The following is a 144,179-nucleotide window of genomic DNA, read 5'->3' on the forward strand; positions in this document are numbered from 1 at the left end:
GATAAGGTGTTTCTTTTTTCAAAAAGACTGATTTCTTGATGCAATTTAAGCACTCAATTTTTTTGGCGAAAATGAGATTTTGATATCAAAATTTTATGAAACATGAGCACTTAATTTCCAATAAGTATAAACTTCATTTTACCCCATTGAAATCAATGGCCAGTGAAACAGATTTCACAATGTAATCAGCTTAGCATAATCAATATAAACCTGAAATTGCCTATTCAACAATAATTGGTCATAACCAACGTAGTACAAAAGAGGCTTGGCTGGATCATTCTCCATTTATTTATATACCTCCATGATTCAACCATTGCACTACCCAATGTGTAAGTAGAATTGAATGTAGTTGCAAAAGCTTTTCTTAACATACCACAAACTAGAAGTATTTGAACACATCCTTCATGTTAAAACAATGGATATTTATGTTACTTCAATGGTTCATAAAATATATCATGCTACATGCTAGTATACTCATACAGCAGCCTTGAGAATACATATCCTCATGTCTCAGTCACACACGGCTGATTTTATCCAACTCTCAAATATTTTTTGTTTAATAAGTAATTTAGTTAACCACACTGTGTATAAAATATGTCCCAGCCGAATTATCCAATCAGAAAATGCAAGCTTGCAAAGAATTAACATATTTATAAAATGACCTACAATGACCCCTAAATGATTTATGACCTCACATCTGTTGACATCACACATGTGGAAAAATCATCAAAAGAAGCCCAGAGTTAACATTTTTACATACACAGACAAGGACAGACAGCCACACAGGCAATAGAAGTCATTTTATTCGGCAGGGACATATTTATATTAAAATTAATTAAATGAACCAGTTTGCTCTTAATGTTTGTCTTTAAAATATCAACACTTATCTGTACATTTTGTTCTCTATAAGGATGACCCCTTAATAAAATTGTAATTTAAAACATCATGATGTTAAAAATTATAAAATATTTAACATTAAGGCCTTTGTTTGAACTGCTACACAAATTATGGTAAAACCATCCATTTAAAAATATAGTGAACAAGACTTATGTAAAAATGTAATTACTGTCTGATCATTTAACACCAAGGCACATTTTTTTACTTCCCTCTTCAATTTTTTTCAAAAGGAAGAAATTTGTAAAAAGGAATACTGCACATATATACACCCTTTCATTAGGACAAAATGGAAGAACATTAAACATTTGGATAACTATAATACAGGGATATATTTACAATTATATATTGTATAATTATTATATCACTACAAAAGTGCAGACATGTGCAATGTGCTACCTTTGTTATCTTTTTTGAAGATATAAAATAGATTTGAAGACTAGTCATTACAGTTAAAATGCCAAAATGTTTTGCAGAAAACTTATTCCAGAAAGGTACTCATTAAAAATGACAATACAGGAATATATCTTTCCAATTAATATAAAAATATTGTGTGCAATAATTGAGCTTCACTACCAGTGCACTACTGTTATCTCTTTGACTTCTTTATAAATTTGATTAAATTTGATTGTAAAAAATGCCTAAATTTTGCCACTAAACATTTTGGAATTTTTGGCAACTTGCATTAAATTTGGTTGAAAAATTTTAATACAATGATGGGTCCCGATTTCTTGAAAAATTGTTAATTGTTATGGGTCCACTTTCATATTCTCAACAGCACATCCCTTCACCCTCACTTGCTATATCCTATAATAATTGATTTGTCTCATGTCCAATGGGAAAATTTAATGCGGTATGCATGTTTTCATTTTGTTTTTTATAATACAACAATGCCAATCTGGGGTATTGTATTATATCCCAAATGCAATTCTATAGTGTTGTCATGCAGCACACCACCATGTAGTATAATAAGGGCCTACAGAATAGTATTGAAATGGCATCTCACCCTACACTACCGCAATTTCATGGGTTTTAAGGATTCATGTTGCGTTTTAAGCTATATGCAATACATTTTTGCAGTTGCCGATTCGATCGGAAGCAAATTTGAAAGTGAACATTAATATTATAGCAGATTTTCAGCAAAATGTTCATTAAAATGAAAAATCAAATCAAAAAGAAGAAATAAAATTCAACTTCTGCATTTTTTCATGAGTAAAAGTGCAGCATAAATCTAAAGCATGCGGGGGACATGAGACAAATGTATTTTTTTATTTGGTCAAAGCTGTATGTATGTATAGGTGGGTGACGGGATGTAGGGGTGTGTGTACATAATTTGTGACTGGATGGGTATGTGCACACACTAAGTTCCTGTCATCTGCAAGATTTACAACAACTGATCGTGTAATAACCCTGTATCATCCACAAGATTTAGCCAGACATGCAGCCATTCATTGATTCTAGCAATGCTTGACACATATGCATTTGGATTCTGTGTAATACTCAATGGATTCCTTTGCACCTTCACGACCCATACCAGATGCTTTCATTCCCCCAAATGGCATGTTGAGATCTCGAACCATCCAACAGTTTGTCCACACAGTACCAGCCTAAATATGGGGTAAAAATTAGGGAGAAATAATTATATTGTCCTGTAAGTATGTGTATGTCACAGCAATAATATTAATAGAGGGGTCAGTGACACAAAGACGTAACTCCATTTTTTTTGCGAAAATGAAATTATGATATCAAAATGTTCAGAAACATGAGCACTTTCCAATAAACACATAGAAGTAACTCCATTTAGCACCCCATTGAAATCAATGGACAGTAAAACATTGACTTAAGGCAGGTGTGTACTCTAGACATTGTTTCTTTCGCAAAATTAAGTTTTTTTGATATGTTTGTACTTTGTTATGTTTTTTTATAAATACAAGGAATGAAACTCCAGATTTGTAAACTCCAACTGCAATATTTTAAGGATTTTATTTCACTATTCCACTCGTGTTTAAAATTGAAAAGGAAAGAAAACCTTTGTTGTACCAGCAGGGTACACGCGCGCAACAACGCATCGCGTTGCGTATCGCGCAATTTGTTAACACACACATACGCTATGCATACGCGACGCTTATCTGCATGCGCGGCGCATCTTATGGAAACACCACGGAAGCACAGATTTCACAAAAACCTAGTGGTCACATGGCTCCGTTTTAGCTGATAAAATGTGGGTTTTTTCAAGTTCTTTCCCCCGATTTAAATATCAAGTTATTAATGGATTTCGCTCAAACTTCTCAAGGGGCTGTGGATTTACCCGATGTTCACGTAATATAAGGTAGAAAAACAAAATCTGACGCATTCTCCTGTGAGATTCGATGAAAGTGCAAAATGTGACCACTTTAAACTTTAACGGCCATTATTTCAATGTTCATTTTCTCGGTAAAATGACGATTTAGGTACACGATAACTCAATAAATACAGCATCTAAAGGTAAGCAAATATGATCATCGTAAAAAGCATGATCGACCCAAGAAACGGTTTTCTCATTTTTTTTATATTTTGGTCTATTTCCGATTTTAGGCATCATTTTGTGAATTTTTAAAAAGTTCAATTTGATGCCTTATATGGTCAATATCTCAAAAAATAAGGCCAATATCAAAAAAATATAAAAAAACATTTTTGGAATGGAGTCTCAAGATTGAGCTAAAAACAAAATAAAATATTTTGGAAAGAGTGTTTTTTTGTTATGATGTACCTAACAAATATTGCCAAAACTCACTTTTTGTGATTTTCTTCATAATTGTTGTTTTTACCCCAAATCTGTATTTACATTAAGATTTATTGATGTCTTGCCTTTATAAAATGTATACTTTTATATGTCTTATGCGAATAATTACAAAGTTATTGCACTTTTACTACATGCATGTCTGAGAGTACACAGCCTCCTTAACTATATAAGTCAATATGGACCATTATCTTTAAACCTGTTTTTCTCACAATGGCCAAAATGGAGTTACGTCTTTGTGCAATGACCCCTCAACATAATATTATGCATACAATGTTCATATAACCATCACCTGCTACCGGTGGTTTGGTTGGAAGTTGCCTATGTGTTGCCTGCTCCCAACTCACTCCAGGAGAGTCACCCAGCTTGCAGCACTTTGTGGCTTGGGGGCTTAAGCCAACATTGTGACGACTGTCCATGTACACTGTCATGACTGTGTGATGAACATCTGTGTTGATTACTGGCACGAAGGTAAGTATATTGTTCATTCTCATTTGATGAATGACTTTGACCCCAAATCATGACTAGCTATATTTGATATTTGTGAGATTAATATGCCACCAATCCTACCTGTAACTTTTGAGCCACCCTATGTGTTCTGCCTACATCATTAGTCCAGACACAAGCAGCCAGACCATACTTTACATCATTAGCTCTTCTGATTGCCTAGAAATAACAACAAAACACAAACACGCTGTTATTGTTTTGGTTTTAACTGTCCATCACCTTGTTTCCGCAGACAATACAGTCAATGCAATGGTGGGGTAAATGAGGTTGGATGAAGTTAAAATTAGGGAAATTTTGATTTATTTTTGAAAGTGCATTTTGTTCATGTACACATTTCGAATGTTTATTTGGATAGGTTACACCAGGACCTATTACTTTTTGCAGTACAAATGACAAAATCCTGCAATGTGCCACGAAATCTGCCTTTTTGTGTGCAATTTGATTCAGCCCATGCAATTTATTGGGCCCTGGGTATCACACCCACTTAAGCAGGTGGGATCAATTAATCCACAGACTTATAACAGCTGTTGAAAATATCTAATATATTATATATAAACATTAATCAGTACAAAAATATACAATTTGTAGTGCATTGGATATATTGCAGATGTGTATCACATATCATACAAAATTAAAATCATTACTGAAGCATGTTTTACTGATTCAAAATTTCAATTCAAAAATATAATTTAATCTGGTGTTGCCATATTCCTTTTGTGTTTATTTTTCATTAAAGTTCAGCAAAATAGCATAGAAAAATTACTATGTGAGGCCACATAATAAACTTTTAAAGACAAGAAATATAATATTGCCAATATTTTATTCAAATATTAGCAATATTGACCCTTGCAAGTTACTTTGAAGAGACATTGCTTGACATATATGAAAAAGAAACCAAACACACTACACGTGCGTTGGGGGTCTCTTTGCGCTCTTATAAATAAGAATTATTGATATGAGGAAGCACCACACAATAGGGCAGTTAGTCTTTATGGGACCTGTTATGGTTATGGGATGCAATGATTAATGGCCACCACACACATAGTGTAACGGGACCGAGCTTGCCCCTAATACTTTTATAAACGACTGATGGAGAAGACTAGCCTTATAAACATACAAGTGGTAGCGTAGTATCAAAGACTAGAATTCTCCCAAGACATGTTGAATCAGTGATGCATGAAAGGAGAAGTAACAGGTAAAAATGAGACTTGACAATTCTGTTTTATATTTGCTTCTTTTGTTATATCTTGTATTGTTATTTTGCTTTCATATTTGTCTTATCACATCACAATTCATAAATACAAGTAAACACTGGTAGGCCCCTAAATACACAATCTCTGTTGATGATCATGACGATATTTCCTTATTTCTCTCTTTTAAATCCAAATAAATTACCAATAAATGCTGCCGAAAAGTACATACTATCTGCTTGAATAATCAAGAAGCATAAAAATACAATTTAATCAACAGAATCTCTCATCACATGACATAGTCGTAGGCTAGGCCAAGGCCTAGTAGGCCTATACTGCAGAGTATCCATGCCTGTACACCAAAATAATACGAACTTGCTATGCAACAATGAATGCACACAAAATACAGTGCATAATTTCCATTGGACTTGTGCAATGTGTGTGGCAAGTCACTTGCCCCAAATTAGGCACAGGCGCTAGGCCAAATCACCGGAGTGCATAAACCACCCTGGTGTTGCCAGTGCCACTATTGTGGTAGCCAAGCTGCCCCTAGCTCAATCTGAGCTCCAGAGTAGGGCGATTTGCTTTGGTTGGCAGTGCTGACCTTCAAACTGAGTGAAGGTTTGGGTGGACTATTGTCCACCAAGCAATCTGATTAATTTGCGTCGTGCACGGCCTTTATATACTTTCCTGAACGCAGCGTTCATGGAACCTTTGGCGGCTGCGTTCAAAGCGTAAGCTCCGTTACTATGGATATCGCGCAGTCACTCCGCGTCAGGCGCTCACTTTCGAAAATATTTTGAATCAACAATTTTAATAACTAGAAACAACTGCTAGTGTTTTTAAATCAGGAATCAAACTGATGACCCCCTTTTTGACCATGTAAAACATTAAAATACTCAAAAATATCCTAAAATTCTACATTCTTAAACAATTACATCTTAAATAATCCAAAGTTTGATCAACAAAAGTCGTTTTTAAGGAAATTTACAATAAATAGGAAAAACTTGTTTACGTTCAGACGATTGATGGCGGGAAGTTTCAAAATGACAAATCTAAAATTCTTTGAAACAACACATGAAAAACCTGAATTTTGTCCTCAATATTTACTCAGTAGATTATGTAATACCTTATTTTGTTCCTGACAAAATTATTTACACAATATTATAAGATCTCTGTACAATACTAACGGAAGTAGTAAAATTTGAAGCCAATTTCGCACGTACGACATGACAAATTTTCTCTGCCGTATTTTCAACACTCGACATAAACTGACGATCGGCAGGTAAACAAATCCAAATATTTACAAAAATATACCTTGTGCAGAGGCATGCAATCATTTTTAAATGCATAATAACGATGAAAAACTACCACGAACACGTGAGCATCGTGACTCTTCTCTAAATATGAATTTGACAAAAGCTGAATTCGGCCATTGACAACACACGGGAGGTAAGCTTACAAATAGGCCAAAAATCTGAAATCGCATTTTGGCTCTCCGTTTCACTACCCCCTCTTCGAGACTATTTCGTCCCGAAATGTAACATGTATAATATTTAACTTAATTACAATAAAAAAAATTAGAGCATTTCCTTCACAAAACTTGAGCAGTAACATAGGTAAATTCACCCAACCATTGTTTGGTGACAGGCTGACAATAACATTGTCATGACCTCGTGACCTCAAAAAGTTTTCCAAAATTTGATTGGCTATTCGGCAGATTTACAACTATACATTATAAAAGCAACTCTATTTCACATGCAAATTATTATTATTATGTTTACAAGTTTTATACAAATCTTTCACAGTATCTCTAGCATAAATTATTTAAACATCTGGTTTTTTTATGCATACTCTTCTTCACCAATAAAATATTAATTTACAAGAACCATTTAATTCACCTTGGTGCACATTTCCATCAATTTCATTTTCAAATGCACAATACCAGTTTTAATCTTGACTTTCGAGCTAACGAACAGAAGTCTGTCTCTGCATCAAGTTACACAAAACATCAGTTCAACATTTTAAATTTTTCCAACAATTAACGATCAATTTATTTAAGTTCAGATATTATAAAAGTTCTATATTCCTCAGCGTCCTTTCTTCCGATGGACCTTGTCTTCAGTTCGATATCTTCAACATCTGAGAATCTACATTATCATACCTCTTTACGCAACTCTCATGAGAAACTGCCAGATTGGTTCACCGTCGATCATGAGAGGAAATGTTGACTGCGCCGCCCTTACATCAATTATGCAAGGTGTAAAGAAGCCATACATCATCCAATAAAACATTAGACCTGGTAAAGAATAACCATTGACTAGTCAAATATCACTTTTGCCATTCATTCTTGCACCTGAGTTCTATTAAGTCCATGTAGACTTTCTCAGTTGGCAATCCACCCAAGAGCGAAACTTGATTTTCTGTTACCAATGCGCCTACATAGCCTGACATTGCTCTGAAAACATCATGACTGCAATCAGTGAGTCACCGTCGCACCAACCAGAGTTCCAAAATCATAAGATCTGCATAACCAGCCCGTGATGATGCCTCAACAGTATCAGTAAGAAAACAGATGATGAGATCTAGTTGATTTTCATTTCTTAATCCTCTTAAGAGCACATGCCGTATACGACGAAACTTATCGCTATCTTCAGTAGATAGCATGTACACATCTAATGGCTATTCAATTAAGCAACCATTATTGTAGGCTTGAAATCGATGTATGTTATTCACTGTAGCCATCTCCATCTTCATTTTGTTTTTCTTCATCTCTCTTCGTAATTCTCAAAATCTGACATTCAATTCAGAATTAAGGCATGAATTCTCATGTAAAACAACATGAGTGCCCGACAGTCAACACTGTCCATATTTTTCACGGTGATGTCCCCATATCCATCATTCCAAATGATTGTAAGAATAGTTGTGTCGAAATAAAGTGAGGTGTCTTTCACTTTATCTAAATTAAGAAATCCAGATTATTTCTCTTTTAAAAAGAACAAGAATTTCACAGAGACAAAACTTGATCAAAAGATTGTCATGTCAATACCGCTGCAGTCAGTAAAGTCAAACTTCTAATCACGTTTTGGCTGAAATAAAATTTCTTTCATGAAGTTCTTTTTATTGGAGGCTGCTCCTCTCAGAGTCGAGTTATTATGATTACATAATAACAATTTCAAATGAAAACAATTTTATATACAGGGTCTACAGGTAGAGTAGACAATCCGCTATGAAACACGTTTATATGATGATGATGTCGGCAAGGCCTATACCTGACTTCAACTTCATAAAACAGTAATTTCATATTTTAGCGGCAAGGAGCTGTGAGCAGGCAGTGCAAGACGTCGGTGAGCCCTTTACCAGACTTTATACACCACAAGGATCAATGACTATACGGCGAGGGCTTTTCCGCATATCATTATCCCATAAACACGATTATAGCTTTCGTCTCCTTGAATCTTCCTCGTAAAGCTATTTACAAATTATATACCATCAGACATCATTGCATGTCTGCATGATCATGATAACTGGTCACTCTTCCAGACTCATTCTGATGATGGCAAGTCTCCTGGTGCCAATGAGTTGGTGCATAGGCCTGATCGTGTGCCTATACCATCATGACCGTCATATAGCATAGCTGACCTCTTCCACAAACTCATCTGAGATGACAACTTTCTCAGAGTGTCGGCGTATTGGCCAGATGAATTCCATTCACCTACGCCTATACGGTCAACTAATACCGTCTGATTATCACTCGGGGTACCTGCTGGTTTGCAGTCTTCCCCATTTATCATGACCAAGGGAGTGTCCTGACCAGTTAACTGTCTCCTTATAGCTAACCGTCTCCTGGCTCGCCTTCTAGATGATGGAGACTTCCGAGTCCTCCCTTTCTTCTTTGAACTGCTTGAGCATGCCATTTGGCAGGATGGATCATCACAGTCTTTCCCAATTACGGGAGCATGCGGCCTGGTTAACTTTTTCTGGATCTTTAAGAAAGCTAACCTTCTCCTGGCTCGCATTTGTGATGAGGGAGACTTCCGGTGCTTTCTCGATGATCTCCCAGTCTTCTTTTTCACATCTACAAATTGCACTTCAGCAATTCCATCTGCATCAGCATCATCTTGATGCTTCCTGTACTTTTCAGCTTTGTAGAAAGCTTCAGTTTCCACTGCAAACTTAATTGCATCATCAAAAGTAACAGGTTTTGCACGCAGGATGTTTACCCGTAACTCGCTTTCTCTGATAGCACTTATGAAGTATTTCTTTGCTATCTCCTGTGAGAAAGGACTTGGTATTGTTGGTAAAGCTAGTTTGACTAACTTTCGGATGTTATGAGCTAGGTCAGGCAATGACTCGTTTGGGTGCCTTACTCTGTTATTGAGTTTCACCCAGAATAGCTCTTCCTGATTTTCGGTTCCAAACCTCAGGTTCAAACAGGCCACAAGTGAGTGGTAATCATGCCGTTCAGTCGGATCCAAATATCCCAGTACACTCTGAGCAACACCTCTCAGACCAGTTGCTAAACAAATGGCTTTGGTATACTCATTCCATTTATTCCATTCAGCAACAAGTTCGAATTGTATCAAATAGTCTGACCAGGAAGTGGTCCCATCGTAAGTTTGAGGCTTTATTTTCACTCCAGACTGAGTGTCATTGCTAGAATGTTTAGGCCTACTTCTCACTGACTCATCACTTTCATGAACATTAAATTCATCACCAGCTAATATTTCTGAGCTGGTATCGGTTGGAGAAGTATCAACACTATCTTCAGTCGCTGCCATAATAAATCGTGAGCCAAAATTTGTTAAAATTTTGATTTATCCTACCGCCAGACACCAGTTGTAACGGGACCGAGCTTGCCCTAATACTTTTATAAGCGACTGATGGAGAGACTAGCCTTATAAACATACAAGTGGTAGCGTAGTATCAAAGACTAGAATTCTCCCCAAGACATGTTGAATCAGTGATGCATGAAAGGAGAAGTAACAGGTAAAAATGAGACTTGACAATTCTGTTTTATATTTGCTTCTTTTGTTATATCTTGTATTGTTATTTTGCTTTCATATTTGTCTTATCACATCACAATTCATAAATACAAGTAAACACTGGTAGGCCCCTAAATACACAATCTCTGTTGATGATCATGACGATATTTCCTTATTTCTCTCTTTTAAATCCAAATAAATTACCAATAAATGCTGCCGAAAAGTACATACTATCTGCTTGAATAATCAAGAAGCATAAAAATACAATTTAATCAACAGAATCTCTCATCACATGACATAGTCGTAGGCTAGGCCAAGGCCTAGTAGGCCTATACTGCAGAGTATCCATGCCTGTACACCAAAATAATACGAACTTGCTATGCAACAATGAATGCACACAAAATACAGTGCATAATTTCCATTGGACTTGTGCAATGTGTGTGGCAAGTCACTTGCCCCAAATTAGGCACAGGCGCTAGGCCAAATCACCGGAGTGCATAAACCACCCTGGTGTTGCCAGTGCCACTATTGTGGTAGCCAAGCTGCCCCTAGCTCAATCTGAGCTCCAGAGTAGAGCGTTTGCTTTGGTTGGCAGTGCTTACCTTCAAACTGAGTGAAGGTTTGGGTGGACTATTGTCCACCAAGCAATCTGATTAATTTGCGTGCGTGCACGGCCTTTATATACTTTCCTGAACGCGTTCATGGAACCTTTTAGCGACTGCGTTCAAAGCGTAAGCTCCGTTACTATGGATATCGCGCAGTCACTCCGCGTCAGGCGCTCACTTTCGAAAATATTTTGAATCAACAATTTTAATAACTAGAAACAACTGCTAGTGTTTTTAAATCAGGAATCAAACTGATGACCCCCTTTTTGACCATGTAAAACATTAAAATACTCAAAAATATCCTAAAATTCTACATTCTTAAACAATTACATCTTAAATAATCCAAAGTTTGATCAACAAAAGTCGTTTTAAGGAAATTTACAATTTTAGGAAAAACTTGTTTACGTTCAGGCGATTGATGGCGGGAAGTTTCAAAATGACAAATCTAAAATTCTTTGAAACAACACATGAAAAACCTGAATTTTGTCCTCAATATTTACTCGTGAGCGGTATGTAATACCTTATTTTGTTCCTGACAAAATTATTTACACAATATTATAAGATCTCTGTACAATACTAACGGAAGTAGTAAAATTTGAAGCCAATTTACGCACGTCGACATGACAAATTTTCTCTGCCGTATTTTCAACACTCGACATAAACTGACGATCGGCAGGTAAACAAATCCAAATATTTACAAAAATATACCTTGTGCAGAGGCATGCAATCATTTTTAAATGCATAATAACGATGAAAAACTACCACGAACACGTGAGCATCGTGACTCTTCTCTAAATATGAATTTGACAAAAGCTGAATTCGGCCATTGACAACACACGGGAGGTAAGCTTACAAATAGGCCAAAAATCTGAAATCGCATTTTGGCTCTCCGTTTCAATAGTAGGTTATGGAAGTATTTGATGGTCACACAAGCTGTGTCTTGTAATTACTGTCACACGTTGCTGGCCTTAAATGGCATTGAACTTTGCAGTAACAGGTGTCAAAAACACAACCAACACAAATTCCGTAGCACACTAATCCATCAAATGCATTTGGACAAGTGAATTACTGCATAGTGGGGAATTAACCCCAGACAGAGACAAGGAAACACAACAGGAACGCAACTTCTTGGGAGTTGGGACCACTTATTGACCATTAGGATAGACAATAATTTTATTTTTATATAAGGCCCTTCGCACTTGATTATTAGTTTCCTGTTTAAGATTTTGAAAAAGGGACGAGGTGACTTTTAATTATTAATTATTAATTATCTTTTATTTTCTTTATTTAGTTTGAACTATTACAAGCAACTATTGACTTGTTTTGACTAGAACGGGCATTTAATTATTTCACAACAATATTTGATTTTATAAATAAGTGAAGGTGGCGTTGTACTCTTTGTTCATTCATCATTATTGTTGATATTATTAAAGTCAGAAAATGGCAAGTAGAAGTAGTTGAAAGTTATTTTAAAGGAGAAAATTAGAAATAAAAAATAATTAATTAATTATTTTGAGATTTTCAATTTTGGACGCGGGCGGTAAACAGGAAACTAATAATCAAGTGCGAAGGGCCTAATCATCAATTAAAGATTCCAGCCATTAAGCATAAAAGCCCAATAAAACCAGACAAAAAGGGGGAGATTCCAAAGTAAGGGGCGAAAAGGCTCAACCCAATTTCTATTCTTCAGCGACCAGCCGACTGAGGAACATGAATCCCAATCCCAAATACAAAAACTTTTCACCAGGTTCGCCGTTGTGTGTATTTTATATATATACTTCCCGTCAATCATGCCACTGGTTTTCCATATTAAAATAATTAAATTTGAAAATACATAATCAATATCATGCAACTATAGAAGTGCTGTGATACTGATTTCTATTTGGCAATGTTTTTCTTCACACGTGACATGTTCCTTGTTAAAAGTATACATTTTGTGCGCTTTTCATCAGAATTGCCTTTGGAGATGTTTGTTTCTGCATAAAAGCAACACAGTATAGGTAATTATAAAAAAATCGAAAATATTTTAAGGATACCTTTGGATTCCTGAATTGTTTTCTATTTTGCAAGATGTGATTTGCTATATTATCAAGCAAATATACCAGATATCATGGTTATACTAAACACAGCCAAAATAAAAAGTCTCCAGTAGTTCCATCCCCATTTACTCAGAGTCTGATGAGTTTATGGCAAAATCATTTTCATAATAATTTTCTATACACTTTCCTTCGGAGGTTGATACCAAATTTGATATCAATAGTTTAATCATCGTGAGCAGAGGAACCTTTGTTTGGAAATTCGTGCAATTTGAAAAATGACATAGGGAATTGTATCACGTAGCGGAACTAGCTTGAGTGCCAAGAATTACGTTGCCTGAATAGGCCGGCAGGTTAAAGGTTTACCCATGCATGTCAAAATGCAAATCAAATACCCCGCTCTTTCAATTGTGCGCAGGCAAGTGTACAATGATTCCTGTACGGGTTGCTTCAGGCCACATAATAAGCTGATACCATGCGTTGACTTTTGCGTGATCAATTAAGTAATTTGTCATTTTTGAAATTGCACGAATTTCCAAACAACGGCTCCTATGCTCACAATGATTAAACTTTTGATATCAAATTTGGTATTAACCTTTGAAGGAAAGTGTATAGAAAATTATTATACAAATTATCTTGCCATAAACTCATCAGACTCTGATTAAATGGGGACGGAACTACTGGAGACTTTTTAATTTGGCTGTGTTTATATTCACAATTATGATTAAATTATACCTATCAAATTTGGGCATATGGTTCACAAAAATTACTATTTTAATTTTGACTAAAAATGATAAAATACAAGAACAACATTGTACCACCCTTTTAGTAAAATCTCATTAATAGTTGTATACATTGCATATATTCCTCATTTAGGCTTGATCACATTTTGTATTGGCTTTGCTGATACTGCCGATTGCAAAAACAAATTTACTTAATTAATTGATAAAATATTCTCATCTTGTCTATGTGAAACTAAAATGGTAATGATAATGAGATTTGGATAAAAGAAGGGTACGATTGCTTTGTAGTATTGTTTTCATTACACATCTTTAAATTTTGAAATTAATTTGAACATTCTCCGTTTATGCCAGGCTCCTATAATTTTCAATGATTCATTTAAAGCTATTTAAAATACTTCTTATTTGCAAGGACAATTTGAAAGGGTTTCGGAGGTTCATCAGTATGGTGCGAAAGGGAGCTAGCATGTGATAGTCTTTCAGTATCTTGATAAGCAAATGGAACACTTTACCTCTTCCTCTGTCTTGAAGGATGAAACACACACCACTGGACCAAATATTTCCTCTTGCATACTGGCAGAACTGTCTGGAACATTAGTAATCACTGTAGGTCTCATAAAATAACCCTGGTATATAGAAGAAAGATAAAAAAAAAGACTAGAATACTGGTAGAACTGTCTGGAACATTAGCTATCACTGTAGGCCTCATAAAATAACCCTGGTATATAGAGGAAAGATTAAAAAAAGACTAGAATACTGGCAGAACTGTCTGGAACATTAGTAATCACTGTAGGCCTCATAAAATAACCCTGGTATATAGAGGAAAGATAAAAAAAAAAGACTAGAATACTGGTAGAACTGTCTGGAACATTAGTAATCACTGTAGGCCTCATAAAATAACCCTGGTATATAGAGGAAAGATAAAAAAAAAGTCTAGAATACTGGTAGAACTGTCTGGAACATTAGTAATCACTGTAGGTCTCATAAAATAACCCTGGTATATAGAGGAAAGATTAAAAAAAAGACTAGAATACTGGCAGAACTGTCTGGAACATTAGTAATCACTGTAGGCCTCATAAAATAACCCTGGTATATAGAGGAAAGATAAAAAAAAAGACTAGAATACTGGTAGAACTGTCTGGAACATTAGTAATCACTGTAGGTCTCATAAAATAACCCTGGTATATAGAGGAAAGATAAAAAAAGACTAGAATACTGGTAGAACTGTCTGGAACATTAGTAATCAGTGTAGGTCTCATAAAATAACCCTGGTATATAGAGGAAAGATAAAAAAAAAGACTAGAATACTGGTAGAACTGTCTGGAACATTAGTAATCACTGTAGGCCTCATAAAATAACCCTGGTATATAGAGGAAAGATTAAAAAAAAGACTAGAATACTGGCAGAACTGTCTGGAACATTAGTAATCACTGTAGGTCTCATAAAATAACCCTGGTATATAGAGGAAAGATTAAAAAAAAGACTAGAATACTGGCAGAACTGTCTGGAACATTAGTAATCACTGTAGGCCTCATAAAATAACCCTGGTATATAGAGGAAAGATAAAAAAAAAGACTAGAATACTGGTAGAACTGTCTGGAACATTAGTAATCACTGTAGGTCTCATAAAATAACCCTGGTATATAGAGGAAAGATTAAAAAAAAGACTAGAATACTGGCAGAACTGTCTGGAACATTAGTAATCACTGTAGGTCTCATAAAATAACCCTGGTATATAGAGGAAAGATAAAAAAAAGACTAGAATACTGGTAGAACTGTCTGGAACATTAGTAATCACTGTAGGTCTCATAAAATAACCCTGGTATATAGAGGAAAGATAAAAAAAGACTAGAATACTGGTAGAACTGTCTGGAACATTAGTAATCACTGTAGGCCTCATAAAATAACCCTGGTATATAGAGGAAAGATAAAAAAAAAGACTAGAATACTGGTAGAACTGTCTGGAACATTAGTAATCACTGTAGGTCTCATAAAATAACCCTGGTATATAGAGGAAAGATAAAAAAAAAGACTAGAATACTGGTAGAACTGTCTGGAACATTAGTAATCACTGTAGGTCTCATAAAATAACCCTGGTATATAGAGGAAAGATAAAAAAAAAGACTAGAATACTGGTAGAACTGTCTGGAACATTAGTAATCACTGTAGGCCTCATAAAATAACCCTGGTATATAGAGGAAAGATTAAAAAAAAGACTAGAATACTGGCAGAACTGTCTGGAACATTAGTAATCACTGTAGGTCTCATAAAATAACCCTGGTATATAGAGGAAAGATAAAAAAAAAGACTAGAATACTGGCAGAACTGTCTGGAACATTAGTAATCACTGTAGGTCTCATAAAATAACCCTGGTATATAGAGGAAAGATAAAAAAAAAGACTAGAATACTGGTAGAACTGTCTGGAACATTAGCTATCACTGTAGGCCTCATAAAATAACCCTGGTATATAGAGGAAAGATAAAAAAAAGTCTAGAATACTGGTAGAACTGTCTGGAACATTAGCTATCACTGTAGGCCTCATAAAATAACCCTGGTATGTAGATAAAAAAAGTCTAGAATACTGCAGGGGCTATTTTTGAAGGAAAAAATCACTGCACGTTAGCAAACATAAAATCTGAAAGATCAGCTAGCGGAGACAAGCTTGAGGGGAAGGGGTTGCTGGCAGAGGGGTTGTGTCACCTCGAGTTCTGTAAACTTTTACAAATCACGTGTTAAAATCACACATTTTACTGACTCATTTTTGACGTTACGTGCTGAGAGCTGAGAGCACATCACTCAGACATACCAAATTGCATTCTGAATATGAGGAATAATTTTATTTTTAATTACCTACAGCTCCATGAAAGTACACACTAGGATCATTAATGTCATTAAGTTTATGGTATTTATGGTTTTGATATGCAAAAAAGAATACAAACTCTGCAAAAATGCATAAAATGCACACAGGTGCCTACAATTGGACAAAATTAATATCTGTAAAATGTCATAATAATAAAAAAATCCTTTTGATTCACTGAGAAGGGTAGGTTTCATTTAAAATGACATTCTGTTTAATTGAATTATCATTTTTGATAACTCCATAAAAGTACACAGAACCTCTTTATTAAATGTTGAATGAAATACACAATTCTGCAACTTAATATAACCCTGGTATATAGAGGAAAGATAAAAAGACAGGAGTACTGGTAGAACTGTCTGGAACATTAGCTATAACTGTAGGTCTCATAAATGTTGAATGAAATACACACGTGTCCCTACCATCTCTTAACCTGTCGCACAGTAGCATAAAGTTCTCAAAATCTGATAAGATTTCTGCAACTTAAAATAACCCTAGTATATAGAGGAAAGATAAAAAGACAGGAGTACTGTCTGGAACATTAGCTATCACTGTAGGTCTCATAAAATAACCCTGGTATATAGAAGAAAGACAAAAAAAAAAGTCTAGAATACTGGCAGAACTCTCTGGAACATTAGCTATCACTGATAGGTATGTCAAAATATCCCAAAACTTGGAACTTTTTATGTTGAAACTTATGGCTAGCATGCAGAGCATTAACGACATAGTGACGGCAAGTGTCACCGCCTTTTACATTCATAGTAACGTAACCCCGCATCACTCCATATACAGCATCTACCTAGATGCATCTTTGCATATGCATGAATAATTAATTAGCTCCTCTAAACTTACATTCTTATTTTTCTCTGGAAGAATTAGTTCCTCTTCCCCACACATCACTATTCCTCCATCTTTCTTAGCAATCTCCACATAACCTTTGACCTTGTTGTGATGTTGATGGCTGATCAGTGCTCCCATTTTGGTATTAGGATCATCTGGAGCCCCAACAGTTATTTTTCTGAAGATGAAAGAGAAAATAAAATGAAAACCTGGATAACATATCCTCTGTCTGCTAGGGTAATTTTCCAGTTCATATTTTTTATTGTCACTTTTAATCTTGAACTCTGAAGTTACCATGGAAACAATTAACACATCACTTATGACAACATTTTGTCTATTCACTTACTTTGTTTCTGCCACAAATTTGTCAATAAATTTGTCAAATAGATTTTCTTGTACATAGATTCTGCTGCTACAGAGACATATCTCCCCTTGGTTTGCGAAGCTGGATCTGATGCACGTCTGCACACACTCATCAAGATTTATGTCATCAAATACTATGGCTGGATTCTTACCTCCAAGCTATCAAAGAGGATACAATGATATCATTGTTTATATATAATGTATATGTTTGTTGTTTTTGAACGCACCACTGGTTAAGCGTGTGCCACTGATAGATAAGTGTATGTTCCAATAAATAAATAAATAAAGTATTATGTTTTTAAATAGACTACTAACAGTATAATGAAAGCAAGTTAGCAAGCAAGCAACATACTTCATACTTGTACAAGTGAGACTTATCTACAGCCCACAAAGAATTAAGGTAACAGTTATGTTCACCTCTATCCTAAACAAAGACAAATATCTTGAGGGCACGGACACCGCACGGTGGCTCAGTGGTTACGGCCTTGGACTCCTAATCTGAGAGCTTGCTCGACGTGCATGGGTTTGATTCCCCGTTCCACCACCGTGTTGCGCCCTTGGGCAAGGCGCTTTGCCTCACCCCACCCAGGTGCAATGGGAAGCTGTTAGGGGTAGTCACAGTCGTTGTACTGATGAACCCTGCGCCACTTGTAGGCTGCAAACGTGGTTCCGACATATTCTAATGACGGCGGAATAAATGTAAAGTGCTTTGAGGCTGTTTACGACATTTTTTTTTTAATCTTAAAACTAAAACCAGCAGCTAGTACATGTACCCTTAGCTCTAATGTAAGACCTCATATTTGTAGAAATCAGTTGAGAATTAAAGGAACTATGATCTAAAACCCAAGGAAGGAACAAAATCAAAAGTTGCACTTCAATGTTTTAATCTATGGAAAGCACATGCTAGTTCTCTTGTTCGTCTCTTGTTGGTCTCTTGTTCTAGAACACTTTGTATACAAATCAACAGCGCGTGAAATGGAGCAAACTGCAACTTTTGAATGTGCATTTTCCATGACATTTTGGATCATTGTGCCTTTATTTCTTGACCGATTTCAACAAATGAGGCCTTAAAATCAAACTGATGGTAGCTTGTTCAAATCATGACATATCTGTCTTTGTTTAGAACATACAGGGGTGCAAAATAACTGTATAATGTTGTTACAACCTGGGCATTGTGACCTACCTCCAGTGATAACTTTTTACAATTTGGTGCACTAGATCGGATAATATTCTGAGCCGTTGCAGTACCCCCAGTAAATGAGAGCAACGGTACCTCAGGGTGCTCCACCAATGCCTGGCCTGCTTTGTGACCATAACCAAACACAAAGTTGACTACACCATGAGGAAGACCTAATCAGATATGAAACAAAGAAAAATACATATTGAAGAAGCTGGGCTTTTGTGATTCAGAATAGTACATGGTACATGTTTGGTTAACCACTCCTCTCTATTTCTCTCATCCCCTTCTCTCTTCCTCCCCCTCTATCTTTCTGTCATCTCTCCCTCATCAATCTGTCTCCCTCTCTCCTCCTCATTCTCCTCCATCTCTTCAATTCATCTGTCTAAATAGGTTCTTTATGGTTGAAGGTAACAGGGATATGCCTGTGCCACAGTTTTTGTATATCAATGGGTAGATTTTCAGTGAATACCAATTTGGGCAAATGTGGCCTTAAAAGCACTCAATAAGCTAATATGGGTGCTATTACTGAAAAACTAGTCTACTGATGGATATAGCAAAAACAGCAAAGCAAAAAATATGTTCAGTATATAGAAAGACCCCCGGGTTCATCTGTCTCTTCCTCAGAAGTGCTCACCTGCTTCATTCATAATTTGTGCCAGTCTCCATGATGTGACTGATGTCATCTCACTAGGCTTACACACACATGTATTCCCTGTGGCAATACATGGTGCTATCTTGAATGTGAGTAGATATAATGGCAGGTTCCATGGGCTGATTAGACCTGCCACTCCAACAGGTTGTCTCATTGTGTAGTTTACAGCACCTACTTTTTCTAAAATGGAGGAGCTGAAAGTAAACACAGGAAAAACCTATAAAATATTTTATAGAAGTTAAAATTAAATCAGTTTTGTCTATCTCACTCATTTTGCAAGCATGCACACATTTTACATGCATTGGTTCATATCAGTCTATACCTGGGTCAAATTTAAGCAGTGGTCCGGGACGGTAGATTTTGCATTGGACCAGTAAATTTATTTGGTTGATACTCCGCTCGTTGAATTAGAATTAAATTAAACTTCTTCACGATTACGTCACCAGAGTGAGATTGTGGAGGGTGGTTCCGGGCTTAGCTCACTTCACTTCTTTCTCTTGCGTTGCACGCTGCAAATTAGATACAGCAAATCAATCTCTTTTTTGAGCTCTGTCTGAACAGCCTGCCGTGTTTATTCATCATAGAGTGTCGATTACCAAACAAGGGATTTGTGAACACGCCACTCTGGACATTTCATGGCTGTGCCCAGAATCTGTAATTTATGTTGTCTAAAACAAGCGACCCAACTTGAGTAATCATCAAAATGGAGTGTTTTTCTTGTTGATTATACTTGAGAGTAAATTTATTGCTGGGCCAGTAACTTTACACCTGGTCTACAGTTGTCTGGAATACTACCATTTGTTTTACCTGTTTGTTGAATGCAAAATAGCTGATGCAAAGAAGCGAAAATTATAGATAGCACGTGGTATGTCCACAGCTCTGGCTAAGGACACTGGCTTGCCTTGGTCTCGAGATTCCATCTGTGCCAACTCTTCAAGATGTGATTCTAGAGTATCGGCAATCTTGTAGAGCATCTGTGAGCGCTCCTCTGGAGTCTTGGAGGACCATCTGTTGAGATTTTATAGGAAATGGACATTTAATTCAATTCAAAGCCAATGAATGGACAGTTTGTATTGCCCATCAAATACCTTGCTGTAACAAAATTTAAAGTTACAATTTAATTTTGGTGACTGCACATTTTGTTTGGCCAAGGTCCCAATCGCGGGAGATCTTTGGCTACAGAATCCATTTTTAGGTCATGTTTTTTGAGGTGGGATCCAATTGTGTAACATCTTGCAATTTGTCAAAAATCAACTCCTTTTTTGTATTTCTGATTATATTTTCAAAAAGTTTTTACCCAAACTTTGCAAAAGCATACATTTTTAAAAAGCATTATATATTGTCAGGATTGCAAATTTATCTGTAAAGTTTGAAAGGATATCAAAAATATACAGGGTGATCCAATGAAAAATACCTAAAACATAACATTTTTTACCACTCCATTATTTCTACATATTAAATTTAAACACTTCAGTCAGAGCTAACAATGCATATATAGGCCTATGGTGCAAAGTTCATTCAAAAATTTCCACTTGGCAACAACAGATTGTCTCAGCAGCCAATCAGAGACAAGTGCATTTCAACGCAATAAATATGTGATGTATGCTTAAAATACACTCTCGTCAAAGGTTTACTGCAAAATATTATAGGGAGTGTTTTACCCCGATGTTATACACCTAAATTTGTAAATTACACACCCAGTTTTTGCCGACATGGCCTATATACTTTGTACACAAATGCTGTCAAATCTTTAATTCATACATACTCGCTATATAACAGCATGCGTGATTGGTTGATAGGCGTTCCGGTCATAAACAAGCCGCGCGAGAACTGATGAACGCTTGCGAGTAGGATATTACGCGTCTATGTTCGCGAGCTATTTACATAAAGCGCGAGTGATGTACTGCGATGTTCAAGCGAGTCCAAGCACGGTGGACTGAGCAAGTAAACGTTTTCTTACAATTAGCGATGGAGAAACAGAAAAAAAATGATAAGGAACTGGTAGTTTTTAGTTTAAAATGATGGTATTTTTAGTTTTGGAGGAAAATAACAGCAAGCAGAATGTTAGCGTATATGTATGAGCGGGGTTCATTCATATATTTTCATGACTAAGCGTTGTTTATGCCCTCGGGCTAAAGCCCTCGGGCATAAACAATCGTTTAGTCATGAAAATATATGAATGAACCCCTAATTTACACACCCAGGTTTTTGAATTTACCATGCATGTTTTTAGGAGGGGGGCTTTGGGGGCATGAGCCCCCCCCCGGGTAAAAGTCGGGGGCAGCAAAAAAGAAGGGCGGCAGAATAAGAAGGGCGGCAAAAAGAATTAAGAAGAAACAGCAAATTATTTTGACGATGCGTGAGATTTTACTCATTTTGCGTGAGATTTACTACCTAAGAGTGAGATTATACTACACGTCCTTGGCGTGAGACTGTGAGAAAGTGACCCAATGCGCGAGACTCACGGCCAATGCGTGAGAGTTGACAGCCCTGCATTTATTATTCATGCACAATGCACAATCAATGTTTAGCAGGACGCAGGCGGCGGATGACATGATCGAGCCGGCAACTCGTGAAACCGGCCGGCCGTATGGCATTTTCCATATACTCGGTTAGTTTTGTGGGGTTCATTATCAAACCCCAACGGTTTTAGCTTGTATTTATATTATTTATCAACATAGACCTATTTGTTTGTGATATTTCAAGCGTTTTAAAATTTCAAAATAATCCCATTCAATTCTCTTGGTCGGGCTGACGTCACAAAGGGGAAACAGCCTTGTAAAACCAGTGTGCGCATGTGCAGCGCATGTGCAGTTCCCCTTTCTCGAGCTGGTTGCTATGCGCGCGCTTGTGCAAAGGGGACGAAGGGGACAATGTTCCCGGATGTCCGACCGAGTGAATTTACACGGTTGACGATGAAAATGTACGGAATTTAGGGACTGCACGTCAAACACCACCTGGCAGGACGAATGTGGTACACACACCTCCGCGAACTGGCCAATCACAACGCACGATACGGTACACCTCCAGTCCCATGCCAAGGCCATCAATCAAGAAGGATGTTGTTTATCAATGCGATTGATTGCCGGCCCAACTGATTGAAGCCACCCAATTTTCATATAACAACGACAGTGCTCATATTATCAGTTAATTTGACGTAGACATACAATGCATACTATAAACAATCAAATTCAGAGCCATTTCGCTGTAAAAGTACAATATTAACCCCCGGATAAATACTCACTCGGGAAAGGCTGCCTTCGCAGCTTGCACTGCTTGATGAACTTCATCATTTCCACTATCTGGAATTTTGGCCCACACTTTGCCTATGGACGGATCAAAACTGTCGAGGTGATTCTTGACAGGATAGAAGACTCCTCCAATAAAATTCTCTATCACCATCTCTGGTTTATCAGAGTGATTTGAATTGCCGTTGTGATTCATTGCTGTGCTTTTCTCCAGTCGAGTCCTTCGCACCAAAACTGCTATACCACCATGTTTTACTGCTCCAATGATTGGCTAGCTCACGTTACTTATCATGCTACAATACACGCTATGGGAAATAAAAGGTCGTAATTCGTCACACGGTACCAAAGGAATTTCCCTCGTGGCACTACAGATGGCAGTATGATCCTGCGATTTATAGTTGACAGAACCGGGATAGCTCGGGATCGGGCTCGGGATAGAATCCAGAAAAGTCAGACTGAACAGAACCCGGGACCTGGACACCGTACCCGCCTGGACACATTAACCCCATTAGGCCAATTTGAACATTCATAAAATTCATATCTAAATGGTGCAATTCCGTAAATGCGGACTAGACCTATAATTAGGCCCAGGCCCGTACGCAGGGGGGTGCGGGGGGTGCGACCGCACCTCCCCAAATTTGCAAAAGTATACAAAAAGTCCCAAAAGTAATGAATTTGCGAGCGTAGCGAACAAAAAAATCAGGTTTTGTACGCTTTTTTGGTCCAAAAAGGTCCAAATTTGGGGGGAAAAGTCCACTTTTACAAAATTGCCCCCCCCTTAGAAAAAAGGTCCACTTTTTCAAAATCAGCACCCCCCCCCAAAAAAATCCTGCGTACGGGCCTGATTAGGCCTATTAAATAGTCTATTATAGGCCTACACTCTTTCGGGAAAAAAAGCAAGTCAGTAGAACCTTTAGGATAGGGCCTATACTCAGAGAGCACCCTAAGCAATGCAGGGATTGCAGGTTCTATGAAGAACCTCAAAAAGTTCTCTAAAAACAACTTAATTTATATAAGCCTAGAGACTTTCTAATTAATTCCTTCATTCAAGGACCTATCGCAACTTCAAGGAACCGTTTTTGGTTCTAAAAAAACATTTTCTTGGCTAGGAAGGTGACCTGATAGGCCTAGGCCTATATTTGGAAAATCAAATTCTTTAAGACTTATGTATACTAACATTAAATGTTGTCCCTTCAAGCATTCATGCAAAAAGATAATCTATGATATTCCTTGTAAATGCGACTAATTCTTTATGGAATTACTGACATTTAAAGGGGCATTTCGTGATCATCGAAATTAATTCGTTTAGCAAAAATATCGCCAAATTTGAATTTCGTTCTGGTGCACCAGAACGAAATTACAACACATTGTCTATGGCGCAGTGTATACACATAATCATGCATAACTCGCAAACGAAAAATCGGAATCAACTGAAATTTTGGAAATAAGCTTTTTTCGTGGATATCTACTGAAAAATGTCATAAAAAGAGGATGCTAGGATCACGAAATCCTCCTTTAATCCCTACAGCGTAAAACTGGTAGGCCTATACCGGTAGTCTGTTTTTGGGCGAAAAATGCGAAGCATTTTTCGTCCTTATTGCGATGGGTTTTGGGTTACTTATTTCCTCACAGCGTTGCAGAATAAAAATAAAATAATCGTGCTGTATGTAATCAGGAAACTACAGAGGCGATAGTGTACATTTAAATTTGTCATTACTACTTCATGTTGATATTCAAACAGCGCTATAAAGTTGTCTTACCAAGGAATGTGTTTGTATTAAAAGAAATAATTGTTTTACAACTTGGATGAACTAGAATTACTTTTATGCAAATCCGAAAATTGCAACAGATATTTTTCATTTCTTTAAGATTTAGCGGTATTGCCAGATTGTATACGTACAGTTGGGCTACATTAATAGCCTCATTATAGTTTTATTGATACTGGTAAAATACTTGCCTGTATGTGCTTGTTGTTCTGCTATAGCGTATAGAATCTGTTAATGATACTATACCATTGTATACAGTCAATTAATTTATGTCAACATGAGGCGAGGCTGTCGGATTGCTCAGACCAAGAATGTTTGCTTATTGACCAATTTACCAGGAGAAAAGTCAATAACTGGTTGCCCTTTATCTGCTAACTTGGTTGAACATGGTGTGGTGGTATACAGCTGTACACGTTGAAGTCAATGTTCAATAAATGCCAAATGTTGCTAGCAGTAGAATAGTTAAATAGGCCTACAGCATGCAATGACAATAAAAAAAAAAGTTTACGATGTCGTCATGCGTAGATCTTAAGGTGGTTCTGGGCCATTATTAGCATATAGGGGCCTAACCACAACCGTATTAATCAACCTTCTTTTGATCTTCTTCTGTTATGACTTTCGGAACATCATGTAATGTTTTGAACTTTTGAATTCATAGTAGGCCTATGGCCGTCACATCTCTAATAAGATTGTTTGTTTTGGTTTTTTTTCCATTTCTTCGATAATTTTTTTCATTTCTTCATTCATCGATAAAGAAGAAATGTTTTTATCTAGGCCTAGGTGCAATTAGGCCTATTTTCGTTTTAACGAATAACCGCGGAACGACATTGACATGTAAAACAGACGTAGGCCTATCATGTAAACATTAATCATGATGATGGGGGCATAATTATGCGCATTATTATAGCATATAACATTCAGCGGAGTAATGAAATGTTCTCAATAAGTGCAAATACTACCCTGTCAGCTTTTAAATAGAAAAATTAATTATGCAAAGTAGAGCAGCTGACTAATTAATTATCTGGAAGTCATTAGGAACACTTTGACCAAGTTTGAAACCAGTATTCTATTAAATAAAAATGTTATTGAATATTAATGAGCACTTTCGAGTCTGTCATATTGGTTCATTGATTATTGATAAAAATAATACAATGCAAAGAAATAATTGTGTGTATTATAAAAACCGTCCATACACTGTACAGTCTCATTGCAAGATCATTATGATCGATGCGAATTATAAAAACAGTTCAAACAATAAAATTACTACACCTTTATCTTGACACTTCCTCATTTGCTCGCCCTGTTCCTTTTTAAAGGAATTTTTATTATTAATGATGATCATCTTGATCATATAAATTGACATCAAATGAAAGATCCTATTTTTTTCATTAACATACTGAAATTAGGAGTTCCAAAACTGGTGTATTTCCAAAGATATCATCAAATAACTGCTGAATTAGTAAAAAAATGTGGTATACCACAGTTGAGACTAATTCGACAGTTTTTTGATGATTTCTCCGGAATACCGATTTGGAACGCCCAATTTCAGTACGTTAATCAGAAAAATATGAGCTTTCACCTGATACCAAAATCTGCATTTTGATGGGGTAAAGTGGGGGGATGAAGTTGTCAATCAGGTTACCCACCTTTAAGATTTTTTTTCTATTCTACCCTTGAAGAGTTCTTCGTTAAGGGTTCTTTAAGATTATAAGGTTCTACAAAGAACCATTTTCTTGGCTATAAAGAACTTTCTTGGTTCTATACAAAGATTAGAACCAAAAAAGAACTCCAAAGTTGTAGAACCAAAAAAGGAAGTTTAGCCTCGAAGAAACTTGAAGAACCTTAAGGAACTCTCCAAGTCAAGGATTCTAAGTAGAACAGAAAAAGAGGTTCTTATAGCCAAGAAAATTATTTTTGAAACCAAAAAGGTTGACACTCCTTTTCACTTTTCGATGAGTCCCTGAATATGAGCTGTTCCAGAAAATAGAGGCATCCCTACAAAGGAGTTTGGACTTTTTGTCCAGTCGTGATTGTTGGAAATCTAGACTTTTGAAGTTTCCAAAGGCGAAAGAATCCAGCAGAAAAATAGTTCAAAATCAGAAATCCTCAATTTGAGAGCTCATTTCGGACATTTCCGTGCTTTTTCATGCATGCATTTAAGGGAACTGGAATGAGCGTTTTGAGCGTTTCGACAACATTTTTGTGGGACATGAGAGCACATCAGACCTATCGAATTGCATTCTGAATACGAAGAATGTCTTTCTGATATCAAATAATTTTCATTTTATGAAATTCACGATATAATACAAATTTTATGACAAATTATTAAAATTTGATATTTTTCACATTTTGGAGATATAACAGTCCTCGAAGTAAATTTTATAAATTTCATGATATAGTCTTAAAGAAAATTTTGACCTTTCATATTGAAGATATGGATTTTTTTCCCAAAAAGACCTAATTTTTTTTGGTGTTTTGGGAAAAAAATCCATATCTTCAAAAGACTTCAATACGAAAGGTCAAAATTTTCAATTGATCGTCGGCTTTTCATCCCACCTATACATGCACTTTAGGTAGAAATCATCAGATTTATAAAGTTTACTTCGAGTTCTGTTAAATATCAAAAATATAATTTTTTTAATGATTTGCCATAAAATGTGTATTACATTGGGAATTTCAAAAAATCAAAATTATTTGATATCAGAAGGCCATTCTTCGTATTCAGAATGCAATTCGATATGTCTGATGTGCTCTCTTGCCCCACAATAAATACTGTCCAAACGTTCATACCCCTTCCCTTAATTGCATGTCCAAGATTTTCAAGTAACATGCGTGGGCAACTGGAATTCCAGTCATTTTCAGAAAGCAAACTTGGACATCCAGGCATTTCTTTAATTGTAAAAGTTACTCCTCTATAGGGTGAGCACTTATTTTCTGTAATAGCCCATTAATGAAAGTTCCTAGGCATAAATCTTTAAGGTTCTTTATAGAACGTCAAGGTTCTTTATAGAACCATATGGCATGTATGGAAAGGTTTTTATACAAAAACGATTCACGAAGTCCCAGTTTTTAGGGGATGCGTCAAATTTTAGGAACTGTTGCAATTTCGGAAAATTTGACAATCAGTTTATAGTTTATTGTGATCTGATGTGCTGTATAGTTTTGTGCCATGTTATTTGCATATTTATGAATATTAAGGGGCTGTGCACAGGGGCGTAACCAGACCTGACCTTCCGGGGGGGGGGCAAGATTGAAAAATTTCCCAATTTTTGACCAAAAGTTGTATTATTTATGTGCGCATCGCGAGCGGCTTGCCGCGAAGTGATAAACGGGTGGGGTGCAGGGGCCCGCCTTAGGGCCCCTGGTGGGGTGCAGGGGCAGAGCCCCGGCGGGGGTCAAGGGGGCGGTGCCCCTGAAGCTCATGGTTTTTGGCATATTAGAAGCTAAAAATCCAGTGTTCAGAGTACAAAATTTCACAATGAAAGTAGTATAGATCTTCTTCCCTCTTTCTTTCCCTTTTCTCTTCTCCCTTCCCCTTTTCTCTTCTCCCTTCCCCTTTTTTCTTCCCTCTTTTTTCTTTTCTTCTTTCCCCTTTCTCTTCTTCCCTCTTTTTCCCCTTTTTTCTCTTCTCCTTCCCTTTTTCTTCCCTCTTTTCTCTCCTTCCCCCTTTTCCCTTCCCAATTTTTTTGCTCTTCTTCCCAGTTTTTTGTGTCCGGGGGGCAGCTTCCCCCCCCCCCCCCAGCCCCCCACTGGTTACGCCACTGGCTGTGCAATAATTATGAGCCCAGGGCCGGGAGGGGGGGTAAAATTCAAACGCCTCGCCTTGCCCCCCCCCATTTACCGTTTCAAGAAACACTGTTTTTTGACATAGGTCACTATGCCGTAACGGCGACGATTCAATTGATTTCACAACTTTTAAACATTTTTTACAATATTTCCCTTTTTTCTTTCACCACCGTGCATAAGCAAAGTAATAAATTAGTCAATTGATCACCAAATTTGTTTTCACCAACACCTTCCGTCCACCGGCCCCCCTGAAGTATAAGTTGAATAAGACTTTCAACAGGAATCTGCAACCCCATTATAAGATAATGTGTAGAGCCATATACTCCACGTATAGGAAGTGTCATTCTACCTTTAAAATGTTTATCTTTAATCTTTAAAGTCAAAAAGTCATTTGGGGGGGGGGGCATGGGCGCTTATTTTTTACATTGTTTAAGCCAATAATACGGAGTAAAAAATCCCCAAAATATTCATCCATCATCATCACCATAGGCCTACATGTCATGTGTTTTAGATGATTCCGATTTACATGGGCAGTTAATAAACTAATAAAGGGTTCAAAAAATAACTCTTCCTTTTTCTTTTTTTTGCATAACTAATAGTTTGACATAAATTTCGTTGATTTGAAAAAATTAAAAACCTGTGAATAGGCGGATAGGCCTAAAGGAACCGTTTTCCTACCCTCCCAAAGTTCTTTCTTCTCAAAATCTTTTTGTTTTGGCCAAAAATAATCACATTTTCCAAAAATGATGCTTTCAGAAGAAGTTGCACTTTTCAACATCCTATGCATGTACTGTACAAAAATATTCTCGATATCAATGTTTTGATTGATTCAATGGTGTTTTTCTCAAGTTTTCTTTAATTTTTTCGCCCATGCAGGCTCCAGCCTGGGTGATATCAGTCAAGACCGTTGCCCTTTGAACCGAATGAATGCATTTGCTTCGTCCTCATTGAAATGATTTTCCATGAAATGCCATAATGCATGATAGCAGGCCTATCTAAGGGAGCGATCGTTATTTATGGCAGGGGGGGAATGGGTAAATTTAGGGGGGAACACGAAATTTTTTTTGTGATCTTGAGGGGGAACCTGAAATTTTAGTTGAACCAGGAGGGGGGATTGTTAAATTTTAAATGGAGAAAATTGGGAAAACAAGGGGAACGCGAAAATTTTGAGCGGACGCGAGGGGGAACGCGAAATTTTTGTCGATATTTTTGCCAAAACACCCATTCCCCCCCCTGCCGTAAATAACGATCGGTCCCTAATGGATCTGCATGTAATGCTACTAAAAGATTAACCTCACTCCCCATGACAAAATTCATCAATTTTGAAAAATGTAATTATTTTTAGCCAAAACAAAAAGATTTTGAGAAGAAAGACCTTTGGGTGGGTAGGAAAACAATTCCTTTTATATTCATCGTATTTTAATTTTTTTCAAATCAACGAAATAGGTATTATAGGCATGGTAGGTATTATAGACCTACCATGGTATAGGCCTATGTCAAGCTATGCTGCTGCAAAGAAATGTTATGTAATTTTTATAGGGGAGAGTTACCGTATTTCTTACCCTGTATCACCGATTGCTTGATGTAAAGTCAATGGGTATGCGCTTATAGGGGCATAGGCGGTAATATGGAAACGAAAAGCTGAACGAGCGATTTGACCAATGAGGTAGCGCGCTCTTCCCGACGCAACAAAAATCGATCTACCTCATTGGCTAAAATCCAATCGCTATCGCTCAGCGATGTAGTATAAATTGACCATTACAGGTCAAGTTCATGACGAGCGAACACACGTATTCACGTTGTGTAAAAGTTTCCGTTCAAAATCTCATAGCTTAAAAATCCACGGAAACCACCGTTGTGAACTGATTCGTTTTACGGCAGCTATTTACGATTGATCTCAGTATGCGGGGATCGTTGATAAAAAATAATGATTATATGAAAAGCTGCTTCATGGTTTTCATTAGTCGGTCACGGTGAAAGCCTCATGAGTGAGGCTTGGCACCTTTTTGTCACAAAAATCTTTCCTTTTTTGACCACATTATTCTGCATCTTTGACATTATCGTTGAATATGACGTCGGTCCACTTTGTTGTGCATCCTCTGCCAGGCACAGAAGATCAGTTAAACGACAGGTAATAGTATAAAAAAGGAGCTGGTTTTCGAAGTAAATTTGCATGTTCGTATAATCGTAAGACATAATGTAATATGTATAGTGTACGTTGCTCGAGAACTCTAGCTTCGAATTTGCACACGATAGTTACGCATTCGATGCTAGAGTACTTTACTATGGTTTTTCGGTCGGACAGCGGTTCAATTTTTTACACCGGAGATTATTTATTCTGTTAATGTTGAAATTTGAATGAAAGTTATTTCGATGAGTCAACTGTATCTTTTGAGCAAGATTTGCGTATTTTGGACAGTCTAAAATTTTGCTGAAGTGTAATTTTAGCAACATTTTTGATGCAATCGCCTGTCGTGATCGGCTGTGTTTACTTCTGACCTTCCATTGCTTTACACGGTGTCATGCTTCAGCGAATCCGACTAGATTTTGAATGCAAAGGTCTCTAGCCTAGAATGTGAAGCTATCGGTGAGCAAATTCTTGGCTAGAGTTCTCGAGCAAAGTGTACGTTGGTTCACCACATACTGTTTAAATTTAAACGATAAACAATTTTTAAAATATAACATCACCATCAGCTTACTCGGAACTATGTATGCATTATTTCAATGATATGTACGAGACTACACTGTAAACTTTTCCACATTACTATTCCCAATTATGTGTTTATTGTTTAATTAAAAAGTAGTGCTGTAATCGATAAGCTTTCTGGGTATCGATATGTCGGGAGGCAAACATCCGACATGTCGATACTATTATCGATACTCACGCAGTTTGAAACACGGATTTGAGTTTACCAATTTTATTATCAGTAAGTTCCAGAAACAAGTTAACAACAAGTGTATTGAAGCCTAACAGCTAAAACTAAATTGGGAGACGGTAATTTGAGTATTTGACGGTAATTTGAGACCTGATTTGAGATAATCTAAGCATGTGTGCCATGTCGTTTGTGTATCGATACTGACATTGAGTGTTTCGACATGTCGGAAGTCTATGTATTTTCCGACTATCGATACTTACGACAATCGATTACAGCACTATTAAAAAGTAGTACACATTTGTACAAGCATGCAAGGAACTTCTTAGTTTACGATGTCCTTCTTCTTCTTCCTTATAAGTGCCTCCCTCATATGTATGAGTATTATCGCATTCATGTACAGACAAGCTGTACTTATTTTTTACTCTGGAACCTAGAGTAGATGAGTGTATTTTGAAGTACAGTCAACATGACCGGGACGATCCCCTGCTCTTTTCGAATAGCCTGTGTCTGACGTTCTTTAACGTGCACACTACATTAATGTGAGAAAATATGCATGTACACGGGTCCGACAGCTTAAAGTGCCCTCCGAAGCACTAAGCAAGTAGAGTGAAGTGTCTTGCTCAAGGACACAAATTAAGAGCCGGACCTGGGATTCGAACCCTTGACCCTTGCCTTGGCGGGTTCACAGTCCTATGCCTTAACCGCTAGGCCACGCTCTCCTCATTCACAAACTGATACTATCTGTCCATCGTATAAGGTTATTGCCGTACGATAATGTGCTGAAGGAATATTACACAGTCAAGAATAGGCTCCGTCATTTTTGTGTTATGATCCCTCCCAGTCTCCCAAAACATCAAAACATCAAAAGCGTTGCACGTTTATTTACTTAAGACTGTCCTTTTTCATATAACGCCAGACAAAGTAGGGCCAAGCTACCTAGAAATTGTCAAATTTTGGCAAGAAATATCTCTGTGTAATCCTATGTAAGTCCCATATCACATCGTTATTGGCGATCAAGGTTTTTTTTCTTCTGAAGTTTGGTTGGTACCCACCAGTGTCATGCGTGTGACGTGACGCAGGCACAGCTAAAATAATCGACCGGAAATCGGGGATCATTAAAACGTCAACAACTTTCAAAACACAGGAAGCAGTCAACTTAAATGGCGGGCGGTCTGAATTATGAGCCATACAAGTTTACATGGCGAACTAATTAAAAAGGGCATTTCGTGATCCACACAGCCTCATCCCCCCACTCACTGTTCTCAAAAAAAGTTGGGCGTTTCCAGCGATCGAATTTGCAAAATGCGATGCAATTTCCATCAACTGCTATGCACTTTTCCAAAATGCATAGCTAAAAGTGCTATACTGCTATGCAAACATGTGTTTTGCATAGCACAAACTCTGATGCAAAAAATTGACTGAATTCAACCCTGGGCGTTTCTTTACTTTAGGGGGTTTTATTCGCCGGGTAGGGAAATCATGTTTTTTAATAATGTTACCGGTACTTCGAATTTTTTGCTATTATTTTGATGAAATAAGAATCACAAAATGTTCTGGTATGTGAATTAGGGGTTCATCCATTTATTTTCATGACTAAACGGTTGTTCATACATACACGCTATATAACAGCTCGTGTGATTGGTCGAGAGCCGGGCATAAACAGCGTTTATGCCCGGTATCCCGGATGTGAGATCGCCGGGTAGGGAAAATGCATGAAAATCATGTTTTTTAAATAATGTACCTTGTACCTTGTAGAAGTTCTCCCCGTAGACCTCCTCGCGGAAGTGTAACACAGGGATGTTACTGGTAGTTTTTTGTTATTATTTTGATGAAATAAGAATCACAAAATGTTCAGGTATGTATGAACGGGGTTCATTCATATATTTTCATGACTAAACGGTTGTTTATGCCCTCGGGCTCAGAATAAAACTGGGGAGACCGGTTTTATAAATGTTTAATTTTACTGTAATTAAAGCACTTCAGGCTTATTCTTACACTGGCCAGTGGCCATTACAATGGTGCAGAAAGTAGAAATTCGAAAAATATTTAGGGCGTTGCTGTGGAGCAAGTCGCACATTATGGCTTTAAGTACAGACTGTGGAATCAGGGGGAACTCAGTCTTCAATGATACTTGGTCATTTTGTCATTTTGAAGCGCTCGATAGGGCGATCAAGGACGATCACAATATGAAAGTTCAAAATTTTCATCCCACCTACATACACTTTAAGTATAAATCATCAGATTTATAAAGTTTACTTTGAGTACGGTACCGTTAACTATCAAAAATATCAATTTTTAATCATTTGCCATAAATGTGTATTACATTGAGAATTTCAAAAATCAAAATTATTTGATATCAGAAGGACATTCTTCGTATTCAGAATGCAATTTGATATGTCTGATGTGCTCTAATGTCCCACAATAAATACTGTCCAAACGTTCATACCCCATCCCTTAAACTTAATAAAAAAATTCATAATTTTTGTTCAAATGTCAGATTATGGTACATATTATTTCGCTTTTTATTCATCTAGTTACTCGAGAAACACTAGCAAGAAATTTGCTCACGGATGCCCTCGCATTTGTGGCTAGTGACCGTTCGTAATTGTATCTAACTGGGGGGGGAGGATAATGGATATATTACAATGTATGTAAGACCACATAATTATTTAAGGTTTACCTTTTAGGCCAAGTAAAATAAAATACAAGTTTCTCGTCCCCGCTACGCCTCCTTTTTGGCCACGCCTCCTTTTTTTTTACTATTTACTATTCAAAAAAAAAAATTAAAAAAAAAAATAAAAAAAAATCGATTTTTTTTTTTTTTTTTTTTTTAAATTTTTAAAAATAATTTGTTAAAAAAGTTTTTAACTGTTTTTCCTACCCTTCCCCAACTCTAACCCACCCCAAACCTTACTACCTGTATACAAACCCACCCAAGCAGCCCAACTAGCCAAACACCCTTGCCCCAACCCCCAAAAGGGAATTAGGGTAAAATTGATTTCACCCCAAAATCGGACCTATATTTAGCTTTTAAACTTAGTAAATGCATGAATATATTAATAAAGTTTTAATTTCTTTATTTAGCCTCATCTCATCAAAATGGCAATTTTTATGGCTAATTATAGGAAGGAGAAACCTTTCACATAATTTTGGAAATTAAAAAAAAAAATTCTAAAATTCTAAAAATACATTCAAGTGCAAAAGCTTTTTCTTCTGGGTAAGAATTTTTTTCTTCGTGCAACAACAGCTTTTTCTTGCAGGTTAGAAATTTGATTAATAGGCCCATGCATGCATTTTGTATATGATGACCTATTTATCAAATTTCTAACGTGCAATAAAAAAGCTGTTGCATGTAAGAAAAAATTCTTACCCAGAAGAAAAAAGCTTTTGCACTCGAATGTATTTTTTTGGTATTTTTAGTATTTAGAAAAAATGTTAAATTTCCAAAATTGTGTGAAAGGTTCCTCTTTTATTTTGTTAGCGATGAAAATAACAATTTCGATGAAATGAGGCAAAATAAAGTAATTAAAACGTTTATCAAGCTGAACAAATGTACATTTTCACTGTTTCTGAATTTTGAAACATGCTTAGCCAAGTGGACTAAAAATGTTACAAATCATTTGTTTTGTCATACATTGCATCAGTATACTCAAATAGCACAATATCGGTGATTAAATATACATTGAACAGCCATATTTGGCATGGCGGCCATCTTGGAAAAAATTGCAAAAAATTGAAAAATAGTAAATAGTAAAGCCCTGCCTCCTCCTTTTTTGAAAAAGTCCGGACGAGAAACTTGTTTCTTTTTTTACTTGGCCTTATGTACAGGTATAAAATGTGTAAATTGATGTGCAAAGTTGCAGAATTACTTTCTTAGGTGTGCACTACCATTTTGCTTTAACTGCTTATGCGCACAGAGTCACATGAGAGTGTCATGCCCTTATATTTATAAGGGCCTGCCGCTTCATATTCTAAATTCATCCACAGCAATTGCATCTCGTTTGGCAATTTCTTACTGATTTTTATCCAGTTCATGAATTGCATCCGAAAGATGAAGCTATATTTACCCACAAATCCATGCATATGGTACTTATCAGTTATTTACGGACCTATTTTTAGATGATGACTTGGGGAATCCCCCAAAGGCGAGGTCGCTTGGTTGAGCGAGGTCTTAAGTCTTCCAGAAATGTCCAGATTTTATTTTTTTGGGGGAGGGGGAACTCATCTTGCGAGAATCAGTGAGAAACGACTGAATGTCTTGACGCATGTAGAATGGGTGTGATTTGGGGAAGAATTTCTTGCATGGAGAATCTTTGCAAGCAAGAATCAGTACTGAGGCCCTGATCTGGTGATATGTACAGGTCTGTATAAACCCCTGCCTGCAGTAGTGCCCATTGAACCCAGAAATTTTGAATGCCAGATCTATATTCAGGAAATGAATCTTTAACCCACAAATTTCCCTGTATATTTAAAGTTATAATGTACGATCTTTTTTCAGAATTTACCTTTATTTTTTTCAAAACCGATTTTTTGGCATATTTGTAATACTTACACATGTTCTAACTTAAATCTATGAGCAAACTGTCAAATTCGTCCTATTTGTAGTAAAACGGGACGATTTTCTGTTGGTCCGACATAAAGTCATAATTTTAGATTATGACTTTATGTCGGCCACGATCAAAACCGTAGTCTCAGTACAAAACTAGCTTAGTTACGCTCCCTCCACATGTGGAGGGAGCGTAACCAAACTTTAACTTGCGTGGGAGACTAACTCTGAGGCCGCACTTTTCGCTGTCCTAATCCAAATAGTGCGAGATGTTTCGAGTGATAGAGGTGAAGTTTATGATGTTGTTTCTTTGCAAATTCCCAATGTTTTTCGCGTCCAAATGTATTGGGAACTTTCATAATGATTGCATATTATCATTTTAGAAGAAAATTTCAGAAAAATCTAAAAATTTAAAAAGATCGTACATTAAGGCTTTAAGAAGATAATTAAAATACAAATTTGGTGAAGTATTATTGATTGGACAGGAAAAATGTAATGACAGCTACAAAGCCTATAATAATATGTATTTTTAATTTTGTGTTTTGCAGATTGAGGGAATTGGCAGAAAAACTAAACAAACAACCACCAACCAGGTAATATTTAGGTCAAAAAGGTCCTGCATCAATAATGAATCTGAATGATCACCTTTTAGTGATTATTTACCATACATGTAACCTACCCCTAATAGCAACATTATGTTTCATTATGTTATAATATTACATGGTCCATCATTAAAGCAGTGTAACATGTGCATTTTTTTTGCACTTACTTGAGGAACAGGCATGCATGTAAATGTGAAGAAAAACGTCAAATCTTTCATCTTGTTGAAATTTTAATAATTATTTATTTAAAAGTGAAATTGTGTTAATTGCTTATAATCACATCATTATCATTTTCAATAATTTTCCCTTTACAGTGCTAGTGGTGTTTCAGCTTTAAAAAACTTGATAGTGAAATCAGTTGCTGTGGGACCCAACCATGCTGCATTCCTCCTGGAGGTAAGATTGGGCCATTCCAGTTGACATCCATACACCCCTATGAAAGACATAACTGTAATCTTAATCATACGAGGTGTGAATTTCAAATGAGATTATCTGAATGAGTGTCTCCATTTGAAATCTATAATACATCCCCTGTGTGAGAGATTGTGGATTTCACTGGAATACCCCAATTTCTCTGATCATGTTGTGCTTCTATATATTCCATTACCCTTGGTTGAAAATATCTACTTGTAAATATATTACTGTGTAAGTGGTAATTTTCACGAATGTTATTTTTGCAATTGCCAAGTCCTTCCCTATACTTGTAAAACATTATTGCATATATATTTGTGAGGTGTTATTTTTGCGGTTGGAGCTCTAATTGCGAAATTTGCGAAAATAAAACCTCGCGAAAATGACCACTTTTACAGTATTGAATTCTTATTCACACCCAGAGAAGATATCTTACCCTTCCCAGAATCCTTTGTAACATGACGCATCACCACATTACATCAAATGACACTTCTATTACTTTGTACAGGTTCCCTTTGTTTTCATGTTGAGAATAGTCAAGAAATAGACATAATTTGCTATGTCCACTCCATTGAACTTTTTGTCACTATTGACCCATGTTGCACTAGATAGCAAATGAGTACAGAAAATTGAAATGGAAGAAATGCATTGTGGGAAGTGTAAGATACGTTCACTGATGAACACCTGTCCATGTTGAAACATGCATTATTATATGATGTAGAGGTTACAACTTGTGTTGCCACTTGGCATCCATTAATGTACAAGATAATTCATGGTCTCTGCCCAAAGTTTCTCAGATCCATTGTTTCAAAGCTTGAGAGATTAATTGATTACTAATGTCAAAGTATTTATCATGTTAGCATACTAGTTTTCATAACCAATACCTGTGTTTTTGAATAGGATGGCAAGGTGTGTCGTCTACCTTTCTCTATTAACCCCGATAAGATTGAGTCCGGCAAGCCAGAACCAAGAGATAAAAGGTAAGCAGTATCACATTGAAGTCTGATCTAGAGCCTTGTTTCTTAGTCTTACATAGCACAATGAGACTAATTATAGGGTATCTCATGTACATCAATATCAAAACAAAGTCATCATGATCAAGATAAAGCTAATTCATTTGAAGGGGAAGCCAATGTGAGCATGCTCCACTAGTTTTCCAGAAAATAAGAACCTTGAAAACTGCTCCATAGCATGGATATCTCAAATTGATCACTTAGAACATGATATGTAAAACAAATGGTTGTAATTGTGGGGAAAATATTGATGATTAAAAGAATTTTTCTTGCTGAAGACCAGAGAATGCAAATATCCAATAGACTGTTAGTGCGTACAATTACATGGGGTTGCACTATAGAAAAATTATCAAATTCGTGTACATCATGGAACATACTCTTTGCATGGCTGTGCGTAGAAAGCAGTTGTACGCAGATCGCCTCACTAATATGGACGCGTAGAGTAGCGTTGTATGCGCGTGTAGTTAGCATGATTAGTCGCGGAGTAACAAGCGTAGTTGAATGTTCCACGATGTCCACAAATTTAATATTTTTTCTATAACAAGTTGTGTGTTTGTTGACAGTTGTAAAGGCAAGGGAAGCACTAGCTATCGATCTGTATTGAGAGGTAACCACAATCCATGGGTGATAGGAGATGGATCATCAGCAGCTGTGTCTGGGTAAGTCATCTAGGTTAAAGGTCACAAAGTATAATGTCAAGTTGGAATATAGAAGTAGTCATGAATCCATCAAACAATTCTGGGTTTGGCCCTGTAGTGGTGGCACTACAATTGATTTCATGTGGGATGTTTGGTTGTCTCGGTCCCAGCCGGTTTGTGTTCCTCCATCACTAAAAAACCGTCTGGCGACAACCCCGAAATGACGATCCGCTGATTGGTTAATGAATTTCCAAATATTTCCAAATAAAACTGTTTTCAATTGGCTATCATGGCTATAGGACGTGACTTGTGTAAGTGACACTAAACAGCCTAGGCCTCTCACTGTTTGTAGATACCGCAAACGCAAAATATACGCTAGCTCATTGGCCACTGAGGCGCCAATCGTCTGATATCGCCTTTCATGTCAGCGACTCACAGCGCGTACTCACGTACGTTGTGTGGATTTATGTAACCGCATAGCTGTCACTCAGCCGTTGCATGCATTGAAGCCCGGCACTGATTGACAGCAATTCTCAACCAGAAGATTTTCTTCTGACGATGATTGGCCAATCAGAAAAGACGGACTATAAGGTTGTCGCCAGACGGTTTGTTTAGTGACGAAGGAGCGCAAACCGGCTGGGACCGAGACTAGATGTTTGGTTGCCAAAATTAGCGTGTGGATTATGTTATGTCACTATACTAAGTATTTGGATATGGAAAAACAAACCTCAAATGTGGTATGCTGCAGTAACACAGCGATATTAAGCTTTTTGCAGAATGACGGAAACAATTATGGGATGGCACTGTTCAGTGTGGGTAACAGTGCCGTCCTGTTGTGTCCAGCATTCTTCAAAAAGTGTAAGACAAAACTGGCTGCTTGCCACTAGATTCATCTATACTGTTTTTCCTAAAATTTTCTTGGATAATGTGCAGGAAATGGGCATCCGGTAGTCGTGCTGCGGCAGGGCGTTCATATCCTGGCAGTAGCAGTTCATCTCGCAATCGTGGACGTGTGATGCGTGCCCAATCCAGAGGTCGTGGTGGGGTCATTGTAGGATCACGACCTGTAGTTCCAGCTGCTGTAGTTCCGGAAGAACTTGTCTCTCAAGCTCAAATGGTCTTACAAGGAAAGAGCAGAGCTGTGATTATCAGGGAGCTGCAAAGGACAGTAAGTGAAATTTTGTGTAATTATGAATGAAATAACATATGATTGAATGATTGGAGTTGAGATTTATTGTGAAACAAAATAGGGTGCTCATCAGTATGTGTCGTCAATAAATTTGTTATCAGTGGCTTCAAGTTCATATACCATAGTGCAAATATGATCAGTACTATTCTAGAAATTCAGAAGTAGATACAATTTGGTCAGACAAATATTGAAGGTGTTTTCTATTTCTACTTACAGTGGAGATAATGTCAGTTGGTTTTCTACTGGGTTGGTAATGGGTAAGGTATAAAGATAAGGACAGGAAGAGAAAAGAAAATGATGGATCATTTCATAGGGAGAATCCAAGTGCTTCATCTTTGCTTGATGTTAAGACACCAATTTAATTGATAAAAGTGAAATATGAATAACGACGGAGTACTCATTTTCTAGGAATTTGCCTTAAATTATTTCCTTGTGTTATTTTGTTTATTTCAGAATCTTGATGTAAATTTAGCTGTAAATAACTTGCTGAGTCGAGATGATGATGACGGTGATGATCAGGAGGAAGGAGAGAGCTACATGTCAGGTGGTGGTAAGTCATATATAGGAGACTATACTACATGGGTGTCAAGTTGTCAGTTCTTTATACAGAGAGTGATGCCTCCAGAAGCCAGCAATCAGTTTTGAAACAGTAGGATGATAATCCTTGGTTGTTACAGCTTGTAGCTTGCAACATTTTATGGTTTAAATGTGACATGCTATAAGATTTTACACCATCAAGTAGCATTATATGGCTGTGCTCCCGTCATTTCAATTCTCAAAAAAAAATCATTTACATCTAAATTAAGCATTAAAATGAGCAGAAATTTGCATAATTTTGGCTAAATTTGCATTGGTCATGATCAGTAATGTTAAATCCTGCAAGTGTACCACAAATGGGAGAGATCGGATATTTTTTAGTAATTTTAAGCTTAGCAGCCTTTTTCGTCCGGAAACACTGGCATGATTTTGCATTAAAATTCAGTAATTCACGGTCATCATAGACTTTGAGGGACATTCGTAAAAATAATGACGGTCAACCTATTTTTTTGCCCAGCCAGAGGGATTCAAAGATCATAGCTATCGTTAAGAACTGAGTCGCTCTTAGGAAGAAAAAATTCTGTTTTTTTAAGGCAAATTTAGCACATATCTCTATGGGACTACGATTTGGTGGTGTGAAATCATAAGTAAGCAAATATTAGCATGTAATTAATAAACCTGGTTCTGGTTTGGTGACTGTTTATTTGATTCCATTTGCAGATGATTTGATGTCATTACTAGATGGTGGAATTCACTCAGATCACCCAAGTGTCATTATTGATGCAGACGCTATGTTCTCTGAAGATTTCCTGGGTATACCGCAACGTGCACGCTCTAGAGCTGCTGGATCCAGTAGAGGTAAGTTGAAATGGATTATAAATTTATAATGGTTGGCACTCTTTGATACTTGCCTATAACATATTTTTTTCATCATATTGGATCATTTGCATTTTAAATATTCCTTTGTGCTCAAGCAGCCTTTGCAGTTAATGGTTTTGTGCTCCATGCACCTGTTATTAACATAAGCTAATATACTTGAAAGTCCCCATACATGTTTGAATTACGTATATGTCATATTTTCATCTATGATCAGCATATGTTACTGACTGTGTGAATTCCCTTGCAGATCGTGACAGGGATTCTAGTGAGAGAAACCCTCTACTTAGGGCCCGTGATAGCCGATGGTTAGACAATGCTCTGAGAGACGCTGGGCAGTCGGGAAGTAGCAGCTACAAGCCAGGTGCTGGAGAAGGTTCATCCGCAGAATCCCGTAAATCTGGATCATCCAATCAAGGGCTTAGCCAAAATCCACTGACCATTGGAGAAGATGTAGAATGGTGGTGTGAAAAGGTAAAATGATATCAAAAATTTCATGATTTGGAGTCAAGTGTACAAATTGTCACGGATTCCTGGGTTTCCAGCCTCCTTATGAAGATCAAAGTTGTGGTCCCCCCGAAAACCCCAATGCATAAAAAACCAAGTACATTAAAAGTATGGTACAAAATTATAGAATCTACCAACACAGATGACTGGTCTTGCAATCTTATACAATGGAAGTAATTTATCATATTAGTTTTGAAACTTGATGATGAAACATTTTCTTGAGCAAATAGGACTTTTCTCTGATGAATAAATATTTGGGGGAAGTTTGTGATGAATGGCAAAAGTTTTCTTTCCCATAACATTTTAAAATCATTCTCAGTATTATAGAAAGCTTATAAAAACTAAGAGATTGTGTTTGATGGATTATCGTCATAGTCAGGATAGTGCATACTCTATCTGCTGTTGAAAACATCTTTTACCTGGCATTTCTCTGTATATTTTCTGTATAATATTATTTACTACAGATATCTTATGTTTTGCATTGAATTTGTGTGTGTACAGGGTGGTGAGCCTCCTAAATTTATCAAGATAGCAGCAATGTACAGTGAATTACTTGCCATAGGAGTCAATGGACAAATATACCAGTGGAAATGGAATGAGGCAGAGCCATATAAACATGCTGAGGTAAGCTCAACTACATTAATAGTCCCCATATAGGAACAGAGAACTGTTCACCACCATTTCCCATGAACATGTCCAAAATTATAGGTTCATGTAATGGATCTTAATTTGAGTGGTCTGTCTCTCACTGCTACTAGGCATGCATCTCATTGGTGGGATCAAATGCAATGGTTCATGTGTGGCATGTATGTTATTTATTATATTTTTTTATTATTGTTCTTTTGAGTATTATTCACCCCTTGCATGGTTCCGCCATATTGGGTAGAGCCTCAAACTGGTAATAGACATGAAAGAAGAATTACGTCACTTTACACAATGTTATATGACAAGCGCAAATTCCCATTCATGCATGCTGCCAGATCGAGGCTCTACCTACAAACTTGATGACCATGCAAGAAGTGAATTATCTGGTTTAATGACCATACAATTATATTTCTTTCATTCTTATTTCGGCCACATGATATCAACATTGTAGTACACATTAATATTATAGTGCAAGTTCAGTTTCCATCTTGTTCAGATTGGGGGCTGCAAGCTTCATGCTCTGCGTCTTTGCGGCATCCACATCTCTTCACTTTTCATGTTCTTATTGTATTTTAAGTAATATCATAATGTATTCTGTATCCTGCATTTTCCAGTTTTTAAAACATTGATGTGAATTGAGATGAAAACAAATTAACTTGAACTTGAACATTCTTATTTACAAAAGAAGATGCACTTCAGTGCAAATATAGGTAGCGTACCAATCATGAATTGCAAACAAGTAATTGACATAGTAAACAATTCAGTGGATATGTGTGCTATGTATAATCAACTATTAATTGCAATATTTTTATTTGCTTCTTTGTGCATGTTTCAGAATACCTCACTGCATCATCCAAAAGCATTTTCTCTCGGCCTAGTTGGAGAGAAAATAGTTGATCTGAGTGCGTGCTATGAGAAGGCAACTTTGGTAGCAGAATCAGGAAAGGTAAGTGACCAATGATTAGGTCAATTGTTGTTTACATAATAGACATATTTAGAGCTTAGGGTTTCAGGATAATGATTTGTAGCTTTCCTAAAAGGCAGTCCTGAAACTTCTATTTCTAGCTTCTAGTGTACAGGAAAAGAAATTCTTATTCAATCAAAATCCCAGAAAACAAAACTGAGTCTTTAGTTGAATGGAAGAAACACTACACATTTCAGTTTGATTTTAGCCTTTAACTACAGTATGTCCACTCTGAAGTACAAAGTGTCAACGCGCGCGTATACAGCACGTAAACAGTGCGCAGTTATGCGTCTCTGCTGCATGTATGCGTGCCTTCAAAGTCGGCACAATATGTGCGTCAGTACTTTGTACTTCAGAGTAGACCGACTGTAAGTGGGCCCATGTAGAATTGTAAACAGGTGTTTATATGTGATGTGTGGTCATCCCATACGTGAGTATGCTTTTTGGCACTTTGGGTTTATTTTGAGACCCACAATAAAATCTGTTTGAACTGGAACATGTTAAACTGCCAGCCAGCTAAATCCTGTAATAACATCTTTATCCCTGTAATCCTGTAGATTGCAACCATGGTGGATGACACTCTTGCTGCTATTGCCAATCGCTTGGAACACCCAGCAATGTTTTTCCCTGAGTTTCATGGAGATAAGATCACATCTGTACATAGCTGTCCTCTCTACACCTGTGCTTGGATGGAGTCAGGCAGTTTGTTTTGGTGGTAAGTTCAGCTATAGAGGATCTAATACATTTGAATTGGTAAAACTGAACTATTATAATACAAATACTGTGTTCTGATTCTGTACTAAATAGATGATTCTTGTTGCCACAAATACAGCGTGGCAGCCATTTTGTGTTATGGAACTGAGAGAATTTTTTGAAAGTGGACATCTATCCTACACTTAAAAGCTGAGGACCTTCAAGAGATTTAAAAGAAAGTGATAGCAGCAGACTTGACAGAATATTGCGAATATGAATGAAGGCTAGCTCCACAAAGGGCGCAAGACAAAACTGTAACGCTCACTCTGTGTTTGTGCATATTTCAAGGCATAATCATAATATCATAATAATAATGCATTCATCCGTATAAATTATGGTGGGTAGTCATTATGCTGTCTTAAAGCACATTGAACACATCAATCAGCCCTCATATGTTTGCGAGAAACATGGCTACATAGAAAACACAGGGACTGTAAATTGGCCATGGGTCTGTATTGTGTTTGGGTAGATTTTGTATCACACTTTTACTTTGTTTACTTTGCAGGGGAGTACTTCCTCTAACTGTCAGGAAACGGGTACTGGAAAAAGCTAGGGAAAGAGCTCGGGCCAAAAAACGAGAGGTGAATTCCGGAAGCATCACAGCTGGGTCACAGGTAATAAAACATTGCAATGCAATTTTGTCTTGTTTAATAATGATAGTGTAAAGCAGCATTTAATATAGCACTTGATTCCCAAAGGCCCTAAGCACTGTACAGTATAAAAATACACTTAGGAATACACTTAGTGAATCAGAAATTAACAATGACGCACCCATGCCTGCATATCTTTATATCGCGAAGGCAGGTTTTGCTGCCCAATTAGTATAAAAATATTTTGATGCTTCAGGTGCAGAATTGTTGAATCACTGTGTAACATGATTGAATCCCTTTCAACAATGAAAACAAGTTAATGATCGTCTAACTCACATGATTATTTCCTGAGGAATATCAGTTAGTCATTGCCACTCAACATTATTAAGGCAGCTGTGTACTCTCAGACATGCATGTAGTAAAAGTGCCATAACTTTTTAATTATTAACGCAAGACATATAAAAGTATACATTTTTATAAAGGCAAGACATCAATGAATCTTAATATAAATACAGATTTGGTGTAAAAACAACAATTATGAAGAAAATCGCAAAAAAAGTGAGTTTTTGGCAATTTTTGTTCGGTACATCATAACAAAAAAACACCCTTTCCAAAAATTTTTGTTTTGTTTTTTTCTTAATCTTGAGACACCATTCCAAAAACGTTTTTTTAGTTTTTGATATTGGCCTTATTTTTTGAGATATTGACCATATAAGGCATCAAAATGAACTTTTTCAAATTCACAAACGCCCATTTGCACAAAATGATGCCTAAAATCGGAAATAGACCAAAATATAAAAAAATGAGAAAACCGTTTCTTAAGTCGATCATGCTTTTTATGATGAGCATAATTGCTTACCTATAGATGCTGTATTTATTGAGTTATCGTGTACCTAAATAGTCATTTTACCGAGAAAATGAACATTGAAATAAAGACCGTTAAAGTTTAAAGTGGTCATATTTTGCGCTTTGATCGAAGCTCACAGGAGAATGCGGCAGTTCTCGCTTTTTACCTTACATTACGTGAACATCGGGTAAATCCACAGCCCTTTGAGAACTTTGGGCGAAATCTATTCATATCTTGATGTTTAAATCGGGGGGAAAGAACTTGAAAAAATTCACATTTTATCAGCTAACACGGAGCCATTTGACCGCTAGGTTTGTATGAAATCAGTGCTTCCGCGGTGCTTCCATAAGATGCGCGGCGCATGCAGCTAAGCGTTAACGTGTGCGTAGCGTATCTGTGCGTTAACAAATTGCGCGATACCCGATGGTACAACAAAGATTTTCTTTCCTTTTAAATTGCGGAAACGAGTGAAATAGTGAAATAAAATCCATAAAATAGAGCAGTTGGAGTTAACAAATCTGGATTTTCTTTCCTTGTATTTATAAAAAACATAACAAAGTAAATACATTTCAAAAAAGCTCAATTTCGCGAAAGAAACAATGTCTTGAGTACACAGCCGCGTTAACAAGTGGATCAATCAGGTTAAGCCTCTCAATATTAAAATTGATGTTAGAAAGTAATTATCATTTCCATGTCATTGTCATGTACGAAAGAATGAAATGGCATCTACTTATATAGATTTGTCACCAATATACCGTATTTCCTTGAATAGTCACCCTCCTTCAAATAAACGTTCCCACCACTTTTTTCAACCAAGATGTTTAAAAAATGCTGATATTTCCATGGTATTTTGTGTAGTAAGCTTATCAAGTTGCACACATGATTGTTAATAGCGTTGATAATTGGCAAAAATCTGGTCTGAAACTTGGAGGTGAACCTTAAATCAGTGTTCCTAAGTTCATAGTTTGTCATTTCAGCATGAGTTCAAGCTTACCTAATGATTTTAACAGGAATTATCATTCTAAAACTGACCTCTAATCAACGCCTCCCGCTTGAAAATGTAACGCCCCAGGGTGGCTATTCGAGTAAATACGGTAAGCTGATCTTTGTGTGCCTCAAACGTTTGTGGAAAAAAAAAGAGTGTCAATGATCAATTATTTGTTGAGATACTTTGATTACTTTTCTCACCATATTATAGGTTTGTTTACGTAGCTGTCCCATGTATCATAATGGAGCCCTGGCATTCACCATTAAAGGATCACAACCCAAAGTTGGTCAACTTATGGATGCAGCCTGGAACCTGACAGATACATGTCGCTTCAGAATCAAACAAAACTCACAGGAAAGAGGAGGTGTAGAAGCTAAAATTCCAGAGGAAGTCATCAAAGTTGAGGCTAAATTTGAGGTGAAAGGTGACATGGGTCCACCTCCGTCTCCTGCTTCTACTAGCAGTGGAGAGGTAGTGGTAGTGTCCAGCCCTGCTGCACATAGTAAGTACCCACTTTTAGATTTTGCATGAAGATAATTGTAACATATTTGCTGATTTTTTGAGAAAAATACATGTTCTATGGAGGGTTTACAATAGAACATCACCCATAGTAGAGTCATCCTCATTAAAATAAATTCTATCCTCCAGCGTATATTTCCCATGATACAATAAAAGAGGTGGTAGGTATGATATAAATTGTTGTGGAATCGATCTTGAGACAGGTTTTGCTGTTCTGTCCTCCAACATGGCTGCCATTTCAATCCTTATACCATTCTGCTTAGTTTATTGCATAGGGTCTATTGCTGAGAAGATGACTTCAAATATCAAGAAACTAGTAAATGTTGATAAAACTGTTAAGTATGGGTCAAAATTTAAGATGATTATTTTCTAAACTCTTCACAGGGCGTGGAAGTAAGCGCCCTCTATCATCACCTGTAAGGGAATTTGATAAGCCAGACATAGAGGTGTGGGCATTGACTGATGTTGTGTTTGTAGAGGATATACGCTGTGCACCAATTGGAAGAGTTCTAAAGGTACGTTTGTCAATTTTATATGTGATGCAACCACCATGTAAATAAAGATAAAATACTGCTGGGTTTCCATTGTACTTCTTTCAACTTATATATGGCAATGGCAAACATTGTTTTTCAACTTTCGCTTTCATAAATTTACATTGGCCTACACCAGTCGCATATTACGCAAAACACTACTAGCATAGGTGTTGCACCCTAGCTGTGTGCATGCTATTTGCTATTCACAATACGATGCGCCTCCAGCAGAGGTCAAAATATGCAGTGCATAATATGAAAATGTCGACATCCAAAGCCCGCATAATATGAATACAACACAGGAACGAAATGTCATTGTGTGTTTGAATGTCAATATAATGATGTTGCACGCGACTGCCCAGTTAAACAGTTATTTACAATTATTCGATCCATTAATAGATCCATTTTCTATCTATTGATCACACAGAATCCTTCATGGATTTGTTTTCAACATTATACTTATCACACTCGCGTGAAAATCCAATGGTGGCTAGAACCGTGATTTCGACCCTGAAGGTCAAAAATTGGACTAGCAAGAGCAACAGCTGGCTGCGCATCGTATTGCGAATCGCCAGAATTCTATATCAATCCACAATGTTATGAGTCTATTATAAGTTGAAGAAGTATAACTGATTGAATGTCATTGGTTTATTCATCAAAGTAGAAACATATTATTCTATAGGGTTGTATTACCTACCACGGGGGCCAAAACCTGTAGCTTTTTTGTGTTGGCGTGAACTTGGAATCCTGAATTGTGAAGTAAAGTCACAACAGTCAAAATTGCATTGTCAGCTACCCAGTGGAGATGACTCCTACAAAATGACTTCCATCATGAAATCATCATTATTGCTGTTATTATTGTCTAGGTTGATGGTGCTTATGCAGCGGTGAAGTTCCCTTCTGCAGCAGAACCAGCCAGTGATGCCAATGTGGAATTAGAACCTTCCACATTACTGCAGGATTGCAGGCTATTACGCAAGGATGAATTGCAGGTTAGTTTGAACCACCTTCTAGATAATTCAACATAATTATAATAGTTCAACATAATTACAATTTAATCTCAAGCTCTCTGGGGGCTTACCAAAAGATACAATGCAGGGTTGTAGCTACGGTGGGCAGCAGTGGGCGGTGAAGCCCACCACTCACTTCAGGAGCACACCACTGAAGGTTCAATTTTGTGCTAGAGCCCACCACTGAACCTAAAAAAACTTGGGTGTATTTTACATTACATTGTATATTATTTTGTGTAATATATCCTTATAGTATCCATTTTTGTTGAAATATTGCTAAATCAAGAAAATTTTGTAAATTGCCATGCGGCAATTCAGAACAATAAAATTAATACCACAGAATAGTATTTGACATATTAAAGCCAAATAATTTTGAAATCAAATTAAATGTTGGTTCACTTTTAGTTACCAGCACACTTCAAAATTTATTCCACAGCCACTGAGATACATCAGAATCATTTCATTTCAACAAGGGGGTGTTCAGAGTGCAGCTCATCTCAGCATTAAGATTATAATTATCCCCTAATAGCTCCCCATTACACATGGGTGAGGTGATAACCAAGTGCACAACTCATTTGTGCTGTAGGGATTCAAACCCACAACCTCCAGCTACCCCACAATTTATGAGTTGATGCCGTTATATGGCACTGCACCGTTAAATAGTATAGATTTCCAATCTACATTATACATGTAACGTCATATGAGTACTTCCAAATTTTTGAGCCATGTATAGACGTATCGAATAAACTCAAGTGGAACAGTATAACAATTGAAATGGCAGCCATGTTGGTTCTAAGTTTTAAGTGACAGAGAGACAGGTGTCTAGTTCGATTCTAAAACCATTCATACCTATCACATGTTTTATTGTTGTTTTGTGTGAATTGCCCTGTGGTACCTTATGGTGGACAGAATTTTATTTAAATGAGGACGAGTGATGTAGTATTCACAAGATCTAGAGAATGTGTGATTGATTATGCAACTGAGATTGAGTCGTTCATTATTTGTATGATTACAGGTTGTAAGACAAGGCCAAGGACCAAAGATACCAGACTGCTTCCAACGTACACCCAAGAAACTCATGCTACCTGAGAGTGCTCAGATTATGTATATCACATGATGCAGTGTGATTGATAATAAGATTGAGATTGAGATTGAGTCTTTCATTATTTGTATGATTACAGGTTGTAAGACAAGGCCAAGGACCAAAGATACCAGACTGCTTCCAACGTACACCCAAGAAACTCATGCTACCTGAGAGTGCTCAGATTATGGCTGTGTCAGTGGATTTCAGAGGTGAGTGTCACATAGCTTAAAGGCTAGGTTGATATCATCAAGTACTGACAGGTTACATAACAACGGCACTTAATATAAGTTAGAATAATTAGTCACCAGTTTGTACAGAAAAGTGACCAGTGCTTTTTCAAAATGCATGACATCACCCAATGTGAATGAAGTTGTTCTGCTATAGGATGAAATGTATTTAGACTACATCATATTCATCAATGGTACCATCCAAGCTTCAGTGTTGTTTAAGCGTTCTGTTTGGAGAGATGCTAAGGTCTTGATGGTTCAAGCAAAATGCTCAAACCAGGCTAAATAGCCTACATAAGAATACTGCCATGCATCAAAAGAATCGGAATTGCAATAGTTGTTCAGTGGAAAAAATGTAAGGTGTTTCACCCAGTGGTATGTAATATGAAGTTGTTTTTTACCTCTAGTTTAAATCCAATCTTTCAAACTATTCAAACATTGAAAACACAGGTACCTCAGATTACTTCAATTTCACATCAAAACAGCAAGATTTGGTGAACTTCTTTATCCCCATCATGATATGTGACAATCGGGCACTTTAGTGAAACTTAGTCTTAACAGCAGCTTAATCATCATGCAATGCAATGCTCTCTGTTTGATTTACTATGATTTTTGTCTAAATCTGCATATGTGTAAAGTCACTTACCTTACTACAATGGAAAATCATACTAAATATTGTATTCAAATTGTTAAATTTGTATTTTACAGGTGTACATGTTGTATTAAAGGTGAAGAATGACTTGTTGTATCAGCACTTTGACTTGAGTAGCAGTCGTGCTACTGTGGAAAGTTCATTCCCAACTAATACTGCATCATTCTTAGGTAAAGCACAGGACAGTATAAAGCTGCATAATGGCAGGGAGGTAAGTTAAAATAGCAGCTTGGGTGAGATATGCAAAATCCTCTGCAAACTAATGTGTCTGGGTGTACATGTCTGTTTTCACATGCAACTAGGGACATTTGTATCAATTTAAGTTGATAAACATGGAAACACAAACACCATAGACATCCACAGTTACAAGACGTATTTCAGAGAACATTTACACACCTTCAGAAAGAATTTAGTGTATGCCCCCCCCCCATTTTACTTAAGATAGCGGGTCCACAGTGTGGCTGTTAATTATCAGATTTCATGAGATTTGTTTATAAATGTCCATGGTTTCAATGTGAAATGACAGTCCTCAGTTGCATGTGTAATCCAAGAGTCCACTCTTGCGACTGAATACAAGTTTGGGTGTGTGTGTGCAATGTTCGTGTGTGCAATGTGCATGTGTGTCTCGGCCTAACATCCTAAGAGTAAGAGAATGACTCAACCCTACCTACTGAAATGCTTGTTTTCAGGATGCTGTAATGCTACTTCAAGATGGCAATGGTACCATGTATCCCCTGACCAAGAATGCTACAGGTGGTATCCGTGACCCAGTATGGCTAGACCTACGTCCAGCTAGATGTCTAGATCTAGGCACTTATTATCTCAATCATATATCACTGAGTAGTAATCTCAAGAACAAGGTAGCTGTTATTGTTATGGCACTGGAGGTAAGTCAAGTCTTTTTATCCGTGACCCAGTATGGCTAGACCTACGTCCAGCTAGATGTCTAGATCTAGGCACTTATTATCTCAATCATATATCACTGAGTAGTAATCTCAAGAACAAGGTAGCTGTTATTGTTATGGCACTGGAGGTAAGTCAAGTCTTTTTATCCGTGACCCAGTATGGCTAGACCTACGTCCAGCTCGATGTCTAGATCTAGGCACTTATTATCTCAATCATATATCACTGAGTAGTAATCTCAAGAACAAGGTAGCTGTTATTGTTATGGCACTGGAGGTAAGTCAAGTCTTTTTATCCGTGACCCAGTATGGCTAGACCTACGTCCAGCTCGATGTCTAGATCTAGGCACTTATTATCTCAATCATATATCACTGAGTAGTAATCTCAAGAACAAGGTAGCTGTTATTGTTATGGCACTGGAGGTAAGTCAAGTCTTTTTATCCGTGACCCAGTATGGCTAGACCTACGTCCAGCTAGATGTCTAGATCTAGGCACTTATTATCTCAATCATATATCACTGAGTAGTAATCTCAAGAACAAGGTAGCTGTTATAGTTATGGCACTTGAGGTAAGTCAAGTCTTTTTATCCGTGACCCAGTATGGCTAGACCTACGTCCAGCTAGATGTCTAGATCTAGGCACTTATTATCTCAATCATATATCACTGAGTAGTAATCTCAAGAACAAGGTAGCTGTTATTGTTATGGCACTGGAGGTAAGTCAAGTCTTTTTATCCGTGACCCAGTGTGGCTAGACCTACGTCCAGCTAGATGTCTAGATCTAGGCACTTATTATCTCAATCATATATCACTGAGTAGTAATCTCAAGAACAAGGTAGCTGTTATTGTTATGGCACTGGAGGTAAGTCAAGTCTTTTATCCGTGACCCAGTATGGCTAGACCTCGTCCAGCTAGATGTCTAGATCTAGGCACTTATTATCTCAATCATATATCACTGAGTAGTAATCTCAAGAACAAGGTAGCTGTTATTGTTATGGCACTGGAGGTAAGTCAAGTCTTTTTATCCGTGACCCAGTATGGCTAGACCTACGTCCAGCTAGATGTCTAGATCTAGGCACTTATTATCTCAATCATATATCACTGAGTAGTAATCTCAAGAACAAGGTAGCTGTTATTGTTATGGCACTTGAGGTAAGTCAAGTCTTTTTATCCGTGACCCAGTATGGCTAGACCTACGTCCAGCTAGATGTCTAGATCTAGGCACTTATTATCTCAATCATATATCACTGAGTAGTAATCTCAAGAACAAGGTAGCTGTTATTGTTATGGCACTGGAGGTAAGTCAAGTCTTTTTATCCGTGACCCAGTATGGCTAGACCTACGTCCAGCTAGATGTCTAGATCTAGGCACTTATTATCTCAATCATATATCACTGAGTAGTAATCTCAAGAACAAGGTAGCTGTTATTGTTATGGCACTTGAGGTAAGTCAAGTCTTTTATCCGTGACCCAGTATGGCTAGACCTCACGTCCAGCTAGATGTCTAGATCTAGGCACTTATTATCTCAATCATATATCACTGAGTAGTAATCTCAAGAACAAGGTAGCTGTCATAGTTATGGCACTTGAGGTAAGTCAAGTCTTTTTATCCGTGACCCAGTGTGGCTAGACCTACGTCCAGCTAGATGTCTAGATCTAGGCACTTATTATCTCAATCATATATCACTGAGTAGTAATCTCAAGAACAAGGTAGCTGTTATTGTTATGGCACTGGAGGTAAGTCAAGTCTCTTTATCCGTGACCCAGTGTGGCTAGACTTACGTCCAGCTAGATGTCTAGATCTAGGCACTTATTATCTCAATCATATATCACTAAGTAGTAATCTCAAGAACAAGGTAGCTGTTATTGTTATGGCACTGGAGGTAAGTCAAGTCTTTTTATCCGTGACCCAGTGTGGCTAGACCTATGTCCAGCTAGATGTCTAGATCTAGGCACTTATTATCTCAATCATATATCACTGAGTAGTAATCTCAAGAACAAGGTAGCTGTTATTGTTATGGCACTGGAGGTAAGTCAAGTCTTTTTATCCGTGACCCAGTATGGCTAGACCTCGTCCAGCTAGATGTCTAGATCTAGGCACTTATTATCTCAATCATATATCACTGAGTAGTAATCTCAAGAACAAGGTAGCTGTTATTGTTATGGCACTGGAGGTAAGTCAAGTCTTTTTATCCGTGACCCAGTATGGCTAGACCTACGTCCAGCTCGATGTCTAGATCTAGGCACTTATTATCTCAATCATATATCACTGAGTAGTAATCTCAAGAACAAGGTAGCTGTTATTGTTATGGCACTGGAGGTAAGTCAAGTCTTTTTATCCGTGACCCAGTATGGCTAGACCTACGTCCAGCTAGATGTCTAGATCTAGGCACTTATTATCTCAATCATATATCACTAAGTAGTAATCTCAAGAACAAGGTAGCTGTTATTGTTATGGCACTGGAGGTAAGTCAAGTCTTTTTATCCGTGACCCAGTATGGCTAGACCTACGTCCAGCTAGATGTCTAGATCTAGGCACTTATTATCTCAATCATATATCACTAAGTAGTAATCTCAAGAACAAGGTAGCTGTTATTGTTATGGCACTGGAGGTAAGTCAAGTCTTTTCACAATAGGCCTCCGCAATGTGTGACATTTAGTATCACCATAGAAATTAGACCCAAAGAGTACCAACTCAAAATTACCTATATTGGTTTGTTGCTTGTGGAGATTAAATAGTGAGCAGCCGGGATTTATCGGCTAAAGCCAATTTCTTATTTCCTGGAAGGTAATGTTTGATTTCTCATGTGGTCTGGGCTGTGCGTATCGCGAAAAAAGAGCATAAACACACAAGCGATAAACAATCACGCTGATTGGCTAATCAGTGGTCTTGACAACAAGACGGCTGATTCATCGGTTGTTGGCGCATAGAAGTGGAGGAGACCTCGGCACTTTTACGCGATCACTGATCACCAGTGCGTACCTGGACCACGGAAGAAATAAAAAAATTAACTTTAATATTTAGATGATTACTCTGTGTTGCCAAATAGTATGTCCATTCTTTGTCATTATACACTGCAAGTTATTTGTATATGTACCCATGTTGTATCATCTCATTTTTGTTTGTTCAGGCTCAAGCCTTGATGCCACATATACTACGATGTGATTATGAAGCTGTCTCTCATTTCCTTAGCAACTTGGAACTTGAAACAAGTAAGTGAAACCTGGTGATTTAAAAGCTGTCATTGTTAATAATACGTAACATACATAATTACTAAATATTTATGTACCGCATCACAAGCCAAAAAGGTGTCTGTGGTCAAAAAAAAAAAAAAAACAGAAGAAAAACATGACTCTTCATTTTGAGCTATGGTAGTTAGAGACCCATGTACAAGTTGTTTAGTTGCAAATAACCAAACTATAAGAAAAATTGTTGTTAGTACATTACAGTGTAATCTACTATGATATGTTCCACTTTCGTTTGGAGTAACCCTTATTTGTGTACAGATATTATTATCAATTGAGGGGCTCACTGACTCCACACTATGCAGTTAAGAAGAGATCAATAATACATAATTCAATTACCTATTTCACACAATGGTTGAGGTCCAATACTCTTTAACCGTTTCCCAATGCTCCAATGTAATATCGAATCTATTATAATTACATAATATTGGTGAAATGGTGATGCAAGTCTGCTGAAAAATCCAAATATTGAAGAAGTTAAACAAAGAAATACCACATACAGTGACTGCTTAACTTCCATTGTTGTAATCCATCTTGTTTTACTTGACAGGTTTAGTGATCAAAGAGCAAAAGTTATCAGGTGTACTTGGTGAAAGATGTGATGGTAATAGGAACATATTCCATGCTTGTATATCAATGTGTTGTCCTACATCCAACTCAGAACTACCTGCTGCTCCATCTAGTGGTAAGGATAAAAAAATACAAACTTTGTGTTTTGCTCTGAATAAAAATTGTTCTAGACGTAAAAAAGAAGAAAAGTTTCACATATTTGTGCGCAATTTGTTTGTGTACATGGTTATTTAATGATCATATTATACTAAATAGGTACTAGTCACTCATAATTTGGGACTCCATCTAGTCACTCTATCAGTCCTGCAATTAATTAATCTGAAATTGTTGATGAACATTCATAGGGCTGGCATGTGAACAGAAGTCATATCTATTGGAGTCATTATCAACTTTGGTCATGACTGAGCAGGGAGACAATTCCAGTTAACACATGAACAATCCCAGTCAGGTTTTGATCATCCAGTGACATGTCTTCTCTTAACTGAGACCGCTAGTATGATGTGACCTTAGGAGAGAAATATATTCATTGGCATGGTCTTTGGGAGTGATGGTGTTATGGTTAAAGCATCATATTTCTAAGTTACCAAAAAAGTCTATTCAATATCTTAATTGAATGTTATAACACATTTGCTTTCTTTATTTAAAACCCTACAGAATCCTCTGGTGTAGGCAGTTTATCATCAGAGTCATTAAGCAGTAGAGCTCAGATATTCCGTAATGCTCTGCATACATTAAGCAATGCTATAGCAGGTGCAGCCATGGCTAGCAGTGGAAGCAGTAGTGCAGCTAGAAGGTAAGGGATGCAACATGAGGATGAATAATAGAATATCAATACCATATCAAATAATGAATCAATGTCTTCATCATGATACATATTCCCTGTACTTAACCAAAAGAACCATGCTAAACTTATTTGTTCAAGAAGTATCCTCAGGCCTGTAGCCAGGATTTTTTGTGGTGGGGTGCTGATTTTTAAAAAGTGGACTTTTTTCCAGGGGAGGGGCAATTTTGTGAAAAGTGGACTTTCTTCCCCAAATTTTGACCTTTTTTGAGCAAAAAAGCTTACAACCCCAATTTTTTGGTTCGCTACTCTCGCAAATTCTAAATTTGTATATATATTTTTGCAAATCGGGGGCGGGGGGGGGGGCACCCCTGGCTACGGGCCTGAGTATCCTAATGATCACTGTTTATGGTTAGTGATCAAACTACAAGTTAAACTGAAGTCTGAAATTGATAATAGTGTGGTCTTTAAATTCAAATAGCAGAACTTTTCGATGTTTGTACATATCACAGCTCTATAAGTTAACGTTGAGATTTATAAAATAGTAATAGCCAGGACAGTCTCTGTAACGTTCCCTGCAACAAATCTACTGAATATTTAGCATTAAAGTCACTTCATTTATGTTACTTAACTCCGTCAGTATGAGTCTGCGTGAGATGATGGGTAGAGCAGCCAGCGCTGCGCGTGCAGCTAGAGCAGCCAGCAGTGGTCTATCAGCAGAAGAGTTACGTGATACATCACCACCTCCTGTACCAAGTGCTATACCTACATTAAGTTGGCCTCCTGAAATTGGAATATATGGTGGTAAGTTACTTACATGACAATGATGTGGGATTTTGTTATCATACCAAAGATAAGTTTGCACAGGAAATTCAATAAATTGTTATTGTTTGATTCACCTCAAGTTAGGTAGTGACGCAATGCCTTTCCGAAGTTGCACTGCAAGCATGTCGTCAAGCCTCCCTTGTACACATGTGTACACTCTGCATGATTAAATTTACGTGCATGTTTCGATATTAAGCCCAGGGAAATGTGCACTTGCATCACAACCGAATTTGAGGTGAACCAATGTATAGATGCGATTACCACCAGTTTTGCCTATTTTCATTTCGGAGAATAAAAAAAAACATGCACCTGTAAATGTGACATGATCAGATCCCATCAGATGAACGCTGGTAATTGTGAAATTAAGATAGATGCAAAATAAGGAATAAAAAGCAAATAACATAAGGAAATATAATAAAGCAAGTATATTGAAGTGTAAGTAGATGTCAACAATAATGTGCTTTGATACAGGGCAAACTCATGATGAGTGTAATTCTTTATTTCAGATGGTTTCCTGTGGTCTGATATTGTCAGATTGTGACACTTTTCAGTGAACAAATTACAGCAAAGTGTTATTTCAGTATGAAGTCCTTGTGATACCATCATTTTAATTTATTTATCATATGTAATACACCTGTTAATTATTTCCCATTTACAGAGCAAGATGATGAAAATAACAGTTTGAATAGTGCTGGTGCCACCGCAGGTTCAACAAGCTCCATAGCCAGCAATGCATCCTCTATGGCCTCAGTACCATTGGTGCCTGTTGTACTCACACCAGAGGAAAGGAAGAGTAATGCACATAGTATACTAAGACTATTGTGTGAGGCTCCTGCTCTAGCACCACATCTAGGAGAACTGCTGTCTGCAAGGTATGCATATCAATTAGCCACTAGCATATTAATACTAGTTCCAATGCAGGTTAGCTCCACAAAGCCATTCCATTTTGGGTATCATGCTTAATTGGTATTATATAATTTAAATTTAAATTTTGATGTATATCTCTCTTGAGGTTATGTAGAACTTTCTCCATTTGAGTGATTAAATTATAGGATAAAATCTATGTGTCGCTTGTTGAGAGAGAAATTATAGGATAAAATTATTATTATTATTATTTATTATTTATTCTTTCTTTATTGAGGGTAATACTGCTTCAGTGACAAGCACTGCTTTTCAAGCAGGCCCTCATTGTATACATGTTATAGCAACAATATTACGATACACAATATTTACAAAAATAGCATACATAATATACTAGTATTACAAATAAGTATAATGGTATCATCAAATACAAGAAAATTATAAATACCATGATTCAAAATACAGAAATACAATAATTATATTTATACAAAAAATAAGCAAGCAAATGAACAAAATGTAGATAAAGACAGGCCTAAATTTCTTTAATTTTTGACTGAAATTGGCCTAAAGTCATATTTTCCATCTGGCGCTCTTACTGTCGGTGGCAAAGAATTCCATGCATAGGCTGCCCTGACGTGAAAAGTACGCTGACCTGAATTTGATTTAAATTTTGGAACAATCAATGTATTAGAAGTATGATTTCTAGTTATATGATTATGGTTATCATGAACAAAATCAAATTGAGAAGATAAGTATGATGGATATTCGTTCTTTAAACATTTGAAAACAGTCATTAATAGAGTATTATGCCATCTTTGATCAAGTTTAACCCACTGCAATGTATTCATTAAATCATTAGTTGGTGTCCTTATATCTGCTGAGAGAATTATTCTAGCTAAATTATTATGAAGTACCTGAAGCCTATTTTGGTACTCTACACTAAAATTTGACCAGACCATGCTGCCATAATCAAAGTGGGGAATAACAAGAGCATTTGATAACATTACAGTGGTTTTATATGGAAGGAAATATTTTATACGCTTTTATTATACCAGTTCTTTTGGAAATAGTTTTACTAACATTATCAACGTGAGCTGACCAAGACATCTTGCTATCAAATTTTACACCTAGATATTTAAACTCATCTACTCTTTCAATATCATTGTTGTTATATAATAAATGTACATTGTTGAACTTTTCAAGCATTTTGTTTGTACCAAAGATCATAAACTTAGTCTTTTCAACATTTAAAGTGAGTTTGTTTACTTTGAACCATTCAGCTACCCTACTTAGACATGACTCCATTTGAATTTTAAGATCAGATTCATTTTTAGCTTTACACATTAAAGAGGTATCATCAGCATACATTACAGTTTTACATTCAGACACAGCATTAGGTAAACAGTTAACAAAAATGATAAACAGTAAAGGACCTAAAATTGAGCCCTGAGGAATACCAATATCAATTGGCCTAAAGTCAGAAAGAGTTGAATTAACATTAACAGTTTGTTCTCTGTTGTTTAAGTATGATTTAAACCATAATAATTCATCCTCATATACCCCATATTGTTTAAGTTTCCTAATCAGAATATCATGATTTACAGTATCAAATGCTTTCTTTAAGTCTATAAATAAAACGCCTGTAGCATAACCTGTATCCATATTCTTTAAAATGTAATCTTGCACATCTAGAAGGGTTGTTGTTGTGGAATGATTCGGACGAAATCCTGATTGAGCATTTGATAACAGTCCTACATTATTCATATATTCATATAATTGATCATGGACAGCTCTTTCAATGATCTTTGATACAATTGGTAATACAGAGATAGGTCTATAGTTACTAACATTAGTTTTATCACCCGATTTAAATATTGGAGTTACTTTAGCCTTCTTCCATGCATCAGGAAAAGTAGACCCATTCAAAGACAGGTTGCAAATATGAACAAGGCATTTTGAGATGAAAGGCGCAGCCAACTTAATAACCTTACATTGAATGGATCTAATCCTGACGATTTACAATTTTGCATTTTACTTATTTGTTTGAGAACAAATTCATTAGATATTGCTCTAAAACTAAATTTGTTTACACTATGATTTTGATGAGAACATATAGTATTACAAGTGCATACATAATTATCATTGTTATTATTAAATTTACTCCCAAGTTCATTACCTATTGAAGTGAAAAACTCATTGAACTCATTTGCCATATCCTTTTGTTACCTGAGTAATTACCATTCTTTTTAACAACTGCTGTAGTTATACTTGATGTTTTGTTTGGTATAATTTTCTTTATTGTTTTCCAAAGATTTTTACTATTATTTATGTTGTTACTTATAGCCTCGTTACAATACCTCTTTTTCAGTGAATATTTCATATTTTTTTTTTTATTTCTAAGAGACCTTGCTTTACTCCAATCTTCAGCATTATTTGTCTTATGTGCTTTTGAAAAATAGTAGTCCCTATCTTTACTTAGTCTCAAAAATTCACTATTCACCCATTCAGGTAAACAACCTTTAACTTTCTTTTCCTTAAATGGTGCATGCGTGTCACAGGCAGCATTGAATGAAGACTGCCATTCATTAAGTGCTTCATTGACATCATTTATATTACGAATTCTACCCCAATCAATATTTTTGATTGTATCAATATAATCTGCTTCATTAAAGTTTTTGAAACATCTGGATCTTACAATTTTTGGTGGAAGTTTCAACTTATTACATTTTCTTACAGCATATATTAATGAATGATCACTAAGACCTAAACTATGAACACCAGATGAGATAATAAGTTCTGGTTTTGATACAAATATTAAATCAATTTTTGTTTTACTAGTTTCAGTTATTCTTGTATAATCTGTTATAATTTGTTTCATATTAGAATTGTTTGCCAACCTTGTCACTTTTCTTAAATTACCAATTTTAACCTGATCTAAATTAAAGTCTCCTAAAATATATACATCATCATATAAATTGTTACATTTCTTAAATATATCATCAAGATTATCAAGAAAATCAACAGTACAGTCTGGTGGGCAATAATACTGCCAACTAAAATAGGCTTTGTATTGGTTTTAAAATTAAGTTCAATAAAAATACCTTCAATATCATTATCATATAAATCCTCATTTTGTTTTGACAAAATACTGTTTTAACATAACATAAAACTCCACCCGTGTTTTACCATTTTGTCTATCAAGTCTATAAGTATTATAACCATCTATTTCTACTTCTGAGTCATCAACATCCTTATCTAACCAAGTCTCATTAATACATAATGCATCAATAGCATTGTCATTCAAAAGGAAATTAACCTCATCAACTTTGTGGATTAAACCCTGGATATTTAAATGAGCTATTTTAAGACCCTTCCTAATCTTACACTTTAAATCAATAAAGCCCTCATTAAGAGGAAGTTCATCATTAGCAAGTTTGTGAAAACAATTCTTACAATACCAATTATTATTTAGCTTAACATCATTATCATCAACACATCTAAGGTGAAAATCAAGAGTACAATTATTACAAGTTACATAAAGATCATTTTTAAGATTTTTCTTACACACTCACCACAAAAATCATTTTCAGTTTTCTTGCAAATTTTGACATTCTTTACAGTTTTTAAAGTTTCAGTTCCTTTTTTACCGGTACTATTTTTATCTTTTACCTTACAACACTTGTTTGTACACTCATTGTTGTCACATGTTGTGACACTAGTAATTTCTTCATCATCAAGATTTCCATTGTCTGCACCATTGGCATAAACATCATGAGAATTTTCATTTTCCATATCAGAAGTACTGATTGAAACATCATTATTACTACTACATGTAATAGCACTAGTTATATGTACAGATTTCTTTAGAATAGCATTAGCATGTTTAGTGTCATCACTCATATTATTTACAATATTTATATCATTTGTTATATTATTTACATGAACATTGTTATTACTACTACTAGGAATATTGTGGGAACAATTGTAATTTACAGAAGTACTTTCAGGATAAACATCTGCTTTTTCAAAACATAATCTACTTGTATCATCACTATTAATCTATGTGTCGCTTGTTGAGAGAGAAATTAAATCAATGCATATCACCAAAATGTTGATGTATATGATAAAGGAGCCCTGCAGGGGAGAACGTTGGACAAGCAACATTATTCAGGGCAAATGCATTATGTTGTTTCAGTTCTCAAACAACAAGTAGTATGGTAGACTTTCTCAAAAGTGCTTTCAAAACTTCCAGAAAGTTAGCATTTTGCCATGTTCAATGGCTTGATGGAATAACATGAATCGTAAATGATATTTTTATGAAAAATGTCTTCAGACAATTTAACGTATCTGTTACTTTTGCATGTTGCCAGGGATGCCCAAGGTGATACTCCATTTATGGCTGCAGTAACAGGTCGTGCCTATCCTGGTGCACTCACCTTATTTGACACTATTACTCAGCTAGCAGCAGGGCAGAGACCAGTAGAATCACAGGCTACAGGAGAGTCTACATTTGCCAGAGCAGAGTTTGATGACAAGCTATTCAAGAGAACCATCTATCCACCTGGTAGTGAGCCTGATGCATCACCACTCTATGTGTTATGTTTTAATGACACATGTAGCTTCACATGGACTGGTACAGAACACACCAAACAGGTGAGACACTTGTAATCTTAATTAACCCTAACCCTGACCATCTATCCACCTGGTAGTGAGCCTGATGCTTCACCACTCTATGTGTTATGTTTTAATGACACCTGTAGCTTTACATGGACTGGTACAGAACACACCAAACAGGTGAGTGGCTCAGTGGTATATAATTGGACTGTGAAAGGCTGATTCTGCTATGTGTGCATGTTGCTTGTTGGGGGAAAAATATGTAAAATCGGAAGCTGTATCTCTTCTCAAAATCTCAAAATTTGCATACTATTTGTTGAGCGGGTATTACTTTGAACAAGCGAAGAGTATGTTTGAAAAGAATGGTGAGATTATAATTTAATTTAGTCAGAGTATGTTATTTTAACTGCAATACTGATAAGAGCATTGTGCACATTCTTCATCTGTAAATGAAACATTGTTACACCTTTGTGTCACCAGTCAAGTAGCCTTTGAATTGATGTAATCATATAAGATGTTGCTTGTCTTTCTACAGGATATATTTGAATGCCGTACCTGTGGACTGACTGGAGCTCTATGCTGCTGTACAGAATGTGCCAAAGTCTGTCACAAGGGACATGATTGCAAGTAAGCAACAATTTTCATCCTCATGTTTTTTCACAGCCAGATCAAGTCAATATGTACAAAATTGTATGTGTTAATGAAGAAGGAATTTACAACCGCACTCAAAGGGACTGCGGTTTCCATGGTTATATAACTATGAAGATTTAGGCAATTGATTATGATAATGAATAAAGGCTGAGTAGGTATAAAAGTGAGTTGTGTTCACTTGTTACTTTTACAAGTAAGTACAGGATGAAAGCTACTCTTTTTTTTCATCAAGATTATCCTGAGAAAATAAACATTGAATAGTATCAAGTGTTATAATTATATCACTTGATTTGTTACCAGATTGAAGCATACTGCACCACATGCATACTGTGACTGTTGGGAGAAGTGTGAATGTAAAGCCCTCATAGCTGGAGCCAATACTGCACGTATGGAGCTCTTGGATAGACTCATTCATGAGACAGACTTGGTCAAAGTTCCTAATAGTCGGTAAGTGTTGCATTCTCACCTGTAATGGCTATATTGACTGAGATAATAAAGTAAACTATAATAATTTCAGGCCTTCACATCTAGAATTTGGTGGAGCTTTTGTATAATTATTCTCCTGGATTTGTCTAGGAGCTCAACAAGGAGCTTTGTTTGAAATTGCAAGAATCAAAAGCACAGGAACATTAACAAACAAGGAGTCCAATAAATAACCCTCCTCACACAGAGTTAGGAGCAAGTCAAGGAGCTCTGGAGTGATTGAGCTCCGCCAGAATGAAGATCTGTTTATAATAATGTAGAGAGTGACACTCTGTTTAAACTTTTGAAGCAAATTATGCTTGATGCGAGATGATGCAACCTTTATAATCATTTGTTTAGAGTCTTGGCTTATTTTGTGTTTATTTGCAAAAGGACTGTTTCTGTGTAAGTTTTGACCAAATTGTAATTGTGTTTTCGTGCATCTTGCGGTATTATTCTTGTCATGGATGATGCGCATTGCCCGAGATTTACATTGTAAGTAAATATTATGGATATTTATAGTTTCCTCTCTCAATTAAGAGGTGTAATAATAATAAAATGACTTCTATTTTGTTACAGTGGTGAGCACATACTGTTGTTCCTAGTACAGACAGTGGCCAGACAAACAAATGAACAGCGCCATGTAGGACAGTCTCGTAACAGACTATCGCGAAAAAACACCGATGCAGGTAACTACTCAAAATTAGCAATATTTCATGAATTATTTTTTCCACAACTTACAATCTAAATATTATATTTCCTTGAAAGATTACGGAAATTAGCAGCCGAATTTATTAGTTTCAGTATTTACAGTAACTTTTTAATCAATACATTTTGTGAATTGATCTGGTAAAATTTAGTTAGTGAATAGTGTGAATACTTTCATTTAGTTAGATGATTAAATACTTCACAAAGCAGTTTGATATTAAAAGCTTGTTGACTTTAAAGGATGTGTTGACATCAAAGTGGTGCAAATTCTTCCAACTTCATAAATAGGACAAACATTTGATATTTATGGCCACTGCTGGATATCTCTCAAGATAAAGATTAAGTGTGGCATCAGTTTTGCTTCCAGATGGCAACCTTACTATGATTGCAATATGAAAAGGATTTATGTCATGATGTCATATGTCAAATAGAAAGATTAAACTAAACAAAAATGGCAGCAATTAGAATGAACTTTACATTGTTTTTACCATATTACCAGGTGAATCCGAGATACCTGATCATAATCTGGAACCACCTCGATTCTGTCGACATGCACTCAACTGTATGCTGCAAGACTGGCAAGCAGTGGAAGCCATGTTGAAAAATGGTGATAATAAAAGGTGAGTACTGCTAGTTGTGGATGACCATTGTCATAGATGTACCATTAATGTACATTTTCCATCTATATTTGCTTGATTCACCTCATTTCTGTGGAGTGTTCGATATGCTTCACTCACACTTGTTTTGCATAACTTGCTTTCAACACTTTATATATGTTTTGTTGCAGTGAATGTCCTGGTGGACCTAATGTAACCCACACACCAATGGGAGAGGATGAAGTCTATCTCAAAGGACAATCAGCTACTCTCAGGTTGGATTGGTTCACACATACACTGGTTGTCAAGTGTCAAAGTTCTGTAAGTCTCAGGGATGTAAATTGTCTGGGTTTTTCCCCCCGGATTTCTGGTTTTTTTCCAGATCCAGAATCAGAAGATATGATATTTCATCATAAAAGAGAGAAAAAGAAATTGGGTGGGGGGAGGGGTGATACCCTCATAGCTTATTCCCCATTTCTTAGCATTCACTAAAAAGATAGTGCTCCGATCAAGAGTTCAGCTTGCTCGCTTCAGTCGCACAGTTTCAGCTTTGTTTTTTCAATGGCTGCTTACATCCCATCTTGTAATAATAATGTTTTCTTTCTCTATTCTTCATTGAAAATAAAAATTTTGTGTTTAGTAGTGATTTTGTTCTTTTTACAATACATTTGTTTAAAATCAAGTTCCACCTGCAAGGAAAGTGCCCACAATCGGTGTCAAATATTTTTCTCTACAGCACCAAACTTGATTGAATTAAATTGGCTTTAGGATGCAAAATGTTTGAAATAAAGTGTGGTTGTTTGAATATTATTTTACAGGACCTAGATACCCTCCTGTTAACTCTGATTCGACGTATAAGAAATGCTGGTAGTGAAGAGAGAAAGACCCAAGCCGTTGATGTTGCCCGTCGTTTTGTCAGATCTGTTGCCCGTGTTTATGTTGTGCTGGGAGTAGAGATGGCACCTGGCAAGAAATGGACGTAAGTTGCAAGAATTGGCTATATTTGGTGTCATGGGGAGAAGGGAGATTGTGATGTGTATCTCACAAAAATTGCAAAAAATTGTAACATGATGTATCGATTCACTAGTTCGCACAAAATGCCTAGTAAATATTTCTTATCATCATTCATATTAATTTAAAATTGTATCATTAGTATTACTTTTCCAAACTCTTGTGACTTTTGCAGTTCTGAGGCAGTTTTACGATGCAAGCGTGTGTTCAAAGCTTTGATACACCAATCCATTCCTGAGTTGTGTGAGATAGCGGAATCCTTGATTGCCCCAGTACGTATGGGTGTAGCCAGACCAACTCAACACTTCTTGCCACTCAACAGTCATACTGATGCCATACAGGTGAGAAAGAAAGTGTAAAGATTTGTACAGTTCACTATGTGGTGTGTTGTAATGTTTAAGTAAACTGAAGTTCAAGTGCCAGAGCTTGTTTAAGGAACAGCGCATCCAAAGAATGCAATGCAATGTAATGTAATGGGTTTCATGATGTTGTTTCGTTCAGTAACAACATCATGACTGATGATATAAAGAAATGGACAAGTGGATGTGTGGCAGCAGCTACATTATACATAGCAATAGATAGGGATGGAGGACCACAGTAGTACCCTTCTGACAATATTTGAGCCACCTGACAAGACAGAGGGAGAGAGGGTTCCATAGTTCATATGTTGCATGTTTTAACTGGTAATTTATCGCATGTCTTTTAACTTTGTATGCCTTTGCTATCCTCTATGACAGGGAAGCGAAGAACTCTTCTTTACTGAGCCCCTTCCAGTGCGGTCAGCATCAAGTACATCACATAGAGGAGCTACCGGTACTTCTCGTAACATGAGTTCTATGAGATCTAGTCGTCAGCATCATCATAGTCGTCGTATTGTAGAGGAGGAAGAGGAACATGAGGTGGTGGTAGCTGATGGGGAGGAGGTAAGAAGAAGAATCCTTTATACGATTCGTATATTACAGTCAGTGTAAAAGGGAGGGTTTCAAGTTATCTGGAGTTGGACTATTCCACGGTGTTTTTTTTTCTATTACATGAAGCAGATCATCAGAATTATTGAAACGGATGTGCCTTGGCCTACAAATACAAATATGGACTAAATATGGTAGCGTGAAAGTCCCAAAGGATCGATGCGAAATGTAGGCCTAAATGTCAGGATCATGAATAGCATAAATACCTGGTCATCGTTGATTATGAAATGGTTGTAAGATTGATTGTGATTTGCCACGGATTGTGAATTAATTAATTTAAGTTATTTAATTAAAGAAATGAGATCAATAAAGGTGACTCATGACAACATATAAATTTATCAATATTATATTGTACTGGTTTCCCAGCGTAAACTATAGCTTCACAATGCACAACAATATATTCAATATTCACGTATCAAGTTTACAATTCCAATCTCATTACTGAAATTATCAGCAAAATAACGACATTATTTAATCATTAAAACCAGTCACTTCATCCTGTAAAAGTCACGAGTGCATCGGCATAAAAGCTTAAATCATCGTGGGCTTGTTTACAAATAAACAGCTGATTGCTGTAATTTCCCACGCTCAAATTGATGATGAAATTTAGAGTATCGGACTCTATCGCCGATCTCTCAATACATTTATTATATTATTTATTTATTAAAAGGCCGACGTATTGATTAGAAAATCGTGACAATTAATGAGATGAATTAACTAAAGAAATTAATGATTTATGTTTTATCGACGATGCGTATTTTATTTATCTGACTGAAGTTAAAAATAGAAAAGCCAAAAACCTGATCACGCCATAAGCGAGAACTCACTCGGAATTAATCCGCGCTTACTGAGTCTCCGTGATCCACAAGTATACTAAATCTTACATAAATTAATCAACACATTTCTAGTCAGATATTATATTAAATACGAATCATTACGAATTATTACAACACTCACATAGCTGATCCTGAAAGGATCAGCGAATCTATCAGAATGTCCGAGTGCCGAAGTGTGAGTTGCAAGACATGGAAAAACACGTCCACCCGGTACAAAGCCTGGGCCGCAACTCAGCCGTTCCAAAACAACACGATCGGCATTTCATTTCTATATCGCACAAGCAATTTGGGTCGCGCAATTTGCGTACGCGCTGCGCCTGCAAAGCAAGCACGCGATACCTAAGCAAATGAAATAAAGAGTGAAATGAATAGATTATAAAATATGATAAAATATGATTATCGCTGCCGAAGTTTAAATGATGGTTTTCAATATTAGTAGGCCTACTGAGGAGCCTACTGGGGGTTCCGTTACATTATAGTCTCATGCCAAGGACAAGACCTAAAGTATTGACTTTGATATGGATATGATATTAAATGCTCATTATGCTGTGTGGTTTGCTTCATGTACAATAAGAGAAGACATGATAGAGAGCTGGCAATTTCCAATCGTACGTATCATATGCCAATGCATCTATTTAAAATCCTGTCACATGAGTTATTTTGAATAGATGCACAGGCGTTTGAAACATACCTTTGGAAATCACAAGCTCTCTATTATTGATTACTCTTGTTACCCACCTTTGTCCAGAAACCGTGGAATGACCCAGTTTGTCAGTATGGGTAAAGAAAAAAAATTATTTGTAGTTTTTTTACATTGTAGGATGTTCATACTATTTTACAGAAGGGCGATTCCATAACTTTTAATGGAATATTCATTTAAGAGGTTAATTACCCACAGTAGTTCTGTAAACGGAATGTGAAAATCTTCAGTGTTTGCCCCAAGGAATATTCTGTGGTCTAAAACAAAATATTTTGATTTGTCATAAACTCATCATTCCCCTTCAAAAGATAAAAAATAATGCAAAGTCATATACCCCTAATGCAGATCTAGGATATCAATACCTGTGTGTACATTAGTGCTTTGACAAATGATAAATTGTAATTAAATGGCATGCATAGCATGTATTACTAAGGTTATTAATCAAAACAAAATTTGATGTGATTTTCCAGATGGATATTGTTGTTGGGGATGTGATGGAAGTGCAACATGAAATGCGTAGTCAAGAACAAGGAGATCAGAATGACAACCAAGGCAACCAGGAGAATAGAGAAGACCATCAGGATGATGAAGGTATGTGAGCCATGCAAAAGACAAGCAACAAACACACCATCAAAGAACAAAGATACATTATGAACCTATTTATAAATAAATAAAATAATGTATGCTATTAGAATAATCACATAGCTGCCTATGAACAAGCGCATAATATGACTACCTCCTAACAGCTCCCCATATTGCACTTAGTGAAGTGGGACAAGTGAGATGTAGTGTGTTGCCCAAGGACACAAGATGTTGGCCCTGAACCTATAACAAACCCACAACTTTATGAACTTGAATTGAATGCCGTAACATAGGTCACCATGATCTCCTTATGTATTGAAATCAAAATACTTATTTTTATGTGATGTCAAGTAATAGCCCTGTTAACTGGGAGTGAAGTTTGATTGGCTCACCAATTCAGGTCATAATGAATTTGCATGTATTTTGGGCCATCTAGCACTTCACACAGTGAAAGTGACATTTGTTGACACAATATGTCAATGAGCAGTCACTTGCAGTAATTGTCATGATAATGCTTGGGCTATAAATTTAATTTCAAAATTGTGATGCAAAGACAATTGATGCATAATGCATTTCTCATAATTGTCAGCTGCCTCGTCTTTTCCCTTCCAGTTGCCAATGAGAGTGACATGGACTTGGATCTTCTTGCTGAGAGTGATAGTGACAGTGAGAGTAATCATAGCAACCAGGACCAAGACAACACTAGTCCAGATCCAGAGAATGTTAGTGGAAGACGTAGTGCCATCACAGCTGGTACTGCTGGCTCTGATGCTGGTAAGTGGATAACATAGTCTTAATCTTGTATTTTCTTGTCGTACATCATTCTAAGCCAGATTGCAAAAGTGTGTGTATGTCTTCTCTTGCTTTGGATAGAAAGGATTATACTTTCCAGAACAGTCACATAAACATAATATATTTTGTATGCCTACTAAACACACATGTCTTGTTTTTGAAATCAATTTTTAAATCAAGAGTAATTTCCCAATATTTAACAAAACCAACTTTTTTGAACTTAAAAAAAGCAAGAGTAGTACCTAGTTTATTACACCACACTCATATACTAAATATTTTCTATTAATTAAATATAAGTGATCCATCCATTATCTCTCCTAGGAGGTGGATCTGTTGCTGTTTTCTTCTCAGAAGATGAGTCGTCCTCCAATGCTGATGATGCAGAAGAAGAGGAAGAAGAAAGTGAGAATGAGATAGAGGAAGAAGATGACTCCGAGGCACCTGCATTTGTTGGTAATGTCTTAGAACGACCTGGAACCAGTAGAGGCTCGTCAGGTACTCGCAATACTACCCAGCCTATCACACATCCAATGCACTGGGCATTCCGTAATCAGCAGCCTACGACACAGCCTACACGTACTGCTGAAAGCTCTGCTACCATCGCAGCATCAGCTTCTACAGGAGGTATACATTTTGCCATATTTTTTGTTGCATTTTGTTTATTTATCTTGTCTTTTTTTGTATAGTGACAGCAAGATATTTAAGGGCAGAGTAATGGGTGAGAACATGGACCTTTTCGAGCTTCATTATTTCTGAATTGTATGTCCAAAGTATATAAAACTATACATTTTTGGAAAGGAAATGAGTCAAGGAATCCCATGGTGACTTCAGATTTGTTCAAAAATATCAAGTTTTTGAAAAATCACAAAAATTCACTTTTTTTTACCCCAATTTTTTTGTGACAACTTAGAAAAAAATCCGTTCTGAGTAAAAAAAAATCAGTTAGATTTTCATGAAGAAGGACATGAACTTAGGGAAGGTTTTTTATTTTTTGAAATTGTCTCTTTTTTGAAATATTGAAAAGTCATGTGAAAAAAGCCATTTTGTCACTCTATTAAGCTAAAAATTGCACATAATGGTGTATATTTTTGTTTAAAACAAATATTTTGAAAAAATGAAAAAACCTTCCCTAGACTTTGATGTACTCTAAAGGATAGTGCAAAAAGTTTACCCTTTGCTTGCATATTTTTCGAGTTATCTTGTCACAAAAATCGCGCAATATTGTCAAAGGTGAACTCTGAGAAATCGACGTTTTAGTGAAAAAATGTCAAAATTATGCACAAAACGTCCTTAAATTTTAAAACGGTAAGACTTTCACACTTGTAAAAGCTGTATCTGGTGCATGGTCTAAATATGCATCTTTTTGCACCAATGAATCTATAATGTCTGCTTTCAGTGCGCCAAAATTCAAAATAATAAAAAAATCTAAGTGGCATTTTGACTGCAAATTTTTGTTTTGTTTACACCGCATTTGCTGGCGTTAACAACATACCGAATGCGCCTTGACTGCGTTGGACATACGCCATGAGAGTTGCGCCACGTCACGCCGACGCTTGAATCGCTGCGTAATCACAACATATTTCGCATTCAAAGCATTTCTGACTCATTATTTCCGCCAATTTACTAAGCTGTCTTGAGCCATGTGACTTTTTAGAGTTGAAAGGAGTGAAATAAATGAAGGAAAAATACGAATAAATATTAGCAAGTTGTATTTTATCAGTTTCAAGTGAAAGAATACATCTTAGTGTTGATAAATATAAAAAAATCTCAAATTCGGTCGTGGACGAATGTGTCTTCCATTACTCTGACCTTAAGGCAACTGTGATAGCAGGAGCCATGTTTTTCCAGTTTTAGCCATTTACCTAAAACCCTGCTGTGTACTTCTTAATCTTTATACATTGATCTGATAGGAAATGAGTCGAGGCAGTCAATAACCACATTTATATTTCCATAAGGCTTGCAGTTCTTGAATTGAAGACCAAAAATATTTGAAAATGAGAGTTGTGGGCATTTCCCCTTGGGATCTCCTTTACATAACCCATACCATTCCTCTTGTGTGTCAGCTTTATTTGTTTCAATACTTGAGTGCAAACTCCGCTATGTCATGCTGCCTGACCCGCCTTAATATTGTACCATTATTGTTCACCATCAGGTGGTCTTATCTACATTGATCCATCCAATCTGAGGCGTACAACCATCACAGCATCGGCCAGTAATATGCCACCGCATAGCACCACCACCAATACAACAAATGAGCATGCTCATTCCACCACTGCAAGTAGGCTAGCAAGATCACATGGTATTGTAGTACGACAGATTGCTGACCTACTAGCTATGTTACCCAATTATAGTGGCTTGTCTTCTTTATCAGAGAGTCTAGATGTTACCCCAGAAGATATCACAAGCCTACAAGTAAGTCATTGGGAGTATTTTAAAAGTTGATGAATAAAATTACAGATTTGTGGTGCTTGAGACAGACTACTTAACCCAATTTAATCTGAATAGATTTCTTTGAAACAAAACCAAAACTGGACTCGTGATTGATGGTTTCACCTTTCACAGTTAATAGGCATCTTCAGAAGAATTATAGTGTGTCTCGTGTCAAGTTGAGAGTAATGCCATGTTGGATTTCGCAGTCCCAGATTTCGAATCACGTGCTAACCTAATCGTGCGGGCGTATACTTGTAGAAGAGCGATTTGTCTGTACGCTGGCAGTACTGATTAAAATCTGCCACTGAAATCCAAAATGGCGTTACTCTCAACTTGGGATGAGACATACTATACAATTACAATTTTTGATTATCAATGGATGTTGCTGCTCTTTTATACAGGGCCTTCTTTTAGATCGGTACTAGATACTGAAGAGGCTAGTGGCTACCCTGGGTAAAGCACAATTAACCCTAACTAAACCAGGTCTCACTAATCACTATTAAAACCACTACTTGTTCATGCATTCCATGTGATGTGGTGACGCAATCAGCCTAAGTCATATATTCCTAGAGAATCGCTGGCCGGTACATGACCGTGTTATAGCTCCCCAATACTAGATCAAAACAGTGGTTGTTGTTTGTATTTAATTAGTTGTACCAAGCAATGACAAGTAGCAACACTTTGATATGAGTTCCTTGTTATTTGAATTTCTTTCCAGACATTGGCAGAGGGCAGTCTGCGATCAACTTGGGACTGGTTGGTTTGCATCATGAATAGCACAGAGGCTCAGTTAAGATATGGTAAAGCATTAGCCTCTATCACAGACCCAGCCCATCCAACTCATCCCATGCATACACAATACATGCGTGGACTAAGAGGAGCTGCACGGGAGGCTGCTACAAGAGAAGAGGCATCTTTCTTACGTAGTATTGAGAATCGCCGTCAAGAGGCACATGGTAGTAGTGATGAACACAATGCCATGATGGATTTCCTTAATTATGCTTTGTCATTGATGCGATCTCATAACCAAGAGCACTCGGGATGGTTACCTGTCTTGGATGTTGCTGCACTCAAGCATGTTGCATACGTGTTAGATGCTGTTATTTACTACTTGCGTAGCATTGATCCAGATAGCAAACCTGACGGTGATCATGGTAAAGACTCGTTGTGGACTGTTGGTCAAGATTATGATTGTGATGATAACACTGAAGATGATGCAACAGAAGCTAGTAATGCTGCTGATGGTGATAGTGTTAATGAAGACGATACACAGTCAACTGGAGGCCGCAATTGGCATCCATTTTTTGTGCGCTCAGATTCAACAACATTCCTTGGGTGTCTTCCTCCTGATCCAGTCAGCACACCTCTAGTAGATGCTCTTCCTCTTGCTGAGAAACCGCATCTATTACAGCCGAGTGCATCTCGTGAACAATTATTTGGTACTCCTCAGCAGCCTGTTGCTTCTTCATATGAGTCCAGCAGTTCACATAGTACATCTGTTAATGTGGACACCCAGTATTTAGAAGTGTTACCAACTCAGATGAGCTTATCAATAAGACGTCCTGGTCAGTTTGCTGATGCCAGTGAAGAGATGGAACAGGATGAAGGTGATGCAACAGAAGGTGCTGCTCCTGCTAATACAGTAGCAACAATGACTTCTAATGAAGGCTCAAGTGGCCCATCAGGTAAGAGGTTACTGAGTCACTGACTGTAGATGGACAAACATTAATATAAACAGAGAAGGTCGGTCTATGTTAAAAGCCATCTTTGAGAGACTTTAGATATGAGGAAATAGAAGTACCTGCAATCTTTAGCATTTCCAAGTATAGTTTATTTGTAACACCAATTTTGGGTCATGCATCAAATTCAATTGAGCATGGAGGGTGTGAATCATGTTACAAACTCAGATGAGCTTATCAATAAAGCGTTACAAACAGTAGTCAGGTTTTTTGGTTGCACATATACTCCCCATTGTTAAACAAAAGGAATAGCTTACAGATATTGATGTGAAAAAGAATAGTTTTCATTAAAGCACTTTTTAATTGCGCTGTTCCATATGGAAACCACACCCCTTCTACTGTTGTGGAAGATTTTGAAATTCCATTCAAATTCAACAGTTTGGAATTCCAAACAGAATTGTCTACTTTTAGACCACATTGTGCAAAGTTCAACTGGATTATATATATTTTAACAATATTCAGCTCGATTTTTACTTTTCCAGCTGGATTGACCATAAGGTTAACTGGAATTGAGATGGCAGTGAAATTTTCCATGGGGGTTTTAAATGGAATTGTCCAGTGCAGCTAGGACAGGATTGTTATGATTATGTCATTTCCAATTGATGTGTTATTCAGTTTGGTACTGCTTTTACATTTCAGGAGTAAGTTTTGCTAGTATGTCTACCGTCCCAGCTGAACAAACCCTGGAGAGTGGTAGCAGTCAAGCACCTGCTGGATCACAGCTAGCTGAAGGCGATTCATTAATAGGAGAATCATCAGGTGCTAGCACCTCAACTACACAGTCATCATCTGTCATCAGTCAACAGCTAAACACAGATCCTCAGCTAAGTGCACCTATAGCAGAACCAGAACCTATGGACATTTCAGCAGCACCAGGACCAAGTGTTATACAAGATAGCAGTGGTAGTAGTAACGATGCTCCAATAACGCAGCCCTCATCCGGCGGTGATGCTGATAGCAATGCTAGTGCTGAATCACGAGAACTGTTAACTGCTATAGCAACTATTTCTGCTAAAGAAGTCAGTGTGATACGGACTACAGGGTCTGTTGAACGCTCCTCTTTATTAGGGGAGAGAGCTGGTCTAGACTTATCACAAGGAAGTGCCAGTGCAGAGGCATTAGCAGGCACCAGTGCAGGGCAAGAGAGGGGTGAGCCCGCACCATTAGAAGGTGGTTCATTAGCTGACAGTGATACCCTGCCTATACCACTTGTATCAAGGCAGTCTGAAGAACGGGATAGAGAGGGGGAAGGAGAAGGGTCAGCTATGAATACAGATGGTGCTACAAGATCATCTGCTGAGAAAGCTGGACAGATTGGGGAAGGCAAGAGGAGGGCAAGTGCCACAAAGAATGCACCACCAAGAAGGTAAATTACTAGGTTGGAACAAAATGAATTAGTCATGTCTTAGACCTGAACATGTGGAATAGTGGAAATGGATTAGTTCTCATTTGTAAATGGAATCATTATTTTTGTTGATAATGTTCAACATTGTTTCCATTTCAACTTTTAACCAGATTTGCAATGATATTTGCAACTGATTTGTTTATCAACTGGTACCTGAAATTGCCAAAGCTTATGTCAAGATAAAGGGAAATATAGATATGGAGAAAATGATTAGAAATTTCGTAACTACATTCAACATATCAAGAAAATTTCATTGATGATTTTTTTCAAACAATATGGATATCTTGATTTCTCATTTTTTGGATGTGATGAGTCACTAATAATAAATGCATTCACATATAAGGCAACAAAATTAACCGTTCTACGGGTGGTTGGACTTGCTAAGTCTGGATTGTAAATTGTTTTCCTGGAAGAAACTAAATAACACTAAAAATCACAGAGAGCTTGAAAAATCTATTAAAAATCAGACAACATTTGCAAACATTAAAAAAAAAATGGCTGTTTTTGATTGCATACAGCTAAAAACAACAAATTCAAAATGCTGGATCGTTCAGGTCCGTAGAAATGTGACACTGATCTGTGAGAAGTTAACATATTGTCTGTCATAGCATCTGGGTATTGATCAGTCAGACATTGGATTGGTTTGAGCACAACCATACTAAAACAAACTCTCCGTGTTAGGTTGGATGGACAATAGGACAACTTGCACCATTTAATCTAGATCAAATTAGAATGTTGTGTACGTTGCCGAGAGTACTTAAAATCATTACAATCTTCTTTATTTTCTTTCAGACCAAGAGAAGGTGGATTACTTGGACCTGTGATCTCAGCTGATTCCTTACTAGGTCGTTGGCGCCTCTGTCTTGAGCTCTTTGGTAGAGTGTTCCTTGAAGATGTAGGTGCAGAACCAGGGTCTGTTCTCAGTGAGCTACGTGGGTTTGAAGTCAAGGAAACTCGGTTTAGAAGAGAGATGGAAAAGTTAAGGAACAGCCAGAAAAATGGAGATATCTCTCTAGAGGTAAGGCTTTTTATACATAAAATCTGATTATTAGGCTTGAATTATGCAGGTAACAGTATAATCTGATGCTACATGTTAGATTAAAAGATGTAAGATTCAAATCAGTAATTATCATTTCATGTTTGCATAAATCAAAAATAATGCGTTAAGATATTCTAAATGGAATGTTAAGAGAAAGCAGAACATCTTCCAATTGAGCGTGCCTCCACATGGAGCAACCGTTTAAGCAAACAAATTGAAACTGCATCAAAATTGTATTCCAGTTTATTCCAAATGAATGAAATATATATTTGAAATATTTTTGTGATAGGTCGAGAGAAAGCGTGAGGCACTGATTGTACAAACTTTAAGACAACTCAATTCCATCTACCAGCGACGCAGCAGCAGCGCCACCACAGGCAACGGTCCACCACTAACAGTGCAAAGAGTCAAAGTTACTTTTAAGGATGAACCTGGGGAAGGCAGTGGTGTAGCAAGAAGTTTCTATACTGCAATAGCTGAAGCATTTATGTCATCAGAGAAATTACCAGACCTAGGAGAAGCCCAGATCAACCATAAAGGACCACAGTATAGTAAGTAGTTCTCACAAAGGATAGTATGATTGCACACATCCGATTATATTATGTGTGAGTGTGGGGTGTGCGCTGTTGTAAACACCACCAATTAGGGAGACACATGTGAGGAAATAGTGGGGGAGTACTGAGGACATGTCCATAATTGTTGGACAGTACAAATAGCATAGAAATTCAATATAAACAAAGTCAGTGATAGTAGAGTAGGTTCAGTCCAGGCTGGGGCCAATAAAACTGTAAGAGTGTGTGGTTGCTTCTTGTGTTTGCCAGGTTTGGGGTGTGTGTGTGTTTGCACTTGTTACAATTGCAGCACCTAGTGGAATTTAAAAAAAGAAGACTCTGTTTGATAAAATAAAACTTTTGTTTATCACTTCTGCAAAAATAATTATGTTACTTTTCATTCCTGTAGGTCTCATTCAAAGGCTGCGAAGTCGAGAGCGTGAAAGAGAACGTCAGCGTCGCAGTCATTCCGACGCATACAGGCCTGGTGGGAGTGGTCGCATGGCACAAAGTCTTGATAGAGATCGTAATCAGCTGTCCTATGAAGCCAGACCATTTTATCCTAGAGATAGTAGCCCAGTTGATGATAGAGCACCAGATTATGAACCCTTACCACCGTCCAAACAAGCACTAGGAGAGAGGCTATTCCCAAGGGTTCTCGCTTTACAGCCGGTGAGTAAAGTTGTTTTCTTAAAACTTTCGTGGTCTGGGTACGCGCTGGTGAAGTGCGATCGCGTAGAAGTGTCAAGGTCGCCTACTACGCTACCAAGCGCCACGAAGACCAATGGGTCAGCCGGCTTGTTGTCAAGTGCATTGATCAGCCAATCAGCGTGATTGTTTATTGCTCTTGCGTTTACGCTCGTGTACGCGATACGCACAGGCACGACCACGGAAGTTTAAAAAAACCCTTTAGTTCAACCTTTATCCTAAAGATTATTATCAATTGTATTCCAGCTGTGCTATTAAAACCACAATTGGACATTTAGGAGCAATTATCATGTTCTGTGACCCTTTTCGCAGTGCGTGTTTATATGATATGAGTTGAAACACGTTCAATGTAAATTCTAGAATCCTTAGCTCCTTGACTCAAAAAAAAGGTTGATTGTGTTTATTGAAGTCGATGCTTTTGAATCTATTATCAAGATACTTGATATATTTATTGCATTCACAATAAGTGTGGTCTTGGGAAAAAAATGGAATGTTTATTTATTACTTTGCGCTATAATACCATGTTACACACAATCACACATTATGTTCATTTTGGAATGTTAAATTTGCATGTGCATTGTTTTGTTTATTTCAGTCTATTGCAAGCAAGATAACTGGCATGCTATTAGAACTACCACCAGCTCGTCTCCTGCTACTATTATCAAGTGAAGAAACTCTCAGGGAACGAGTGGACGAAGCTGTAGATCTCATCTTATCCCATGGAAGGTAAATTGAATAATCAATCAATGTTGCCTTGCCCTTGAGTGGTGGGTGGGTTGGTCAGTCAGGGTTTTTACCTAAAACAGCAATAATTGCTTCAAACACTACCCAATATGAACAAAATCTTGACACTTATTAGGATATGTTAAGTCAAACCTGTTTTATGAGGCCATAATGGGACCCAACATTGGCTCGGATAAGTGCACCTTCTGGATAAGTGAATTATTTGCAATTCTGTATTGAATGACCAAAGTGTTAAACATGGGTCAAGAAGAGCTTGCTTACTTCATGGTATTTGAGTACAGCCCTGTTATGTACACAGCGAGTGCTTGTCAAATGCTTTGAAAATAGGTGTCCTGCCATTTTTGATGTTTTCATTTGATGGTCAGTTGGCCGGATGAGAGAGAGAGATCCATGTAAGAGACGTCCAGATAAGGAAGGTGGGACTGTATGAAGTTTGGTGAATTGAAGGGTTGGTAGCAAAGGTCAACATAGAACATACATTTATTTGACTCATTGCTCCATTGTAATCTCAACCATGGGCTTTTTATTGTGTTGTATAATTGTATGACTTGCATGTCATGTTTGTGACATAATTATTTGTTTAATCCTTTTTATTAGGGATGAGAATCCTGCTGACAGCAGCATCCTGGACCTGGATATATTTAGTTTATCAGACAGAGCATCTAATAGTGTATCTAGCAGTGATAGATTAAATAGTGACAAGAATAAACCTACACTTGGTGGTGAAGGGTCACGTAGTATGGATTCTGAGAAAGATGACACAGAGGAGACAGTTGCAGAGAGTGATACTGAACCACTATTCTTCCAGCCTGGAAAGAGAGGGTTCTATTCACCTAGACCTGGAAAAAATACTACAGATAGAATCAATTGTTTCCGAAATGTCGGAAGGTGAGAGAAGATACATGTTGTACCTTAATTACACATTGTTAGAGAAGAAATTGTGATAATATATATGGCCATTTGGCATTTGGAAGTACCATGTAGATTTATGTTAATGAAGCCTTACACAATTGCAAATAGATGTATGAAGGATGGAATAACATACAAATCTTCTTTGACAAATAAAATTTTGATTTAAATATGATTTAAATATCTGAATAAACAAAATATATTGTTACAAATTTTTGAACTAAGTAAAATAAATACATGACAGGGAGGATTTTGGATAACTGAACAATTTGGCAGTAGAAAAATGTATTTTTTATTTGTTATTCATCATGTTAGGAGCAGAAATTCTCACTGGCAGACAGTGCTGTATGTTTTAGATTGTTTACCACAGCATGCCAAGTGTCCTTCAGGTATTAAGTGTTAATGTAAATGAATTAATAAAAACATACTTCCTGTATGACATTGTAGGGTCAAAGTTAATGTTTTGTGTATTTAGGTCTTGCTGGCTTCAATCAATTGAAACTAATTTTTGTTTTGTCAACAGAATACTTGGATTATGTCTACTACAAAATGAGCTTTGTCCGTTGACTCTTAATAGACATGTCATCAAGACGTTACTAGGAAGACCGGTAAGATAATTATAATGTAGCGAATTGTCCCAAATGAACCACCATCTTTCATGTAGAATTCTAAGAATTACCATGATCAATTACCAATATTGGGAGTTACAGATGATGCTTGCTTATAATAACAAATATGTCATGATTGTTTATGGCTGTTATCAGGTATAAACTGACACAACATCCCACTGATGTGCAATGAAGCAGATAAATATATTATAGTGTATCTCATTTCATTATGGCTATGGTTATCAGTATAATGTTTACATGTTAATTGTCCAATGTCTTATGTTTTTTCCCCCCAAATTTGTTCAAAATATGGGTCAGTTTGGCCCGCAGAACAGGTTTTCTTTTTTTGTCGCCTTATGGTCATTGTGCTCAAATTTGTGATGGCAGATCACCAGGAAAAGAAAGAAAATTTTGTTAGCAAACATATTTTGACTATTGTGTATTGTGATGCCTCAACTTTGTCCCATGTTTATTGGATGTCTTCATGTGTTACAAATCGCCACACTGTTTGTATCCCCCAGGTTGGATGGCATGATTTAGCCTTTTATGATCCCGTCCTTTACGAGAGTCTCCGTCAACTTCTTGTGGATGCAGAGAAAGAAGATGCAGAGACGATATTTGCAGCATTAGAGCTGAGTTTTTGCATACAACTAAGTAAAGAAGAAGGTGGTGGTCAGGTGGAATTGACGCCAGGTGGAGCTGAGAACAGGGTGAATCCTAGCAATGTATATTCCTATGTGAGGACGTATGCTGAACATAGAATGCTAACAGTTGCACAGAAAGCACTTTCTGTAAGTATTTTGACAAGTTATTGATTTAATTTCAGTTTAGGTATATAATTTCAGCCCATCATGATACTTTACTTTTGTAGTATCAGCCTTTTTAACTTGGGTTTTGTTTATAATCACATGATTCTTGATTTCAATACTGTTTGTGGATGCCAAATAGAAGAATGGTCTTTTGGTTAATAAACCAAATAGAATATATGTATTCTAACGATGTATTAGTAGAAACCCAGCTGAAATTAAAGAGGCACTTCATGATTCCCAGCTTCAGTCCCTGCTAACTTTAGAATTTTATACCATCAGATACATAGGACTACATGCTTGGGTGAATAACCTTTCTCGCAGCTTTGGTTGTTTGACAAAGATGATGTCCAATATGTATCGTCCAATTACAACACGGTGGCCTAATTGGGCACTGTAATACATTCAAGTATGTGTAACTTGCCAATTCAACTTGAATCAACTGAAAATTTAGAGTTGAGCTTTTTTCATGGATATCTATTGAACCATACCCTAAAAGATGATGCTAGAATAAAGGGGCTCTTTCACTCATATAGTTCATCACAGAGATGAACTGACTTGCACCTGTTGATGACAGACAGCAAGTTCAACCTTGACTAATTCCCTGAGGAACTTGTATCCAAAGTAGGATTGTCTATTTAAAACAAAATTATTTTTGAAATGAAAAAATAAATTCAAGCTGATGTTGTTGCTTTTGTGTTTGTAGGCTATGAGGGATGGTCTGCACGATGTACTTCCTAAAGGATCTCTAGAAGGATTGACAGCAGAAGACTTCAGATTACTACTCAATGGCTGTGGTCATGTCAATGTACAAACATTAATAGGTTATACTACATTCAATGATGAAACTGGTAAGAAATCACTTCCACTCAACCACATCTTAACTGCTGTATTTTTGTAAGACTTATAAATAAGTTATGCCACCATGAGCTGTGCTTTATTCCGTGATGATGTATCATTCTCAAATTAAACACACAAGGGTCTAGCAGGGCCTACTCGCCGAGAATCACAGAATTGATTCTCCTAATGATTCTTGTAAGATTCGGTTGCGAGAATCAATTTCTCTCATTGTATCATACTGTAAGTGCAGTGACTATGATGGATTTTGATTCTTGCAAACCAAAACAAAATCTAGGCCCTGGACAGCAGTGGCCAGATTCTGAAATTGTTTGAAGTTTTGGAATATCATCCAGTTGTTATTTATAAATCATCACAGGAACATACATGCTGTAGGGTCCTTGAGCTAAAAAAAGAACATTTATTACCTTATAAGGATGCACTCTCGGGAGTTTCTTAAAATATCCCATTTTTATGGGCACAGGTTAATAATTCAACAACTTTGATATAGACCAGGTATAATTTCCAGTCAAAATGTCAAAATTCCTGCAACTGTATTTATTTTCAGCCCATTTTCAGGTGTTTTTGTCCAATTTTATGTGATTTTCCAGCTGTTTTTATTTTTTTAACCATTTCCAGACTTTTTCATGAATGTGTATTCTCATGCATGATTGATGGATAATTAACAACTCTTTTAAGATAATTCAGCGTTTTTACCAGTCTAATTATATATACATCCAATCGTTGATTAGATTGGTGCACCAGATTTGATGTGTGGTTCACATAATTATGACAAAAATTTTATTCTTTGCATTTGATTCAGTATTAATTCGAGTGTTTTCCTGATTAACAAAGTTAGCACTATTTAGAACAGGGAGAGACTCACTTATTACCTGGCATTTTATTGATTCAACATAATATCTTAATGTGTGTCTTGATTTACCATCATGTTAGGTTTTCTTTGCACAGGTGGTGATAGTCACACTGGTGAAGGTAGTGAGAAATTGACACGATTCAAGCAGTGGTTCTGGACCATAGTGGAAAAGATGACCAACCAGCAGCGCCAAGATCTGGTAAGAATGTCAGGCACAAATCAGTCTATAATTTGTGATAAATAAAAACTAATAAGTTAGTGAATAAGTCATTGTTGGAAGCATTGAGTCACATTTGTGTCATGGTAACATATTCAAACAGAAGTGGTTGGCTTTCTATTGCCTTTTTTCAGACCTTTAAAAACCTCAGTGCTAAATACAAAATCTGACACAATGAGTCAATTTTTGCTGCACCAATCAGTTCTTACTTTGCAGTCAAATACACTGTCTCTAATTGAATCAGCCAATCAGAACCCCCTTCTGTGTTTAAGCTGTGCATGCTCTCAAAATGTAAACAATCTTCTCTGCCAGAAACTGTAAGTGTACCTAGCTAACTTCCTACCTTTATCTCATTTGTGTAACAGGTTTATTTCTGGACATCTAGTCCTAATCTTCCAGCCAGTGAAGAAGGATTCCAACCCATGCCAACCATTACAGTGAGACCACCAGATGATAATCATCTACCAACAGCTAACACCTGTATATCACGATTATATATACCACTATATAGCTCCAAAGCCATACTTAAAAAGAAACTATTACTAGCTATTAAGACCAAAGCTTTTGGTTTTGTTTAACCAAGGGATATAAGTGCAAACAACTTGTAGGATTAGAAAAAAAGGAGATGTGTGTGTGTTCAATTAATGTAGACATAAGATTGGATTGAAAACAGTATTGTTCTGTCACAAGTGGTGAAAGAAAAAAAGTTTTTACTTTGTAGGACCAGACATGTCCCATTTTCTGCAGTAGCAACAAATTTGTCATTTTTATTCAACTTCGGATTTTAATTTGACAACAGCTGAAAATAGGGTTCATGGACCTCTATTAAACAACATCAATGTAGTCATTAATACGTTAGACAAATAATCAACAGAGGATGGAGGTGACGGAGGTGACAAGTTGCTGGTTTAAGTCCCATTGAAGCTATGGAAACTATTTTTCTTTTCATAATGTATGATTCATTCATATTCATGAAATTTTGAGCTGCAGGATCGCTAATACCACCTTAAAATTTAAAACCGCATCAACTGGTGCTTGTGATTTATTTGGAGTTTATTTAAAAAAAATTAAAACAGCATCAACTTGTGCTTGTTATTTGGAGTTTATTTCAAAAAATTAACAAAAATTGAATTGATTTTGATATATTTATTCAAATTTAGAATTCTTAACTGGGAACACCCTTTAGGTCTAGCCATGATATGAAAGGACTTGTTTCATATCTGATCACATCAAATCGGCAGCGTTGGACGTAAGACATTTTTTATGCGTAGCATTATCAGCTTGCACCACTTGATTTCTGTTGCATTTGCACACTTCACTGTACAAGTCTATGGCATAAAATTGCTACTTATTCCAAAATTGTGTAGCGAGGTGATCAAAAGTGAGTAGCATTTTGCTGTGCGATACCGGCTATGGCCAACGCTGAAAATCGGCAATAAAACTTCTGTGTGTAAATTAATTGAACACATAATAGTTGATGCCCTAGATTGAGAATATTACAAAAGTAATTTCTGCAAGAAAGTCCAGTATTTTGTAAATAATGGGAAGGCACTTAAGTGTTGTTTCACATCATGTTCTGAGAATGTTTATGGAAAGGTAGTTTTGTTATTGCAAAGAAATCTAGTGTTTAGAATTATGGATAAGATATTAATAAATATGCACACACAGATGAAATGCTAATGAAAGGTGATGAGAAGAATGCATTGGTTTGGCAATGTTAGCTAACATTTGTTACTACTTGCACTTTAAGTGATACCTACTTCACTTTAACATCATAATATTATATTAAACATAGGCCTCACATTAAAATAGTATAAGATAGAAAAAAATTGGAAGAGTTGAGTGTATTATGATACAAATTTGGAGCAAATTGTAGTGCTTTCTATGATTTAGTCTCATTTTACTGCTGGTTCCATTCTTTTTGGAGCATAGAGTTTTGGAAAGATTTCTGGCACACTTGTGTAAAAAACAGAAGTGGGTCCTGATTGGCTGTGATTGATGCCATGAAATCTACAACTGGCAAAGTGACATCACATGACCATGCCATGACCTGGTCCTTTCAGACAATTCACTGGGCATGTGCAAAAAGAGGACCATGACCGATGTGTTCTGTTGTGTTATTAACTGATGGCCATATGAAGAGCAGGAGTAAAAAATAATGCTTGCAGAAGATTACATGAATTTCTATTATATGTGCTCAAAATAATTTATATCTGTTTAGTTTTTTCATTAATTTTTAGTTAATATTGGGTACAAATACACATGTGACATGTTTAGGTCAAAAGTACACATTTTTTTTAAATTTGTTGTGAAAATATTTGCAGTGGAATTAGATGGCCATCTCATTATATGGTTCATTGTCTTTAGCTGAGGTGCACATCCCATGCAAGCATCACTGCAATTCCTCATTTCCCTGGAAAATAGTCGGACATTTACAGTAGGTGTAAATTTCAGCTTTGCAGCATATGGATAATCTTACAAGGTCACCCATAGTAAGGCTACAACTGATCAGTTAGATTATCACTTCCACATCTGTTTATCAAGTGATGCCTTTGAAAGAGACTCAGTCTAATGCTGCAACAAAGTACTAAAGAAGTGTGAGGGCATAATTCTCAATAATACCCTAGTGCATAGTACAACCAATCAGCTTTTTTTTATTTTTAACCTTTTTGTTTCAATTGTTTTTATATATTTTCAGTTTAGTGTTTTGTTGTTTCTGGAATGAGTGAAACATGGTGTCTGTCCAGTAGTGATGTGCTCAACATGATGTTAGTTTCCTTAGCAGTTTCTTTTGTTATCTATTGTTAAAGTAATGCCATTAATATATCTCAGAAACAAATGATTTGATTTGGATGGTAATTTCAGCCCAATAAAGCATCTAGTGTAACATTTAACAATGTAGAAGTCTACTTTGAGTGTTTGACACATGGTTCTTTTAGCTTGATTGCATCAAGCATGGCTATGTAATCTTCATTGAGTATATCAGAACTTTTTGGTTTGAATTTGGTCCATTCAACAGCTTTAAAAGCACTGGCAAGGTCAATATACCAGACTTAATTTGTAGACCAAGTTTATGCAAAAGGACACCCAACCATGTTTTTTTTTTTTAATATTGAGGTATGGTATTGTTTAAATTTTGAACATTATCTTCAATTCTTTAGAATCTTCTTTGTATGACTTTGATGCACATTTTGTACATGTAGTTTTAACATTTTTCTTTGTCAACAGACTTAGGTTAAGTAACATTGGGAGGGCAGGCTGCAGTCTATCAATATCCTGTGACATCCCACCAGGCTCCGACACATTCCACATTTAACACTTTTTACTGAATTAATGTAGTGAATGGATATAATACTGACTCGGTAAATGTGTGTCATCAGTGGAGGTCACAAGTATATAACTATCTAAAAATGGCAATGTTTTGTGTGACCCTGAGGCATAATCTTTCATAGGGTCATATTGGGGGTCATATCATTGTGATTTTTGCAGAATTCCGATTAAGATAAGCAATTTGTTAATTTTTTGAGAAAAAGCTACTTATAGGGCAGCATACAGGGTTAGTTAGTGGTGCCACCTGATCCCTGGTTTCTCATTCAAGATAATTTGACAAACGGATGAATAGTTACTCGTCATTATGCAAAGTTCACAATGAAATTGATGGCCAACATTGATTAATGGTAGTGGGCATAAGTATGGCAAAGTGTCTGAACTGTATGGAGCAGGATTGTAGATCTTATTTAGGGAGGGGAAGCCAAATGAGCTAGGGAATAGATCACTAATGTTTCAAAATATTTGGTTTGATGAAATAAAGGTCTAGGAATAGAAGACCGGCATTTTCAGAAAGTTATTGGGAAAGAGATGATTGTAAGAGTAAATGTGATGGAACACTATTAAATAATCTCAGTATTTGAGATTCAAAAGAAACAATTGACTGAGATGACTTCCTTTTCAATTGTCTTGTTACAAGTTTAAAACATGTCAATGTATAAATGCACAGCCAAACAATATTTAAGGATAGTATTTAATGCTTTTAGCATTCTTTTGAAATTTCTGAGCAATTAACATTTTACCAAAGGCCCATTCAGTGATTTGATCCTGACGATTGTAAAAATCATCAAAATTCAGATTTTGGTACCTTTGTCATTGTCATAAATGTGCAAACACAGCCTGCGAGTGGTTGAGCCAAAAGCTGTGTATTTAAGACAAAATAAGACATTTCACACAAATCTGTAATTTAGGCTACATGTATTTGAATGGGGCTTCAACTTCATCAGTACTGCTGTTTTCTTTGCTTTTTGCCATATTTGTCATTTCAAAAATACCAAATGACAATTTGAATGACTTATCCTTCACTTTTTAGCAATTCATAAACAATTTGAATTTTTTTATACTTGCGCTGGGATCACTGAATATCTTTAGTAACTCTCCATACACTCACAAAAATTCTTACTTATGGTGCATATCAATATGTGGATCCTGGGTTAATCTAATCCTGGGTCAATCTACTGGAATTCCTTCCCTGAAGGTATTAGGCATATTGTATACAACAATGGACAGCCCGGGCTTAATCCATCTCCTTTGTTATTGCAGGAGGGTATTTCTGTCAAATTGACTACTGGAGGATCAACCCAGGATCCACATATTGTACATTTCCTCGGAAATTGGATCCATGGTACCTAAAAGAGTTAGCATTGTAAACGTTGGTGAAAGCCACTACCAATTATTTTGTACTAGTCGAGTTGATCTGGCAATCAATTAATATCGTTATAATTACGTTTGACAAAAGTGTTGAATATCGATAAGTCATGGTTTCTCATGAATTATCTTTAATTAGCCAATGGGAGATCACGATAAAGAAACAAAGAGGGTAGTGATTTGATTCAGCATGATAAGTGAGCAAGAGGGCAGCATATTGATATAAATTTATTTAACTCACAAAGATTTTCTAAAAGTTTAAACTGACTTTCAGCACAAAAATCCAACTAACCTTTAATTTTTGATGTGCGACACATGCTAAAAGTCAGTTTAAACTTTTAGAAATTGTTTATCACCAGCACGTATGAACTTACATTCGAGCATACAAAGATTCTTATCATTTGATTGGTCAATTTCTGTTGATTATTCTTGCTATTTATAGAAAAAGACTTTCACTCCGCGCCTGTGCAATGGAAATGCTGACAGACGCGAGCATATATTGCGCATGGAGACTACCCCCGACTCGCCAATTATAGGTATGGGTGTTGCTTCTAAAATAAATAGTTTGTTTTATATGAGTGATATATAACAAATATTGAATGTTTTTATTTGTTCAATATATGGAAAGAATATTTTCATTTGGTGAAATATGGACTGTTCCATTCAACTCGGCAAAGCCTCGTTGAACGGAACAGTCCATATTTCACTTCATGAAAACATTCTTACCATTGTACTCAAAAACATTAAACATTCAATATTTGTATATCAACTAATTATAGTAAGCAGGATTGTACCTCAAATAACAAACTATCTTGGAATTTGTGCATGTGTAATTTTCTAGACTCTATACCAAGCCCTAGTTGACATACTTAGAAAGATAAAGAGGGTTGAGTTTAAGTTTCAATTATTCAACATGTCTGTGATCCACAATAACATGACAAAATAACAAACTTTATAATAAAGATATATGCCACAGGCATGTTTTTATTGCTGACAGCATAGTTATAAATATACCCTATTCATACACTGTATTAAACAGTTGTTAGTCACCATGACACCCAAGAAATACTGCAGTATACTAACATAAATTGAACTGCAGTACACTCTGTCCAATGTGAAGTAACCTAAGCCAATAAAGCCATATTATGATACAAAAAAAGAAGAAAAGAAAAAAAATTAAAAAAAAAAATTAGATACACAAGTACGAGTTGCCGAGATGAACTGTACATAGTCGCTGCAAATCATATGTTATTCATGCTTGCATCCTTCCTGCAGAAACACATGTATTTGGGAATGGATCCTGGTAGTTTCTTCGAATCATTCCAAATTTTGGTTGTCAGAAGCAATTGAAGATGTTGTAAAACCAAATGAATATTGCTTACTACTGATAATGGGACAATTTCACAGGGTTAAATAGGCAACCATAAATTTAAAATCCCGCTAAAGTATATCTAACCCACAGGCTTCAATATGTAGCTGATTCAAAACATGAAAAAAAGAAACCAAATACCTAAAAAAATGTATGCCTGCAAAATGACCCGTTAAACAGTATTTGAAAGGTCAAACTCATTATCTTAGTTTGATCAGCTTGTAATTATCGGCGTGAATTGTTATGTTTTTACCACTACGCTGAAAAGTAGACGTTGAGAGTTATATAGTTGACATGTCGGATCTGTATTGTGTGTGTTAAAGAACGTAGACAAATAATAGACTTGAATTAAAAATTTGTGATGCTTCTGGCGAGATGTCATAAGACAATTCTCAAAATAAAATATATTGATATTAATCTGCAATGTAATAAGGCCTGCCGATTACAAACTGATCAAACTATACCCAGAAAAGTGGATGCATTAATGCACTTAATCTGAGGGAAATGACTTCCTACTTCAAATCAGACAGAGTATAATTTGTTGCATTACATTGTAAATAGCAATGATAAATTTTACATAATATTAAACTTTAATTTACTTTTAATTTTAATATATTTATATATATTAGATTGTAATAAGTCCCAAGATATGTGTACATAATTTCACAAAGCACATCTGGACACCTACACTCAACTGTCCATCATTGTACCCTTTTCTATCAATATACTTCTAGTGCCCGTTTCTATTCATCGTTATGTATTCTTCTCCCGTGCATTATTTTCGCGAACTACTTCGCGTCACGGCCCAAATTATATAAACCTGCACGCTAAACAATACATTATCTAAAACCTGCACGCTAAACAATAGATTTTAGATAATACGTGCACGCTCAAATACTAGAAATACTACTTTCATATTACTATAAAACTTATATAACTATGTTCGATATATATACCACCAAAAAAGTACGAATATACATTCTGTGGTGTTAAAATAGTTATAGGGTATGGTATTTTTTCATGAGCACTTTGCGTAAATCACAGGTTACAAACTGTTCTATGAATTACATGTAGGCCTATATCTAAGATAACATAAACACGCCCGGGAAACACGCACTAGCGTATAATATCATGATCATGCTTTATAATACTGAACAAATTGAAAAATTCCCTGTTGTGTGTTTTAACAATATTAGTAGATTTTAAAGTTCAAATTGTAGAACTATAAAGTCCAGTTGATATTGATATATAAGTTTATTCTCTCATCCCCATTCACCGTAGTACTACATAGTGGGACGTCAAAATCGATTGTTTCCAGATCAACTGCTTCAGTGTGCTCTCTGTGTTCGGAACCACGATATTAAATGATCACAACATAAAGTCAATTGGTTACAAACCATGCGTGAATAAGTTATTAAAGTATGGTATGACGTATGGCGCAATCGATACCATTTATAGCTAACTTATACAGTGATTGATTTTCTTGACCAGTTACTATAGTAAATGCTACCTGGTCAATGACCTGACGGTGTTTTTAAAATTTAAGATATTTTACCTGATATTCAAACTAATATAATGAATGCAGCAATTAATATTGCCTATTGTTTAATACACTCAAAGTATATGACGGATAATGTACTCGTGCAAATGCATTAGTCAAGATAATCGCACTTGCCATGGAGTTATTGCATTTAGCTCTCGACCCTATCGGCTCTCGAGCTAAATGCAATAACTCCACGGCGCGTGCGATTATCTTGACTAATGCATTGCACTCAGTTCATTATCCTTATCATAATTCACAATATTATACTGAGTTTCAATAAGCAATTATTAAACCATGTTTAGCTACATCTACCTTGCTCATTTTTATTTTCCTGGGATTCTTTTAGCACAGATTGTAGTTAGCTGCATTCTCTTCACAGACAGTATAATATACAGGCTGTATCAAAATGATTGATATTCCTCTTCCAAATGCACCATCAGATCTACATGATATCACAAGATGTTATAAACTTCATACTTTAAATCGAGTAAATGTATTTTTATCATTGACATTGTAGTTATAGTTGTAATCACATTTTTATAATCATTTATAATTGTAGTTGGATTATAGTTGCATTTATAGTTGTAGTTAGAATTGTAGCTGGATTGAGAGTTATAATTAGAGAGTTATAGTTGAGTCTAGAGTTATAGTTGAGTTTATAGTTACTTTATAGTAGTTGTAGGGTTAGAGTTAGGGTTGAATATTTCACTTATGCTATATAAGATCACAGAAGTAAGAAATCTTTCATGATGATCAGGTATTAAACCTAGTAAATTCAAAACCTAGGTCTATAGATTCAAATCTTCTTAGACTATACTCCAACATCAGATACTCTTTTTTTCTGGAAGACCTGGGTAAATTACTTGAGGGCACAACAAATGGGAATTAGTTTTATGGCCATATTAAATGTTTTCACTGTGGGAGACTATTAGCATGATTAGTAGTTGTGAAAACAGACCCTGGAAATAAATTCCAGGATCTGTGATGTGACTTGGTATAGATCTGATCACCTACCATGCCTATACTGTAAAAATAGTCATGATAGTGGGGTGGGTGTAACCACAGATATTGGTGGTGTAACAATGCGGTACTTAAAAACAATAATTGTGCCATTTAGTACCATTTAGCATAACATAATTAGTGCAAATTGCACTCTATTAGTTTAATTAGTGTTCAGTGGTGTAGTTCAGGGGTTGTGGTACCCAGGGGCCAATGATACATGTACATAATGGTGCCCATTTCACACATTTCTGTACTGCCCCTCTTTTAAAGTGCCAAATCCTACAGCTCATGATTAGGGGTATATGAGGGCTGATGGAGCCACCTTCAAAAGACAGGGTATATTCCTCTTCTACAGGAGTGTGAGAATTAAGAAGGGGCCAAGAGGTGAAAAATTTACAAATTTTCCTGCTGTCCCTCTACTAAAACATTGTTGATATTCACTGAGAATACTTTTGGTCAATTTTGTCCCAGTATTTTGAGCCGAGGCAATATCGACCAGCCCGGGGGCATCAAAAATTTTGGTGGGTATGCTCCCCGAAATTTTTTAGGCGGTGGGTCTTTGGGAGCTGACTTCGTACCGATAAAAGGGGGTCTTTTGGAGCTGCGAACAAGTAAAACAGGGACCTTTGGAGCTGCGAACAGTCCAAATCAAGGGTCTACCTTGGCTTTCTGGTTGAAAATCGCCTGAAAAAAACCTTTCAGAGCTTAAATTATCAAAATCAAGGGTCTTTTGGAGTTCTATTTTGGTCAAATATAGGGGTCTTTCGAGCTGCGAAATCCAAAAGGGGGTCTCTCCGGGAGCATACCCGTATGGTCATTTGTGTTGAGTGCCCCCCCGGGACCAGCCTCTCCCACTCCCCATTTACTGCTGATGCTGGTATGCCTCTGCTCTTCTGGGTCTTTGAATTGATGAAGGATCATGCTATAAAAATTAATTAAGTCATGAAGTGACATGAGCTTGGCCACGATTTGACCACCCAGATTTCCTGCTTAACCATCAACACATTGACCCCTCACTGTGTGTCTCAACTCCAAGCATGAAGAACTCCCAGGACCCCAGTTTAGTATCTTTGTTTACCTTGACAAAAAGGCATTATGGGAAGGCATTCCGGTACAGAGTACGGAATGCATTTATGGAAGGCATTTGACTACCGGTATAGCATAGTATCAACAATGCATTATGGGAAGCTATGGCATAATTTCATCAATCCTTTGTATGGGAATATAAGGTACAGGTGATGCATTCTGGGAAGAATACATAGTGTACATGTAGGCCTATTTAACATGACAATAACATGGTTTAAAAAATGCATTATGGGCAAGAGTTCCAACAATGCATTTATGGGAAAGCATTCCAATACAATCTACAGCAATGCATTTATTGGGAAGACATTCCGCTACAGAGTATGGGTATAGCATATAGTTTCAACAATGCATTTTGGGAAACTATATCATAGTTTCAACGATGCATTATGGGAAAGCATTCCAGTACAGGTTACGGAATGCAATATGGAAGGCATTTGACTACAGGTATAGCATAGTATCAACAATGCATTATGGGAAGCTATGGCATAATTTCATGGGAATGAAATAATTTCATAATTTTATGGGAAGCTATGGCATTATGGGAAGCTATGGCATTTGACTACAGGTATAACATAGTATCAACAATGCATTATGGGAAGCTATGGCATAATTTCATCAATATTTTGTATGGGAATAGAAGGTACAGCTGATGCATTCTGGGAAGAATACATAGTGTACATGTATTTAACATGACAATAACATGGTTTTAAAAGTGCATTTAATGGCCAGCAAGAGTTCCAACAATGCATTATGGGCAAGAGTTCCAACAATGCATTATGGGAAAGCATTCAAATACAATCTACAGCAATGCATTATGAGTATAGGTATAGCATATAGTTTCAACAATGCATTATGGGAAAACATTCCAGTACAGGGTATGGAATGCATTACGGAAGGCATTTGACTACAGGTAGGCCTATAGCATAGTATTAACAATGCATTATGGGAAGCTATGGTATTTCATCAATACTTTGTATGGGAATATAAGGTACAGCTGATGCATGTAGGCCTAGGCCTATTTAACATGGCAATAACATGGTTTTAAAAATGCATTATGGGCAAGAATTCCAACAATGCATTATGGGAAAGCATTCCAATACAATCTACAGCAATGCATTATGGGAAGACATTCCGCTACAGAGTATAGGTATAGCATATAGTTTCAACAATGCATTATGGGAAGCTATGGCATAATTTTAACAATGGTACAGAGAATGTCTTTAGTTATCTAGCCAACTATAAACTCAACTATAATTCCAACTACAACTATAAACTGACCTATAATTCCAACTACAACTATAAACTCAACTATAATTACAACTACAACTATAAACTCAACTATAATTCCAACTACAACTATGAACTCAACTATAATTCCAACTATAACTACAACTACAACTATAACTACAACTATAAACTACAACTACAACTATAAACTATAAAATGTTAACACTCCTTTAAATCGGGTCATTTCAAGTAGATGCAATGGTGGGTCTGGAAGAGGCATGCATGTCTAAAACACCAAAAAATTGGAGAACCAGTGGAGAACAATAATTTAGATACAGCCTGTATAAATAAAAACTAAAAAACAAATGTAAATATATAAAAAATAATGTTTGTGATTCTAACATACACTTCACTATAAGGCAGTATTGTCAGCACACTTCAACAAATTATTCTGCTGCCACTGGGAAATTTATACAGCACCAAACGTACCTCATAGCGCTGTAAAAGCAAAACAATTACAAACTGGTTCAACAAACAATTGAATACCTAAGAGGAAGAACGGCCTAACTCCATCAAAACTGTTTTTAAGATATTAAAAGGGCATTTCGTGATCCACAGCATCATCCCCACTTTTCTCAATAAAAAGTTGAGATTTTTATATCACTGGAAACCTCTGGCTACATAATGTTTATGTACAAAAATTTCTTGCAGATTAATTGCTTAGCAAAGATATCGTGGAATTTGAATTTCGCTCTGGTATACCAGAACGAAATTACAACACATTGTCTATGGAGCAGTGTAATACACATAATCATGCATAACACACAAACGCAATATCGGAATCAACTGAAATTTTGGGAATAAGCTTTTTTCGTGGATATCTACTGAAAAATGTCATAAAAAGAGGATGCTAGGATCACGAAATACTCCTTTAAGAACAAATTTAATATTTGGAAAAGTTTTATAGACAGAATGTTTTTATCTTCAGGGGACCTTTAATACATGAACATACATTATTTCATAAATTGAACATAGTATACATTATTTCATAAATTCTAAATGATATCTTACCATGGCAACAATCCAGGTCTTAATATGAGCCAGAGAATAGGCCTTTCTTCCAGTAATATACTGCACATGCCAGTCAGTCCGTGGAGTGTGGGCCTTTCTAGCACGTGCACGAAAACTATGATTTAGAGGACTATTTAGAGAGTGTATTTGGGTCCTTCTTCACACACAAGGAATAACACTCTATCTGCTGGCAATAAATGCTGCATCATTTTTGTAAAATGGCAGAGTTGGGCCCTTCTTCCATTTAGGTATTCAACTGTTACAAATAAATGCTGAATAGTTTCAAAACCTTAATACATGTATTACTAATACACTGAATACTGGCATACTAAAACAGTAAAGAACTTCACACAACCTGACCAGGTGCAATAGGAAAATGTGCCCAATGTGACCTGACGTGTCAAAATTGACACATTGATTAGAATTCTAACGATCCATGCAAATTAGTATTCATTACCAATATTTCTCAATCAAATTGGGAAAGGATTTAAAACAAACATTCAAATACATTTTGTGTTATTTAAACATAAAAAACCCAAATAAGTAAATTTGAATCAATAACTAAATGAGCAAAACCTTCAGCTACCCAGAAATAAATTATTGCCATCCTATGACTTCTGTCATTCATGTACAAATTGTACATGTGCTATCAAATTGAACATTTTGGCATGTCAAGTTGAATAGTAGCAGTTTAATAAATACATGTAAAGCCTCATTTTATTTATAATCAATTATACCATTCCTATATAGATATTATTAATGCATTACATTGTATTTATCACATCAGTGATCTACAGCTGGAATAAAAATGCACCCAGAACTGTGTCAACTGGTATGTATTAGGAGCCATGCAATAATTATGAGCCCCCAGGTAAAATTTCAAAATGTTGTGCCGCAAAATGCTTGCCCTTGGCCTGCCAAAAATTGCTTGTCCCCCCGCCCTTTGAACATACCAAATTTGTGGGTTCACAATTTGCAAATTTCAAATGGTCTAGACATATCATGTGAGGGTAGTGAGCAGGGAATTTTACATATTTCAAAGTTTCTGTAAGCTTTTTCAAGGTGTGATATTTAAAAGGTACCCTATAAAAAGTGTAATTGTGTGCCAAAAATGGCTTGCACCCACCCCACCTTTCGACCTGCTAAAATTGCTTGTTCCCACCCTCCTTTGGCTTGCCAAACAATTCTTTCCCCTCATTCTTACCCCCAGCTCATAATTATTGCATAGCCCCTTTATCAATTCTTGGCTTTTGGGGTCAAAGTTTCTGTCACACCTACCTAGTCTGATCACCAAGGTACTAAAATACAAACTTTGATGCCTGCTTTAATGCATACATTATAATAAAAGGTTCCATTAATGAATTTACACACATGGCTTGGAACATCATATATAGTTGTCCACATATTGCTTTTAATTGGATTGGACAACATTTCCTTCATGTACAAATGCTCAGTGTAACAGCTGGTGTGCATTTTAATTACCAGCTGCCAATTACTCCCAACTGTCACAACAACTACATGTATACATACAGAATAATGAATAGCCTGCATGGACTGCACCTATTTAGATGGCATCCATGCTACACCTGTCTCAACACACATACATGTACAATACAATAGGAAATAGTTACTAAAAGACACATATTTTAAAAGCCATATTTGTGTTTGACTTTGTGAAAGACTGAGATGCAAACAAATACGCTATGTTTTAATTTCTATTACAAAAATATTATTGAGATTTTTAAAAATTAAACAAAACTTAAATAATCTGCAATATGTGCATATGTGATGTGATCAAGCAAAATCAGTCGGAAATCATTTCTTTTGTAACTTTACAAGGATTGATGCAATCATAGAAAACTGAAAATTAAATACAGGGTGTATCAAAATGATTGGTACCCATCAATTTTGATGTTTATTGAAAAGCCTGCCTCTTCCAAATACAACAGTGGATATTCTTGAAATGTCCAGAATGTATACTTTATGACTTGTTTCACAATAAATCTACACATTATTTGGATCTTGTGTTGAATTTTGATGTGTTAGGCTCATCTATTATCAATGAAAACTGATGGGTACCAATCATTTTGATACAGCTTGTATGCCAGACTTCAGGCTGATCTTACTTGATCACACCACATATTGTACAGTGTCAAAGTAATGGATCATTGCGCAATAAAAACTTAAGTCAACAGTATTAACCAACCAACCAGAGTATTATTAAACCAGGCTAAATAACCCCATGTAACGCAAATAATTAATACCGTATTAGTTCAATTTAATTTATGTAATTATAAGAATACTAAGTGCTAAATAATTAAGACCTTTAGCAGTACAAGCTAAGTATCAAATGAGCCATGTAAGACCTAAGATGAATATAACTCGCCTCATGTAAGACTCACCTACAATCAATATAAAAAATACATGTCATAACAATAGTATGAAGGTGAGTGATACAGGTCTGTCATGAATTTGACATTTGCCCCATATCCTACCTTCCACACTCCCCAACTTTCAATGTTGGCAGGTCTCACGGACCTGATGACAACATGGCTTTGTCGAACATTGCATTGGGGTGTGATTCACCAAAAGGCTGTCAATGTGTACTTAGAACAGTTTTTCCCTGATTGTAGGTCAATTAGTAAACGAATTTCAATTTTGTTAACTATATAAATGTATTTTGGACTTGGGGAGTCTTTCCTACTTTGATTTCTAATATAGAAAGTGACAACTCCAGGAATCAATCCCAGGACCTCTTTATTTCAAAGTCCTAACCGCTAGACCACACAAAATATATCAATAGATTGAACTATCAACCATCTGTATGAAAATAAATATTTCAGAAACAGGATTCCTTGACCAGCAATGAAAGACTGAACTACGTATTAAGCCACTTGCGCAGTTCGCCATTATGCACTATGTGCGGGGAGAGCCTCGAACTGGCAGCATACATGAATGGGAATTGAACCAGTCATATAACATTCTGTGTAAGGTTACGTAATTCTATGCTGCCAGTTCGAGGCTCTCCCCGCATATAGTGCATAATGGCGGAACCGTGCAAGTGGCGAATACAGTACAAATGTACATGTAATTATGAAAACAGATTTCAAAAGCATATCGTGAGCATTGCATACAACAATAAAGTAGTAAGAAGGCAGTTTTACTTCACATTTATATGTACACCATGATGAACAAATAATGAATACAATTTCTTCAAAAACATTATTAAGAGTACTTGGTTGATTTTTCAGCATTATCTTGAATTTAATTTCTTTTGTTTGTCTTCAAATTGTTATAAATGACTTGAAGATCAAGAAACGTGAGTTTAAAACTTCAGATTTGTCTATCTAAAGTTAAATAATTGTTATATGTGAATATATTTAGAGGGACGCTTCTATTAAAAAGACAGTTTGTCCTTGAATGTATTTAACAAAAAGTACAGGGGTACAAAAAGCGGAAATGGAAAATAGTAAATTATAATACATAAATATAGAATGATTTCTGAAACATTTAATTAAAATTAATTATTGACAAAAGTATATAGTGATGATACATCCACCTTTGACACAATATAAGGGATTTCAGAAAAATGTCAGTTAATAATAAATGTAATGTGAAGGTTGTAAATGAAAAGGACAAAATATAATCTTTCCAAAGTTATCAAAACTACCAGTTGTATATATATAATAAACTACCAATTGTATACATGTATATAAAACTAAGATTTTATACGCTCTCCCTTCTTGGGATTGAGCACTCTATTCAAAAGGTAGTCTAACTTATAGTATGAATACATGTTAAAATTAAGATACATATAATACTTCTCTGAAAGCACTCCATAGTACATGTATGTACATGTAACTTAAATGTTATTTCAATTCTAAGTATTAGACTCTGTTACAGAACACATTTAATGAAAGACAACTGTTATTTCGATATATATATATATATATATATGCATGACAAACCTTCCCCCTTGTTTTCTTTTGATTTAATATGATTTTGATAGGAATGACCATATGTTGCCAATCAGGGAAGGTGTGCTAATGGGATTAAAACATGTTTGTGCAAGAAAACTATTCCATAATGGCATGCTATAAACATGAATATCCTGCAAATAGTGCTACAGGATGGCCTTAAAAATTACAATAAAAAATAAATATGAACAATTGTTACAGGCTTGTTGAAAGTAATTAATTAAATTCATGCAATATTGAGGCAACATATTAAATTGAACTAAGGTCACTATACAAATATAAATCTAAGGCACTTATTGTGTATATAGTACATGTAAATTTGCAGTCCAAAAGCAGACAAACATTGCTTAATATTTTCAGGGCCATCATTCATCCCTCAGAGTTTAGGCTTGAAACTCAAACTTAACATTTTCTTAGGCTTTCAGCCTAGTTATCTAACTCTCACATTTTTGATCACAATTTTATGCACTTTCAAGATACAACAGTTTTATCTACAATTATCAACCCCCATCTACAATAAAGGAAGACATGTTGGCACACTTGGACAGATATCGCCCGCTTGCCACTGTCTCAATGTTGATCCTGAAACCATATTGAAATCAGCTCCATCAATTCACCAGGGGGGTCATCAGCTTCAAGTAATGACCAATGCATCCAGATTACACTGCAGGATTTAAACCAAAAGAGTAAACATGTGTGCCAACAAATTTTTCCTTGTTTGTAGATATTTTATTGCAGATCATTTTGTTATAAACTTAAGTTGGAGCAATATTTGGTGAATAAATCTCAAGCTCTGACTTTGAGAGCTCTTGATCTGTGTAGTTTAGTTCCAAGATTTGTTTTATGGATGTGAAGCACCCTATAGTTTGATCAGCTCGTAATAGGCGGGAAATGTTAGGTTTTTACCACTATGCCAAAAGGTAGACCAACCTTAATTAAGAGAGCTATAAGTTGACCTGTCTGGTCTTTATTTTGTGTGTTTTAAAGAAAGTAGACAAAGTATAGGACTTGAATTAATACTTTGCGATGCTTCTGGCGAGATGTCACAAGAAAATTCTCAAAATAAAATATTTTGATATTAATTTGATGTTATAAGGCCCGTCGATTACGAGCTGATCAAAGTATACTACTTATGTAGGATTACGAATAAATAAAATACTTGATCAGCCTACAAGTGATAAGCCTACATTCCTGACAGAATTAAATTGTTGCCACACTAAAGCATAAATATTATTGCCCTTCATATCCTTCCCAGTTTCCCAACTGTTTATTGGGACTACAACATCATCACCATTTCTACATAAATTATAGCCTCTACAAAGATCATGATTTGATACTTATTTCTGGCGAGTGCATTGATATGGCAACAAATTTCTGCCAGGATTGTAATAGCTTTGGTTTTCAATATTACAGTACTATTATAAGACACCAATTTCCCTGACCACAACAGCCAAACATACACATACACCTATTATCACTACCCCTACCACTATATTCACACCAAGTTTTTTGTGATCCTTGGGTATTAAGAAGGCACTGAATGTCATAGTTATATGAAATAACCAGTATGAGGCCAATAAATAGATGACGCTTGCTAAGGCAAAATTCAGCAATGGATACCCTGGAATGTAAACTATTAATGCTTTAGCACCATCTTGCATGTAAATATGCAATTGTGATATGTATGTTTCTAAGGTGACTTTTCCCAACCACGCAAAAAGATCTAAATAATGTGTACGTAGTATAGGAAATAAGTTACGAAAGTATATATACGCTAAAATAGGAACCCATGACGTGTACGGGTGGTAAACGTTATAATCGTATTTATCACGCCACATGAGGTGACGGAACCAAATTATAACTGCAGCTAGGAACAAACCCGATGTAAATAACTTGATTCCAAGAGTTAGAAGGTAATCATGACGATTAAGATGACGCTTATCCAGGTAGTTCATGAAACGCTCATAATTTGGGTAATGATATGCGCATATCATTCCAATCAAAGCAGCATAATGATCCAAGCCTGCTCTAAACACCCATTCATGCATTGAATCATCATATGACAATATTAACCAGAGTGGCTTGAAGATAACATCACGTGCAGGTGTGTCAAAGATGATGAGATTTGCCACAAAGTAGCAGGCAAACTTGATGGTCATGCGTAATGGATTCTCGTTCCAAGACTGGAAGATTACCATGAAGAAATACACAGAGAAAAACCAATAGGTGTGCATTGCACAGATGTAGTATAGCATATACTGGTTGTTGGTAGCAAACATGGTGATTGTAACAAGAAAGTTGAGACGGAATAACATCTTGAACATTCGCCATAGAGAGAAATCTTTACGTACCCAGAAGAAAGAAAAGTTACCTGTTGGAAGAGCACACAAGATCAAATGTTAGAGGTTTGTAGTGTTACATGTATACGGATAACACTGGTTAAATGTACTGGACCTTTTAAGGTCCAGTATATTTCTAGTCAATTTTAAAATAAACCTAGAAATATCAGCATAGGTTGTTGAATAGCTGCACCTGCCGGCATCCACTACTCAAAATATTTTACCCACCTGTTGTCTATCACACGGTAGAGGATACTAAAAACACAAATTCCTATCGCTTATTCTCTAAGCACCTACCAAAATAGCAAGCAATAAATATTCAGATATAATTAATGTTAAGCAGTACCTACCAAAGCCAGTCATCCAGACATAGCAAGCAATAAAGAGTCGGATGTAATTGTAAGTTTCCTTGGCAGCAAAGTAGTGATACCACACAAAACCCACTTGCATCCAGCCTTTCCACTCCTCAGTCTGGTCCCTGGGTTCATACAAAAACATTACATGGTCATTAATATTTACAAACTAAACCAACACTACCAATAATGTTATGACTATTTCAAAAGCATTTTCCTACTTTCCATCAACAATTTATATTTTAGAATATGAAAACAGAATTGAAGTTTCTGTGAAAATACAGTATGTTTAGTGTCCTATATAACAATGACCTTATACGCTGGCGAAGTGACGTAATAAATAGGATTAACTACCACAGCAATAGGTAAAAACAATTTTGAATATACCATGCTGCACTACAAGCAGGTTGCACTCATCACCTGTGTATGTCTGCAATCATAGATTGAATACAATACCGGTCTTTTCAAATATACTGATCTTACAGGTGCAAGTGATCAGCATGATATGGTTCTATGCAGAGGTACCGTGTGAAAGTACCAGTGCAGTGCTGCATATTCAAAAATTGTTTTCACCTATTGCTATGGTAGTTAATCCGATTATTACATCACTTCATCAGCGTATTGATAAGGGAAAGTTCTTCATTTGCATATACAATGTATATCACTTTTGGCCGAAGACAGGTGAACTAAATATTGATGTGCACTGTAGTACGGTACTACACATATGGAGAATAAATTTATCTTTAAAACAAGTAAATTACACCTCCTGTTACTTCCAAGGTTGGTAGTGGCGGCAGTAAAACATGCAAGCCATTCTTGGAATCATATAGTATATGCTTCTTGTAAAGGCAGCAGATCTCTTATATACAGAGACACATTTATGACACGATCAAGGGAAATGAGTCGCATGTCGCTAATATTGGTTTTGAGATATTGGCAAAGAAAGCGTTCAAATTCTTTTGTTTTACATTCTTTTCAGCAATTGATAAATTGACGTAACTTTGCAAAGGAAAGTCATATCAACAAACAGGTTTCAGTTTAAAAGCTCTAAATGTCCTTTAAGGAACCTATGTAAAACTCATTTTCGACCATGGTCAACATGTGACTTATTCCCCTTGATCATGTCACATTTTTGATGTCACTACTAAACTTGATGTGACACAAGGTATAGTTATGGTACCTGTTGATAAGCTTATCCGGCGTTGTCTTGATGGTAAACACGGCAGCTACTGCTACTAACATAACACACATAAACCCAAATGTATCCCTTGAATATTCCCTCTCTCCTCTAGGCCACTGATGGTAGTAATCACACACATAGTAAAACATCATGATTAAACCTAACAAGGCAGAATACTTCAAAAAGTTGTCCAGAGTTGGTGGCGGTTGTACTTTAGAGAATTGAGTTGGTTTGTTGCTATCGCCAGTAGCAGGAGGTTCCTTTGAAAACTTTGTTTCATTTTGACTGATGCTTTTTGATATAACTTTAGTACTGTCTGCTACATCACCATTGGGTGTTTTGTGTTCTTCATTTTCCTTGTAATTTTCATTTTCCGCATCACTAGCTGAGCCTTTTGAGCCATCTTTTCTCTGAATAGGATGAGTACTTGAGTGCTGATCTCTGTTGTTGTCCTTTTCTGAAACCTCATCTGACTCTACATCTTTCTCCTCTGTTCCAACCGCACTAAATGACAATGGACTTCTAACGTTGACCATGCGGAACACCCATATAGAAAGTGCAATGATCCACAATATGAAGAGAGTCAGTTGAGATATGGTTGGGTCAGGAGGTTCAGGTCCTTGAGCCAACAATCCTGCCGTCTTGTTCACTATAGGAGTACTTCTTCTAAATACGTTGCCTGTGTGCAAGCGATTAGCTAGCCCAACTTCCATTGTGATGTTGTATTCAGCTGGCTTCCTCTACTTCTGTATGGTGGATGTCAAATCATGCCTATCAAATTAAAAGAAAACAAAATTGGTTGATATACAAGTCTTTAAATAATACCTATTTATATCAAATTAAAAAAGAAAAACTAACATTTGTTGAAAAGGCAATACACTTATGTCTGTACTTTACCCTAACTTTGGTCCAATAATTAGTCAAAAATGTGGATTACTCAAGTGCTATGAATCCCCTGACCATGACCATGCACAGTATTGCCAACAAATGGGTACTTTTAGAATCCCTGTTCCTTCATGGGTCAAGAACTCTTTATGGACTTTCAGAGATCCAGGAAAATACCCTTAAGCTACTTTCTTTTCAGAAATATTGACATAATATGAATTTTCATGAATAGTCAAAGGCCTAAACCTTTTTTGATGCATTCTTGCACAACGATAAAGTACTTTTTTTATTTGAAGTTTCTGATCTAGAATAAAATAAGTAGTACAAAAAACTTGAAAATAGTGATTCATGCAGCTTCTTAATTCATGAATAACTTCTTTTTTTTTTTTTATCATGATGAGTTGATGGAACTTTTACAGGAAAATTGAAAAAGAAGAAAAAATATGGTCTGACTCCTGAAAATGAGCCTTACCAATGAAGGCCTTTAAATTGACCCGCCACATCAACATAGGATGTAACTGAATTGCACTTTCCTTGGGCCCATGTCGGGATTCCTGGCCCTGCCCTGCTCACTGGCATAGCTAAAGGTTGTGGCACCCAAGGCAAGGATTCAAAATGGCACCCCAAACCTGTGAATGTACTAACTGAAATCTTTTTTGCCCAGAAATTATTAATTGTTGACCCAAACTTTTTTGCCCAGAGCATTCAAGAATCCATCTGCAACAATGTACAACATACATCTGAACAACAACAACATTCATAACAATATCTTTTTTATGTTGAGTTATATTTTTTGGACACCCCATTTAATTTGTTTTCACAATCATTTCCGCATCCAGGGCACGTGCCCCACACCCCCTCGCTATGCCGCTGGTCATGCTCAAGGAGGTGTTGTCAGGAATTTCAATAACTTTTAATAATTTCAATTATGTCCAAGTGCGCAAGATGGAACAGCCGATCTCATTACCCATGCCCGAGGGATAAAAAAAGAGGGACGAAAGTGCATGGGCGCGAAATAAAAATGGAGCTAACTGCGAAAGTGCACGGGTGCAAAATCATGAAATTGACCGTATGACTCCAGCATTCCTACAGATATACATGTTTAATCAGAAATGATGTAAGAAAGAGGAGGTTGATCCAGCTATCCTCAAATAAAATATGTGTGAGACCGCCCATTCAAAGTAAATGATGAATCACCCTATTTAGCTGCTTAAGGTTAGCCGAGAGTTTTCCATGCGCTGGATTTCAGAGGGGCGTAAGTTCATAACAGAAACAGCCATGCAGAAAATGAACAAGCGTACCTACTTACAATAGGCCTACAAGGCCTACTTACCATGCTTACAATAGAATATCGATCACGGTCACAAGACATGAAACTTGGCTTAGCTCGTGCCCGGAGCTCGTGAGTCCGGTGGAGGGGGGGTCATGAGGGGCGGCATGCCGGGGGGGGGGGGCACAAGCCGTTTTCGCAATTTTCATAAGGATTTTATAAATTTTAAAATTGATTGATGTATTGATTTTGAATTTATAGCCTTGATATCTTTGATGAAATAAATCAATGCTGCTATTCCCCTGATTTACAATGTAATAGGGTACAACAATAACATCAACAACAATATCAAAAAGCAATTATTTGCAAATTGAATTTGGGAAGAATATTCAACAAGACAGACTTAGCAGGCCTACAAATTTCTGAATTATATAAAGTGAAAAACAATCAATCACGATTCACTGCAGTCAGCGAATCAATCAAATAAAACTAAAAAGAAAGGAGCAAGAAAGAATAAAGAAATAGTGAAAAAGAGAAAGAAAGAGACAGAAAGAGACAGAAAGAAAGAAAGAAAGAAAGAAAATGAAAAAAGAAAAGGAGAAAGAAAAGAGGAAAGAAAGGAAGTAAAAATGAGAAAAAAGAATAAAAAGAAAATTCAGCCACACGGGGACTCAAACCCACAAAAATAGTTCATAACAGATTCCCAGTCCAACGCTCTATCCACTCGGCCACACATCAGCTTACGCAATTGCTTATTCTCAAAGCGGATGTATAACTATAATTGGATGCAATTACTTGATTACAATCGCGTCCGCACAATGGCTCTTAGAATAAACACGCATGTTGGCGCTGAAATTTTGAACGAACTGATGGAGGAAAAACCTCGTTTTTTGCAATACTAGCTTCAATTTGGAGTGAAAATCAAATGGGATAGCAATTGGCAGAATGTTGAGAAATAATGTAGGTATTCAGATGTCTAAATTAACGTCCCGTAATCAAGATATCGATAATTTCACAAAACAGTTTTTTCTCGGGCAAGATTCTCGAAAATGTTCCCCAAAAACGGGCTTTTAACATTTAATCGGTACTGTATTTGGTTCTTCCCCATGGCAACATTATTTCTTTAACCGATTTGTAGTACAATACAAAAAAGAGGAAAACAATCACGTGGCGTGGTTTTATACGGGGCGCACATTCGAAAAAAACGTCATGGTGCGTAAAACGGCTTTAAACGAAGGATTTTCAAAGTTATTCTAAAAATTTGCATAAATCCACAAGAAAAATGTTAAGCTACATCCAATGCTAGTTCCAGTAACTGTAACTCGTCGTACCTAGAGTTACAGTTCACTCTATTATTATCTTTTTCACAAATAAGAAACATCACAATATGTGCTGGGCTCATTTTGGGCTCTAAGGATGCAGCTGAGGAACTCTCTCAAGGACAGTTTGGGCATGCACTGACGATTTTAATCCCATTGTACCAGGGTTTGGGCGTGCTTGGATGATTTTAATCCCACTGTACTAGTCTATACTCCCAAAGTTGAGGTAATTGATCAACATTGATCTCATCTTTCGGGTGGATTCAAAATTCCCAGGGTTGGCAAAACCTGCAATCTTCATGGGAGTAATTTACTTAGTGCAAAAGTGGTCAAAATATTGCTCTGCAAAATGTCTTGATTTTCATGATTTGGATTTATCATATTGAGCAGCATTCTACTTGTGATGTTTCTACACTGTGTAGAGAGGGTCTACAGCATCTCTGAGGTAAAACTGACAAATACAAGGTATATTTCTTGATGCTTGAAGTTTGGATTTCTTAAACGTACAGTGCATCCCTATGTACCACTGCAAGACTTCAGGTCAGTAGATGTCATTATGTTTATGATAAAGACTGAAGTCTTGCTGGCAGGACTACATCCAATGCACCAACATTTCACTTGCTGCGATATTTGATTACTGAGAAAACTCTGTTTTAGAGAACAACTTTATACGTCTTTTATACATCTTTTATACGTTTCTTTGTGTAACCTTAACAATAAAATACCACAATGGGGTTTGAACCCTTGACGTGTTTGATACACAAGTTACAGATTCATGACTACTTTTAGGGATAGGTCAGTGCTTGCATTTCATTTAAAATATGCCATGCATACCATACATGCAGGCCCTGCCATCCAGTCAGATTTCAGATAAAATATGACTGAAGTTCCATGGCAAATTAAAATTTTTGCCGCTTGTTGTCACTTTCAGCCTCTATTTATATGATAGAGAAGATTTTCAAATATCAGAATATCTTTAAAATATTAGGTTTAGGGCCCATTTCACGGTTAGGCGCCACTTTTGGTGAAAAAAACTTGAAATTTTCAAAATGGATTAAATTTCATTTAATTGGGGTTTTCTTTTCCACATAAGACCAGATTTTCATAAAAATATCATTTCCCAGCTTAAATCTCTCTACTTCTTGAAGAAAATTATAATTTATTACCCTCATGTTATGTAATTTTTTAACAAATTTGATAAATATTGAGTAGTGAATATTTATACTTTTACTGTCCAATACATATATAATAGATATTTAAAATAAACAAGTATGTCATAGGCTCTCTTCTGACCAAATTTGGGCAAATTTTGTTGTGTAATGACAAATTTATGGCCACTTACATGTAATTTTTGTGGTAAAAAGGAAATTGACATGAAAAGGTTTACTCAACAATTTTAATAATCAATGAATGACTCTGATATTTCACAGCTTTGATGGTCATAATATGGGTAATGTTCACAAATAATATCAGCACCAGTTTGAAAGCACAGGTCAAATTCAAGATTCTTATGTTTGTGCAATTTTGGATGTGACAGATGTCAATGTGAACGGAAACCACACATTGTAAAGCAGAGTATGTTTCAGAAAATAATGATTCAAAGAGTTTTCACACACTCAGTAAATTAAATGGGATATATTGAAACATATTAACCTGTGTTAGTGTTCATTTTAAAACATTGTTTACAATTTATAGAGGTGGATGTGACATTTTTAATTGTGAACAGAATATTTCATTATTATAAACAGTTTGCTTGTCAAAATATAAGCTTTAAAGCACTTCTAACACATATATTTTGTGAGATTCTATTGAATTGAGCAATGCTAAAATGTTTTTCCTGACCCTTTATATTTTTGCCAAGCAAAATGTTTATAATACTGAAATATTCCGTTCACAATTGAAAATGTCACATCCGCTTCTGTAAATTGTATACAAAACTGTCCCCTAAAAGACAACAACAAAGCCATGAAATAATCATATGTGACATGTATGAAATAATAAACCTATTTTATAAAGTCAAATATCATGTTGTTTAAGTATTTTGGCCTAAAAACTACTAATTTTGAGGATGTGACATGTGAACGGAAATTGAAGCTTTTTGAATCTCCTGTCACAATTAAAGAAGGCATGCTGAATTAAAAACTTATTGTGCCTTTTGATCCCCCACAAACCTGTAATGAAATAACTTCAAACTGGCATCCTAGTCCCATACCTGTCTTAGTTCTTTGAAGAAACTATTTTGGATGTGACAGGTACCATGGATGTGACACATGTGAACGGAAACTTTGAAATGACATCTGCAAGCTAAGTTGATGAAGGAGTTTTCATTAAATGGTGTCATTAGATAGCTCATAGCAGGAGATTTTTAAAAATAAAGGAGAACAAATTCTGCCACTTATTTGTTAATAAATTATACTATTTGGAAAATTAATCGGATGTGACAAAATTGTGAACGGAATTTGTTGGCAAAAATTCAAAATATTGCTGTATCTACGTATTAAGAGCAACAAGTGTAATTTGTTCAACAAATAGTAACAAGACTCTGAACTTTACTAAAACACACTAGTTTGCCATTCATGTAAAGTATTAGTCGATCTATTCCACATTGAATAAGGTACATAGATGTGAACGGAAAATGTCACATCCGAATTCAGAAATTTAAATGGTTCTCATGCTAGTTTAACTGACAACTACTACTTTGTTCATGTATGGCTGTATAGTGCAACTTGTTCATTACATAAAAACAACAAAAGCAGCTGGTAGGCTCAACATAGTTAAAAGTGGCAGCATTGGAAAATAAATGTCTGTTTTTAGGTTGCTAGTAAAATGTGGTTTTAGACCACTTCTGACCCCTGTGCGCCCTGAAAGATAAAAGCAGAAAGGCCGATTAAGCTAGTGGAGGTAGGCTATACAGAGACAATGAAAAATCACCAACAGTCAATTCTGTAACCCCATTATTTTTTACACACCAGGCCAGATACGTTGAAAATCAAAAAGTGGCGCCTAACCGTGAAATGGGCCTTAGGCTAATGGAACTCGATTGTTAGTTTCCTATTGACCGCCCGCATCCGTTTTTCAATTTGACCAAAACTTTCATTATTTTCATTAAAAAGTTAATTATCTGAAAATTGAGATGGAAATAATCAAAATTGAAACTCTCAAAATATCTGACATCCCCTGCTGATCATAATCAGCAGTTTTTCTTTGTTGTAGGGGTAGAGGATGTGGTAAATAATGGAAATTTACGGATTACCTCATCATGTTTCTAGTGATTACAAAAATTGAAAATTTCTTTTCATTTTATTTTTAATAAAAACAAATTCAAATATTTTCTCAATCAGTTGCAAAATGTCTGTAATGATGATATAAGCATTAATATCTGTTTTGAAATGATCTTTCATCAACAATAATATACTTTGCTACTGGTGGGGTACATAAATTTGGAGAAAGCTTTTCATAAAATCATTGATTTTGTTGACATAATGGATAATGAAAAGAGACCGAATAATGAATAATGAAATAGCCACCTCGTCCTTTTTTTCAAACATCCAATCGGAAACTAATAATCGAGTTCCATTGGCCTTACAGGAAATGACAGGAAAATGCATGAAACAATAAAACAGCAATTATCAACAATCATCACTTCTCTAAAAAATCCTAAAATGTCTTCTTTAGAAATTGATATTACCAAAAAGGGTGGATTTTGTCTTGAGGGAAAATTTACAACACTCGGTGTGGTATATCCCATCCAAGCAGCAGGTCCTTAACACACCCGTTTCACACTTTTCAACAAATTTTGTATAAAAACATTGGAAATATTTCCAATTCTGGAGTGCAAATCGGTCAACCATGGCGCGTGGGCAGTCACAATTAAAACTAAAAGGCCAAGTAAAAATAAATATAAATCAGAGAAGATCAAGATGTTGTAAGAAAGCATGCAGGAAAGAGGAGGGTTAACATCTATGACCAACTCCTAAAACCACCTAAAACAGCGCCACCAACGTCACGCTCCGACAGGAAGCAGACGAGGAGGACTGGGAGAATTGGTCAGTCGATTTGAGAAAGTGCTACGATGTAGCACGAAACGTCATTGTTAGGTATGTTTAACATCATTTTACCAAATAATCAATTGGTTTTGTTTACACGAAATTTTATAAATGATATCTACTGACAATCCTGATGAACTTGTTTACAGAGCACACCGTCTTCATCCCTATATCTTCGTGTTAAAAATTGCCTACGCATGGTGATTTTGAGCTATTTTGTTCGAGATAGGCCGTGCAACTCAGGCTATGCATACAATTTGAGATTTTGAGAGCCGGCCACACTGTTTCTATTCTATGTTTTACGATTTTCGCATGATCAGTATATGGCTGGCAGTAACCGTCACAACGTGAAGCTGCTACGCGTAGCTTACTTTTCGATTAGCGGAGCTAAATTGACCAATCATGTTAGATCTTTTCATTACGCGGAGCCAGTTGATGCATCATCGTTCCAGAGAGAGAAAACTCTTGCCAAAATTAATGTTTACTATGTGGAATTTAAATGAATCGAATGTAAATAAACCACAAACAGTTGTACAGGATCAATACCATTGTTTGATTAGTGTATAGTCAATGTTACCTTGCATGCATGTGCCATGTGTGTGGCGTGTTTGTTTGTTTGTCTACTGTGTCAGGCCAGGATCACTGACACCCACGGTACTGATACTGTCATACTATCACGGTGATCATATTGTTGAATGTTGTTGACTTTAAAATAATCATGATGCAGTCATGTCTACAGTAGAATTCACCACGACCTTTGAAGGACTTAAACCCCATTAAAAGCTATTAAACCAAGATAACACTCAATGAAAACAGCTCAACTATGTTACATCAGATCTTCTCTGGTTAAATACACACTGCACTTGTGTCTGTTTTACCTGTGCAATGAACAATGAGCTGGTATTATAGTTTGAGTTGGGTGAATGATTATAAAGCGGACGCAAGGTAACAATACTGTCTGGGCTTTTGTTTACGAAATGAGACAATAGTCTGCTTATTGTTAACCAGCGTTCTTGAAAATGAGAAGCATAATGGTTTGCAGACTTAACACGGTTTAGAAATAATTTGTTCATATTTTTTGGTGTTATCTGTCGTTTACATATCCTTCCTAAAACACAAAAGTACCAATATTTCCAAACACCTAAATTAGCTAAAAATTTAGGAAATGTTACAAAACTATATTTTCTAGAATTTCAGAGAATACTTTAAATATTGACTGGTTATTTTTTTACACAGTGACGTCATATAGGCAATGGCATAATACTTCTAACATACACTAGGTCACGCGTCAATGGTGAGCGCACTGAGTATTGTGTATAGGAAAACGGGCAGTACCGTAACTACAGTATGTATGGCCTACTACTAGTATATAAAGTAAATCCGAACTGGTTTGCTGAAGGTCGAATTCTAGATGTGTACAAATCAGCCTGAATTGTGTGCATGGTTTACCACCACTCAGCCTAGCTATATAGTTGTGTACAATACTGTATGAGTTTCTTGTGAGTGCATGTCCATCTTAATAATAAGTCGGTTCGTACTTTTCATAAATTACTTTTTGAATCATAACTATCGTGACCGAGGATATCTTGCAACTACGTGAAGCTCGTCTGGCAAATTCTTAATGACTACATTCGCTTCACGTAATGAGTAAGTCGTACTTGATTGGTCAGTTTTACCTCCGAGTAATGAAAAACTCTAACATGATTGGTCAATTTGGCTCCACGGAACAAAAAGTCAGCTACGCGTAGCAGCTCCACGTTGTGGCGGTTGCGGCCTACCATATCAGTATCCCATATGATATTTCTATTGTAAGAAAATTTTATTTGTTGTCACGTAAATCACAGGTTTCGTTTAAATGTTCTAACTGGAAATTAAATGTACTAATTAGTGAGGACCGGTATTTTGCTGTGGATATGTTTAACTGCAATTTGCGGGTAAAAATTTGAAATCCTGGGTAAAAATTTTGATAATATTCAACTCTTTGAGAAAATTATTTTATAAAGGAATGCTGGTAAAGCCAGGTGCAATACAATGTACATTATTGACACACTATCACGCTCTTTATCTTCGTCAATAATAGAATAATCGATTTCAATCGAATTGAATGCATGAGTTTGTAGTTGACTACTGAGCGACCTAAGCGATCGATTGCTAGCCAATCAGATAGAACTCCTTTTCTTGCGTTCAGTGAAATACCACTCGCCTGTCGCTCACTACCACTCGCCCGTCGCTCACCAACGGAGTATTAAATTTATATTTATCGTATAGGACGTCGACGGTGTGCAGAGGGTAAACAGAATTATAAACTTGAGATAATCCTGTAGGTAATCCTGTTGCATCTATTCATAGTCCTTTATTCTCAAGTAGTTAGACTTCCACTTGAAATAATAATCCTGTATCTGTGATATGATGTTTAGGCCAAATAAAAAAATAAACATGTTTCACGTCCCCTCCCGCTTCCTTTTTTGAGGTTTCCTCAAATATATTTTTATTTTTTGAAATTCAGTTATAACTTTTCAAAAAATATGTCTAGGAAGTTGGGATGCATTCTATAGCCTTGTTAAGAAACACGAAACACTTTAGGAAGGTTTTGTGATCATTAGAGGGGGTGTAACTCTCAAAACAACAAATAAAAAAGTGCCTCCTCCTTTTTCCAGGCATTATTGTATACGCTAAAACAGCTCTAAGTATGGGTATTTACACCAATTTTGCGATAAAAATAGAAAATAAAAAGCCCCTCTTCCTCCTTTTTTCGAAAACCCGGACGTGAAACATGTTTTATTTTTTACTTGGCCTTATCAATATATAATGAATTTTAAGCTTACCTCATTTAACATGTTCAAGCTTTCCAGCTCGATCAATTCAACTGCATGCTAGATTTCCATTCAGACAGATCTGGACAGGAACTTGAAAATTCCGTTTCACGCTAAAGCAAAATGCAGAGACCCATTCCACGTTTATCATTCAAATAAACAATTCCACAGGAATTATTGAATTATAATTGATTGGCGACTGTGACACCTGTTGCTGCCTTTCGTTCGTGGCACCGTGGGATAATGAAACGGCGTTTTTGATTGGATGACGATGTGGCGATATTTACTAAACAAAACTGAATATTCATTAGGTTTATTATTCATGAGCGTAAACACGGAAGTGTTTGGCACTTGACGACCATTCATCAGAGTGATCATACTCGTAGCAACGGCCAGCTGATTGGGACGCTGTAGCGGATGCTGGCAAAAACTTCGCGAAAACATTAACAACTTTTGATCACAAGCAGAATGGCAACGGCTGTAAAAAGTAAGATTTTAGCTTCTAATTTGAACAAAGAAACGATTTAAACGTATGTTTTTTCACGAGTTTTGAAGTTCGTTCTTATACTTTGGTTTAACTTTAACAAATGCTTCTTTTTAATTTTGCAGGTCGGCGAATAGATGTCCTATCGACACCGAAACAACTCCCGCCTGGATACCGTGAGGATAGGTATGTACACGTGTTTACATGACAATACACTAACACTGGCCATTTGCTAATATTAAATTTTAATCATTTTCCTTTTGAAATAGCATTAACAAAATACCTAAAATAGGTGAAAGAAAACTTTTCAAGACTGTCTATAGTGACAGCTGAGACTACTAGACAACAGTCAAATATATTTATACTAGTACTAAGACAACAGTCAAATTATTTATACAAAGAATAAACTGCATCACACATGTACAGATGATGTACTAGTACATGAGTATTATTTATAAAATGATGTCTACATTACAAAATAAAAATATAATCTTTCCAAAATAAAATTGTAGGCTGATATCTAGAGATCGGCAAATTATTCTACCACTTAGTTAGTATTTTAAAAATTATAACTTCTTATAAACTAATTGCTTAATTTGTGATTTCATCAGTCTGTGCATTTGGAATAAAAATTGGATATATGTGACTTCTAGTTCAAATTGTATTCAGCCTCAGGTCTGTCATATGATTTGGTATTTTTATAATAAAATATTGATTAACCTTAATCCTTGTTGTTGTTTTTGTCCCCCTCTGTCTACCGTCTAGTCTGTATTTTACTTGTTTCCCCACGTCAAGCTGGTGTACCTTGCTATTTTTTATTCCTATTGATTAACATTTACCCCATTTATTTATCATCTCTCTAGGAGGTCTGTTTACTGGGTAGATAAGTTACCCCCAATTCCCGGAGCAGAAGGAACAACACAATTTGGTAAGCTCACCTGTTTGTATACCCCTCATTAATTTTGATGAATATCATATTGTACATTTATTTAAAATCAGAGACAAACAAACATCTGAAAATGTTATCAGGGAATAAATTAAAATTATTTCTTATCTGTTGATGTTATTTATTCTTAGTCCTTGCATAATGAGAAATGAAAGAGCATATTGATGTCCTCAAAAATTAAATGGGTACTTTGAAAACCATGATTTTTGTACATTTTGTGACATCTTCTTGCAATGGGATGGGATGAAATGGGATTCCTTCAACCTCCCTGGGGTATAAACTCCATTTGAAATCTGCACCCCCCCCCTGTTTGGGAGATAAAGGTCATGAATGTCTTCCATAGAAGATGTTTGGATTCAACTGGAAGTTTCCACTGCAGATCAAATCAATAATACATCTAAACAAATTTGACACTGATAAAGGTTTTGGGAAATTCATTTCTTGATCACTCATTAACCTCTGTAAGGTAATATTTGTGTGCAAAATTGCTTCACTTAGCAACTATATTGTCAAATTTATATTTATATTCTGTAAAACAGAACAAGCCTGTGGAGCACATACCTCACAAACGCAACATTGGAATCAACTGAAATTTTATGAATAAGCCTTTTTTTAACATGTCATAAAAAAAGGATGCTAGGATCACATACTCCTTTAATAATTAAAACCTAATATTTTGTAATCATTTCTTTTCTTTTTTTCCCCAATTCTTTTAATAGTTTTAACAGATTGGCAAGACAAGTTATGTGGTACCAAACCTGTAAATGCACAGTGGACAGGTGACAGGTGAGTAATCTATTCTGAGCATGGGGATCTATCCAGGGGGGGGAGTGACAGGGGGAAGTGTCCCCGCACCTTTCGACAAAATGACCCATTGTTTGTTGGCCACTTTTGACAATTGTGGTTGAATGCCCCCCCACATTTCAAGCCAGATTGGTGCCAATGATTCTGAGTAATCAGCCATTGGTAGCAATGTTAATTTGGACCCCTGCTACAGTAATTATACATAATTTTTGTGGTACATCCTCATATCAAGAGTAATAAAGTACCTACCAGTAATAGCTCTGTTTTTTTGCAATATAAAGTAGGAGTCCCCAGTAAAATTTCCCATCAGCATGCCAAAAATCATTTGCCCCCTCTTGGCCTGCCAAAAATCTTTGCCCCTCCCCTCCCTAAATTTTTGAGATACCACTTTGCAAACCCAAATGGCCAAGATATAGTGAGCGCAGCGAGCAGGCAAAGTTTTCTATTTTACCCACCCCCGGGCTCATTATTATTGCACAGCCCCTTAACTTTCCTAGATTTCTTTTCCTCATTATTAAATCAAAAGACTATACTTAAGGGTAATTATATTGAAATTGATTGCCAATATCTGTTTTCCCCTCAGACCAACACCAATATGGAAAGTGAGTCAAGCAGCACAAAAGGCTGAAGCATCTCAGCGTGTGGTTGATCTTGCTGGACATAAGAACTGTCATAGAGACTATGTTCCTGATAGAGCTGTACGCACCAAAGTCAGTGATGCAGCTAAAACTGCAAGTTGCTCATCTAGAATAGAACAACTAGCCAAAGAAAAAACTTTTTCAGCTCTACCAGTTAAAGAGAGTTGGGAATTTGACTGTTATGTATGGGACCCTGAGATATCCAAATCAGCAAAAAATGCACGCTGTTCTGATCGCTTGGATAATTTAGCAGAACCAAAAGCGTTACCATCGGTCTTTCCAAGTCGCCAGGCCTGTGATGTGGTCAGTTGATGACTCCTCATTGAAAGCTATTGCTTCACTACGTATTCAACAATTAGCAAGGCCAAAATCAAGATCTAAGTATGAGACCTTTGACCCCTATAAGGTGTCTAATGGTGCCCTCCATGCACGACCTACTCCAAGAGTGGATGAACTATCTGCGCCTATTCCTCGCAAAGTTAGGCAGAAGAAACAGACTGGCGGTGGAAGTTCATGAAGACTCAAATAGAAGAGGCTTTACCCAGAGGATTTTTATCTAGATTGGTTTCACTTGATCATGTTTTATAATGCAACTGATAGAGAAATTTTATACGCATTACTTTTATGTAGCAAGTTGTTTTGTTGGGATCTAAAGATCTTGCTGATATACATGTATTGCAACTATAAATAATCCTGAAAATACATCTCATATTTTCAGTAAAGTTTTAGCCAATGTCTGGTACATCAAGTGTCTGTATATTAGATATATGAACAAAGTAATAATGTAAAACATTGTAAATAAAAAATTGTTTTAATTCAGTTGGTCCATTTTAGTTGTGATGTATGTTAAAGCCCTTTCTAATGCCACTTTATCTCAAAAACAATCAAAAATGACATGGTCATCTTTGCAAGTGTTTCACATTTTTACAACCTGATGTTCTGTAAGTACTATGTTGATATCAAGGTCTATAATGTTAAGGTGGATAGGTGGTACTACACCCATGTCAAATTTTGTGCATATTTTTGCATTTTTCTCAAAAATTTTAGTGTATTGGTGACAAGTAAGATATGTATATTATAGGGGCAAGGACTAAAACTACCGCACTGTAAATTTTATTTCAGCACAGACAACAGTTGTGGGGTTACAGTCAAAAATGAGGGAAAACCAATATTTGATCAATAACTACTTGCTTTGAGTTGCTGAATTTTCAGTGCAGTAGTTGTAGTCCTTGCCCCTATAATATACATATCTTACTTGTCACCAATGTGCTATAATTTTTGAGAAAATGCAAAAATAAGCATAAAATTGGTCAGGGGTGTAGTACCCCCTTAAGTTTATACAAACAATGCTGATTGCTATTTGCGCAGATTGTTATGTAAAACCAGGGTATGCCCGCTCCTATAAAATTGGGACTTCAAGTGTGGTGGCTTAATTTGTTATTATTAAGTGCTGCAGTTCTTTCCAAATTTAAACATATTTAGGCATGCTCATTTTACTCAGACCCCTAGGGAGGGGGTCTTTGTGGAATGGTTGTTACTTGGATGTGCAGCAGATTTGGGGTGCATATTCAGGCTTTTGGTATAACTTTGCAATAATTGCCAAATTACTGGTCTAGAGATGGGGTGTTTTTTAAGTTCTCCACAAATCTGGAAAAGTACAGATTCTTTTAAAATTTGCAAATATTTTCCAGAATTTGGCAAAATTATCATAATTTTGAACAGAAATAATTGAAAATGATTATATTTTGATTCAAATTTGGCATATTTTGGGTATGGTTGTTTTTCATGCCCTTGCACTCTCTGTGACATGGCTGGTTGGTGGTGTACATTCATTTTATTTTTTTAACTTTAACTTAATGAAAAAGCTTAAATAGATCTGATTTGGAACATTTCTCTACTGTATCACTTCATTTCAGGATTTCAAGATTAGGGTCAGACAGGCAAGGACAAGTAAACATCTCAGTCTTTTTTTGTTGTTGTGCCTAATGATTATTTACATGATGTTGTAGTTTGGGCCTTTACTTTTTTCTGTATAAACTGAACAAACCATAATTAATGAGAAGAAATGCAAAACAACTGAGCCTTGTAACTTTTTTCTGTATAAACTGAACAAATCATAATTAATGAGAAGAAATGCAAAACAACAGAGCCTTTTAATGCCCAAAACAAGTTAGGCCAGGTTTAAAGTATCTCTAAACTTGTTTTGTGCATACAGACCATTGGTGCAGCCTTTCCATAAATTCAGTTTACTGGTGTGTGTGATTTCTGATTTTCAGCTAGTAAAGCCAAAGCTCTCTCAAAGAATGAACAGCCTTTCCATTCAGTTTACTGGTGTGTGTGATTTCTAATTTTCAGATAGTAAAGCCAAAGCTCTCTCAAAGAATGAACAAAATATATTTGCCTATAGATGTTAAATTGCAATGTAAATAAATGGAATTATAGTCTGCTGCTTTCATTGTTCAAAGGAACAAAATAACTATGATGTTCCATATGGTGCCTATCTGCAGTATGTGATAATTATTCTATCTTTCATAAATGGTAATTTGTATAATGCGCTTTTATAATTGTGCAGGCGCAATTCATAAATAAACTTCATATCAAACTTGATTGATACTATGATTTGTGTTTTGTTTTTGTTTGATGCATTGCTATTGAAGTTTAAAGGTATAGTACTCTTAAACTTCAATGGCAATGATAGTAACTATCATCAATGATCCCCGCCAGTGGCGTAGCCAGGATTTTGGAACCAAGGGGGCACAACTTGTAAATGTACCGACAAAAATATTTTTTGCTGACAGAAGTTGTGATTTGTTGACCCAAAATTTTTGTGCATGGTTTGAAAAAGTGAAGAGCAAAAAAAAACCCAACAAAAAAAAACGGATTATAGGCGGTACCACCATAAAAATACTACATTTTTATGAAAAATTCAATTTGATTCACAATTTTTCATCATTTTTTTTATAATTCTCCCCTTTTTTCTGTCACCTTGGGTTAAAAATAGTCTATTGTTAACCCAATTTTTTTTTTTTAACGCTTCCGTCTACCGACGGCCTTACATTAACCGACGGCCATGACGAGGGGGGGGGGGCTACGCCACTGATCCCTGCAGCCTTGCAGTGGGGAGGGGGGGGGGCACTTGAATGCTTTACATCCATATTAACAGGGATGTAAGTCTTCTGTATTTTTACAGAATTCAGGTTTTTTTGTAGTCCAGATTTATGCAATTTCTTTTATTTTCAGCCCATTTTGGGGCTCTTTGGCCCGAATTTACGCGCCTTTTCCCCAATTTTCCGTATTTTTTCTTCAGGATTACTTACATCCCTGATATTAATTAAAACAACATAAGCACACAGACTTTGAGTATACAGCACCAATCTTTAGGATTCCATTTTTGGCTACACATATATGTATAATGTTGACGTTCAGGGGTCCATGCGTTTTGACTACGGTATATCAAAACTTACGGCCTCATAACTCTTGTATTCTCTTTATGTATCAGAAGTGTTTTTGTGTGGGGGGCATTTGTTTGTTTTATAGCCACCTGCTAGAGAGGAGGCAAAGAAGACTTAATTTTGTAGGTGACGTAGCATCAACGGGGGAGGGGTTGGGTGCCCCCAATTATGGTTGGTACCCCCCTAGGATGACTCACTCTACTTTACTAAAATTTGTCATGTGATTTGAAGCACTTTGTGAACTTTTTACTCTTGTGGAAGGTGTGTAGAGTTAGATGTTTGATGTTTTTTTACCTCAACCCTGCGCCTGTTGTGCGCCTAGTAGGCCTATATAGGCCTAAGTGATCTCACAAAAGCATTGGCACTTTTGTATTGACACTTGCAAAAAGATCCATTTATTTTGGAATGTATACCTATTTTTAAAAGAAAATAATCACTCGTAACACTCCAAGCACAGCATGCATGACCAGCCTTTCAGTCACCACACCCATCCCTGCCACGCCCTTCTGCCAAGCAAGCCAACTTTTTATTATGAGACGGGCTTTGCCTGCTATGGTACAGCTTTCCTACGAGCTTTCCATGGCAAATGGCGAATTCATTTCAAGTTGCTTCCTGATTTGTTTTTGTTGCAGCTGGTAACTGTTTTGCTTACAAATTACAGTATTTAGCTGTCAAGGTAGCACATACGGCAAGAGAAATAATAATAGTATAGTCGGAAAACGGTCACAATACCAATGTGAGTATTATTAATGGTTGTTATTTAAGTGCAACATTTACTTTTAACTTAAAAAAAATATAACTTTCATAAGTAAGCTTACCAAAAATTGCAAAATAAAAATAATCCCATGATCCAGCATACTCATGTACTAAAAAAGAGGTATTATGTGATTTGCATAAAGAATAGATTCCTATTTAAATGTTAGTTTTCATTGATCACATTCTCCCCTTTTAATTTCGAGCCAAACAAATGAGTTAAAACAAAAAATATTGCTATTTCATTCCAGCGCCAACAAAAATATGTGTATATATCGTTATGAACACGGCAGAGTGCCGAATACGCAAAATTGCTGTTCTGAGTAAACGGCGTCATAAATCATAAGCATACAAAAACTCAATTTGCTCGAAATTCTCGATTCGTCACTCTGCAGAATTCATAACGATATATTATTTCCTAATTCGCAAGCTCAAACGGAAATAAACGTTTTCCTCTTGAGCCTGTCTCCTTTGCTTACCAAACACATACCAACATACATAACTAACCTTGGGGAGCACCCACAGACGAGAAAGAAACAGACCGCGTGAAACGGTGCAACCAGTCAAAGTCCCTGTGTATTGTATGCTGCCAGTTCTCGCATATTCATGATGAGGGCCGATTGTTCGATCGTGCTGTGTCTGACAATCATGCCAGCGTTGCGTGCCTTTGTGATTGACCATAAAAATATGTGGTAAGTGCGTAGCAGTTTTGCCTGTTGCATTTCATGGAACAATCGGCCCTCATTATCGGATGATGCGGAGACTTTGACTCGTTGCACGCGGTCTGTTTCTTTCTTGTCTGTGGGAGCACCGTACTTCAGCGCCGAGCACTTGAACTCTTAGCCCTCCACTGTTACTCGAGAACTCTAGCTTCGAATTTGCACACGATACTTACGCATTCGATGCTAGAGTGCGTTGCTATCGTTTTTCGGTCGGACAGCTGTGAAATTTTTTGCACTGGAGCTTCTTTATTCTGTTTAATGTTGACATTTTGATGCAAGTTATTTCAATGAGTCAAGTGTATCTTTTGAGCAAGATTTGCCTATTTTGGACAGTCTAAAATTTTGTGTATTAAATTTTAGCATCATTTTTGAAGCAATCGCCTGTCGTGATTGGCTGTGTTTACTTCTGAACTTCCATTGCTTTACACTGTGTCACGCTTCAGCAAATCCGACTAGATTTTGAATGCAATGGTCTCTAGCCTAGAATGTGAAGCTATCGGTGAGCAAATTCTTGGCTAGACGTCTCGAGCAACTCCACTGTGTCCAAAAACCTGCGCTACTGATTAGCATAATCAATACGCAAATGAGCCTTTTTAGCATCAATAGGAAAATCTCATTATTAGCTTGCAGCGTTGGACTTAAAGACATTTTTTATGTGTTAGCGTTATCAGCTTGTACTATTTGATTCTTGTTATATTTGCACACTTTGCTGTATAAGTCTATCATGGCATAACATTTCTACACATTTCCGAAATTGTGTACATATAGCAATGTGATCAAAATTGAGTAGCATTTTTCTCCACGATACTGGCTATGGCCATGGCCAACACTGTATTAGCTCACTGATCACATTATTTCACAGAGCTTCACGCAGCTGAGAAGTATATTTAAGACATGTACCTTATGTGACAAATAGCGATATGCACACAATTTTAACGTCACTGATTCAATGATACATGTACACATGAGATCATGAGATGACATTCACAAGACGTGTTAGCAAGCACTCGATCGGTGAACTCAGAATAAAACCGCAGATCTCCAGATTTTAAATATATAAAAACTTAAATTTTACTGTAATTAATGCACTTCAGGCTTAGTCTTTCACATGACATTTTTGTACACCACTGCCACTGGCATGACTGGGCTTTACAATCATGCAAAAAGTTGCTCGAGAAGTCTAGCCACAAATTTGCTCACCGATAGCTTCACATTCAAGGGTAGAGACCATTGCATTCCAAATCTAGTCGGATTCGCACTGAAGCATGACACGTGTAAAGCATTGGAAGGTCAGAAGTATAATATAACACAGCCAATCACGACTGGCGATCACATTAAAAATGTTGTTAAAATTGCACTTCAACAAAATTTTAGACTGTTCAAAATAGGCAAACTTTACTAAAAAGACACACTTGGCTCATCAAAATAACTCATTCATCCAAATTACAACATTAACAGAATGAATAACATCCGTTGCAAAAAATGTCAACGCTGTCCGACCGTAAAAAGATAGCAACATACTTCTTCAGTGTGTTGAAGCTAGATGAAGCTATACTGAGATTGGTGCAGTTGCAGAATCAGAGCCATCAAGAACTAGCAAAGTTGACAAAACAAAGGTGAAACAGGTGGTGTGTAACTAATTGTGTGCAAATTCAAAGCTAGAGTTCTTGAGTAAGCAAACAGTAGAAATCTGAGAAAAATTGAGGTTGTCACTGTGGAACAAATCGCACATTATGGCTTTGACAGTGACACTGAAAGTGGTCATTAAAGAATTCAAAAGATAAATTCTGCTTCAATAATGCCAAGCTATACAAGTCTGAAACTGCTCCATGGAGCTTAGTCTTCAAGTGCTAGTCATATAATGACCAATAGATAAATGACTCTATCATTGAAGACTGAGTTGCACAGTCTAGGTCGAGCTGACATCACTGGAAAATGCTCTGCGTGCCCATCCTGCAACCCCATGGGATTTGGTATGATTACTCAAGAACTTCAAATTTGCACATGATAGTTTGGCTAGTCTCGAGTCCTGCTAACCTATCATTTTTTTTTTTGGTATATCACATCAGCGTTGACATTTTTTGCAATGCCTGTTTATAAAATTGATGCTTAAATTTGGATGATAGTTATTTTGATGAGTCAATTGTATTTTTTAGAACAATTTTGAAAAGTCTAAAATTGCACTTCAACTCAATTTTTGATATGATCGTCTGTTGTGATGGCTGTGTGGCTTGGCATGGTGTCATGCTTCATTGATTTCTCTTAGATTTCACTAGTAATGGTCTCTATCTTTGAGTGTGAAGCTATCGGTGAACAAATTTGAAGCCAAACATCTTAAATGTTGGAAATTAGAGAATAAAAGATAGGATTTTGTCTTTTGCCTATCCAATATCGTGTCATAATGGATGGGCTGGCCAATTTTTTGAGTACTACGATAAAAATATTGGCCAGCCCATCCATTATGAAATGATATTGATAGGCAAAAGACAAAATCTATCTTTATTCTCATTCTTCAAAGTCAGTTTAGTATAAATTTTATAAGTCAAACTGCCTTTTTTCAGAAAAAATAAAATTACTTTTGTCAGGACATCCCCGTCGTTTTAAATGAACGAAAACGCCACGAACATCGAAGCTGCCAAACCGCGTTCTTAATTCGTGCATGTATATTACGCGAACACATTATCGTGCAATCATTGAGGATCTACAAGTGTGCCGCCGTTGCGTGTCGGCGAGCTCACTGTTTTATATGACTATCCACTATCGTGTCATAATGGATAGGTGAAAACCAATCAAATTGTGTGTATTCTTGACAAGACGCACCTACTGAATTAGAATGCACTATAATGATATAAACAATAGGATAGTGGGACATGTATTGCCTACAGTGGCCCCTAGGGGTCCGAAATATCTTTATATAGGCCAAAAATTAGAAGCGGCATATCTTATCCGGATATTCCATGGAAATAAGAGGGTGGTGGAAATACTTGAATATTGCATTTTAGTGGCAAGAGTATCCCTGCATCTAGACTAGTCCTATAATAGTGGTCAGTTACCATCAGAAACATCAACAAAATGTGAAATTTAAAAAGAAAGATTGACGCTGAAATAAAATTAAACTATTAGGAGTAAATCTGGATCTGACTTGTGTATTGTCTGCTTCAGCTAGTAAAAATTAAATGCGAATTTAAAAATGTTTTTGTACCTACATTGGTTGTTTGGTTTACCGAGTCTGTTTATGTGCACAGTGATTTAGCAGGTTTAGCACTTTTGTGAGCCTTGGAACTGGTAATTTTTGGCTATCGAAGTTTACCTACTTCCTATGCCTACATTTGCTGGTTTTGCCCCCCCTAGACTATGCCATAGTCGATTTTTGATAAATAAAAATGTTATTAATCATGATGAACGCATTCAGTTGAACTCGAAATTATACTGATATTTAGTACATCAAAATACTAGTATAAAATGGGTATGAAAAAGTTTAGGCTATATAATTATATTTGTGACAGTAAAAGTAAAGTATAGGCCCTACGTAGGCTTATATTATTGAATGCAACATATCATAATGGCATAATTATAATGACACTTCAATACTGAACAATTCTAATTTTAGAATCTGCCAGTTTATTATCCGAAAAACCGACTATGGACTTTCACTTTTAAGCAGAACTTTACCCGGGACTCACACACTGTCAATCATACTTGTTTATCAATAACATCTAACCACAAGACTAAGCATGGTGGTACAATACGCTGCTTAGATGCATACGTTCATCCACCAGCACAAAAGCGCCGCATTCCCTAGATAGTTGTGTACCATGTATAGTTATAATGGTACCAGTACGCGTCGGGAGGATTTAAACAATAACAAGATCTGGGCGACCAATCACAAGCCAGATTCATTTTTAAAGATGCATTACATCATGACCCAATTTTAGTTAGGCCAGAAATTGGCCTAACTCTCAAGGCAAAAGTCAGTAGTCCACTTGGGAAGCTAACAAACAGAGGGCGTCACGGTGACTGAAAAGATCAGTTGTGAAAATCTATCAATTGTGCACTCATTAATTAAATCAGAGTTTTAAGCTTAAATGTAATAGCCAGAATAGTGCACAATTGGCAAGTGGACTACGGAGAAGTCTACCCCCCCCCCTGCATATTGTCTAGTCTGTATTTTACTTGTTTCCCCACATCAAGTTGGTGTACCTTGCTCGTTTTCTTTCCTAAATGAGAATCATTTGTGCAATTTTAATTGGAATGAGAGTCCAGATAAAGTGTGATAGTAAAAAGACATTTTTATTGTTTTAAACAGTAATGGTCCCTTAGAGTGTTCCATGTGGTGGTACAAGTTTGTGATGGATTTTTGTTTATAAAAAATATGTTGATAGGAAGGGGGTAAATTGGGTGAGGACGGGTGGCCACCCCCCCCCCCTACTTGTTTTGTAGAATTTTGTGAAAGCATAAAACCAGGAGGGTTAGTCCCCCCCACTTTTTCAACCGGGGCTGGCCCTCCCACTTTAATCAAACCCATAATGTGCTGTGTGTCACATGTCTGGGTGAACATAAATAATGAATTCTCTACCCTGAAAGAAAGTGTAAAAATGATGCACCAAATGGCTCAATTGGACCTTCATTTTGCAAAATTGATAAACAAAACACCCTTTTCGCTTCTGCTTTAGACACCTAACAATATCATGTTTAAAGCAATAAATTATACAATAATAGTGAAAACTTGTCCATGTATGGTTTCAATTTAAAGGAGGAATTTGTGATCCTAGCATCCTCTTTTTATGACATTTTTCAGTAGATATCCACGAAAAAAGCTTATTCCCAAAATTTCAGTTGATTCCGATTTTGCGTTTGTGACAAGTATGCATGATTATGTGTATTACACTGCTCCATAGGCCACTGTTGTAATTTTGTTCTGGTATACCAGAAGGAAATTCAAATTTGACGATATTTTTGCTAAATGAATTAATCTGCAAGAAATTTTTGGTATATACATGTAAACATTATGTACCCAGAGGTTTCCAGTGGTATAAAAATCTCAAACTCTGAAACTCCCCTCCGTATATAGGCGCCAGTGGAGTATTTCTGCGCACGGTCGCAGGGAATCCACTGACGGATTTTTCGGCGCGCGTCTTGAAAACCCCTCTGTATATAGGCGCCGGTGGAGTATTTCTGAGCATGGTCGCAGGGAATCCACTGACGGATTTTTGGCGCACATGCGCTGAAACTCCCCTCCGTATATAGGCGCCGGTGGAGTATTTCTGAGCATGGTCGCAGGGAATCCACTGACGGATTTTCGGCGCATGTGCCTGAAACTCCCCTCCGTATATAGGTGCCGGTGGAGTATTTCTGCGCACGGTCGCAGGGAATCCACTGACGGATTTTCGGCGCACGTGCGCTGAAACTCCCCTCCGTATATAGGCGCCGGTGGAGTATTTCTGAGCATGGTCGTAGGGAATCCACTGACGGATTTTCGGCGCACGTGCGCAGAAACTCCCTTCCGTATATAGGTGCCGGTGGAGTATTTCTGCGCACGGTCGCAGGGAATCCACTGACGGATTTTCGGCGCACGTGCGCAGAAACTCCCTTCCGTATATAGGTGCCGGTGGAGTATTTCTGCGCACGGTCGCAGGGAATCCACCGACGGATTTTCGGCGCCGTGCGCGCTGAAACTCCCCTCCGTATATAGGCGCCGGTGGAGTATTTCTGAGCATGGCAGCAGGGAATCCACTGACGGATTTTTTTGAAGCGTGCGCGCAGAAACTCCCCTCCGTATATAGGTGCTGGTGGAGTATTTCTGCGCACGGTCGCAGGGAATCCACTGACGGATTTTCGGCGCACGTTTTTCTTGAATTGTTATGACTTAATATTGGCCTACCCTAGAATGTTTCATAAGAGATAAGAAGGTAGAAAGTAAGAAATATCATTTAGAGTCAGAAGTTACGGTTCTGCGCATCAAATAACTTGAAATGTATATATTTTTAGAGTTTATTTTTAATACGGTGGAGTATTTCTGCGCACGGTCGCAGGAAATCCATTGACGGATTACCGTGCAGAAATACTCCACGGACCTATATACGGAGGGAGTTTCTGCGCACGTCGCTTGAAAAGTCCGACTGTGGATTCCCTGCGACCGTGCGCAGAAGTTACTCCACCGTTCTAACTTCTGACTCTGTATATAGGCCAATAATTTCTTACTTTAAATAATGTTTCATATTTTCTATCTGTTTTCAGATTTAAACAAAATTGTTCAGGTTTTGAAACAATCATAGAAATGCACTTTTTTGTCCCAATTTTTTTGGTGACAACATACCAAAAAATTGCTTGGATTAAAAAAATTTCCATTATCTTTTCATAAATTAAGTAAAGACATGAAATTAGGGAAGGTTTAAATTATTTTTTACAAATTTGCCTCATTTTTCAAAATATTGAAAAAAAAAACATGTGAAAAAGGCAATTTTTTCTGTCTAATACTCTAAATCTGTAAAAATGTTCACACAATGGTGATTTTGAAAAAGTGAAAAAATCCTAGAGTTTGAGTCAAGTCAAGTCAAGATAACAAGGTAACAGGCCCGTAATGTGAAAGAAGCCCACTATATATCTTGTGGAGTTCTATGGAGGATTTAAATTTGTATATGACATTAATTAAAAAATTCCCTGTGTGGCTATAATTCCAATAGGATTTAAGTTGGAACACAATCAACACATGACCCTTAGTATAACTACCCCCCCCACTTTCAAACCTTCTGCAGGTCCTGTTTCTCTCTTTCCTGTTTGTTATAAAACTTGGTTAGGGACCAGGGACATAGTTAAAAACATGCATTGAATCCAATTTACAGGTGGTTCAGAACTTGCACATAACAACATGAACTTTGCTCAATTGTGATTATATAAAAATATACAGGTGATTTACCAATTAAAGACCATCAAGAGGTCTACAAACTATCTTTCCTAAGTGTTAGAGCATTTCAAGTTCATGCCAACTAATAGCTGAAAAGTGTGTTACTCTAAAACTTTGACCTATGCATTAGGCCTATACATGTATACAGTTTGGCTATAGCCTTTGGCAATATTATATCTTTTTCAAGGTTTGCACAACATGTGATAAGAGTATTACATTGATTCAGGTTTGAAGTTCACAGGAAACGGTATAGGGCCAGTTCCCCGGGGGGGTCACTCCCATTGTGGCCTGTACACCATCCGCGATAATGAAAATGCGTAAAAGGGTAGTTTTTTGGGTAAGCACGATCACGCTGCGTAACTACGCTTAGGGTGTCAAAAACATGAAATATTGGAAAAAGGGTAGCAAAATTGCAATTGCTAATACACGGAAATGAAATTTAGGGTATGAAATTTGATGCAAGGAATAAAATCCCTGTTTAGGGTGTGAAAACACCTGTTTAGGGTATTGTTTTAGCCAAGGGTTAAATCCTTGTTTAGGGTGCTTTTCAAAAGTTGATTATCGCGGATGGTGTACAGGCCACAATAGGAGTGACCCCCCTGGGGCCAGTTCTTATCTCACTTTTTCTTTTTGTATTGCAGAACAACTGGTGTGTAGGCTTGCAGGGGATGTAATCTATACATTGTCGTATCACTTGTTTTTGTCAGAATTGAGGTATGTATGAGTACCATTGTTTCATAACTAATAAGGTGCACTGCCCATTTTGTTTTTCTTACTTTATGAAAACTTGTTTACGTTTAGAGACCTGGGCAGTTACCGGGGGCAGGTGTTGGCAGCTGATACTTATAGCTCTAATGTCTCCATTGGGCAAAGAATATATTTTGGACAAAAAGTACAAGTACATGCAAAAAATTAATGTTTTTAAAATATTATAAATAGGGTTATTTTTTATGGGCTCATTTAAAGGGGGGTAACCCTATTGGTTTTGGATATGGATTGTCTTTAAAATTACATAATAATATCAAATATCTCCCCTTTATGCTGCTTTGTGAAAAAAGCGAGAGCATTTTCAGCGTAAATGTGAATAAATAGCCAAATTTGCAATCCAATACCTTGTATACGTGCATTGCATACTGGGTAGGCATGCAACAACAACAATTCCCGTTCAGTATGACTTAATGCTGACATGCTGCAATGCCGGCCCGTATTGACGGAAAAAATTTTATTTTATTTTTTTTTGGTTTTTTCGTACAAAAAAAAAAAAAAAGGAAACAAAATATATTTCCCTTGCAATATGTACATTTCAAATGAATATAAAAAGTTTGGGTTAAAAATGGAGAGGAAAAAAACCTTCCGATACCGGGTTTTGAACCCGGTACCTCTTGGGTAAAAGAACGGCACGCTAGCCAATTGAGCTATTTCACCAACTGAAATAATCAAGGAATTGTTTTAATTATATACGGCGGACCGTCTCCTCAGCACTTAGCGTAGTTCGCTTTTTTCTCTTCCCATGATCCGAAGTAATTTTTATTGTTTACAAACTGGTATACCTGTAAAAACCGCTGTGATTCATGATTTCTCCGAAATACATCGACTTGGGCGTCAAATTTCAGGATAGTAATGAGAAAAATAGTATCTATTATGTGATACCAAAACCTCATCAACAATGAAAAAAATCGGGGATGATGCTGTCGATCGGGTTACGGACCTTTAATAGCCAAAACATATAGCTGACCGAACTGTCACCCAAAAATACATATTTTCCTTATAAATCAGCTTAAAAGTTCAATATACTGAATGGGTTGGGTAGTAAATAAGGATATTACTTGTGTTGTTTGCTTGGATGTGTCAGGAAATGGACCGTTTTTGTAAACTCAGCTGGAAAATCAGGTCAAACTTAAGCTTAAGCCTATTAGAGTTTCATCTTAATATTGAATGGACATTTGACTTATTGGGGGAGCTTGGTAGTACAGGTTGTCTGGTGTATATTTTTGTGAATCTACTGGCTTTGTACAAGTATGGGCAGTGACAAAAACCACCATAGAATATTAACAATATGATGAAGATAATGATAGAAAAAAACAATAACAGACAATTCTAAGTGATAATATTTTATATACACAATTAAAGTCTGTGTGACAGAGATTGATATAATGGGTGGATGTTTCTTACTATCCTATCGAATATTCAGGATTTTATTTCATTTGTAAATATAATAATATTGATAAAAATAACAAAAACAAAACAAGCAAAACCTAGTGACCTTTAAGTAAATTCCACATATTATGTAGCAAAGTCTATTTTAGGGAAATATTTATTCAAAATTTGATACAGTTTCACTTTTGTTGTTGCGAAATTTTTCTATAAAAATTCCCAGCTGCTTTATTTCCATATTGTTATGTTAGTTTTTATTATACTATAATGATGAAGCCATGTTTGTTTCCGGTTCGTAGTGTCTTTTCATAAAATGGCTGAGAGTTCTTTACCGGAGAGTGAAGGAGACATGGACCATGAAGAACGACTGTTGTATGCTGCCAGGAATGGTGATGCAGAAACTGTAGGCAGGCTTGTAGAGCAGAGCTGTAAGGGGCAAATCACACTTAACATTAACTGTAAAGGTAAGAGAAGTGTTATATTCCTTACATCCATAGCATTGGCAAAGTAGTGATTTTGTTATGTATTTTGTTGTTTTTGGCTCTGCCTCAATCTGAATTGCACAATTTCAGCATTTAGCCTGATAGGCAGTGGTGTAGCCAGGGGTCAAGGGGGAGACAGCTGCCCCCTGTGACCAGTCTTGCCTCCTATTTCCCCCTGTGGGATGCTGACCACCTTGATATTTAAGATTTTTAAGGTGGTACTACACCCCTTGATAAATTTGTGACTATTTTTGCATTTTTCTCAAAGGTACAGCTAAAATGTACCTCATTTCTTTTAATGAACCACTTGTCTTGAATCACTGAAATTTCAGTGAAGTTATTGGATTCCTTGCCCCTATAATATACATATAACTTTTGTTACCAGTGTGTAGTTATTTTTTGAGAAAAATGCAAAATTAGTCACAACATTTATCATGGAGTGTAGTACCACCGTAAGTCTTTTTTGTACTTTTTAGACCATGATTTTTGAACATTTTTATCAAAGTTTCCTCCCTTGAAAGTTGAAAAAATGCTGGTTATGCCACTGGTGATCAGATCAGATTGTATCATGTCAGATATATGTTGAGATGCTAGAAATCAGGACAGTAAGTAATTTTTTTACCTGAAATTCACAATGGCAACAGTAATGTTACAAAGTGAACTTGCACTTTCGGGTTTTGATTGAGCAAACCTCAAATATTTAAAAATGAACTTGATAATGATTTGCATAAAAAATTATGCACACAGTTGATTCTTGATCAACTGTGTAAATCAAAGGGAAATAAAAGATTCGGATGGTAAAGATCCAGCTACCGGCAGTAATTGTGTTTGGTCTAATTATTGCGTCCATAGGACAATGCATCTTTCAGTAAATAAAAAGCCCAGATTTATCCCTGTATCATATACTAACCAATCTTAAGTAGTGTAGTCTTTTTTATACAATTATTGTGCATATGCTACCAGTGTTTGATCACTGGCAATGTTTTAATTGCACGCTGCAAGTGCTAGTATGATAGTGCTTGAATCTCATTTTACATTTCCAACAGTCATCTGTAAATTACAGTAAAGATTATAGTTTTGGTCAAAAAAGGCATTTTGATGAATTTATATTAATATTTTTCATCATTCTTGTTTTTTGCTGAGAGCATATATTATAAGTAACTTCAACAAATTTTACCAGTACAGTTTCAGCTATTTTTCCATTTAATTTTGTCAATTAGGTAAAAGTAAGGCCAACCTTGGATGGAGTCCTCTACACCTGGCTAGCTACTTTGGTCATGAGGTGGTTGCTATGTGTTTGTTGATCAACAATGCTGACATCAATGCAGTCACACCCAGGGGTGATACCCCACTACACAGAGCAGCTTATACTGGACGTCTGGTAAGGGAATAGTGTTGCCTCAGATATGTGTAAATTGATGTTCACTGGCTTTAACTTAAGTATTGACATTAAAATAAATAATTTCATTATTTTGTCATAATGAGTACAGACTCATTTCTTAATTTGCTGAAGTACATAGATGTTAAAGGCCTCTGATATTTTAACATGTCTTGCACAGAAAGATTGTGGCTGCTTATTAACATCATTTACATTTGTACATCACCATAATGCGTTTGGCTAAATTTATAACCTAATTGACCCTTTGCACAGATTTGCGATCTTAATCCAAGAACGAGATTCTCCTTGCGCATGCAAGGTACACAGTAATTACACATGCATACACACACACAACTCACACTTTGTGGGTAAAACCTCATTTTGAGATGACCCTGCAAAAGGTATATGTTAGCCAGAAGAGCTGCAATATAAACCCAAAATTTCCCTCCAAGAAGACAGGATTACCCTTCAAATTGTTACATATTTCTTTATTTTCAAACCTTACATTTTCCCTCCAAACACCTAATTTCCCGGGAATGAGGTTCCCAAATTATTCCCCACTTCCTGGCATGCCAGATAGCAAAAACAATTTCTAAGATAAAGGTTAGACTTTTTCTTGTACTTTCATGCCCAGGAGATGGATTGATATGGTAAGAATATTTCATCAACTTCTAGTATTTATTTTCAAAGTCAGTGGAAATGTTTGCACAAATTTGACCCATTTAAGTTAATATTCTCTTGTTTTGCATGGTTTATAATATTAATTTCCAGCAAAGTATACAATAATGATATGTAACAGTAATGGGCAGTTTCAACTGATCACATGCCTACTCACATGATGTGGTCATGTTGGCAAGCTTCATATCTTTTTTTCCACTCTGAGTATATGCATGAAATGACAGCAAACGTTTTGCTATAAATTTTACTTACTTACTTTTGTTACATATTGAAGTCCCAGTATATAGTTTGACATTCCACATGTTTTGCCTGCAATTACGCTGCAGGTTTTTCCCATGCAGCAAGAATATCCCAAAGTCACAAAGTTGACATGTTTCTACTGAGCAAAGGAATGATGGGTGATGCAAAGTAATACTTTTGTTTACCTTGGATATCAGTTATGATCAATTTATCTGGATTTGATTTATTTTACAGAACCTTGTGGCGCTTTTGATCCAATATGGTGCTGATGTAGGTATTGTGAATGGAGAGGGATCTACACCAAAAGATGTGGCCATAGGAAAGGAAGTGGTTGACATGATTGCAGGTAATCATCACATTCATGTAATAATCACATACATAGATTCATATTTGAGCCTGACATAAACAATGTTAATGCCCAGCTGCTATAATTACCCAGAAAAATCATATTTTAAAGAATGGTACTGGTCAACCAACATTCCCAATAACAACTGAAGAAGAGTTTCATAGATGTGACTCAAAATTTTTGTGAGTAGAAACTTCGCTTGCTTGTGTGAATTAGTTTGTAGTCATAATGGTGCATCTTATTTTTTGATGAAGTACAGTCACATATTTTGCAAACATATTTTTTGGAGAAAATTGTTGTCCAAAATTTCTGTCAAAATCAATCCACTGCAGCCAAAAATAGATGTTTTTCATACAGCGAAAAAAAAACCAGACATATATTTTATTTTTTCATAAATTACTGCACAAGCTGGGTAATTTATGCAACTGTCTGTGTCTCTATCTGCAGATAATGTAAGTCTGTTAATTACCAGCCTCATGTCAATGATGTCATTACAGTGTTTTGGCTTCTTCTGGTCAATCTTAACGTCAGCAATGTAACTTGTTGATCAGTGCAGTGGTGAAATGGCTTCCAGAAAATGAAGAATTATCCACTGTGTTTAATAATTGTGATTGTGATTTTGTGTTGTCATTCTTGGGATTTCTTGATAAAGGTATATGACATCTTGTTTGTTTCGATAGCAACCGAACAAGCCCAGCAATTGAAAGGGGAACAAATATTACTAAATGCTGCTACAGAAGGGGATACTACTACAATCAAGAGTCTGGTAAGTAAGGTGTTATATTAATGACCATTGTACAAGGAAGGTTGGGTGAACTGACAGGAAGTTTAAAATATAAAATATACAAATATAATATTAATGAAGTGGACATGGGACGGTCTGCTGAAATGACTTCTTCTTGCTTATTTGCTTAGGGACGACTGGTCAAGTCGGACTCCTCTGATGGCGGAATATAATTGTATAATTTCCTCTCTCCCAATACGCTGTAAGCACATCTAGGTACATGTAGGCCTATTATAGGTATAAGCATATATGCGGCATCTTGTGGTTTGGAAGTCACATAAATCTGTTGGTTCTGTATACAGAAGAGTCATCCCTTTGCAAGAGGAGGGGGACCATCCCTATTTCTCATATCTGCACCCCCCCATCCTAGTTCCAGGAATGTCCATAGAAATAACTGAACACACAAAGCCTGTGCAACAATACTCAACACATTTAGGTACAGCATGTGTATAAAAAGGAAGGAAGGAAGGAAGAATTTGCAAATAGTTTGACCTACTTGTTTACTTCCCAAACAGTTAAATGGAACGAGACCTCCTAATATCAACTGTACTGACACAACAGGCAATACACCCATGCATTGTGTGAGTTATAGGGACCATTGTGATGCAGCAGTACTACTGTTACAACATGGAGCCAATCCTAAGCTTACAAACAGCAAAGGTTTTCTGCCTTTAGATGTGGCTCAGTCACCACAGATGAGACAACTGTTGGATATCAAGCCTGTCAAGGTAAGATGAGATTTATCTATGTGATAAAGGATAGGAGCTAGGATTTAGTGTTGAGGTCCGTTCATACTACGCCACAATTACTTTGCGATGCGTTGTGTTGCTGATATATCAATTACTTTTTGCTGCAACTCATCGCATTTCCAAGTTAAAATGTATTTAACTTTATTGCGATACCGCAAAGCAGTATTCTGTGGTACATGGCAGTGCGGAAACGCATCGCATCGCAATTGCGGCGTAGTATAAACGGACCTTAAGTAATATGATTAGGGCTAGGATTTATGCTAGAGTAGAGTTTAAGGAGTTGAGCTAGGATTTAGGGGTTAGAATTTAGAGTTACGATTAGAGCATTGGGGTTAGTGTTAGGGAGGGAAGGGTATTCTATAGTTATACCATTTTGTATCGATGGGAGGATACTCAGCCTAGCAACCATAAACCTTTGTACATTAAACAGTGTGACACTATGCTTCAGTTTTTCATTTTTAGATAATCTCTTTATTTGACACTATTTTTAATATAACAGTTTCATCATTAAATTTAAAAATAAATGCAGTGTATAAAACAACCCCCATCCTAGGTGCCAGGATCATACATACTTAATTCAGCATGGTGATGATATTCAATTGAGGTTCAGCACGTAATCCACATATATAGGAAGGAAGGAAGCAGTGCACTGCTTTTGATTATATTGCCTACAAGTGATTTTGATGCTGATATTTTGTCCTTCATTTTGCAGGTTGTACACAAGACTGTAGACAGATTTGAAGGACCTGTGTTAAAGGTGAGATAAGCTAATATAATATGTGTAAATGTTGTATGCAGTGATGGAGAAGAAAATACTTTGAATGATAATACTTGTGACATTGCACAGTTTTGGCAATTTAATAAGATGATTTGTATTTTCTGATTTACAGAAAGGGTTGTTTGTTGTAAATTACAAACAGCCAGGGTATGATGTGGTATAGATATTGTGTGAAAGAAAGTATTCAGAGCTCAAATCAAGCCGTATCGCATCACAATTTGCCCTCCAGAATTTGCCTCTTACAATACAACCTTTAATGTGGTGTTACAAAATTATGATACTGATACAACCTTTTAAACAAATAGCATTCTATTGCACCTCAAACTGCCAGTTTCAAGCCACATTGCACCTCAACTTTAACAGCAACAGAAGGTTGCAATTTGGAGATACAAGTTAAGGAAAATGATTTTGAGGCTTGATTATAAAAGCATTAAGCAATGACCAAACATTTCTAGTAAAGAAATGTGAAACAATTAGAAATTAGTTTAATAACCTTGGGTATCAATAGCAGGAAATATTAGAAACATTGCAAGAGTTTATTTTTGGGTTTTTTTCTGATACCCATCTGATGTGGTTTGTGTGTGTTTATACTAACAGCCTTCTAGATTTACCAAGGCCTGGAAACGTTATTGGGTCGTACTTGAAAGAGGTGTATTGACTATCTATAGAAGAAGGTATGTGATCATATGATGGAAAGACTAGATACTGTAAATATATTGGTTGCTGGGAACTTTGGTTCACACTGCTCTTTTGTCTAGAAGAGGTTTTCGATCAGTGTGGTTCTCATCCAGTTTGATTGACAACTTTTTTTTGTCATGTAGCATAGCTAGCTGTATTGAAATCAGTGAGGCCTAAACTTGGAAATGGATTGATGCCCATGAAATGCTGTATCCCATTTGGCTACTTCACTAAATTCACATAACTATGGATCTTAGACTCAATATTAACTTCTACAACATGTGTGTTGTTACTAATCAAAATGTACAATGAAGTTGTGTTTGAAGTGATTTAATAGGAAGGGTTTGTATACTCCTTATTACAGAACTTAAATAAAGGCAAGAAGATATTTAATCAGTTGCTTACTGTGAATCCATTAGGGACCTAACATATGCATGGCTTGCAAGAAAACAACTCTATGAGCCAAAATATGTTTTATGTGGATTTGATGTGAATAATGTTAGCTGCATAGAAATTCAAGATTACGTTACAATCCCACACAAAAACATGGATAATTTCCCATTACATTTTTAATTCTTTGATGTATTGTCAAAGTGTCATTGTAAGATTGTCTTGTATTGAAAACTTAATTCAACCAAATGCAATTAATCCCAGTTTATGTCTCATGTAATGAAAAATCACAAATCCCTTATATCTTGTAATAAATGCATTCTTCAAGACAGATAATTGAGTATAAGAATTGAAGTATTTACACTGTCATATGTGTAATGTGTATATTTGTTTGTTTGTTCTCATCAGGGCTGATGCTGTGAGTGGTGTTAAGAGACAGGGATTCAAATATTTGGATCATGTGGAACTCAAAGTAAGTCATCTCAACTTGAGATGTGATGCTTAGGGTTAAGACAAATCATGTGGTCACATAATGGCAATATGACATATGTCAGTTTTGTGACAAAGAAATTGAATTTGTTCAGAGATAGGGGATCAGGAGTCACAGTTGAAGAACCATTGAAAACTTGCTTAATTTATTGTTGGTAATAAGTTATGTACGTTTTACAAAAGTGTTGTTGTTTTAGTCCTCTTTACAACATAACTCAAGAACCACTGGACCTACAAGGGTATATCTGTGATATTTGAATTCTTCTACACACTTGCTACGAAATGATTAATGTAACTTTTGCCAAAGCTCACTACCATTCGCAAGATGCTGTGAACTACCAAATGGCAACAGTTTAAAATAGTTGCTAACCTTAACATTAAAAAAAAATTGCTAAACCGGAAATTTTCATGTAATAAAGCTGCATACAAGCATCTTTCACCAGTCCATCTATCGAATGAACAAAAAAATAGTAATACATTCTGAAAGCTCTCAGGTGAGCTAATTTTCCGCTTTGAGTAATAGTTTAATTTTCTTCACCAAGCTACATACTATTTGACCCAAATTGTATGATTATGGCATCTTCAGGCAAACTTAAATCAGTGATCACAGTTAATGCATTTACTTTGATTGCATCTCTATAACCATGTCAATTAACAATAATACTTGAAGATCACCATCAGTATGACATCACTGGGTGGGAAAAACCTCATATGTACTTTTGGACCTTGAAAATGGATAAAGCCTTGTAGGTGTAGACTTTATATTGAATGGTTTGCTTCATCCATGTTCAAGGGCAAAAAGTACATATGAGGGTTTTCCCGCCCAGTGACGATGATTTGATTTGAAATCTCACAATATCCATCCATTGCTGTTATTATAAGTTTTCCATTTGTTTCAGACGTGTGTGGACAATCTGACTACATTTCTTGTGCATTATTCTGACAGTACATCTCATGTATTTAAAACAGACGGTAGTGATAAAACTCATGATCGACAGGTATGTGACTGACTGCATATTGTACATCTTATCCAGTAGGTTTATTTGACAAGTGTAACAGAAATAGCAAAATGAATCTTGGAATCAATCTGTCAATTGAAAAATTTTACATAATTTTGAAGATCTTGTGGTTCTTGTATTTTCCTTGCATTTTGTCTTTAGTACTTTTAAAATATCTAGCATTCATAGAGCAATTTCACAGAATAGTCTATTCCAGTTGAAATCCATACACCCCCTATGGAAGACATGACCTTAATCTTCTACACAGGGAGTGTGAATTTCAAATGGGGTTACCTGAATTGGTGACTCCATTTGAAATCTACACCCCCTATGTGGGAGGTAAGATCTTGTCTTCCATAGGGGGTGTATTGATTTCAACTGGAATAACACAATAATAAGTTAGAAATCCAAATTGAGGTAGACACTTGATATGAAACAATTTTCATGTTTCACTCATTATATTTCCTTCTTTTATCACAGCAATGGTTAGAGGCATTAAAGAATCATCGAGCTTACAGTGAACATTATACCACTGCTGAACCAGTAGATGATGATGATGATGTCGAAGAAGATCTTATGTCTGTAGGATCAATTCACAATGCTCTCAAAGTAAGATCAAATGTCTTGGTGTAGATTATTCATCCAGTAGTTTGAAAATCATTTATAAATTAATCCATCGGACTTCATCAGGCATCTGATTGATGATGGTGTGATGTCAGATGGCAGAGAAGTCCTGCCATTAACAATTGGACTCCTCTTCCAATTGTCACACGCATGGGACCCAGCATTACAAGAACTTCCCTGCCGTCTGATGTCACACCATTATCAAACAGATGCCTGATGGAGCCCAATAGCAAAGTATTATGTATGTTACAAAGTAATAAAATCAAATGTCTCATTTTGCTGCAAAGTGAACAAAATCAGTGATGATATGTTTACATTAGTTAATGATAGCAAAGGAGTTTCAGAGTATGCACCCCTTTTTTGGAACTTTTGGACAACACACATCTTGAAAATTTTGAAAATTTTATTTTATTTATCGAAGTGAATTTATAGATACCCAGGAATTTGAAGGACTTTGTGATTTCTGAAATCATTGTTACTACACATCAATATCATAATTTTGTTATTATTTTATTTTAAGCAGACAATTTGTTGACATTCATTGCATTTAATGTTGGGATAATTTAAGTCTGGATCATTAAAGAAGTAATATTTTTAGTTGGTTAGATTTCAGGAAATTTGGTCATGTCAGCGGTGTTATTTGAAACTAATTTTCTATTAGTTTCACTTTGCACTGTGAGAGGTTATAAAAAATATTGAAAATAAACAAAAACACCCTTAAACAAGAGCTAAAGAATAATGTGCCAAACATCTTACATTTACTATGAGATGGTCATATTCCTTGGCACAGTAGTCAAGAAATCTCTCCAACATGGCTTCCTGACCTCGCCGTAAAATGCTACAACTACTTTCAAATTAATAGAAATGCACATCAATTATATTTATGAAATGTATATTGAAACACCATAAAAAGATGAACCTGGGCGAGTCTGGATGTCTGAATGACATGCCTTGCCTTAAGCAAAATGCTTAAAAATTTGTCTGCAACAATATGTGTTATGCTTTCTTTTTTCAGACTGCAGAAGTACGCCACACACTTCTTGAACAACAGGTGCTTGCCTTACAGACAATACTCAACTCACAAATGCAGAAATCAGCAGGAAACCCTCAAGCTGCTGTAGAATTAGCTGGTAAGAAATGCTTAGAACTGGGGGGGCTGTCAACTCACAAATGTAGAAATCAGCAGGAAACCCTCAAGCTGCTGTAGTATTAGCTGATAAGAAATGTACAGATCGATGATCAAAATACGCCTAACTGTTGATGTTCTTTTGTACACTCGATCCTTTTTAAATTATGAATTATCAGTTAATTGACTGTTGTTAATTGTGATAACATTTAACCTTTGTATGTAATGTATTGACCAGTAATATTCTACCATTAATTTCCAGTACCGTATTTCGTCAAATAGTTACTCCCTCAAATAAACGCCCCACTACTTTTCTCAACCAAGATGTTTCGAAAATGCCAATATTTCCATGCTATCTTGTGTAGTAAGCTTACCAAGTTGCCCACATGGTCGATAATAGCGTCCATTGGCGAAAATCTGGATCAGAAACCCGGAAGTGATCATTTTATCGTGAGTTTTAAGTTTACCTAATGATTTTAACGGGAATTATTGTTCTCAAATTGACCTTGAATAAACACCCCCCTTGGGAAAATGTAACGCCCCGGGGGCGCTTATTTGATGAAATACGGTAATATTCTACCATTAATTTTGATAAAGTAGTTGCTAGTTCATTTTAAAATAAAGAGTATCAAAGCAGCTCCGACGATTAATCGCAAGATCAAATAAATTTGGCTGCAGTGCCGTAGGGAGATTGGATGGTCAGTGCACCAGTCACCAAATGTCACCATTGCTGAGGATTTCAACAAAACATGGTGCTGTAACTTTTGAATAGAACTAATTTGTGCATATCATCCACATCACAGATGATTGATTCAAGTTTTCATCATTGACATTTCAGAAATGGTGCCTACTCTTAATATTCAGCTGCAGCAGATTCTGGAGACATCCAAAGAGACATCTGCCTCATTAGCTCAGGGCCTCGCTGTCATGACAAAGCAGGAACAGGTTTGTTATTTGGTTTGCTTTTTATTTTCAAGGGTATTGACCCATGTGGAGCTTTGATCCAGGATTCTTTGACCTGGTCCCAGGCTTTCTTTGATCTGGGACCAGGCTCAGTAGATGTATGTGTCCATTACACTTGCTGGCAGAGAAGAACAGACCTTGTTTACCTTGCACGGTTCTTTGATGTGATCATTTATTAAATTATCTAACAAAACATTATATAATGTTCAATTCTAGACCTGGACAATACCAACATCTATCACACTAATATAGACATATATTTTTAGCTATATTTAAGATCGATTTTCATTTTTTTATCAACTTATTTATCTTTTTCTGCTTTTTTTATGGTAATTTTTCAGTATTCCAGAAACTGTATATGTGTGTAAATTGAGGGTGCTAGTTACATTTCTTTTAAATTAAATTTAGTCAAATAATGTAAGTTATTTCTTACATTTCATGATAAAAAGTTTTTGGAAAATTTCCTTGTTATTTGTTACTCATTTTCTGATGTTTTAATGCTATTATATCAGTATCTACCCCTTGTAATGATGAAAATACAATTTAAGATAAATAGCGCCATCATTGTTCAGCTTTTTCAGCTTAAAAATGACATAGTTTTACATGCCATCTCAGCATCAAATAACCGTGTTTGAGAGTGTACACATGAAAGTTTCTGTCAGCATATGTTTGCAATAATTTCAGATGTACCACACTATTAAAATGTTGGCGTATGAATCACATGATTTAAGTTATTTTTTGATGAATTTGGCACAATTTTTTTTAAATATCAAGGGTATTTTTAAGTTCACAAAGTAAGAAAGTTCAAATCTATTTATCTATCTATCTATTATAAATTAGGCAGTTTGGTGAATTTGTAACACTAAAAACTTTTATGGTCTACATTATTTCGGGAAAGGTGTTTTTTATGATGAGAAGAATAGGGTTGTCCGCACCCGGACGTACCCCAATAAAACGTCATATTTTGTTTTTGGTAACAGTCACTGTCACTGAGATTGTACCATGTGATACAAGTAGATCATGTTTTTTTTTGGTAAAAAATATGTTGATAGTATGTTACCTCAAGATATTATAGCCAATTTTTTAGCGTCCTAACAATTTTGGTTCATGAGATAAAAATTCTTGAAAAAAAAAACTTATGAAATGATTAACACATTCACAGTGAAAATTGTGTGCCAACATTATCCCAAAAGTGAAACGGATTTTGAAACCTTCAGTTGGTCTTATAACAAAAATATAAAAAAATGGGATCTCTTTGGTGCATCCTGTTATTGTGGCCAAGATCTTTGATGAAAAGCACCGTTGTGCCATTTTAATGGTCTTATATCTCAATCTGCCATTAAGATCCCATGAAAATACAAGTCCACATGAAAGAACACCGAGCCCTGAAACAAATGCACATATAAAATTGTCAGGATCTTATTGCCAGCCAGAGTAATACAGGTCAAAGGTCAAATTTCATAATTTTGTTACTTTTGCGGACTGTCGTTGTGTCACATGCCATTATCATGCAACTGGAAAAATGACACCAGATGGTGTAGAGAGAGTTACTATCTAATAAGAAATTAAAACAAAAACTTGGGATCTATGTGATTAGTATTTTTAATTGTTTTGTGAAAATTCAGTGGCGGCTCCAAGAAAATAGTGGTCATTATGTGTGGAAACACTTAGAATTGGGTGTCATTGTCTGTGAAAATAACTTTCTGGGCAAAAAGTTGCTATTTTTAAGCAAAAATTACTACAAAAAATGTAAAAATTGTACAGTTTGTGCGCAGAGTACCCAAAATTTTTTCTGTTTTAGTGTAAATTTCTAAAAAAAGAGGTCATTGGGTGTAAGCTGATGAAATAAATGGATTATTGGGTGACAGATTTGCTGAAAAAAGGGAGTATATTGACAGGCACATGACGTGTGCCAATATATATGTGAGACTAATTGTGAGTGCCCCCAGATTAAAAGATAAGATACTTTCAAGTCTTAACTTCATTTTCTAAAAACATGAAGTCGATAGAAATTTTGAAATCAATGAACACGGTTTCAGTATATATATTGCTAGTTGATTTTCTCCTCTATGTATGTGTGTATTTCTCTAGCTCTATTTTTGTGTCATACCCTTATGTGTTGCGACAGAAGTAATGTGCCTGCAAGAAGTCTGGGAAACTGGCTAGTGGCTACATAGAATCACAGATGCCATATTCTGCAATCATGCTGGCAATGTAAAGCAATCAATAGGAGATAGTGAAATACCATAGTCACTAGGAACCAGCAAGCCAAGTCTTGTGCTCGAGCATCGACGTGGAAACAATTTTGAAAGGGGGGAGGGGGGCAGTAAGAGCAGCGTGGGGGGGGGACACATGTAACGGTGTGTCTGAGGGTGGATGTGCCAACTCAAAATAAGAAACTTATGCAAAATGAAGGCCCAATTGAAGCCATTGGGTGGACAGTTTTAGTACTATTATTGTGTACAATTTTAGTTAAAAAATGGGTGAAATGGAGGCCAAAGTAAAGCCATTTTGTGGACATGTTTTCATGTATAAATTATTGCTTTAAAAATATAGTGTTGTTTGTCAAAGCAGAAGGGGGATGTCTGATGGGGGATGTTCCCCCTCAGAAGTCATTTGTGGACATGTTTTCACCTTTATTGTATAAATTATTGCTTTAAACAGAGTGTTGGGTGTCCAAAGCAGAAGCATAATAAAATAAGGGGGGGGGGGGAGGCTGCTCCCCCCCCTCTGAAGTGAGAAACTTTTGCAAAATGAAAGCCAAATTGAAGTCATTTGGTGGACCATTTTGGCACTATTATTGTGTACAATTTTGGTTCTAAATTGAGGCCATTTGTGTACAAGTTTGCACTATTATTTTTACCTTGTGAGAGGGATGCTTTAAGCGCCAGGAAAGTTGGTGGTGAATTTGATTGATCCAGCAGTTTTGATATTTGAAGCAAAATCGTATAGTGATGCTTACATTTTACGTATTTATTTATTTATTTATTTATTTATTTATTTATTTATTTATTTATTTATATTTATTTATTTATTTATTTATTTATTTATTTATTTATTTATTTATTTATTTATTTATTTATTTATTTATTTATTTATTTATTTATTTATTACACAAAAACACATTGTAGCGAATCAAAAATTACTGTATTAATATTATGTGTAATATTTATTTATTTATTTATTTACTTGTTTATTTTTATTTATTTAATTGATTAATTATTTTTTATTAATTTATTATTTTTATTAGTTATTAATTAACTAATTAAATTGTTATGTTTATTTATTTATATAGGCCTATTTTTTATTTTTTAGTTAGTTAGTTTTATTTTTTAGTTAGTTAGTTAGTTAGTTAGTTAGTTAGTTAGTTAGTTAGTTAGTTAGTTAGTTAGTTAGTTAGTTAGTTAGTGTGTGTGTGTTTTTTATTTTAGTATTTTCTAATCAGTTATATTTTTTATCTATATGAATTTATGCATGAATTGCTTTATTTTTCCCCTTACTTTTGTTCTACTATTTTTTTTGTAGACATATTTTGACGACCTACGCTGTCTGACTCATTTTAATGTGTAAAATAGCCCCCTCTGTTGATAAATTTTACCCAACCCAATCAATTATGGACAACCTGAGGGGCCCCTGAATGAACATCATCCGATCCGATCGTCCATGTTGGCGAAAAGATTTATGAGCCTACGAAAAAGTAATCGCCCAGGATTGATTTCTTCAGTGTTTTAATGAATTACGTTCACTTTTGCTGCACTGAGGAGAGATCAGAGATTGTAATATCGCACGCAAATCATCCACAAAATTAAAAGGTAAGGAGAATGATCTTGTCAGTTTTACATGATGTCTCAGACATGTCAGATGTCCATGATGTCTGATGTAGAAATTGAGAACATGATTGGGAATTGTATGATCATGATGATGATGACAAAATGAATGATGTACATATGTAGAAATAGAACTGATCAGTGAACTGGAGTGTGATGCATTACTAAACATGCTGGCGATGCATGGATGTGTTGGAATTTATGTCATGACAAT

The 144,179-nt window shown here is 36.3% G+C and overlaps 5 protein-coding genes across 5 annotated transcripts in view; 3 read left to right on the forward strand and 2 right to left on the reverse strand.

Moving 5' to 3' along the window:
- Positions 1-310: 310 nt before the first annotated feature.
- On the reverse strand, positions 311-23,155 carry LOC140149307 (2-aminomuconic semialdehyde dehydrogenase-like). Its single transcript, XM_072171572.1, has 9 exons — positions 22,874-23,155; positions 20,437-20,637; positions 19,612-19,823; positions 18,981-19,147; positions 17,781-17,956; positions 17,447-17,612; positions 14,249-14,362; positions 4,244-4,339; positions 311-2,501 (listed from the first exon to the last, which is right to left on the reverse strand). The coding sequence occupies exons 1-9, from the start codon at positions 23,071-23,073 to the stop codon at positions 2,352-2,354; spliced, it is 1,482 nt and encodes a 493-aa protein (XP_072027673.1). The 5' UTR covers positions 23,074-23,155; the 3' UTR covers positions 311-2,351.
- Positions 23,156-30,483: 7,328 nt separating this feature from the next.
- Positions 30,484-83,285, forward strand: LOC140149308 (E3 ubiquitin-protein ligase UBR5-like). Its single transcript, XM_072171574.1, has 49 exons — positions 30,484-30,560; positions 36,400-36,444; positions 36,768-36,849; positions 37,765-37,844; positions 38,441-38,536; positions 39,449-39,683; positions 40,158-40,254; positions 40,962-41,099; positions 41,368-41,591; positions 42,126-42,248; positions 43,105-43,215; positions 43,791-43,948; positions 44,492-44,600; positions 46,622-46,913; positions 47,315-47,445; positions 48,327-48,452; positions 49,652-49,763; positions 50,490-50,644; positions 51,123-51,320; positions 54,465-54,546; positions 55,130-55,264; positions 55,804-55,942; positions 56,571-56,734; positions 57,414-57,627; positions 61,987-62,269; positions 62,766-62,857; positions 63,182-63,328; positions 63,923-64,032; positions 64,551-64,671; positions 64,839-64,968; positions 65,466-65,626; positions 65,834-65,999; positions 66,396-66,581; positions 68,633-68,753; positions 69,357-69,518; positions 69,858-70,160; positions 71,689-71,948; positions 72,685-73,651; positions 74,345-75,071; positions 75,903-76,128; positions 76,439-76,700; positions 77,110-77,372; positions 78,004-78,134; positions 78,750-79,040; positions 79,585-79,669; positions 80,191-80,460; positions 81,182-81,326; positions 82,267-82,385; positions 82,769-83,285. The coding sequence occupies exons 1-49, from the start codon at positions 30,499-30,501 to the stop codon at positions 82,979-82,981; spliced, it is 9,249 nt and encodes a 3,082-aa protein (XP_072027675.1). The 5' UTR covers positions 30,484-30,498; the 3' UTR covers positions 82,982-83,285.
- Positions 83,286-98,011: 14,726 nt separating this feature from the next.
- LOC140149309 (uncharacterized) lies at positions 98,012-103,014 on the reverse strand. Its single transcript, XM_072171575.1, has 3 exons — positions 102,246-103,014; positions 101,063-101,190; positions 98,012-100,744 (listed from the first exon to the last, which is right to left on the reverse strand). The coding sequence occupies exons 1-3, from the start codon at positions 102,956-102,958 to the stop codon at positions 99,792-99,794; spliced, it is 1,794 nt and encodes a 597-aa protein (XP_072027676.1). The 5' UTR covers positions 102,959-103,014; the 3' UTR covers positions 98,012-99,791.
- A 9,924-nt stretch (positions 103,015-112,938) lies between these two features.
- Positions 112,939-116,028, forward strand: LOC140147792 (sperm microtubule associated protein 2-like). Its single transcript, XM_072169538.1, is given in 6 exon segments — positions 112,939-113,065; positions 113,188-113,248; positions 113,926-113,990; positions 114,728-114,794; positions 115,396-115,705; positions 115,707-116,028. Coding segments are annotated over 6 exon segments (783 nt in total). The 5' UTR covers positions 112,939-113,046; the 3' UTR covers positions 115,968-116,028.
- A 13,713-nt stretch (positions 116,029-129,741) lies between these two features.
- The window catches only part of LOC140149310 (oxysterol-binding protein-related protein 1-like), a 46,626-nt gene continuing 32,188 nt past the window's right edge, over positions 129,742-144,179 (forward strand). Inside the window, exons 1-12 of the mRNA XM_072171576.1 lie at positions 129,742-129,899; positions 131,138-131,298; positions 132,448-132,559; positions 133,240-133,325; positions 133,859-134,071; positions 134,805-134,849; positions 135,468-135,544; positions 136,347-136,410; positions 137,327-137,425; positions 137,906-138,034; positions 139,065-139,179; positions 140,014-140,120. Of these exons, the coding sequence (XP_072027677.1) occupies positions 129,749-129,899; positions 131,138-131,298; positions 132,448-132,559; positions 133,240-133,325; positions 133,859-134,071; positions 134,805-134,849; positions 135,468-135,544; positions 136,347-136,410; positions 137,327-137,425; positions 137,906-138,034; positions 139,065-139,179; positions 140,014-140,120 (1,359 nt within the window). The 5' untranslated portion in view covers positions 129,742-129,748. The remainder of the gene's footprint in view (positions 129,900-131,137; positions 131,299-132,447; positions 132,560-133,239; positions 133,326-133,858; positions 134,072-134,804; positions 134,850-135,467; positions 135,545-136,346; positions 136,411-137,326; positions 137,426-137,905; positions 138,035-139,064; positions 139,180-140,013; positions 140,121-144,179) is intronic.

The sequence above is a fragment of the Amphiura filiformis genome, chromosome 3 (genome assembly GCF_039555335.1).
Source record: "Amphiura filiformis chromosome 3, Afil_fr2py, whole genome shotgun sequence".
In the NCBI taxonomy this organism is placed as follows: Eukaryota; Metazoa; Echinodermata; class Ophiuroidea; order Amphilepidida; family Amphiuridae; genus Amphiura; species Amphiura filiformis.

Bases quoted from the DNA above. Each gene is read 5' to 3' on its own strand.
- LOC140149307 (XM_072171572.1), bottom strand. From the start codon at position 23,073: ATGAATCACAACGGCAATTCAAATCACTCTGATAAACCAGAGATGGTG. The intron at 19,148-19,611 runs GTGAGCACTTCT...ATATCTGATTAG, and splicing joins ACAAATTATGAATGAAGCAG to GTCTTCCTCATGGTGTAGTC. The intron at 4,340-14,248 runs GTAAAGTGTTCC...TGTTATTTCTAG, and splicing joins CCTTCAAGACAGAGGAAGAG to GCAATCAGAAGAGCTAATGA.
- LOC140149308 (XM_072171574.1), top strand. From the start codon at position 30,499: ATGACGTCGGTCCACTTTGTTGTGCATCCTCTGCCAGGCACAGAAGAT. The intron at 41,592-42,125 runs GTAAAATGATAT...GTGTGTGTACAG, and splicing joins TAGAATGGTGGTGTGAAAAG to GGTGGTGAGCCTCCTAAATT. The intron at 79,670-80,190 runs GTAAGATAATTA...TGTATCCCCCAG, and splicing joins AGACGTTACTAGGAAGACCG to GTTGGATGGCATGATTTAGC.
- LOC140149309 (XM_072171575.1), bottom strand. From the start codon at position 102,958: ATGGAAGTTGGGCTAGCTAATCGCTTGCACACAGGCAACGTATTTAGA. The intron at 101,191-102,245 runs GTACCATAACTA...GTATGAACCCAG, and splicing joins CCGGATAAGCTTATCAACAG to GGACCAGACTGAGGAGTGGA. The intron at 100,745-101,062 runs GTAGGTACTGCT...CTCTTCCAACAG, and splicing joins TGTCTGGATGACTGGCTTTG to GTAACTTTTCTTTCTTCTGG.